A 144,179-nucleotide genomic window follows, 5' to 3' on the forward strand; every position below is an offset into this window, starting at 1 on the left:
TGCTTTGGAGAAAACTGAAAGTAATTCTCTGAGATGCTCAAAAGAAGTTTTCTCACCATCTAGTGACACGTGGTTGTATCTGCAGATTTGTGAATTTAAGGTCACATGTGCTGAACTCTGGTAAACTAGGAAATGCCAAGTCATGGGACCAGAGTAGTCCTTCTGCTGGTACTTTCATCATTTGCAAAATTAAGAATTATGGGCTGAATTCAGTTCAGTTTCTTGAGAAATGGTATGCTCTTACTAGGGATAAGGAATCAGACCAGTGGCCAGTCTGGGAAAATTTTGAGCTCAGTAAGATGAAGATTCCTTTGGAATGGATTAGAAAAAAGGAGACTCTTTAAAAAAAAGTTTTGAATGCCTAGTAAGTTCCCTCTGCTTCTTTGCTGGCCCTTTTTTCTCTCTACCTGTCTCTACTTGAAACTAAAAACACTCTTAATTCTGAACTTTCGGCCTTAATAAAAGGGCATCATCTTGACTGAAAAATCACCCCTTCTGCCCAGACGAACAGATTTGACTCATAAGCTAACTCCAACTGAAGAAACTCCTTGACAAATAAATAACTTACAGCCACATGACAACTACAAACCCAGCCAAGCAATAAATTCTCATTTCAAAAAAGAAGCCCTAGAAATAACAATGAGTTCCATTTAAGACTCTAAAACTGACTGCCCTATTAAGAAAGGGAGAAAACCTCATTTTGAAAATACCTTTAAAAATTAAATACCCTGAAAAAAAAGGCAACCTTCTTACAGCCACTCTTTCCACTCACAATCTCTCAATCACTATAAAAAGGAGGAAATAGTTACAGTTACAACATCTGTAGACATGGCACCTGTATAAAAACTTGTAAACCTAGCTTCTCAAGATTTGTTTTGATTGATTAATATGTTAGTAGGACCTAGAAAAGCCCAAAAATAGGCTGAAGAAGAATACTGAAAAAAACCTGAAAAGTCATTAATGATTAAACCCAACTCTTCAGGCATTGAACAAAAATCAAAACAAACAAAAGCAATAGCTAAGTTTTGTTTTTTTTTTTTAACAGCATCCCTAAGGTTTTTTTTTCCAATAAAAATTAATTGGGTAAAAGTTCAAGGCTGCAAACAAGAGAAAAAAAGGAAAACTGTTTATCGTTTAGCAGAACTGTTTACGGAACACTCTAGCTTAATTCAAGCATTACAGGGTGGATTAAGAAACAATTCCCATTACTAAGCTGACTAATTTGGCTTTTAAACACTGGATCCTTTTAATTATCAACAAGCAGTTCCTAAAGAAGAACGTATAAGTTAGAAAAAAAAAAAAAGTTAGAAGGAAGTTGAATTCTACCAGCACCCAACCACTAAACTTTGATGAGTATCTAATAGCAAAATTGTTTACCAAATAATTTACATCTTCCCATAATTCAGAATTTACATTTACCCTTGCATTTTAGAAGAGATAAAATAATTCTCTTATTAGAAAAATACTAGTAAAATAAGCAATCCTTTGAACCTACCAAGTATGTGATTTTTCATTTTTCTGATTACCAAAAAAAAAAAAAAAAGACAAGTAAAGCTTAAGGGGGATTTTGTTTCTGTTTGCATTCTAGCAAGTGTTTTGGCTTTTTTCTCTGTCTGCTCTCTTGCACACATCCTGGTTCAGAACACTGGCTTAAAAATTCCTGCCTGCTGTCTTGCTTTTGTCTGGGATGCCAGCTTTAAAATTTCCTGCATGCTATTGTTTAAAACTGAATTTTTTAAAACCTAATCTCACAGATTAGTAAATTTATGTCTCATTTTGTGTTTAAGATTTTTTTTTTTTAATGTGTTTGTCTTCTCTCAAAATGCCATAAGTAGAAGTTGCTAATTTTTTCTCCTCATAAAGCAGTCTTTTAAGTCTTAGAAAAATGATTTATTGTGCTAGGGCTTCTAATAGCTATTTTGAGGCCTATAAAGCGTGCATAAAATAAGGCTATAACTTTTAAAAGAAATTAATATATTTGAAAAAATGAACTAAAAATGACAAATTATTCTAAATTATGTTCTCTAAAGGATCCTATGAAGCATGCAAAAAACAGGATTATGAAAATATAATTTCTTACCTCCAGAGAGTAATATTAAATTACATTATAATATTTATTCAAATAATTTATTTCAACTAGTTTAACGATAAATAAGCATTTACATAAATTAAATAGTCCTAACATTCCCAAGAATTGATGAAAATTATTTTGTTGAGACAAATATTTTTCTGCCAACTTTGAAAACAAGATCTTAAAAACTAAAGCTTTTTAAATAACTTAAGCTCAGTATTACATGAAATATGTCTTATTTAGGGAACAGGAATAATTTTATTAATTCTAGAATAAGAAGAGGATTAAATTGCTTACAGTAATTATATTTTGTAGTGTATAAACTTAAATTAGTAGATAATTTACTAATATTATACCATTAATGGATATTCATTATTATTAAAGTTTATAGACTCTTACTTGTATGCCACAGAAAAAGGATACATATATTTTGATCTGATGGTAAATATGTTCATTTTGTGCCACTTAAAAGTGTTTTCTATAAGAAGTATGTAATAAAGACAAGAAATTTGAAAATCTTATTAAAGATTTTTTGTTTAATATAATCAAGTTTCTGATTTATTGCCACAGAAGGTTTAATGGGGTAATTCATAAGAATTTTTAAGAGCTTAGTGTCAAATAGCATATAAAACAATTAGATTTCTTACTGTTAAAGTAATAAAATTTTTCTTAATTACTAGGTTGAATGGCTAATTTAATTCTTTAAGCAATATGCCTTGAAGGCAAAGGTTCAACAAAATAAATTCCTGAATCAAAAACAAAGCCGCATAGTTTAAAAAAAAAAAAAAAACTAAGGTTTTTAATCTCTAAAATCTTTGCTTTAAATAACTTAAGTATTGTTTCTCAGTATTATAATAAACTCCTGACAACTTTGAAAATAGGAAGCCACAAAATATTATTTCTGTCATATGGACAAGAAGCACAAGTTATTATGTCATAATTTTATTATTTCAGTTGCTACCCTGGTTAAAATTTTGTTTTCTTTAAATCTAGCATCATCAAAGCCAATGGTTTCAACTAATGAATTCACACCATTCACCCATATAGTTTATATTACCATTCAAATGTTTACCATAATATATTCTTAATATATCCTATTTTTTTTTTTATATATATGGTACCATGTCTCAAGATAATTATGTGTTAAATCTAAAGCACTTTGGAAATGAATATAATCATTATATTTAAAGATATTTTTGTCTGAAGTTTTTATTTGACTTTATTTGGCTTTGCATTACTTTCATAATTAATGCCCATCAAGTCTATTCACTTTTAAGGACTATCACTATAAATTAACCACGGCCATTTTTTAAGTCTGTCATTCACAGATAAATTTTTGTCTACACATTCACTGAAAACACTTTATCAAAATATTTCAAAGATACACTTGAACTAAATCAAGATTTTTAGAACTCTTGTGTAGAACCTGACAAGGTTTTTCAAGCTACTGCTGATCCAAAATAGTGTGGAACCAAAATTAACCACATCTGACTGAATAGTGGAAATTTAAAGTGCTGAAGCAGGACAGGCCACCCTCTAAGATATAAACACCATGCTAAGAATATCTCAGATTAAGATCACTGAAAATATCTATTCAGTCATAGCATGGTGAATTTACTCTAGCTGCCTGGCAATGAAGATACCAGTGATCCCCAACTATAAAAAAAGGGACTCAACACTGGAAATATGACAGGAATAAACCATGAAGTTTGAGCTGCCATTAGGGAGCAGAATATCAACAATCCATGAAGAAGAAAGTATGCATCTAAGTGTGATCACAGAATGTTAAGTGGAAATCCTTGATCAAAAGGAGGAATGACAGAGAGACCCTAAAAATTATCCCAGGTATCTGGCCAGACTAAAAGAAGCTGAGATAGAGTTCAGGCTTAGAAATCCATTTTGTGTAGAAAAACTGTAGAAATAGAAAACTGAACTGATTAGGACAGTTCTGCATGCCAAGAACAATGTTGTTAGTTTGTTTCTATGAACCTTTATGTAACCTCTGTTTTCAGAAATGAATGCCTTGCAATTACCCTGTGACTGTCATGTAAACTCATTGCAGTCACTAAGCCAAAATGGCATGTTTTCAGGTTGTTCCTAAGGAAACCCCCTTTCTGTAAACCCTCTTCACCACTAAGTAGTAACTAAGTCAACATAAACTCTTTAAACCTATCATTCAGTGCTAACTAAGTCAACAAAATCTCTTTTAACCTACAAATGTCAAGTCCCCACTTCTGTTATCCCACCTTTGACAATGGTGTATCAATGAATAACCAATCAGGATTTTTCTTGACTTACTTCCTTCTGTAATAGTATATTAGCTGCTCCCTGACTGTGATTCGGTGGATTCTGCTAGTCTCTTGTGCCCAGGTCCCTCATTCAAACGATTGTCTTTTTCTTGACTTAATAAAAATTTCTTTTGATTACATTTGACTCTGGGGTTTTTTCCCTCTACAATATAGAGGAATTTATATTCCAGCCCAAATACGTCTCCAGATTTCCTTAAAAAGAGCCTCATTTAGGGTCTTTGCCTAGCCTGGAACTTTAATGGAATGATTTAGCCCAGGTGGACAATAATTGGACTGATGTATTTTAAGTAAATTCCTTCTTCTGTGATGGTCAGAAATACCCCAGGTAGAACTTCAGTCATGCATTTCAAAGGCCAGCTATCTCCCACTTATTGTCCCCTAATCATGGTGTTATGGGTTGAATTGTATCCCCCCAAAATACGTGTTGTAAATCCTGACTTCTGCCTGTGGTTATATTCTCAATTGTGAGTGGGTTATATATGTTACATTAATGAGGCAGGATTAGGGTGTAATTGAGGCAATTTCTTTTGAGATATAAAAGTGACTAAACAAGCAAGCTAAGCAGTAGAGATGGGGGAAGAGAGATGCCAAGCCACAAGAAGATCACCCAGGTGCAGAAGTACAGAAGAGTCAAGGACCTTCCTTCAGAGTAAACAGAGGGAGAGAGCCTTCCCCTAAAGTCAGCACCCTGAATTTGGACTTCTAGCCTCCTAAACTGTGAGGGAATAAATTTCTGTTTGTTAAAGTCACCCACTGTGATATTTCTGTTATAGCATCACTAGATAACTAAGACAAATGGTTTACACATGTGTCTTATAAATGCTTCCTGTGTAGCCATGTTTATATTTTGTGGTTGCAAAATTTAGGAATCAGGAAATGTACACGTATTTCTTACAGTTCTCTGACTCCTAATTTGATTTAGAAATTTGAATGATTGCAAAATATTGGAGAGATTACAAATATTTCTAAAGTCTCTAAATTACTAACGGTATGACCTCGAGTGAATCACTTACCTGCTTTGAAATCTGATTCCTCATTTGTAAGATGAGGATAAAAAATGTAGCCTTTTTCTTTCTTATGGGGTGAAATGATAAATTTAAAAGGACTTCTTAAAGTCCAAAGCATCTTCACATGATTGGGCTCATCAGTATTGCTATACAATATACATGCTGTTGTTGTTAACTGCCATTGAGTTCGCCCCCGACTCATGGTGATCATATACATAGGCATTTGTTAATGTGGGTTTATTATGAATTAAAAATCCCAAATTTTAGCAAGCATATTTTTGACAGCACATTTCTTCATTTAAATCAGAGGTGAAAAATAAGTAGCACATGTACTGTTCCTTTCCCCTCCCACCGTCATGACAGATACTTGAAATTAACCAGGGAGCACTTTCTATTGCCTAGTCTTACAGGAAGCCACTACCAAAGGACAAGAGTAGGCATACAAGTTGGTACTTTGTTCCCATCTCTAAATTAGTTATTAATTAATCAATTCTGTGGGCCAGCCTGTTCTGTCAAACTAACATCTAGATGGTTGCCAATTTATATAATGGAACAAGGATCTGTACATGGGGTGGAGAGAATTGTTTTTTGCCATCAAGTCAATTCCAACTCATAGAGACCCTATATGACAGAGTAGAACTGCCCCATAGGGTTTTCTAGGCTGTGGTCTTTATGGAAAGGAGCCCTGTTGGCGCCACAGTTAAGGGCTTGGAGGCTAAACCCACCAGCTACTCCATGGGAGAAAAGACCCGGTGATCTGCTGTGTAAAGATTACAGCCTAACGAATCCTATGGGGAAATATGGGGAAATTCTACTCTCTTATAAGGTCACTATGAATCAGAATTGACTCAACAGCACACCACAATCTTTACAGGAGCAGATCACCAAGTCTTTTCTCCTGCAGAGCCGCTGGGTGGGTTTAAACCACTGGCCTTTCAGTTAGCAGCCGAGTGCTTAACCATTGCACTACCAGGGCTTCTTACTAATCGTGATTATTGCTGTTAGCAATGGGAATCAGAACTTCTTTTTATCTACTTTGCTGAATATTTCCAGGGTGTCTCTTAGCTGATTAAATCTTTGGTGTCAGAAACATAGGCGCTTCTGCTCTCCTCCTTACAAATTCTGTTGTTCATGGGAGTTGCCTTTGCAGAAAAGAATTGTTTGAAAGGGAACAAGAACTTACTATGCGCCAAGAGAAGAAAATAGGCTAAATTATCTACCTTCCTCATCAGCTGTTTCTCTCCTTCCTTCTTTCACTATGGGCACAACTTGTCCTTCAGGCAGGTCTTCTAATTTGTTCAGTTCCGATTAGAACCCCTGCTGAGAATTTGCATTTCTAACAAATTCCCAGATGAAGCTAATGCTTCTGGCTAGAGATTAATTCTGAGAACCAGTAGCAGAGCAGTGATTCTCAAATTTTATTATACTTAAGAATACCCTGGGGGATCTTGTTAAAATGTTGATTCTGATTCAGTACATCTGGGGTAGAAATGCAAATTCTCAGCAGGGGTTCGAACTGGAATGAACCAGTTTGAAGCCCTGCCTTCAGGGAATATTTTCTCAATTATTCTTCAGGTTACATAGATGAAACCAGAGTTCTCTGATTAAAGTAAGCAGAAGGTCTTATGTTTCCTTTTGTCACTGAGTCATAAAAAAGAAACAAAACAAAACACACTCAGCTCAGTCGAAAGCTAACCAATTGCATAGCTTTATTAAACATAACATTGACAGAAAGAAAATATGTAGTCCTTGCCCAGAAAGGATGGATGCCAAGAAAAGAGTAATTTTCTGGCTTTGTCTTTCATATCTATAAATTTTATTCTGTGTGCAAGTTACTAAGTTTCTGAATAGCTATTGATATTAAACATTGGAGAAACTGACAAATGGACAGTGAAATGCATTAGGGGTTACCAGATGTTAGCTAGCCACACTCCATGAGGACTCTACTCACATCTGTTTTTGACCACTCTCCAGAGTGTACAACATACTTTCTTTTCTCTTCTATTATTCTATCTCCTTATTTTTGCGGCCAAGTACATATTGGACTCAAAAACTTGTTCAGACCAAAACTTGGCATGTGAATTCTTGGTTTGGCTGCAACTGGGTTACCACCAATTTACAAAGTAAAGTATGAATAATAATGCAAGTTGTAAGGGTGAAAAGTAAAATAAATCTTTACCATGTTATCAGGGAATATAAATCAATGTGACACATAAGTCAACTTTAATTTCTGTGTAAAAGTTCCAGATGTAATTATTAGTCTATTTTATAAATGTAACCAACATGTTAGGTATGATGAGAATTAAAGACCCCATGAATCTTATGAATGACCCTTTCCTCATAAACACAATCCAAGCCCAGGGCCATGGAATTCTATTGAGTTCACTTGACAACTTTGCCTCTATATAGGTTTCCCTCCTCTCCCAATTAAACTTCTTTGCCTTCTTTTTATTTTCTACGATGTATATGCCTCCTCCCTACCTGCAGGAAATAGATTAGCTTTGTGGGGAGCAATCAGGGCCAGAAAGAATACTGTTTTCAGAACATGTACCTGCAGTTGTGATTTGGGATGTTCACCTACACCATTTTTCATACCTCAAAGTAGGCTTAAATATTCGACTCTTACTATTGGTTTGCAAACCTCATGGAGACCCTTAGCCATACTAGATCCCCATTGCTGCTCCGCCCGCCTGGCACCAGGGAGCTCACACCATTCTGTCCACTGAGAGCAGGCCTTGCATAGACTGCCCAGATACAACCCAGACCCTCAGCAGCAGTCAACACTGAGAAAAAACCACTGACTCTTATTTATTGTGCAGGTACATTACTTCCTTTAATAGTTCCTTGGCAGCCTGTTAAGGCAATATTCTTACAAATGAAGAAATAGAGGATTAGAGAGGTTAATGTCCTTGCCTTTGGCTACATACTCAAGTCTGCCTGATACCGAAGCCCATGTTCTCACCTTGTGATGCTTCTCTCCCTGCCATATTGTAATACAATATTTTTAAAATGCTGTCTTGACCAAGTTTTGAGACTCTAACTAGAAGTCAGTCACTTCCCTCCTCTTAAGCAACTGCTTGAAACCGTTCTCCCACCATCCCCCTCATAAGTTTCGTACCCTTGCAGGGTACTATGTATTTCCCTAATTGCCCTGGGAACAGATATTTAACAACTAGCCCCAGAGCATGCAGAATTATTCAAAATACCCAGTCCTCAGGAAGCCTGGGGAACCTAGCTAACCCCATCCTGTTTGCCATACACAAGCCTTCTTTTACAATCCCAGCTTATTGTTGCCCTGTCCTCTTGTAACTCCCTAAAAGGCCCTGCCTCATGGCCTGCTGCGAACACCAGGGACTGTTAGTATAAAAAATCTTTAAAAGTTTCTGGCCTCCCTTTCTTGACTTGCATTCAACCTTACCATATCTCAAATACTACTATTATATCAAGTTGGGTTGACCCCCAACTTGTGGCAACCCCATGCACGAAGGGATCAGACTGATGTGATCCATAGGGTTTGTTGTTGTTATTAGGTGCTGTCGAGTCAGCTCTAATTCATAGTGACCCTACTCAGAACAGAATGAAACACTGCCCGGTCTGAAGCCATCCTTACAATCGTTGTTACCTTTGAACTCATTGTTGCAGCCACTGTGTCAATCCACCTCGTTGAGGGTCTTCCTCTTTTCTGCTGACCCTGTACTTTGCCAAGCATGACGTCCTTCTCCAGGAACTGATCCCTCCTGACAACATGTCTAAAGTATGTAAGATACAGTCTCACCATCCTTGCTTCTAAGGAGCATTCTGGTTGTACTTCTAAGACAGATTTGTTCATTCTTTTGGAAGTCCATTGTATATTTAATATTCTTTGCCAACACCACAATTCAAAGGCTTCAATTCTTCTTTGGTCTTCCTTAAGCATTGTCCAGCTTTCACATGCATATGATGCAATTGAAAATACCATGGCTTGGGCCAGGCGCACCTTAGTCTTCAAGGTGATATCTTTGCTCTTCAACACTTTGAAGAGGTCCTTTGCAGCAGATTTACCCAATGCAATGCGTCTTTTGATTTCTTGACTGTTGCTTCCATGGCTGTTTGTGGATCCAAGAAAAATGAAATCCTTGACAACTTCAATCTTTTCTCTGTTTATCATGATGTTGCTCATTGGTCCAGTTGTGAGGATTTTTGTTTTCTTTATATTCAGGTGCAATCCATACTGAAGGCTGTGCTCTTTGATCTTCACCAGTAAGTGCTTCAAGTCCTCTTCACTTTCAGTGAGCAAGGTTGTGTCATCTGCATAATGCAGGTTGTTAATGAATCTTCCTCCAATCCTGATACCCCATTCTTCTTCATACAGTCCAGCTTCTCAGATTATTTGCTCAGCATACAGATTGAATAGGTATGGTGAAAGAATACAACCCTGACGCACACCTTTCCTGACTTTAAACCAATCAGTATCCCCTTGTTCGGTCCAAACAACAGCCTCTTGATCTATGCAAAGGTTCCTCATAAGCACAATTAAGTGTTCTGGAATTCCCATTCTTCACAATGTTATCCATAATTTGTTATGATCCACACAGTCGAATGCCTTTGCATAGTCAATAAAACACAGGTAAACATCCTTCTGGTATTCTTTGCTTTCAGTCAGGATCCATCTGACGTCAACAATGATATCCCTGGTTCCATGTCCTCTTCTGAAACCAGCCTGAATTTCTGGCAGTTCCTTGTCAATACACTGCTGCAGCCATTTTGAATGATCTTCAGCAAAATTTTGCTCGCATGTGATATTAATGATATTGTTCTGTAATTTCCACATTCTGTTGGATCACCTTTCTTGGGAATAGGCATAAATATGGATCGCTTCCAATCAGTTGGCCAGGGAGCTGTCTTCCACATTTCTTGGCACAGACAAGTGAGCACCTCCAATGCTGCATCTGTTTGTTGAAACATCTCAATTGATATTCCATCAATTCCTGGAGCCTTGTTTTTCGCCTGTGCCTTCAGGGCAGCTTGGACTTCTTCCTTCAGTACCATCGGTTCCTGATCATATGCCACCTCTTGAAATGGTTGAACATCGACTAATTCTTTTTGGTATTATGACTCTGTGTATTCCTTCCATCTACTTTTGATGCTTCCTGCATCGTTTAATATTTTCCCCATAGAATCCTTCACTATTGCAACTCAAGGCTTGAATTTTTTCTCCAGTTCTTTCAGATTGAGAAACACCAAGCGTGTTCTTCCCTTTTGGTTTTCCATCTCCAGCTCTTTGCACATGTCGTTATAATACTTTACTTTGTCTTCTCGAGCCACCCTTTGAAATCTTCTGTTCAGTTCTTTTACTTCCTCAATTCTTCCTTTTGGTTTAGCTGCTGGACATTTGAGAGCAAGTTTCAGAGTCTCCTCTGGCATCCATCTTGGTCTTTTCTTTCTTTCCTATCTTTTCAATGACCTCTTGCTTTCTTTACATATGATGTCCTTGATGTCATTCCACAACTCATCTGGTCTTCAGTCACGAGTGTTCAATGTGTCAAATCTATTCTTCAGATGGTCTCTAAATTCAGGGGGGATGTACTCAAGGTCATATTTTGGCTCTCGTGGGCTTGCTCTGATTTTCTTCAGTCTCAGCTTGAACTTGCATATGAGCAATTGATGGTCTATTGCACAGTCAGCCCCTGGCCTTGTTCTGACTGATGATATAGGGTTTAGAAGCTATCTATTCCAACCCTTCCTCCCATTTCTGCAGTCCTTGTTCACTAAACAAAGGGCATACCCACCCCATCTCTTCACCTTTGTATGTCTTCATCCCTTACTACTTCATAATTCTGTACCCTGACTATTCCAACATCTCAAGCGTGGTGATGCTAGGGGAAGGTAAGGTTGACCTTCCCCTGGCATTCCATTGACTTCTACCCTCAGGTAAATGTCATCCTCTTTTGAAGTGAATGTCATCTGGTTTTAATGTCTTCTGACTCTCTTGAACCTCCAGTCATCTCTTTTTTTTCATCCAGAAGCTTGTCACGTGGATTAATCTTTTTTTTTTTCCTCTACTCAAACTTAGTATTAAGAAACGTCGCCTTTGCTTTTCAGTATAGAGATATCCAATTTCGTGTTATCTCTATTTTCCTCCAGTCTTTCAGCTTCCTCTGTTTCCCTTTTTGCCCTACCCATCTTGGACTTTACAGTTGATTATCAGAACCACTCTCTTGTCAGCATTCTTAGTTCTCTTAGATTCCCTACTCTGCTGACACTGCTTGGGAAAACAGAATCCTAGACTGAATCTACTTTCTCTGTTCCTACACTTGGGCAGCTGAACGCTTCTAGAGAAAATCGCATATTCATATATGTTGGCCTGTATGTTTACCAGTTCAGAGCTCTTTATTAGTTTTTGCTTAGCTTTGCTTAGGTTCTACTCTTGTTTCCCTCAGAGAGAAGTCCAAGTCTTTACCACTCTCCTCAAGTTCCCCGCACAGAGTCCACCCTTCATTGTCAGCACGTGGCCTCATATCCTACTTCACTGTGACGAGTAAGGTCATCAGGCCTGATTCGTGTCAACTTCCTGTCTTCCTTCAGCCCTTGACTTATCTAAACTTACAGCCTTCCTTCCTTCCCTCCAATATCAGAGGATAAGATATCTCTTCTCTTGCCTGGAATCCTCTTCCTCTTCATTTGACTAACTCCTCCAACACCCTTTAAGGCATGTCAGAGGTCACTCTTCCAAGAAGGTTTCCTTAAGGCCAGTCCCATAGTTGGGTTAGGTGACTGTCCTTAGAGTTTCCCAGTGCACACATCCATTTCATCAATTGTGCTTACAACATTCTATTGTAAAGTTGCTTAGGTGTTTGCTTCCTACTCCACAATTTTATTCATTTATTTTTATCAAACTTTCTTCCTTATCTGAACCTGGATATGTTTCCTTAACAGTTTAGACAAAAAAAAAAAAAAAAAAAACCCAAAAATATAAGACTAACAGACACAAAAGAGAATGTCTCATGATTTTCCTTCTTATTTTTACTAAAAAGTGTGTGTGTGTACACAAATTTCTTTTTCTTGCACTTTGTGTGCAACAAAAAGTCTTTTGTTTCACATTCTTTTTGCTACCAGTAACTAAATAGGTTGTGACTTTGGATAAGTCACCTAACCTTTCAGGGACTCAGTTTGTGAAGTGTTGAGGTTGGACTAGGTAAGCTCCATGAACCGTTTAACAGTGAAACAATGATTTTGTGATGACAAGAATAATAAAACAGAGAATATATTTATAGAAGACAGGAGAAAGATAACTGACTTTGCAGTTCTAAAAGTATTCTCAAATGTCTCATAATAATTCTTTAATCTGACATTTCTAAAGTGAATTTAAAATTTATAATCTGCTTTCAATTAAAATGAAGTAGACAAATAAAATCTTATATATCAATTTACTTCTATAAAAAGTAAACTTTTTTTTATTTTAGAATAGTTTTAGACCTACATAAAGAATTGCAAAGATAGTACATAGAGTTCCTGTTATACTCCTCACCAAGTTTACCCTATGGCTGATATATTATTACGGTACATTATTATGTCACAACTAAGGAACCAACATTAGTACATTGCTACTATCGAAATGCTAGGCCTAATTCAGATTTTACTAGTTTTCCACCAATGTCCTTCTTCTGTTCCAGGATCCTATCCAAGGAGACATGATAACTAAACATAATGTGGTATACATTACATTTAGTCATCATGTCTCCTTAATTTCTACTGGCCTGTCAGACTTTCTCAACCCTTCATTGTTTTTCATGACCTTGAAAGTTTTGAGGAGTCCTAGTGTTCTGCAAAATGTCTCTCCATTTGGATTTGTCTGATGTATTTTTCATGGTTAGACTGGGGTTACGGGAAGGAAGAAAACAGAGGTCATTTTCCATTCTTATCAGTTTGTATCTAGTGTACACATTATCACCATGACTTATCACTGGTGATGTTAACCTTAACTTCATTTTCACAAAGTATTTCATAATCATTACCCCATAAAATTTTTTCAATGACCCTTAAGTGGACAAGCCTGGCATCCTTAGCTCCATTTTACAAAGGAGAACAATGAGGCTGGGGCTGGAGCTGGGGTGCTATGAATGTTACCCCACTGGCCTCTTCATAGCACCCCAACCACCTCCTCTAACTTTTATGTGAAGGATGTCTTTTTAAGAAGCAACATCTTATAATGCTTTTCAGTATAAATTCATTTTTGCATTCCTGTAGCTAGTAATGTTCATGGTTAAATGAGACTTGGTGTCTTTGTGCTGTACCTATAACGCTAGACTTGTTTGAAGGAGCCCTCGTTGTAAAATGCTTAAGTGCTCAGCAGTTTGAACCCATCAGCCACCCCACAGGAGAAAAGACCTGTTAGTGTTGTTATGTGCCATCAAGTTGATCCCAATTCACAGAGACCCTATATGACAGAGTAGAACTGCCCCACAGGGTTTCATAGGCTGTGATCGCTCGCATAAAGATTACAGCCTAGGAAACCTTATGGTGCAGTTCTACTCTGTTATATAGGGTCGCTATGGATCAGAATCGACTTGAGGGCACACAACAACAACAGGGTTGTTTCAACAAATTGGGGTAAAAATGTCCAATGAACTAATTAAGTAACAACCAACAAACTATACAAAGTAAACATTATTATTCATTTCAAATGAACTTTTATATGCTTATCTTATTTCCTTAAAGATTTAAGCCCTTTTAAATAAGTTGCCATGGAGTCTTCTCCATCCCCATGTGTGTCAGAGTAGCACTGTGCTCTGTAGAGTTTTCAGTGGCTGGTTTTTTGAAGTAAATTACTGGACCTTTTTTCCGAGTTGTCTCTGGATGGGCTAAAATCTCCAACCTTTTAGTTAGCAGCCTACAGCAGTTAACTGTTTGCAGCACCCAGTGACTCTCAAACCCTTTTACCAGACTCCAAAAAAGTCATCTAAAAGAAGGTGGTTTCCCCATCTGTAATATAGACCTATGACTAAAAAAAGATACAATATTTGGGGACTGGTATATATCAATGTTGCTCATTTTTCAATCAGCTGAGAAGGGGGATCTGATAATTGTCCTTCTGGAAAATCTAATAACAAAAATATTTTTATTATAATTAGAGCAATAATAACAAAACTAACATAGTGAGTCATTTCTATGAGGCAAGCTCTGTGCTAATATTTAAATAATTATCTCATTTCATCATCAAATTATTTTTGTTCGGTCCTCCTAATATCCTCAGTCTGCAAATGAGGAAAGTGAGGCTCAGAGAGATAAAGAAACTCACCCAGGGTCACACTGATCATATATTTGGAGCTGTTACTCAAACCCAAGCCATATAACTCCAAAGCCCAAATCTTAGCTACTCTGAAATTCTGGGACACAAGTCTCACACTTTTCAGTGTATTAAAAACACCTGCATATTTAGACTTGCTTATCATCACAGTAGATCATACAGTATTTCCACTAATCAATGACCCCCCCCACACGTGATAGAAACAAGGCGTTGAGCTGAAACTAGCAGTATTTACTAGCTTTATTATTTGTCCCATCATTCAGAAGCAGCTGGCCTTAGAAGAAGACTCAGCTATGGTAACAGCTGGGGAATAGCACATTTCTAATCTGGAGTGTTGTTTATACAACCCTCACTCACTTCTTCGTTTATTTATCCAACAAATATTTATGGAGTGCCTGCTATATCCCAGGCATTTTTCTAAGCACTTTTGAAATATCATCCAAGTTAATCCTTACAATAGATTTGAAGGTACTATCATTGTTATTTTACATATGAGAAACTGAGACACAAAAAGATTGAGTAACTTGTCAATAGTCACATCGCTTAAGAGATAGAACCAAGATTTTAAAAAGGTAGCCTGATTCCAGATTCTCCACCTGCACTTCAGATTTCTTTTCCTTGCTAGCCACAGAAAAAGCTGAAGCATAAATAATCACTGTTGACAGTAACTATTTTTTTCAAGAATAGTAATTATTACAGTTATTTCTAACTTAATAAATCTGTCTTCTCTATCATTACAAATAATGTGAAATAGTGGCAGTTACCCTTGCTGTTTCATCTAGAAGCTTCAGAATAGTAAAGAGTAATATCTGGGAGTTACCTGGCTCAAAACGGTAAACTAGGAACTAAGGTTTCTCCTTTGAAATGATGTAAAAAATGTGCAAAAACAGAAGGAATACAACAAAAACATAGTTAGAAGGCATGAAGACGTGGGCCAACGATGTTGAGAATTCCAGAAAGATAGAGTACAAATAGGACTGAATTGCTGGAGAAACCAGAGAATTGTACCTTCCTGAGCCCTGGTGGCGCAATGGTTAATCGCTCAGCTGCTAAATGAAAGGTCAGCGGTTGTAACCCACCAGCCACTCTTCAGGAGAGAAGACTTGGCAATCAGCTCCCGTAAAGATTGAAAAAAAAAAAAAAATCCACTGCCGTTGAGTGAGTCCAACTTACAGGGACCCTATTGTTTTTGTTTTTGTTTTTACAGGACAAGGTAGAACTACTCCATAGGGTTTCCAAGGCTGTAAATCTATATGGAAGCAGACTGCCACATCTTTCTCCCAAAGACTGGCTGGTGAGTTCGAACTGCTGGCCTTTTGGTTAGCAGCTGAGCTCTTTATTGTGATGTCAGGGCTCACTCCTGTAAAGATTACAGCCTAGGAAACCCTATGAGGCGGTTCTACTCTGTCATATAAGGACATTATGAGTTGTAACCGACTTGATGGCACCTAACAATAGCATAGTGTATGATTTTTTTCTAGAAAAAACAGCCTAAGATAGCAGAAGCGAGCACAGTCATTTCTATGAGAGAGCCCGAGAAGCTTAAGACATAATCAGTAAATACGAAGAGCGGCAGTGCTCAGTGTTTGTTCAATAACTATATTCAGAGCAGTAGAAATGGTTGGAGGTCATCCTTACTTTTTTATTTACGGGCTATATATATATATTTTTTTATTATCAATGATATTTGCCCTCAAGCTAAAAGGTGGGAGCTGTTCCTTAAAGAAAAGGAACAGGACTTCTAGTAAGAGTGAGAAGAGAGGCAGAGTGAGTTGGGGGTAGATAAAGACCTTCTGAGGAGTCAGGGCTGGGGGTGGGGGGCAGGGAGAGTAAGAAGTTCTCTACCAAGGACTGAGTGAGATGCACTAAGCGTCTGATCTCAGAGAAGCCCCCTTACCTTGATGCTCCAGTTGTTTTTCCTCATTGCACCCACAGGGAAGCTGATCTCACAACTACGTCCTGCCACAATACCCAGAACCACAGCCAGCTACCCCATTCGATAGACAACCAGCAACTCTGAACACCAATCCCAAATAAGTCTCCTAACCAACCCAGTTCTTTATCTGCAAATATGAATGAATAACAAAGAAATACCAGATTATCTCAGGATCACCAGATAACAAAACCCAGTAAGTGAATGATGGAGTTGAAAAAACTGAGCAACTGACCAAATGAAAAAAAAAAAATTCAGGGAAGAGAAAAATAATAAATAGATAAAGCATTGACAGAGTTAACAATAAAATGAAACCATCTGAAGATTAAGTTAAACATCCAGAAGATAGTTAAGAAACTACCAGAACACAGATCAAAGAGACAAAGATGGAAAACATATGGCATTACAGAAGGAGAAAATAAAAACAATGGAGAAGAAATTTTGAAGGAAATAACAGATTTGACTTACCTAAAGGAAGACACAAGATACGTGCAAAAACACCAATATCTAGACACATTCAAATTATAAACATTCCAAGGATAAAGAAAAAAAAAAATCCTAAAAATGTCCAGAGATTACAAAAATACTTATCTAGAGAGAGAAAACAATGAGACTTAATAGAGACTTCTTAAAAGTAATACTGTATTCTAGAAAATAACCAGTCTTCAAAGTTTTGGAGGAAAATATATTACATCTGAAAAACACACTGAAAAATAATTACACGTTTTAAATATTATTTATTGATTTTAAATTTTATAATCAACCAATTAACAGAACACAATAGAAGTCAACAGAATGTCATTATTACAGACAATGACGTGATTAACAAAATTTGGGTAATGGAGGTAGAATAAGGAAGAAGGCAGGTATCGTAGGAGTGTTGGATTCCCCAACTTTCAAACTGAGAAATTAATCATTTTATGAGACAGTAAGTCAAGACATGGAGGAATATAAAGTGTATTATCCTTTATAAAATATAGCGTATATTATTTACAGTTAACTACTTGAAAGAAAAAAAAATTAAAGCTGTTAATTATGGCTAATTCCTCTGGGGAATGGATTTGTACTTCCATATAGTCTGTGTGGGGGCCCTGGTGGCACAGTGGTTAAGAGCTACAGCTGCTAACCAAAAGCTCAGCAGTTCAAATCCACCATCTGCTCCTTGGAAACGATATGGGGCAGTTCTACTCTGTCCTAGAAAGGTTGCTACGGGTCGGAATCAACTCAACGGCAGCAGGTAGGTAGGTATAGTCTATGTGCATGATTTTTTCTATGTGTCGGTGTGTTTGTGTATGTGTATAAATATATATGTATTTGTTTTTAAAAACTGATATCTGAATAGGATCACTATGGAACTAAGGAGGAATAAACATCACCAGGAGACTATGGTGTCTGAAACTAATCTGCAGCTTTGGTGGCCTCTGGAAACCGATGTGACTTTGGATTGAGTCCCTGTTGGGAGGTTCATAGTTGCATGCACAATGCTTAGATAGTATTAGGCAGGGACAGCTTTCATTTTGAAAGTGTAGTATGTATCCTTGTCACCCCAGGGCTGGATGCTACTAGGTGTGCAGGTCAGTGTGCCTTCCTCCCCTGCTCAAAGTGCCCTGTCCAGAAACTCTCTCTGAAGGGTGAAGGAAGCAGGATTAAACTGGTCTTTGCACAGCGATTGCCAATGATTAGACCATATCCGCTCTGTTGCTGCTATTAAAAGTTTATCAACTGCAGCCATGAGATCCTTGGGGCCTCTTGAATCCATGCTGTCCTATACCTCCAGTTGTTCAAGGCCCAGTCCCATTATACCACCTGTTCTTGATTTCGAAGGGATTCCTTCCCCCTTGTTGGAACATGGGTATCCTTTCAGTAGCTACTCCCTTTTCCTGAGCTAGCTTGAGCAAATCTCTGTTTCTTGCAATCAAAATCACCTAACTGAAAGAGCAGACTGGCAATTGTGTTCACTTTGCAATCAGAAAGGAGACCTGACTACTGTTGCACACTGGGAATGATGGGATGAGAGTCTCACTTTGTATTATAACCTTAGTTGGTATCAGAAAAACAGTGCATGAGGCTGAGACGGCTTCTTCAAGAAGAGTTGTTTTTTCTTTTCTTTCTTTTTTTAAATTACATTAAGGTGTTTTTGTTTTTATTTTTTAGGTCATTGAGGTATTAGATTAGAGGTCTCAAGGTATTTCTCAAAACTGCCAGTCTTTTAAAAAGGGATTAGCAGTGGATTAAAAAGAAGTAACTTAAAATTCTCTTTGATGACAGTTTTGTCTTTCAGATCCAGAGACAACAGAATGCAGACTAAATCTAAACTTTGAAAACAGGAAACATCAAAGATGTTTGGAAGATCACAGACTTCCCTCCTTCCTTTTTTTTTTTAACCCTTCTCCTAGAGAGCTCATCCTGCGAGGTCTGAGAAAGAGAAAAGCAGCCCAAACAGCCAGCAACTGGCCTGGCACTTGGTGTACTCTTGAGAACATAAGCAATCTTGCAGAATATCAGCATCAGAACAGACCACTCTGTGAGCATCATGGATCAAGACACAAATAAGACCACTCCGTAATCATGTCCGAATATAGGCGAAACTGCAACATTGTCCAAACTACAAAAATGACCAAGTATCACCCTATCTAATTAAGATTTGTTAAGGTACCCCATCATAGAATTAACCCCACTTCCTGGCAGCGTCCAGTTTACAGTCCTACTTCCTTAAACCTTCCCTAAAGTGGTTCGAGCATAACAACAGTTGTGAGGATGGCCCAGGACTGGGCACCATTTTGTCACTACAAGTCGGAACCTACTCGATAGTACCTAACAACAACAGAGTCACCTAACGCAAGTCCAAATTCTAAGTTTCTATGACCGTCTTACTGAGATGTCCCATGGGGGGGGGGGTGTGTTCTCCCTTGCTGAATGAGTAATAAACCCAACCTGTTCAACTACAGATGTGTTTCTGGTCTTTGGCTGGAGGATACTGGCAGGCCTTAGGAGTGCCATGATTCTCTTCTCCACTCTTATTATTACTTGTCTCACCTGGACTGTTCACCTGGACTGTTCACCTGGACTAACTTTCCTGGTCTCAGCAATAAATACTAAGCACTTGTGCCAGGTGCTTTATGTGATTTAACTCATTTGATCTGCACAATCACCCTATGAATGGACACAGTTAGTACCCCATTTACAAATGAAGAAACTGAACTGCAAAGTACATGGCACTATTAAGTGGCTGAGCGAGGATTTCAAGGCAGCTAGTGGACGCTTAAGGAGCCCTGGTGGAACAACCATTAAGCACATGGCTTCTAACCAAAAGGTTGGCAGCTCCAACCCACCCAGTGGCTGGGGTGGGGAGCAGGGAAGACATGGTGATCTGCTCCCATAACGACTACAGCCTAGAAAGCCATATAGGGCAGTCCTTCTGTGTCACAGAGCCTTGCTTTGAGTTGGAATCTACTCAAAGGCACACTGCAACAAGAGTGGGCCCTTGGTGGATCCCCGACTCCCACAGCATGCTGCCTCCCGGTACACTAATCTGCTGTGCTCCGAAGAGTTACTGAATAGCGTAGGTCACTGTACCATCAGCCTGCATCGAAGGGCACTCAGTGTTGGGTTTCCCGTAAAGATGTTGTGGGAGAATAGAGACCCACAGGGAAAAAAAATTCTCCCTCATCTCAGTACCAGAAATAATTGAGCTTCTAAGCAGAATTTTTTTTCCCCCATCTTGTGGAGACATTAGTCATATAATCCAGAGTCTTTACACCTGATTTTAGAAAAAGGTATGGGATGATTTAAAATGGAATAAGCCTAACCAAGAAAGATTGCCCTCGTGATCCGGGTCCTGCTCCTATTTTACTGATGTGGTAAAAAGAGCCTTTCTGTTTGGTAGTAATAGGACTGTTGCTGTTTTGTTGTTAGATGCCATGGAGGGGGTTCCGACTCGTACTGACCCAATATGACAAGAGTAGAACTGCCCTGTGGGCTTCCTAGGCTTTGATCTTTACATAAGTAGATCGAGAGTTCTTTTCACCCTTGGAGCTGGTTGGGGAGCTTGAACCACTGACATTTGGGTTAGCAGAGCAGAGAGGTTCACCACTGTGCCACCAGGGCTCCTTAGTAATAGGACTAACCAAAAGCAAAACACCAAACCCATTGCCAACTAGCCGGTTCTGACTCCTGGTGACCCTATAGAACAGAGTAGAACTGTCCCACAGGGTTTCCAAGGAAAGGCGCGGATTCGAATTGTTGACGTTTTTGGTTGGGAGCTAAGTTCCTAACCACTGCGCCAATGACAGAACTGGCATATCTTTATCTCCCTTTACAACAAAGAAAGAGGAGGTCCGAGGCACAGAGCCTCAGAAGACATTAATACCTAGTGAAATTGCAGTAACTTACTTTCACTTCATTTCATTTCTTTTTGTAATTGATACCAATATGATTTTGTAATTATTGCTGAGACCAAGAAAGTTAGCCCAGGTGAGCAGTCCAGATGGCCTTTTCCATCTGTAGCCAGTCATGCTGGTTTTCCATTCACAAGTGATATAAAGCATCCTTTTAAAATAAATTTATTTCAATAAAAATTTAAGTCCATTAAAAAATGTTAAGTAAATAGTAGTGCAGGTGGTAGGAGCATATATCAAAAATTATGAAGGTGTTTTGGGGAAACGCTGACTTCAGTTTCCTCTTTGCTTTGGATGGTAGAAAGACCAGAGTTTAATTCACCGGTCCTTGATGCTGTTTTTTTTGATGCTGAGAGTGCAGGTCCCTGCTCCACGAATCCCCCTACCAGTTTTACTTCTGGCTTTGTCTTCTATCTCCTCCCTCGCTTTCCCTTCTGCTCTCTTATCCTGCTACCCTATATCCTTTCAGGAAAAAAATAGCGGTGGTGATGGTGGTGGTAGGAGGGCCTGTGGAGGGGTATGGCATAATAAAGAAGATCTCTTTGCTTTAATAGCACCGTGCCCAAAGATTAAGTGATCCTGGCTACCCATTGCTACGAGTGAGGGGAAAGAGGCTTTCAGAAGCCCAGTGCGTCTTTCTTCCTGTAGTCCTGGGAAGTTTTAATTCCGCAATCTGGGCAAGAGCCGCGTTTCCAAAACTGCTTGGACAGCGAATTCTTTGGCCCTCCTCCGTTTTAGCTTTCACAGTCACAATGAGCATGTGCGTGTGAAAAGTGTGAGTGAATTAAAGTGTTCAATGGAGAAAGGAGGACGTGCCACAGGTACCCCTTTCTCACTATGCAGCACCTTGACCTTCAATCCACCTTCCTCCTACATCTTTCCAACCCTTTGGAGCGGGGGAGCTCTCGTGGATCCCCTGGAAGCCAGGGGGTGGCGGTGAGAATAGGGGCAGGGATGGAGACTGGCTCCCGGCAGGAGGAGGGGGCTGGGCTGCGCTGGAAAATAACGCCCTGGAGCCCCAGCGGCGCGGCCCCAGACTCCCTGGAAAGGCCAGCTGTCTAGCAAAGCTGGGCTTGGATTCCCCCCTTCTTTAAAGAGTTCTCAGGAAGTTTGGGGGGAGGGGCGAGCTGCGCTCTCCAGTTCTACGGGCAGCAGAGGGTGAGGAGGGAAGACAGCAGCAGCAGAGGTCTCGCCGCTGTCACGTTCCCGCCCACCGGTGGGCTCGGGGTGCTCCTGCCGGGTCTGCGGGGTGCAGGCGAGGGGCGGCGGGGCGGGCGCGCGGGGCGGCATGGAGCCCCTGGTCCTGCTCAACGCCCTGGCCACCCGGCTGCTGTTCGTGCTGCACTCGCTGGTCGGGGTCTGGCGAGTGACCGCAGTGAAGAAAGAGCCACTGTACTGGTTGCTCGCGTTGCTCAACCTCCTGCTCTTCCTGGAGACTGCGCTCACTCTCAAGTTCAAGCGTGGCAGAGGCTACAAATGGTGAGCGCGCCCTGGGGAAGGGAGAGCGCGCTGGGTCCCCGGGTACCCTGTCCTGCCGCACGCGCGGGCAGCCCAAGAGCCGGTCTTCCCGCAGCCCGCCAATTCTTTACTTTGGTTCGGACCCCGCTTTGTCCTCCCTGGGAGCCTCGAAGATTGGTGAGATGCTTGCGTGGCTCTTGGGCGCTACTGGGGTACCCCGAGGTTTCCGGGTAAGACTGGGAAGGCTGGAGCCGTGGGCGCAAACGCGCGCCACTCACTCCCAGTTTGGGCAACTTGAAAGGAGACAAAAAAGAGGGGAAGCGCTTGTCTGCTTTGCAGAAAGTGCCCCCAGATGGGGGACTCGTGAGGAAAGGAGGGTCTGTGTTCTCTGCTTTCTGAGTTTGGGGTGCGTGGGTGTGCGTAGGTTGCTCTGAGTGCGTGCAGCTTTAGGGAATGCGCTTCGCTGGGCATAAGCAAGCTTTGCAAGAGCTTTTGGGCACCAGATAGCCTCCCACGGCGAGAAGCCCCTTTCAGCTTGTCTGTGGTTTCAGTGGCTTCCCTTCCTCCCAGTCCCAAGCGCTCCACGCACACTGCACTGCATCAGCTTCAGGTTTCTAGGTTGGTGACTTCGGAGCTTGGTGGATGGCCAAACCATCTTGCCAGAGATGGGCTGCGATGCTGGAAGCAGGAGCAGCAGGTAGTAGTTCAGACTTAACCTCAACATGGAAGGGGTTCTGCATAGTGCTTTATTTCAACTCCAAAGACTTGAAAGGCAACAGAAGAATTGAGAAAAAGATCCCCTTGCCATTGACCACAAAGAGTCCTTCTGCCATCCCTCTACACCCAGTACATTTTCATTCCAAACCTACTCATATTAGGCCTTTTCTTAATTTTTTAAAATAGTGAGGCCATGTTTTTGTATTTGTCCTTACTTTTTAAAAGCACACCTCATGCTAGGAGAAAGAAAATATGAACCAATTCAAGAATTACATACACAATGGCATTAAAGTTAAACATATTCAGACAATAAAAAAAATCCATCCCTAGGTTTTTACATATTAAACTAAAAAAGACTGTGTATTCCATGACAGTCCAAGGAAAAGAATGTGTTGTCTCTTAAAATCACGTGAATCTTGCTTAAGCTTTCCCCTTTTGAAAAATTTCTAGAATTATCAATGAAAAAATTATTCAAGTACAATGGTAGTTTAATATAAAGAAGATTGAAATGTTATCTTCCCTCTCGCAAATAAGCAGTTCTTTAAGCACAAGAGATTTGAGTGTGCCTTTTGGAAATCTCAAAGAAAAAATGGTTTTAGCTTCCCAAATAAGTCTTAGGGTTAAAGAAACAAAAGAGGAGGAAAATGTTTGTTCACCCAGCGGGTCATATAAAATTAATTTAGTTTTTACTGAATGGGTTTAATATATTAGGGTAGAAATATCTTCGGTAACAGTAGGATGAAGTCTGACACTGAAAAATATTGCATGTAAAATCGTCCTGTCAGCTATCATCAGAACTTCTAGGAGAAATGTCAACCTCAGAAGAGAGGCCAGCTCAGCAGGAACTGAAATAACCCCCTCCTCCCCAAGAGTAGATCAGAGGCCTTATCTAGTGTTAAGTCAAAATCCCACTCCAGTTGTATGGAAATACTGTAGCCAAGGGAACTTTACCTTCATGTCTGTAAAATCACTGACAACTGATTCATACAGACGTATAACTTACAATCGAGAGAGGAGAAAAGGGTTGGGGCAAAAATACACAGATGGTCAGTCATAAGTCAGGTTAAGAAGAGGATGTAGTGGTGTTTAGAGTATAAGCCTCATAATTGGACAGATAATGGGAGAATAACTGGGCTTTCCTACTTACTTGCTGTGTGACCTGGAGTAAGTTACTTAACCTCTCTGATCCCCAGTTTTCTCATCTGTAAATATTTATCTCATAAGGTTGTTAGAGATTTAAATGACATGACCTATGTTGATGATCAATGAATTAAAAAAAAGACCTATTCTAGATCTAAAATTTTTCTTTATTTCCTTTATTTTCCAATATTCTTTGAATCAACTGGACATATTTTCTGTGTACTAGTCAAGCCACTTTACTTAAAGGACTTGTCAATAAGCCACTAGTTCAGAGCAAAAGAGTAGAAAAAAAATCCCACTTTTATTTCAGAAGAACAGGCCTATGATGTATCATGTAACACTAATTCATGAACATCTTGCTGGCTCAATGTCTAGACTAATATTTGAAAATAAAGAAATTGATAGAATTGGCTTATTATAAAACTTCAGGAAGAAATGAGTCTTTGTAAATTACTAAAAAGAAATGTGATTAGTAATGAGAACAAGAGGAATAAAAAGAAGACATCTCCCCAAAAAAAAAAAAAAATTTTTTTTTTCCCATACTGAAAATAAATACATAAATAGAATAACACTTGAATTGTAGACTAAACTATGTACACACAAAAGGGGAAAATTATAGTTTATTTTCTCTACCATCAGCTCCAGAAATCTCCTTTGGACTACACAGGATAGTTTGAATATTATGATTTTTACGAAAATTTACACCTTTCCCCAAACAGGTCAATTCTACAGAAATCATGGAACAGTAAACAGAAAATGCCAACTAAATTTTCGTGAAATGTAGCAAACATATTACGCTGGTCCAAGGAATGCTTCTTTAGCTATCCTTGGAAAAGAAAAATGGAACCAGAAATGCTGAGCTCAGCTGTCCAGGGACAGGCAACATTACATCAACACTCCTGACTTGCCAGTTGGAGAAGTTTAATTTGTTGGAATCCTATAGGATAGGGAGGTTGAGCCAATAGCACATACTTTGTTAAACTCAATAAATACGTACTAGTGGAATTGTACTCTTTTTTTTTTTAACTGCTATTTATTTATTTCACCTGCATATTCACTTACATTTCAAAAAATGGAAATTAGTATCACTCTGCTTAATTTTTTCTTGTCTTTTTTTTCTTCTCTATTGTCTGGGCAAAAACCCAATCAATCTTAGAATTATTATTTAGGTAAAGTCAAATAAAAGATAATATTTCTGTTGCTTTCCAGCCAATAGTGATAAAATATTCCTCAGGGGATAGAAAATTACCAAGATTGTGACAAGTTTGAAGACCGTTCACTTGAAAGCAAGAGGAATTGGAGAATAAGTAAAAATCTAAGTTGACTTCATGGGCAGAAGTATAGAATTTTAAGCACTTAGTTGTCTTCATCAGAATTTTAAGAATACGAGGGAAATTTAATCGAGTTGGTAGAAGTGCCTCACCTGTTTGGTCACCTTCCTTTGTTCTCTCCCCTTCCCTTTTCCTTTTTTTAAGTTCAGTTAGGAAACCATTTGTTGAATTACCTGCTAAGTAAGCATGACCTTATGCTAGACACTGCATAACCAGACAGAAAAAACAGAAAACAAATACACTTGAAATTTTAAAATAAATGATAGCAGGTTTATTAAGTATTCAAACATGTGATAATAAGAATAATCATGAATATTTAGCATTTACTATGATTCCAAGTGTTTCAAACAGATCATCCCATTTTGCCCTGACAACAGTTGTAATTACTTTCCGTTTTCTCCCAGTTTTAGATGAGGAAACCGAGTCACAGAGCTGTGAAATCATTTACCCGGGATCACTTAGTTGGCAGTTGGGAGTGCAGAGATGTGAAGATTCCAAGTTCATGTTCTTATACACTGTAGTCTTTAACGATTTAGAAGAGAAAGGATGTGATGGAGAGTACTGTGTGGGTGGTGAGGGGTTGGAGGAGGGAGACTTTAGAGTATCTGAGATGTAGCAGGAAATATGGTAAGATCTGCATCAGGAGAGAAGCACAGAGGCCGCCTCAGTAAAGGGCATCCTGAGTGAGTAGGTTAGCATAGGGAACCTTGAGTGGATTTCTCTGGAAGAAGCACGGAGTCTTATCGTTCTTCATTCCGCAAAAAAAACCTTAATGGAAGGTATGTCTAGTATGTGTCAGGCACTGTTCCAGTGCTGAGAAATCAGAGGTGAATGAAACAGGTAAAACCTTGCCCTTAAAGAGCTCATGTTTTAGTCAGTTGTTGCTATGTGTAGCCTGGAGTTAATTCTGACTCATAATAACTCCAAGCCTATAGAACAGAGGGCTCAAAAAATAAAGAAGTAAACACTTAATCAACAAGTGAGCAAATAAATAACCGTAAGCAGGTTAAAAAAAAAAAAAAAAAGGAACAATCAGAGGTATGAAGGCCCAAGTAAAATGTTGTATGGCGTGAGGGAGTACTCAGCAGAAGGTTCGACTGTGGCCTCACTGAGCAGAGGACATTGAGCTGAGACTATAGTGAAGAGAAGGAGCCAGGCTTGGGAAGAGAGTTCCGGAGGGCGGGGGGGTATGGGGGGGGAGAAAAACCAGAGAGGGGACAAGCTGAGTGTGCATTGGGACATTTCTGACATAACGCAGAAGACAGTTAGATATTGACTTTCTTTCATACTCTTCCCAGTCTCTTCTTTTCCCCTGTCCTTTGCCTCTAAGTGAAAAATTCTCCCTAAATTTTATAACTTCACCATATATCATTTTGTACACTGTATTTATGTCAGAAATTGCCTGGGTAGCTCACAACTGGAAACAGGAAAGATGAATTAGGAGTCAAAAGAGATTCTATCCTAAACTGATCTTACATTTAAACCAATTGTAAAGGGAAAAAATCAACAAAATCTGTTTTGATTACTCAACTGCACGTGGAATACTGAATAACAGAAATTAAAAACCTAGACTTTGCAGATACATACCATATGAAGTCTGATCTTGATTAACAAGTTGTGGGCAGTATAGAAGAATTTCTTAACATGATGTAATTCTGTAGTATTTGATAATATGCATCTTCCTCCACTAAAAAAATGTTATAAAAATGCCACAGAGAAAGTTGGGAAATAAGAGCACTCATTCTACTGATCCTTTTGGACCACAGAGAGGATGAGATAGAGGGATTAGAAAGAGACCCTGTACCTTCCAGATAGCCAACGAAATCTCTGGAAATTCTCCTATGAGATAGACTATTTCTCCCCCTGTTCACAATTGCTGTCCAGATTTCCTGAAATATTCCCTTGAATTTTTAGTCATCCCAAGAACATTTTCCACTGTGCATTGAATTTATCAGCCCTTCCTGTTTTATTTATTCATTATCTTCTTGTGTGTTTAAGCGTGTGTGTGTTTTGTATCATGAGCCTTGAGCTCAATGCAAAAAAGTAATTTAAATTTGTATCTTTTTGCAACATTGAGTGATAACATTGAATGTTATCAGCAAATGACTTTGGTTTTAGTGATCCAAGTCACAGCTGAGGAAAGACTGTTATCCTACCTAAATTACTACTGCACTTTACTCCCAAGAAGAAATCATATTTTCTTCTTTTCTTTCACAGTGAACTTGGGACTAAAGTAATAATATGTCTGCATTTAGAATGGGACCTTTAGGAAATTAAACCCTTGAATGGTAACCATGCTTACTCCATGGGTATGTCCAACTGAGATACTTAGAACTGAAAATTAAGGTTACTAATATATTGTAGCTACTTGTACTTGAGTAGGAGAAAAGCAGTGCAAATTAGTGTGGGCAGCTCCCATGAGTTAGTAAAAAAAAAAAAAAAGAGAGCCCTAATTGTGAATATCATGTGTTTCTCCTTCTTCATGGCAGTGATATTATTATGCATACAGCATCAGGACAAATCTGAATAGTTTAACCTTTTTTTTTCCCAGTAATGGAAAATTCACATTTACATCAAAGTTTATGCTTCCAGTGTGTATGTCCCTCAAGACTCTGGAAGTTTCTCTGAAATATTGGTATCAGGAGAGTTAGGCCTTGGGTATATACAGCATTCTGTTAAAGAAAATCGGTATTTATTTTTTCCTTGTATTTTAAATAAAAGTTTTTTATGCAAATACCAAAAAAAAAAAAAAACTCTTTGGACGTGGCATTGAAATAATATTGAGGACATACACATCATTAATATAATGCCACGATGGGCACTGTTTCTGTTCCTTTTCTCTGAGTATAAACCTACCCACAGTTCTTTAAGGAGGGGGTTTATATTTTCCCTTCTCTTTTTCTGACTGACCTCAAATAAGTAGTTAATGTACGACTGACTTAAGGTTTTTACACTTTTTAGAAAAAAATGATGAATCTTTAGAAAAAAAAAGAAGTTCAACCTAACAATGCTGCTGCCAGCCAGCCCTGGTCAAGCCCTGTAGTAGTCCTTTGCTTTCTTATTTCCCTGATTGAGCCTCTGGTCTTATACCCATGTTTTAATTCACCTGGAATAGCCTCCCAATGGCTATGCCATTGCCTCACAGTCTGTTACTAATGGTCATGAGGAGGATGAAGAAGATGATGGTAATGGGGATGGTGACAGTTGCCAATTACTGAGCACTGACAAATGCTCCACGCCTGATTTACATCCACTATCTCACCTCATCTTCAGAGTGAACCTATGAAGTAGTTCCCCTCTTTGTCACCGTTGTATGGTGAAGAAATTGCTGCACAGCACAGCTATATCACTTATTCAAGCTTACATCTCATGATAATATATCACAATAGCAACTCCTAACATCTGTGGAGAACTGACGTTTATTGACGCATGCAGCACCTCATTCAGTCCTCATAATAGCCCTGAACACAGGTACTATTTTTGCTCCTACTTGCGGATGAGGAAGCCAAGGCTTAGAGCATAGAAAAGAATTCCCAGTCCCAGGACTGCCAGTGGCAGGTGAGACCTTGGTAGTTTTATGTCGAGGCCCTGGCTAACTTCAACAGCCTATTTGTGGTACTCTACATTCAATAGCCCAACTGGTTTTGCCAGTGGACAGTACAACCACACGATCTTTAGGGTCAAGGTCTACTTCTAGTGGAGAAAGGGTCGATTTTTTTTTTCCCAAATTGGGTGAATCCTAGGAGACTTGCTAATGGTACACTGAGGTGAGTTTGCTTAGAACAGAACACAGAAAGTTCATACTCTACACACACATGGCTTAGAGATACAGTTGTGCAAGCAGATATCCTTGTCACAGCAAAACAGGAGGTAAAAGAAAGAAGAGAGGGGAAAATTAAATTTGTCTTCATTTTTGGTCCTAAACCAAAGGACCAACCTCCTCTCCAGAGCAGAAATAAATACCACCGTCTTTTTGTAGAATGAAATAAATTAAGGCATTACATAAATAACATCCATAATGCATTTTATCCTCTCAGGAAGCTTTAAAATTTTCACGGTCAACAGCAACTTTAGTTCATTTATTCATTAAACAAGCATTTGCTGTACTAGATGCTGTGGTGATATTCTTGAAGGAATATAAAATACATGCATTTTTATGAGAACAGTACAAGACAACATTCCAAGAATCAAATAATTTTACATAAATTAAGTCCAAGAGTGTAAAAAGGCTACAAAATAAAAGTACAATCAGTAAGTAAGTAAGACTTACTAGGCAAGGAGAATTTCTGAGGTCAGTAATTTCTGTACTGGCCTTTGGAGTACCGAGTAGTTTCACAAGAGTAGAGAAAACAGACATGGGCTTTTCAGGTTGAGGATTATCCTGATGGTATTTAGAGTTTTTGCTGGAACCAACTCCTTTAAGAAGAGGCCATGATATTGTCTCAGAAATATTTTATGAGGAAAAGAGAATATATATCCTAAGCTTAATTATTTTGTCCCTCTAACTGGTACTTTCAATCGCATCACACGCATGTGAAAGCTGGACAATGAGTAAGGAAGACCGAAGAAGAGTTGACGCCTTTGAATTGTGGTGTTGGTGAAGAATATTGAATATACCATGGACTGCCAAAAGAACGAACAAATCTGCCTTGGAAGAAGCACAACCAGAATGCTCCTTAGAGGCAAGGATGGCGAGACTGCCTCTTACATACTTTGGACATGTTGTCAGGAGGGATCAGTTCCTGGAGAAGGACATCATGCTTGGCAGAGTACAGGGTCAGTGGAAAAGAGGAAGACCCTCAACAAGGTGGACTGACACAGTGACTGCAACAATGAGCTCAAGCATAACAACGATTGTAAGGATGGCGCAGGACTGGGCAGTGTTTCATTCTGTTGTGCATAGGGATGCTATGAGTCGGAACCGACTCGACGGCACCTAACAACAACAACTAGTTTAATCACACTAAAGCATACAAGTTTGAATGTGAACAACTTGAATTTTACTAAAGCTTATGCTTGCTTTCGATATACTTCTGGAAAATTTTAGATTAAGTCACGTGTATAGTGTACTGCCATCAGTTTCTACTGTAATTTCAGAATGTGACCTTATTAAAAAAAAAAAAGCAACAATTAGCAATGAAAAGTATAGCTAAGAACCCTTATATTCACTGTAAGAAATACTTTTCTTACAAAACTAAATGTGAGCATTCGAGGGCTTTGTCAAATACAAAGAACATTCCATTGCATTAGGTGATCCCAACCCATTTAAAATCCTTCCTTGTCTCTTCCGTACTTGTTATTTGTCTGCTCTCCTATAAGATCACTGAGAGAACAGTTCTGCCATCTCATCTTGGTACATATTAAAACATGCACACTCTACATTCAATTTTCTTTTGGGAATTCTCATGGGTTTTGGCCATTTAATTGTGGACTCCCTCCCTCCCCAGTGGGTGGGCAGGCAAAGGGATCTGGGAGTGGGAGGTGATAATGAGGGAGATGCTGGTCAAGAAGACAAACTGGCTGTGGCTGGGGTCAGACTAGGGACTTCCCAGGCATTCAGATGCTGTGTGCTCTGTGGGAGTATTGGGTGCATTTTGAGGGGTTCCAGAAGGGTAGACCAGAAACCCTGGTGGCTGAGAGATTGAGAGCTATGGCTGGTAACCAAAAGGTTGGCAGTTGGAATCCACCAGGCACTCCTCGGAAACATTATGGGGCAGTTCTACTCTGTCCTATAGGGTCGCTATAAGTCGGGATCGACTCGATGGCAACGGGTAGGTAGAGTAGAAGGGTAGACCAAATATTGACTTGGTCATATTGGCCACTATCTCCTCCCTCCCTTCACCCCAGTACTAATAGAAAGCTCTTGCTAAGTAGCCTAGATGGAGATGTCTCATGTTAAGGTACACTTAGAGAAATTAGTCTTAAAAGAAGGACAGATAACCCTTCCATTGAAAAGGTATCTTGACCTAGTTTCTTGATTTCCATGAGAAATAAGCCCATTATTACAAAGTACTCCAGATATTTTATTGAGGACACTCAGACAATTTAACATGAGATTTTGAAACTTGGCCCTTAAACCCCACTCTATCTTTGTAGAATAAAACACACTGAGAACAAAATATAAGTAAAATCTGGATTCCCATTGAAGTGAACATTTGAACATTATTTTTGCTTCATTTAAATACTACCCATTTTAAGATTTATGGGAGTGATTAAAAGAATAGACTCCTCATTGTCAAATAAGTATATATATGCAGAGAGAAAAAGCTAGATGGCTAAACAGGGTAGTGGGTGATATCATGGTTAATGTTTCTTGTATTTGCTTATTTATATTGTTATATGTTTCTAAAATGAATTCATATTACTTTTTCAATAAGAAAACAATATAACTGTCATTTTAGAATGAGGAAAATGGAATTTTAATTCTAGGCTAATGGTGAGTTGAAGTAAATAAAATCTATTGCAGGGCTAAATTGCTAAGTGTCATAACATCCTCATTTTATGAAAAACATTATAATTTGCTGAAATGATAACTTTGTATCATAAACCATATTTTGTTTTTTTGGATGAAACAAACCAAAAAAAAAAAAAAAAAGGGAGGTATAGCTTCTGAAGAGCTCAGAGCAGTATCTAGCATGGAGTAAGGCTTATAGATTAATAAACAAATAAAATTATATAAACAAATTCGGTGCTAAATCCTTTGAGGATTGTACTCCTATTTGCATACTATGAAAAGAATTGGTAGGTTGGATAAGGGCAGTGTAATTAAAAAAATTAAAAAAGCTTCTGTGGAGAGAAAGAACACCTTCGAGCAGGTTTTAATTTATGAAAAAAATTGCTGAGCAAAGTAATTTGGCATTGATGTATTAACGTTGGGCAACTTTTGTGTTCTGACGGAATACCAGTAATTGGGATTGGAATAAACATGAGATTCTACATATGGGAGCCCTGGTGGTGCAGTGGTTAAGCGTTTGGCTGCTAGCCAAAAGATCAGCAGTTGGAATCTACCAGCTGCTCCTTGGAAACCCTATAGGTCAGTTCTGCTCTGTCTGACAGGGTCGCTATGAGTCGGAATCGACTTGACAGCAGCAGGTTTGGTTTTTTAAAGGCAGAGAGCTCATCAGTAATAAAACCCATTGCTATAGAGTTGATTCCGACTCATAGCTACCCTACAGGACTGAGTAGAACTGCCCCGTAGGGCTTCCAAGGAGTTCCTGGTGGATTTGAATGCCAACCTTTTGATTAGCAGCCGTAGCTCTTAACCACTACTCCACCAGGGTTTCCTCATCAGTAATAGGGCATTATCAATTTTATAAAAATTTCCCACTTGGACATGTCTTATTGATTTAATCATATGTTTATCAGTTTTTATAGTATGTTTCTTTTTTATAAAAAGTATCCAGAAACCTCAGATAAATCATACCTAAGTCTCCCAGACCCTTCTGTGGTATCAGTCTCCATACAAAGTGTTTGATATCTACTTACTCTTTATGCCATCAAGACTGCAAAACAATTATTATTTGGTAGCTCCTGAGAAAGAACATGCAATTTGATTAATTGCAAAGAAAAGGGAGGAACTAGGCCTGGTTTATTAATTTTTAGAATTCACACTCTTGTTGGTTCCAAAAGGGAATTTTACTGATCATGCATAATCAAGAATACTGCAAACCCTCAAAATTATAAGTAATGGCTAAGGTGTTACATTGAAATATTAAATCTTTCACAGTAGCAGAACAATATTAAATTCATACAAGAACAGAATAATTGTTTCTTTTGGTAAAGCTTCTAAGAAGAATCCATTTATGATGATACTTTAAGAAGATGTTTCTAGTCAAACCAGCAACAGATAGTAAATAAAGTAGAAAGTGTAAATCAGGGTCTTATTTAATCACTAAATATTTGTGGGGAGCCCACTGTATGTGCCAGGCACCATGGAAGGAACTGAGGGTACTCTGATGAGCAGACAGATACTGTTATGATTGCATTACTTAGAGTTGTTGGGAGACAACAATTTAAAAATGGCTGCATAAAAATACAAAAAAAAAAAAAATTGGTTGACATTGAGTCGATTCGGATTCATAGCGACCCTGTAGGACAGAGTGGAACTGCCCCATAGGGTTTCCAAGGTTGTAATCTTTAAGGGAGCAGACTGCCACATCTTTCCTCCAGAGGGGCTGATGGGTTTGAACAGCTGACCTTTCAGTTAGCAGCCAAGTGCTTAACCACTGTGCCACCACACACACACACACACACTGGAAACCCTGGTGTCATAGTGGTTAAGAGCTATGGCTGCTAACCAAAAGGTCGGCAGTTTGAATCCACCAGGCGCTCCTTGGAAACCCTATTGGGCAGTTCTACTCTGTCCTATAGGGTCGCTATGAGTTGGAATCGAGTCGACGGCACTGGGTTTGGTTTTTTTTTTTTTTTTTTAATGTGTGTATAAAAAAAAAAGAAAAAGAAAACATTGCCGTGGAGTCCATTCCGACTCATAGCGACCCTATAGGACAAAGTAGAGCTGTCGCATAGAGTTTCCCAAGAGCGCCTGGCGGATTCCAACTGCCGACCCTTTGGTTAGCAGCCGCAGCACTTAACCACTACACCACCAGGGTTTACAATACACACATACGTATTTATAAAATTTGAGGAGTAGACGGAAAAAGTGCTAGAGGACAGTGAGGAGCTAATTTCGACTGGAGGACTGAGACGGTTCTTCTGGAGGAATTCTACACGGCTGACAAGAACTATAACATGATAATCAGGGGAGAATTGAGACTCGTCGTTGAGTCAGTTCCGACCAAGCGGCCCCACAGAATAGAGTTGAACTGCCCCATAGGTTTTGGAAGGAGCGTCTGGTAGATTGGAACAGCTGACCTTTTTGGTTAGGAGCCGCAGGTATTTTTAGGGAGAAGGAATACCTGTCTAAAGAAGTTCCGAGTAAGAAATACACTTAGATTTTTTCCAGAACTGAAAGAATGATATTCTCATAGGAGCACAGTGAGGAAGGATATCAGGTGATGAGTCCACCAGTGGCCAGGGTCCTGGTTGTACAGTCCTGTAGGCCATAATGGGCAAATGGCCCATGCAAACTGCCATTGTATGACAGTAATTGTCTTAGCATCTAAGGCGGAGTTAGAAACGATGTCTTCAGCAGTATGAACAACTTCCCTTGATTTAAGATCCCTGAGTCTCGCAAACGGTTAACCGGAAGACAAAATGTTGACTGTTTGAACTACCCAGAGGCACCTTGGAAGACAGGCCTGGCAATCTGCTTCCAAAAGGTCAAGGCCTTGAAAACCAAATGGAACACCCTTCTGCTCTGCACACACGGGGTTGCCATCTGTTGGAATTTACTCACCGATAACCAACAAAAATAACAACAGATTTCATTTCGAGAATCATGGTTTAAAACATGATCGATTATAAGTAGCTTGAAGAAACAGTCCTTTAACCCTTTAATAGGCTATGGCACATATACGTCCCAGTTATATTTTCTGCCCCTAGACGTGTATTGGCATGCATTTGAGGCATGTTAGTATGCTCTGGCGTCATTGTGGATACTGGAGCAACTGCCTAAAAAACCAGGAAGTTAGCCTGTGGTACATTTGAGTGTTGAGAGCCATTCGTATGAGGGGATGCTTTCCCCAGGAGTGATTGAGTGAAGCTTTTGTGTCTTTTGGCTTCTGTACAGGGAGATAATGCTTGCAAGCATATTTACTATTTCCTTTGTGGTATTGGGAAGGTATGTATGTTTACTGGCATTCAGAAATATTCAAGTAAATGAGTTATTTGAGGGGTAAAAACAGTTTGAGATGCATTTCCTGGACCATGGGGCCGATACGTACCACCTGTGAGATGTGCTTCATGGAACATGGGCCCGCTTGCCTCAGTTGCCTCCCTGATGGCATCATTTATAAAGTGCTTGCCTCCCTGAAAACAGTTTGTGATGCATTTCCTAGGCCATGGGACTGATGTGTACCATGTTTGTGAGGTACTTCATGGAACATGGATCAATATGGCCTGCTTGCAATTGGCACCCCATTTTTTTCAAATAATGAAAGACTACCAACAAAAAAATGATTCAACATCCATTCCATTAGTGAAAACACATGGCATCACCCAAAAATTCAAAAAGAAAAAGATTCTTTTAAAGGGTTAAACTGGTATCCACTGGGTCCTCTTTAAATTTGGGTACTAAGTGTGATACGTGGCCACGAGGAAATTAGCAGAGCTGAGCCTAGGCAAGGCAGCAGCTAACATTTATTGAGCATCTACAATGTCAGGAGCATACACACATTGTCTTGCTAAATCCTCACAACCACTGTATTAAGAAATTATTAACCCCATTTTACAGATAAAGTCAATGAGTCTCAGGGAAGGTACTGAATTTCCGAAGGTGGATGAATGGAGGAGACAGAATTCAAATTTGGATTTGCCTGTCTCCTAAGTTTGTACAAGTTTTACTGGATCCTGCTGCAGTGTAAGAACTTCTCAAAGATGCAACTCAAGCATCACAACTTAAGCAGCCGAGCACTTAACCACTATACCAGCAGGGCTCCTTATACTTGCTATTAAACTTTCTGAAATAAGAATAAATAGTCCTTGTAAATGCCAGTAGTCACCGTTAGCTCATTTGTTCATTCCTCCCTTTATTCATATATTCAGGCATCCAAGCATTTGTTTAATAAACATTAATTGAAGACTTAGTAAGACTCTGTGATTGGAGAGAAGAAAAGATGAAGGAAGAGGGAAGAGGTATACTGATATATAAGACCAAGTTCTGCTTTCAGATATACCAAGCATTCGGTTGCTAACCAAAAGGTCAGCACTTCAAATCCACCAGCTGCTCCACGGGAGAAAGATTATAGCTTTGTAAACTCTATGGGACAGTTCTACTCTGTCCTTTAGGGTTGCTATGAGTTGGAATGGACTCAGTGGCAGTGGGTTTGGTTTATAAAACAGTGGAGAATGTGTTGGGTCACAAGAGAAATGCACGTTAATTCCTGTTATGCCCCTGAAATCCGGGTAGGATATTGATGGGTAGAGATGTAAGGAAAGACCGTTTCAAAACAGGCAGTCATATTTGGGAGACATCTGCTCTAAGGCCATTTCAAAATCCTTCTCGGAATTAACCAAGCCAGGAGTGCAAAGAGTATATTGTTCTTAACAGGTATCCATGGTTAAGAAAAGAAAACGTATGCTATGTATTTCTGAAATTTATTCCTCACATCCAATAATAAAATATATCTATACACATTTTGGAAACCCTGGTGGCGTAGTGGTTAAGTGCTACGGCTGCAAACCAAAGGGCCGGCAGTTAGAATCTGCCAGGCACTCCTTGGAAACTCTATGGGGCAGTTCTACTCTGTCCTATAAGGTCGCTATGAGTCGCAGTTGACTCGACGGCGCTGGGTTTGGTGTTTTTTTTTTTTTTATATATATACATTTTAATACTTCCCCAGATGATGGAAACTCGTATTATCTCCACCAGCTTTTTAAAATTTCAATTGCAGAGCTACCTCAGCCTATTACTGCAGACAGGAAGCGGTAAAGGAAACCCATGATTCTAATTTGTGGTTTATCACTTTGCGATACTACGGCTTCATCTGTGACACTATTTGACAGTTTCCTGAATTCCAGTAAATCTTCTTAGGCACAGGGTTAAGGGTGTAGTAAATAATGGGGAGAAAAGTTGTGGGCTGAGTTGAATATGATTAATTCTTGGGCCCTCAATGTGCTTCCTTCTGCCTACCTCCTTTCTTACTATGTCAAGTTAGTCTAAGAGAGATTGAAATGAGGAGTATTTTTCTAGAACATTTTGCTTGTCTTTGTTCTGTTTTAAATACTCAGCACATTTGGGGACTAATGTGTTGCTCAACGACTAAAATATAGGATGCATTAAGGGACGTAGAAGGGAAAGTAGAGATCAGACCAGATAACTGAGGCTTTGAATAGTAGGTTATGGAGTTTGAATGTCCTATAGCAAACAACAGAGGAAATCTTGAATCTTGAGCTTTTTGACATAAGCAGATTCCTAAACATATTCCAAAACATGACAGTATTTTCTTTTCCAATTATAGAAATAGATCCATGCATAGGCAATGTTTTAAGTATTTTCGTTTGTTTTCTTTTAAACATCTTTTTAATAGCTAATTATGTCTTCACTCCATGGTTTTTATTTTAAATATCTTTTTAATAGCTATTTACGTCTTCAGTCTATAGTTTCCCTGGATTATTTTTGTAACAGAATTTTCAGGGGGAAAGTTTAGCTGATTAACCCCAAGAGAATCAACAAAATGGCTGTCCAGGCAATATTTGACATATCCAAACAAACATTTAATGTATTTCGACTGTCCCTTGTACTAGAGTTCACTTCCTTTCCCAACTTCACAGAGGAAATATTCTCTCCTGATGTTTCCTTTGATATGTAAGGGTAAAGAATTAATTGTTTCTTTTCTTTTCAAGAGCATGTTCAACATGGACTTTTGTTATCTCTCTTCAGCCTGGCAATCTTCCAAGTCAGATTTTAATAATATCGTGACCCATAACCCTTTGTTTCAAAATTGGTTTTTGCACAAACTCAAAGGTGGGGAAGTGTCTATATTAAATATTGATTTTTTTTTTTAAAGATCTTCTTTGTCTTCCTTCTTCCCTTTCTCTACCCAGAAATTGAAAGAAGATATTAGTGAAAGGGTTAATATGCTTTAAAAATACCATTCTAAATTTTCTCTTTTCATTTTGGATTGTTCACTTTTCTTTCCTGGATTATAATAATATGGTTTGGGTAACATTTCATCTCAAATAGTTCCATTTATTGAGCAATTATCATTTTTCTTTTTTTTTTTAGGTCATTTTAAAACATCAGATATGTGTACTAAAAGCATATTAATAAAATTATATTGACTTACAATTTACTTTGAGATGTTCTGGAAAGCAAGAATACAATATAAAATGAAATGCCATTTGAAGAATATATTTAGAAAGCATGTTATTATCTTTATTTCAAAAATGTAAGGCCACATTTTCATTGCACAATGCCCCCATAATAAATAATAGCTACATATTATTAAATGCCCAGCTCTGTGAGGCATTGCTTTACAAAAAGTATCTTAAAACACCCCTATGAGATAAATGTGACTGTCCCCATTTGGGGGATTAGAAAACGAACTAAGAGGTCAATGGCAAAGCTAGCATTTGAACCTGAATATGTGTGACTTCAAAAGCCTTCTCTGCACTGCCCTCTGAATTTTAAGCCACAAATTATGAATATAGAAAGCTTTTTAACAAATACCAAACCCTTCAGCTGTTGTTTGTTTTTACTTTTATAGGTTTAGCAGAAATACACACTGTTAGTGTGCTATTTCTATTCATTATTATCTGATTTTTGTGCTCTAACAGGATGTTATTATTTGAGCACACAGCATTCCAGGTTATTCCTGAAAAATTAGCCAATTTTCCTGAAACTTCAACATTGAAAAAAATCCAAGAAGATTTACTATGGCTGTATTTGCTTTTTAGTAACACATATTAAATACAAAATATCCAGTTTTGTGCCTGAAACTAATTGGCAGTGTCCCATTAAACCATATTAAAATTAACATCTATTAATTGGATTAGAAATTCAGTGAGAATGACAGCTGCTAGTGCCTTTTACAGTTACTTTGTTTCTCTATGATCCATATGGCAGAAATCACATACTGCTTCCCCCCCCGCCCCTCCACTGAAATAAACACTTAAGATAAAAAGTTTTGACTCAGTGTGGTCAGGCTATGTGCATTTGTTTGTCTTTTTTTAAAGCTGAACTATCTTTTTCCCCTCCTTTCACAGGTTTTCACCAGCTATATTTTTATATCTGATTAGCATCGTTCCATCATTATGGCTTCTTGAAATGCATCATGAGACCCAGGTACTTCTTTTGGAAAGTAGGAAACTCCTTTCACACTATGAGCAGATTGGTGTCAGAAATGCACTTTTCTAAGGGACTGGGGTTATCAAGAATTGAATACATTATAAAAGAAGCCACCATCAAAAGGAAGTGAATCCATAAGTTGTCAAAAACAAAAAAAAGTATTGCCTTTGTTTAAGACTTAAGATTGTGTGTCTAATTCACACCTTGTGTTAGAGATCATGTTCCTAAGGCCTCCCTCATACGCTAGCGCTTATAAAGGGGTGTAAAAATTTGGTTTCAACCCCTGCAGCTTCGTTGAATTTCTATGTTGTGCTAAGAATGGGAAGAGCTTAGTAATCTGGCATTTTGTAAAATGGCATTTTTATCAACAACAACAACCAAAAAAAAACCAAACCCATCATCCATACTCTTATGTAATTAAAATCAAATGTGACAGGGCTTTTTTTAAAGAGTCTGTCTTAAAATACAGGCAATGCAGATTATAGGAGGCTCACTTTGTGGTGGGAGAGGTTCTAGGAGCCATTTTAGTGAACAGGAATTCTCTAGAGCCCTGAAACTAAGGTTCAAGGATACAAACCATTGGACTCACCATTGGGGAAGATGGGCTGTATGTATTAAGGCCACATTGACCTAAGAAACAAACTGTGGCTTCCAATAAGAGTCCTAAATTGAAGAGTATTGCACGTATTGATTTTCAAGTGTGCTACTTCTTTACAGGGGCAACTCTAGGTAGCAGACTGGGTGGGAGTCGACCAGTCATTTTTATTAATTCTCCTGTACAAGGGGGAGGCCAATTAGTAAAAAGTCCATCAGGCTTGGGCCTGGACTTCACATCCTCACAGTTCAGGTTACAGGACTATGTTACAGAAGAACTATAATTGTGATAATATTTTTGGTACTTCACTGATAAAAGGCTTTAGCCAAAATCTGTGAGAATCTGCCCATATCCTGATTTCTTTGCCACAATTGGTCATTTTCTAGCAAGGTTAAGTCTCCTATACATATTTCAGATATTCAAAACCTTACTTTGAAAATGCTTGCTCCAAATTCTAGGCACACAGAGAGGAATTTAGCTTTGTGGACTATTTTTGAAGAATTTCACAAGCACGTACCAAAAATGTTGGCATGAAGAAAACATTTATCTTCCTTGAATCTCCTGTTTATAAAATATTAAAGTCACAGGCTACCTCTAAGTCTGTAGCAAACGAATTTTTGGAACTGTAGATGGGTTAGTTCAAGTTATCATGGCTTTTTAACACTGCCCCACAAAGAGTAAAGGGACTGTTTCAATTTTCTTACTACTTACTACTTTCAGAGGTATAGAAATAAGGTCTGGTGATTAGAATCAATTTTTTTTCCTTCACATCCAATTCTGTGGCATGGCTATCATCCCGCAATAACAAGTCATTTTCCCAAATGCTTCTATAATATAAATGTGTTCCATAGTTAATTGATATATAGGTCAAATCCCATTACAACAAATAGCATGCAACCAAAAGCTCTCTTTTTAATAAAAAAAGAGCTTTGAGCCCCAGGCAGTACCTCTCTAATTTTCATACTACAAAAGAAATTGGCCCTTTAGTAGTAATGGATTTGACTCATATTGACACTGAGAATTAAAACGAATGCCCAGAGATGGATTTGGGCAGAGTGAGCAGAGATGATAATAGAAAAAAATGAGAGAAAGAAATACAAAATGATATTGGAATTGCATTTAAAAATCTTAAAAATGGTAGATAAAGGGACGATATGCAGAAAAGTGATTATTATTACCACTAAAATCCTCACAGTCCATTCATTCAGGAAATTTTAGTGGTAATAATAATCACTTTTCTGCGTATTGTCTCTTATATTTTTCATTTATGGTCACAACAACCTCATGAGTTAGGCACGGCATATACATTTCTGTTTCATAGAGGAGGACCCTGAGGCTCAGAAAGGTTAAGTAATTTTCCCAAGGCCACACAGCTAATCAACAGCAATGCTGGGGCTTAGAACCTAGGTCTTGACCCCTAGTCCATTAAACCACACTGCCTCTCTCAGTTATGCGTTCTGTGTTTTAAAGGAGTTTGTATAAAAGTGGCCTGAATTTTTCATGATAGGAACAAGTAATTTAATTTCCTTTCACATTTTCCATTTACTGCACATCCTAAATGTTCTAACCTATTACTTGGCATTAGGAAAACATCCTGATCTATTTCAAGAAGGTATTTCTCCTAGATGATCAAATCTGTACCTTCATTCTTGAATCTGGCCAGGTCTACATGCATGGAAACAAAATAGTTATGACAATGATTATGGCCATAACTGTTATTCAGATCTATTTATGAGGTAGCACAATTAAAGAAAGAGAAACGATCTGGTCTTGGTGTCACAGTTGGGTTTGACCCAAAGGAATATTTTTGAAGCAAATAAGAGTTTGATGACATAGCCCATGAAAAAGTAGCATGTTTCTGTCCAGATCATCTACATGTACCTACCTATAGAGTCCTGGAGGTGAATAATACTACCATAAAAACAATACCAGTCAGGTTAGGCTGTAGGAGGCAAACCCGTCATTCACTTTGTTACTTCTTCAAGTAGCAGTCTTTGTGTAGCTGCCACTTAAGAGTCTCATCACTTTATAACAAGTAGAATAAAAAGAATGGAGAGGGATTCAGATACATGTTGATCCCATAGACTGGCAGTAGACGGCAACCAACCAAACCTAGACTACAAAACTATTTGCTTCCAAGTTATTTCATGCTACAGCACAGAATGACATTTTAAAACATAACAATGCATTAGACATTTTTACTGATAAAGATGTCAAGAATGTATCCAAGTCACAACTTTAAATACGCAATCTGCTTTCATGCCTGCAAATGAAGTGGCCAAAGTCTGTTTACTACTGACCATTACAGTTCTTGGAGCCACAAAATTACTCTGCAATGAGGATTTGCTGCTTGGTGCAAAGATTTAATTTTTTTATCTTCATTATCTTTTTTTGGAGCCTTAGCTGCACCACCCACTCCAAAAAAAAAAAAAAAAAAAGCACAAAAGGCTGTATTTTTCCTCTTAGAGATATGGTCCTTGACCATTTTTCTTAATTATCGTTGTCATTTCACCCATAACACCAGTTGTTTTGATAGAGGGCAGGAAAAAATAGCTTCTTGACAGAATTTCTTTTCTACTTCTTCAAGTAGCTCATAAAATGATTGATGAAGTATCCAGAATAATTAAGAAAAATAAACTTCTCACAGCTGTAACATTTAAAAAAAAAATTTCTCTCTAAATTCAAATGTGTGATTGTGGATATGTGTGTGTATGTGTTTCAAAAGTATACTAGCACTGCAGATGTTTATAAAAATCTTCAACCTCACATATATGTGTATTTAAAACCAGTTTGTAAAATATGCATTGGCTACAGTTACATTTTCCAGTGCCAGCCCTTTCCTCTCGTATACTTCCTCCTTCTCTGTCTCTAGCTTAGATCCCCAGCATCTGGCTGCATAAAAACCAGACACAGTTCACAAGCAGAAATTCACACGCAAACTGAAGGAATAAGAAGGGAAAGAAAACATCTGTTTCTATTGTCAAATTTTCTATCAATCTAAATTGGCTTCCGAACTGTTACTAATATGTATATTTTGGTGGGTGAACATATTTTTCTGGCTTTTATGGTGCTATCAGGAAAGATTGGAAGTCATTGGCTTATTTACTTAAGCAAAATGCTGTTTTACAAAAAGAGGCTTCTGGCCAAGAAACAAAGTTTTAGAATGACTGCTTTGACTAGGATTATGCATGTTTTGCTGTGGTTGGTTTATTTTACAGTTGTTTCAGGGTTCAAGAAAGGAACCCCAAATTATCGATCCATAAATTTTACAGCTCTCCACAGTGACTCAAAGCACCTCTGTCCTCATAGACCTATGCACAAATATGACATGCCTAGTTCATTCTCTTCCTATATTAATTAAAGAGTGGTTTTCTATCTGAAGCTTACAATTGGATTTTGGAAGGGTTTATAATACTGTATGAAACTCCATATTCATTTATAATCTCATGGATAATTTGAAGCCATTTAAACTCTACCTTATTGTGGAATTATTTTGTTTTTGCATATTGCCCCCCCCCCTTTTTTTTTTTTTCAATTCTTAGTATTGCAGTAGCCAGTCTGAAGGAATGTCACAGAATACCAGTGGCAGAGACGACTTCAATCAATCTCTGATGTCAAGTGAACAAACCAATGGAGCAGATGATCTCATTGAGACGGTAAGAGCTTTTCTCACCCTGGATCTAGCAAGTAGGGAACCTATTCTTTCCTAAAAAATCTGCCAGTTGTTTAATTTAGTGCAGAAATTCATAAAATAATTGTATTTTTATATCATTAAACATATTTAACATGCATGTTAAATATATTACTTATTATGCATGTACCATGGAATCCCTCAGTGGTGCAAGTGGTTAACGTGCTCAACTGCTAATGAAAAGGTTAGCCGTTCAAGTCTACCCAAAGGTGCTCAGAAGACAGGCTTGGCAATCTAAAAAATCAGCTATTGAAAGCCCTGTGGAGCACATTTCTACTCTGACACACATGGGGCATGGGATCACCATGAGTTGGAGTCGATGCAAAAGCAATTTTTTTATTATCCTATATATAATATATAATCATGTAATTATATTAATAGACATATTTAACCTGCAGCATTAAGAAACCTACAACACATATGTCAGACAATATATGCACAAAGAGACACATATATCTGTGAAGGAATGATATAATTAAAAGGCTGGAATCTATCCTATATTTTTTTAAGTGTCTATTTAGGTATATTAATAAAACTCATAGTTTTATAGGGTCGCTATGAGTCGACGGCAGTGGGCTTTTGGGTTTATATTAACAAAATAGGGAAGAATTCCAGTCATAATAGAATCATTTCCTTGTTCTGCACATACCTGATACTTAGCAAACTAAACCCACTACCGTCGAGTCAATTCTGACTCATAGCGACCCTACAGGACAGAGTAGAACTGCCCTGTAGAGTTTCCAAGGAGTGCCTGGAGGATTTGAACTGCTGGCCTCTTGGTTAACAGTGGTAATACTTAACCACTATGCCACCAGGGTTTCCTTTAGCAAACTAATCGTGGTTTATTAGAAAACCGTGTAAAGAAGAGACTCAAGGTCAAAACCCCTACCACTAAGCCATGTTTTGAAAAATAAGATAGGCTACTGATTCTGTGGGGGTTTCATAGAGCAATTAAACATGCAGAATAAAAAAAATAAATTTATGGTTATTCTCTTTCTTTACATTTAGGTAATGAATAATTTTTTTTTTTTTCTAGTTAGGTACAGTTAAGCTTTAAAGCAATAAAAAACAAAAGAGATTTGTACCTTAGCAAAAAATATTCCCATGTTAGTAAATTCAGATTTGAAATCAATAAGGAATCATTTATGTATTATTTGTGACTTTAATATGGTATTTGTAAACTTTTGCTATGCATGGTAAAATTAGAAATGACCTTTAAAAACATTTGGATATATGATTATAAAATTGGCTCTTTAAATATGATATCATACAATCTTACTAGCAAATGTAAGGTTTAAATTACTTGCTAGTTACAAAGACAGCCTGTCTTTGTTATCTAGTGCTGCCATAACAGAAGTACCACAAGTAGATGGCTTTGACAAACAGAAATTTATTTTCTCACAGTTTAGGAGGCCAGAAGTCCGAATTTAGAGTGCCGGCTCTAGGGGAAGGCTTTATTTCTCTCTGTTGGCTCTGGAGGAAGGTCCTTGTCTCTTGGGAGCTTCTGCTCCTGGACAATCTTTATGTGGCAACTCTCTTCCCCATCTCAGCTTCTTAGCTTGCTTGTTTAATGTTTTATATCTCGAAAGAGATTGAGTCAGACACACCCTACACTAATCTGGCCTCATTAACATGACAAAGACAACCCATCCCCCAAATGGGGTTATAAAAGCTCCATGGCCATTGAGTTGATTCAGACTCATAGCCACCCTATAAGACAGAGTAGAACTGTCCCATAGGATTTCCAAGGAGCTGCTGGTGAATTCGAAATGCCAACCTTTCGGTTAGCAGCCATAGCTCTTAACCACTGTGCCATCAGGGCTCTTCAAACGGGGTTATAACCTAAGCATAAAACCAAAAAATAAGTAAGTAAATAAATAAAAACGCATTGCTGTCGAGTCAGTTCTGACTCACAGTAACACTATAGTACAGAGGAGAAATGCCCTGTAGGGTTTCCATGGAGCAGCTGATGTATTCCAATTGCCGACCTTTCAGTTTGCAGCCATTGCTCTTAACCACTGCGCCACCAGGGCTCCAACCCAGGCATGACCAAAACCAAAACCAAACCCCTTGCGGTCGATTCCAACTCACAGCGACCCTACAGGACAGAGTAGAACTGTCCCATAGAGTTTCCAAGGAGTGCCTGGTGGATTTGAACTGCCAACCTTTTGGTTAGCAGCTGTAGCACTAAATTCTAAGGCCATCAGGGTTTCCAACCCAGGCACACAGGTTAGGAATTACAACCCATATTTTGTGGGAACACAATCCAATCCAAAACACGTCCATCTTAAGGACTATATTAGCTTCTTTTTCAGAGGGTTCAGTTGAAAGGTGTTTTGCTTTTTTTTTAATAAGTAAAAAATAACTACTGAAAATGCCACCCCACAAAAGCAAACTGTTGACTGAAAGCCATGGTGAAGAAGGAATCTCTCTCCAAGGGGATAGCTCGTAATCTTTCTGAATGTATGACATTTCTGTTAAACAGGCCAAAGTTTTTGTAAATAACTTATCTACAATGTGTGAGAAAGTTTGGACTTTGGGACTCCATCAAACATTCCTGTTAATGCTAATAATTGGAAGATGGCTTCTACCCATTGGAAGCGGGATCACTCGGGACCAACTCTCTCAACTTCTCCTTATGTTTGTGGGAACAGCTGCTGACATACTGGAATTCACAAGCGAGACGTTGGAAGAACAAAATGTGAGGTAAGGATCCTCTGCAATGAAGTCCTTTTTGTCAAGGTCAGGCCCACAACACCTGTCTCTTTGCTTCTTCATTTATATTCTGCACAAATAAGTGTTTTCAGTATATTATATGTCCAATGGCAGAATAGTAGAGTTTGTGCAATTTGCAGCTGTTCAGATATATATTATGCACCAGCCCAGTTTATATAATTTTTTTTTAAACACATAAAGGAGGTGCAGTGGTTAAGTGCTCAGCTACTAACCATAAGATTGGCTGTTCAAACCCACCAGCCACTCTGTGGGAGAAAGATGTGGCAGTCTGCTTCCGTAAAGATTAAAGCCTTGGAAACCCTATGGGCAGTTCTACTCTGTCCTATAGGGTCACTATGACTTGGAATCACTCGAAGGCAATGGGTTTTTGTTGTTGTTGTTGTTCATTTGTTTTGCTAGAGAAAAGAGCATATAATTTTTCCAATTATTAAGAAAAAAAATCTCTGCATGTATGCATAACCACAGGTCACATCATGGATATCTGAAGACATTCTAGAGGTGGAGTGGTTATCCTTGGCTCTTCTTTCACATTCTGAAGTATCCAAGAATGGACTCAATTTTAAGATTCTATTGTAGAGCAAGGCATAACCCCAATTCCAATAAAGAGCCAGCGGGAGATGTGGAGAAATCTCTCCACTATCATGTTGAGAAATTTACATTCTCTGTTGTGAATGGAAGGAGCCTTAATAGTGCAGTGGTTGAAGTGCTTGGCTGTTAACACAAAAGGTCTGCAGTTCGAACCCATCAGCTGCTACAGGGGCTGTAAAGAAGAAACCAAAAACCAAACTCTGCCATCAGGTCAATTCCAACTTGTAGTGACACTATAGAAAAGAGTAGAACTACCCCATATGGTTTCCAAGGAGCAGCTGCTGGATTTGAACTGCTGACCTCTTGGCTAACAGCCAAGCTTATAACCACTGTACCACCAGGGCTGCTCTGTAAAAAATTGCAGCCTTAGAAACCCTATGAACAAGTCCTACTCTGTCCTAGAGGGTCACTATGAGTTGGTATTGATTCAAGGACAGTGGGCTTGGTTTAGTTTTGGTTTGGTGTGAATAGAGAATAGGGAAGATTAGGTTATACTTTGCTAAATTTTATTTTTAGTCAGTTTCGTTCAAAGTGCCCAAAGGTTTTCTGGTGTAGATGCCTATAAATTAAAACCTATTGAGTTGGTACTTTTATTTTGGCCACAAGCAAATATACTCAGAATCCATGATCACATCTGTTTATGGAACTACTTTCTTACCATTAGGGATTTAAGCCTCAGTGCCTGAATGTACTTTCAGCTTGGGTTGTTTTGCACTACGCTATAAAAACATATCGGAATGAGGCTAGCTTTGAATGCTACAGTTTATGCTGTGTTTTTCAAACAATGAAACAGAAAGCTGGGCAAAATACACTAACATACTAAAGTAAATTTAATATCCCAATTATAGCCTGAACTATATTTATAACCCTGAGTTACCTTTACAAGATCATTTCCTGTTTCATTTATACTAATTTTTCTTATAGCTTATTAAGTTCACATTTTCTTTTCAAAATTAATTCAACCTAAATTAACCCACTGTCCTCAGAATGTTGATTTTAATTTTGAAGTTTTAATCCCTTACATTTGGTCAGTGCCTTATACTGTGTAATTTATTTCGAAATACTTAAGGGCACTTAAAATACAATGGAGTTACAAAAAACACTTGAGGAAATCATGGTACAGCACATAAAAACAATAGCTAAGGCACCGTGACAAGGACACAGCAATAGAAAGATAACTAACTATGGCTAAGTCATAATAAAGACACATGTGCTAAATATCTAGGGAGATGGGCGTGAAAGGGGATATTCAGAGAAAGATGTTTTGAGGGGCTACTCTGAAAATCCTATATATCATAAAAATGTGGGAAATGCCAAACTTGGTTATCTTGTTTATTAGGTCTATGCAGAAGTGATACCAAGAGGCAGTTTATAGATCAGTGTTTGCCCATAAATGCTGAATATTAAATAGGTTAATGAACAAAATCATAATTGCTGGGGGGAAAACATTTGAAAACCATAGCACGTTTATTCATTCACCAACTATTAACTGATTACCTAACATGTGCCAAGAACTGTGATAGACAGAGATTGGGGGGCAAGGACACACAGTCCTATCCCAATCTAGAGCTGCCCTATGGAGTTTCCAAGGAGTGCCTGATGGATTCAAACTGCCAACCTTTTGGTTAGCAGCCATAGAACTCAACCACCATGCCACCAGGGTTTCCTATCCCAACCTAGGCTTTTTCAATTCAACAAGAATTTTTGGAGCACTTGCAATTTAAGCCACCTCAAACACCCTCAATTTCTTCTGTCATACACCTACAAATTAATCAGAATGCTACACGAATCTTTTTTTACATTTTAATTTTTGTATCATGTTCTGAGAAAGGTGATATTAATGGAACCAAATAAACTCTGCCATGGTTTATGTTTTAAATTTTCTTTTCAGTGTTCACTGTCTCAGGTTGAAGTCATTTTCTTTGGGGGAGGGTTTTTTTTTTTTTTTTAATTGTGCTTTAAGTAAAAGTTTACAGTTCAAGTTAGTTTCTCATACAAAAATTTATACACACATTGTTATTATGGCCCTAGTTGTTCTTCTTATAATGTGACAGCACACTCCTCCTTTCCACCCCAGATTTCCTGTGTCCATTCAACCAACTCCTGTCCATTTTTCCTTCTCATCTCGCCTCTGGGCAGGAGCCGCCCATTTAGTCTCATGTGTCTATGTGAGCTAAGAAGCACTCTCTCTCTTCACGAGTATCATTTTCTGTCTTATAGTCCAGTCCAATCTTTGTCAAAAGAGTTGGCTTCAGGAATGGCTTCACTTCTGGGCTAACAGAAAGTCTTGGGGCCATGTCTTACAGGGTCCCTCCAGTCTCGGTCAAGTTATTAAGTCTGGTCTTTTTACTAGAATTGGAGTTCTGCACTCTACTTTTCTCCTCCTCCACCAGAGACTCTCTGTTGTGTTCCCTGTCAGGGTGGTCATTGGTGGCAGTCAGGCATAATCTAGTTCTTCTGGTCTCTGGCAGATGGAGTTTCTGGTTTATGTGGCCCTTTCTGTCTCTTGGGCTCATATTTTTCTTCTGTCTTTGGTGTTCTTCATTCTCCTTTGCTCCAGGTGGGTTGGGACCAATTGATGTAACTTAGATGATCTCTTGCTAGCTTTTAAGACTCCAGATGCCACTCACCAAAATGTAATGCAGAACATTTTCTTAATAAGATTTGTTATGCCAATTGACCTATATGTCCCTTGAAACCATGGTCCCCAGACCTCTGCCCCTATTACTCTGCCCCTGGAAGTATTTAGTTGCATTCAGGAGACTCCTTACCTTTTGATTTAGTCCAGTTGTGTTGACTTCGCCTGATAGTGTGTTGTCCTTCCCTTCACCTAGGATAATTCTTATCCACTTTTTATCTAGTTAGTGAATACCCCTCTCCCACCCTCCCTACCATCGTAATCAGCGAAGAATGTTTTCTTCTGTGTTTAAACCTTTTCTTGAGTTCCTATAATAGTGGTCTCATGCAATATTTGTCCTTTTGAGACTGACTAATTTCACTCAGCATAATGCCTTCCAGATTCATCCATGTTTTGAGATGTTTTGCAGATTCATCATTGTTCTTTATCACTATGTGGTATTCCATTGTGTGACTATAACATAATTTGTTTATCCATTTGTCTGTTGATGGGCACCTAGGTTGTTTCCATCTTTTTGCAACTGTGAATAGTGCTGCAATGAACATGGGTGTGCACATATCTATTTCTGTGAAGGCTCTTGTTTCTCTAGGATATATTCCAAGGAGTGGGATTGCTGGATCATATGGTACTTCTATTTCTAGCTTTTTAAGGAAGCACCAAATTGAATTCCAAAGTGACTGTACCATTTTACATTCCTACCAGCAGTGTATAAGTGCTCCAGTCTCGCCACAACCTCTCCAATTTATTATTTTGTGGTTTTTATTTAATGCTAGCCTAAAAAAAAAAAAAAAAATTTTTTTTTTTTTTTGATGGGGTGAGATGGTATCTCATTGTAGTTTGGGTTTGCATTTCTCTAATGTCTAATGATTATGAGCATTTCCTCCTATATCTGTTAGCTGCCTGAATGTCTTCTTTGCTGAATTGCCTGTTCATATCCTTTGCCCATTTTTTAATTGGGTTGTCTTTTTGTTGTTAAGGTTTTGCAATATCTTGTAAATTTTATAGATGAGATGCTGATCGGATTTGTCATATCCAAAAAATTTTTTTCCAGGGTGTAAGTTGTCTTTTTACTCTTTTGGTGAAGTCTTTTGATGAGCTAAGTGTTTGATTTTTAGGAGCTCCCAGTTATCTTGTTCCTCTTCTGGTGTTTGTGCATTGTTATAATGTTTTGCATTCTGTTTATGCCATGTATTAGGGCTCCTAGCATTGTCTCTACTTTTTCTTCCATGATCTTTATCATTTTAGTTTTATATTAGGTCTTTTTGACTAACATGGCAGTATAACAGGTTCTAAAATCAGGTAGTGTGAGGCCTACCACTTTGTTCCTCTTCTTCGGTAATGCTTTACTTATCTGGGGCCTCCTCCCTTTCCATATGAACTTAAGTGATTTGCTTCTCCATCTCATTTAAAAATGCCATTGGAATTTGAATCAGGATTGCATTGCATCTGGAGATCACTTTGGGTAAAATAGACATTTTCACAATGTTGAGTCTTCCTATCCATGAGCAAGGTGTGTTTTTCCACTTATCTAGGTCTCTTTTGGTTTCTTGCAGTACTGTCTCGTAGTTTTCTTTGTATAGGTCTTTTATATCTCTGGTTAGGTTTATTCCTAAGTATTTTATCTTCTTGGGGGCTATTGCAAATGGTATTGATTTGTTGATTTCTTCTTCAAAGTTATCTTTGTTGGTGTAGAGGAATCCAACTGATTTTTGTATGTTTGTCTTGTATCCTTATACTTTGCTGAAATCTATTAGTTCCAGTTCTTTTCTTGTGGATTCTTTGGGGTTTTTTGTGTATAAGATCATATTATCTGCAAACAGAGATACTTCTACTTCTTCTTTACCACTTTGGATGCTCTTTATTTCTTTTTCTAGCCTAATTGCTCTGGCTAGGACCTCCAGCACAATGTTAAATAAGAGTGGTGATAAAGACTCTCTACATTTAGGATGATGTTGGCTGTTGGCTTTGTATAAATACCCTTTATTATGTTGAGGAATTTCCCTTCTATTCCTATTTTGCTGAGAGATTTTATCATCAATGGGTGTTAGACTTTGTCAAATGCCTTTTCTGCATCAATTGACAAGATCATGTCATTTTTATCTTTTGGTTTATTTATGTGATGGATTGCATTGATTGTTTTTCTAATGTTGAACCATCCCTGAGAACCTGATATGAATCCCACTTGGCCATCATGGTGGATTATTTTTTTGATATGTTGTTGAATTCTATTGGCTAGAATTTTGCTGAGGATTTTTGCATCTGTGTTCCTGAGGGACACTGGTCTGTAATTTTCCCTTTTTGTCGTGTCTTTACCTGGTTTTGGTTTGAGAGTTATGCTGGCTTCATAGAATGAGTTTGGGAGTATTCCATCCTTGTCTATGCTCTGAAATACCTTTAGTAGTGTGATGTTAACTCTTCTCTGAAAATCTGGTAGAATTCTCCAGTGAAACCATCAGGGCTATGGCTTTTTTTTTGTTGGGAGTTTTTTAATTTCCTTTCAATCTCTTATTTTGTTATAGGTTTATTTAGTTGTTCTACCTCTGTTTGTGTTAGTTTAGGTAGACAGTGTGTTTCTAGAAATTTGTTTATTTCCTCTAGGTTTTTGAATATGTTAGAGTACAATTTTTCATAGTATTCTGTTATGATTCTTTTAATTTCAGTTGGGTCTGTTGTGATATCTCCCATTTCATTTCTTATTCAGACTATTTGTTTCTGCTCCTGTTTTTCTTTTGACATTTTGGCCAATGGTTTATCAATTTTATTGATCTTTTAAAAGAGCCAAATTTGGTCTTGTTAACTCTTTCAATTTTTTTTGTCTGTCATTTATTTCTGCTCTAATTTTTATTATTTGCTCTCTTCTGGTGACCAAGGGCTTCTTTGCTGCTTTCTGTTTATTTGAGTTATAGGGTTAATGTTTTGATTTTGGCCCTTTCTTCTTTTTGGATGTGTGCATTTATTGCTATCAATTGACCTCTGAGCACTGCTTTTGCTGTGTCCCAAAGGTTCTGGTAGGATGTGTCTTCATTCTCATTTTATTCTGTGAATTTCTTTTTTCCATCCGTAATTTCATCCCAGTAGTTTTTGAGCAAGGTGTTGTTCAGTTTCCATGTGTTTGATTTTTGTTCCTTGCTTATTCTGTTATTGATTTCTACTTTTATGGCTTTATGGTCAGAAAAGATGCTTTGTATTATTTCAATGCTTTGGATTCTGTTAAGGCTTGCTTTATGACCTAATATGTGGCCTATTCTGGAGAATGTTCCATGTGCGCTGGAAAAGAAAATATACTTGGCTGCTGTTTGGTGGAGTGTTCTGTATACGTCTGTAAGATCAGGTTGGTTGACTGTGGCATTTATAACTTCCTTGTCTTTATTGAGCCTCTTTCTGGATGTTCTGTCCTTCACCAAAAGTAGTACGTTGAAGTCTCCTTTTATTATTGTGGGGCTGTCTATCCCTCCTTTCAGTGCTGTTAGAGTTTGTTTTATGTATTTTGGAGTCCTGTTGTTGGGTGCGTAAATACTTACTATGGTTATTTCCTCCTGGTATATCGGCCCTTTAATCATTATATAGTGTCCTTCCCTATCCTTTGTGGTAGATTTTACTTTAAAGTCTATTTTGTCAGAGATTAATATTGCCACTCCTGCTCTGTTTTGATTACTTTTGCTTGATATATTTTTTTCCCATTGCTTGAGTTTTAGTTTGTTTGTGTCTTTAAGTCTAAAGGTGTGTCCTTGTAGGGTGCATATAGATGGGTCGTGGTTTTTTTTTTTTTTTTTTATCCATTCTGCCACTCTCTGTCTCTTTATTGGTGCATTAAGTCCATTTACATTCAGCATAATTATTGGCAGGTATGAGGTATGAGTTTAGTGCTGTCATTTTGATATCTTTTTTGTGTGCTGTTGACAGTTTCTTTGTTCAACTTTTTTGTGCTGAGTCATTTTTCTTTATGTATTTTCTTTTCATCTTTTTCATTGTTGATTTTGTATTTGTTGAGTCTTTATGTTTTTCTTCGTTTTTATTTCTATGTGTAGGCTTATTAATTTTCTTTGTGGTTATGTTAATATTTACCGCTATTTTTCTATGTTTAAACCAATCTTTTATTTCTTTGTATCGCCTTGACTTTTTCTCCATATGAAAGATCCATGACTACATTTTTTAGTCCCTGTTTTTTGTTTTAATGTTGTCACCTTTTACATATTGACATCTGTTTCCCTATTTTCAGCGTTTTAGCTTTGATTTATTTTTGTGACTTCCCTATCTGGGTTGATATCTCAGTGCTATGTCCTGTGGTCTAGTCTTCGGTTGTTATCTGCTGTTATTGATTTTCTAACTGGAGGACTCCCTTTAGTTTTTCTTATAATTTTGGTTTGGTTTTTTGCAGATTCCCTGAACTTCTGTTTATCTGGAAATGCCTTAATTTCGCCATCATATTTGAGAGACAGTTTTGCTAGATATATAATTCTCGGCTGGCAATTTTTTTCCTTCAAGGCTTTATATATGTCATCCCATTGCCTTCTTGCCTTCATGATTTCTGCTGAGTAGTCCGAGCTTAGACTTACTGACTCTCATTTGTAGATGTCTTTTTCTTTATCCCTAGCCACTCTTAAAATTCTCTCTTTATCTTTGGTTTTGACAAGTTTGATTATAATATGTGTTGGTGACTTTCTTTTGGGGTCTACCTTGTGAGGGGTTCGATGAGCATCTTGGGTAGATATCTTCTCACCTTTCATGATATCAGGGAAATTTTCTGCCAACAAATCTTCAATTATTCTGTCTTTATGTTCTTTTAACCCCCCTCCCCCCCGTTCTGATACCCCAATCACTTGTAGGTTATTCCTCTTGATAGAGTCCCACGTAATTCTTAGGATTTCTTCATTTTTTAAAAATTGTTTTATCTGATATTTCCTCAAATAAGTTGGCGTCAAGTGCTTTATCTTCAGTCCCACTAATTCTGACTTCCATTGCCTCAATTCTTCTCCTGTGGCTTTCTACTGAGTTGTCTAATTCTGAAATTTTATTGTTAATCTTCTGTATTTCTGTTTGGTGTCTCTCTATGGATTCTTAAGATTGTCATTGTGCTCTTCTATAATCTTCTTAACTTCCTCTATTGCTTTGTCTGTGTGTTCCTTGGCTTGTGCTGCACTTTGCCTGATCTCCTTCCTGATCTCTTGAAGAGTTCCATATATTAATCTTTTGTATTCTACCTCCAGTAATTCCAAGAAGTTCTTTTTCTCCTGAAGCTTTCTTTGTTCTTTGTTTTGGGGGCTTGCTGAAACCATCATGGTCTGCCTCTTTATGTGATTTGATATTGACTTGTCTCCAAGCCACCAATAAGTTATTATATTTATTTATTTTATGATTGCTTACTGTGTTCTAGTTTCTTGTTTTGATATGCCCAAATAGGCTGCTTGTGTGAGCTAGTCTGATTAGTGGTGTCTTTGATCCTGTCACCAGGTGTTTTTTTTTTTTTTTTTTTTTGATCCTGTCACCAGGTGGTTAGATCTGTTACTTGGTATGTGGGCACAGGAGTCTGTTTACTTTTCTTGTTTGGATTCAGCTCAGGTATCCAGGTAGTTGGTCACCAAATGCGTGGTGCAGGCTCTCACCTGCAGACCTAGATAGTCAGGGGTGATTGGTGTAGGCACAGATACCTGGCTGTAGTAGGGGGTCATGCACTGAGCAAGGCAGGGGGCTGAGAGCTGCACCTGAGTATCTGGGAGGAAAGCATGTCTCTGTTCCCTAGAGTGCCTAGGTTGGTAGGTTTTGCAGCCAGACTATGGGCACCCAGTGCTGTTGGCTGTAAGGACCGGGAGGCACCACTTATTCTTGGACCCCTGTCGCAGGTGGCTAGGTGGCATGGGTGGAGCCACCAGTCCTCAGGCCCCTGATGTGGGCAGGTGAAGAACTCAGTTAATGGGCAGAGCAGTGTCAAATATCATGGACGTGCCACTCCACCATATAGGTGATACAGTGAAGTTAGGATTCAGCTATATACCCTGTTGTACTGTGCTAATGAGGGCCTACGCTGTTGAAATGGGCCCACATAGGTCTATGCAGCAGTAAAAAGCATTCAAAGTCTGTGGACTCCTTATGCCTGTGTCTAGGCAAAGGAGCTGTGCCTGTCCTCAGTTCCCAAAATAGAGTAGCTAGCAGATTATTTTTTCCTGTTTGTTAATTTGTTCCCTCTCCAAGGCTGGGAAAATGGCTCAGAGCACTTGATGGGTCCTACTTCTGGCCCAGGGGAAGCGGCAATTGGCAATGGCTGGAGCCAGCCCTGGACCCCGTGCAGAGGCGGGGATGGAGCAGGTAAATGGGAGAGAGATTCTTCCCAAACAGAGTGCTTTTTGATCGGTGTGGTAGGTTGGACGCATGTACTTATGTTTTTCCAATTGATTGCCACTTTTCACTGATTCTGGAGGCTTGAGTAGACTCTCTGCCACTTGGTGTCTCCTGATGTGGAAAACATGTCCCGAACACTACTGCTTGCCTCACTGTGCACACCAGCCGATCTGGCCTGCAGGGTGCTGGTTCCCACCAGGCCAGGTCTGATAACTCCTTGCTGCTTCTGAACTATCCCTCCCTCCCCCGTCAGTCAGTCCAATTCCTCAACTTTGCCTTTAATGTTCAGGACTCCTAGATTGTCATATATATAATTGATTCACTTGGTTTTTCAGGTCTTTATTGTAAGAGGGACCACTGGAAGCATCTGATTACTCTACCACCTTCTCATTTTTATTTTTAATGTAACTGCATTTATCAAGGACCTCCCATAATCTCTCCTGCACTCTTTCATGTCTCCACTACTCAAAGACTCTTCAAAATCAAGATTCAAAAAGAACCTAGAATTTTTCTCTCTCCTAAAACTCACCTTCCAAGTTTTAATTTCCTGCTCAGGTTCCACCTATACTGCAAGAATTGACACTGCAAATGTCCATACCATCAAAGGAGACACTAAAATCCTTCCCACAGGCACATAGCCTTCCCCTTTGGCCTCAAAAAGACAATCATGAAGAATAAACTTAATTTACAAGTAAAAGATATTTACATTTAATAGCAGAAGGAATCACTTCATTGTAGCTTACTTAACATTGCCTGTTATTGTAACACTTATTTCTATGTTGTTTTAATCCATATCTTGGGCTGATATATTTAGGAGAAAGCCTGAAATGATGTCTATATCACAATGATCATATCTGTTTCCTACATCATGGCTTATATCACAAAATCAGTTTTTTTTTTTAACCATAATCAATTTCCTTTCATTTCACATTGAAGTTTATCTGCCTAATTTTTATGAATTTACATAGGCTTGTGAGACACTGAATTTTTTAACAGCTTTACTGAGTTATAGTTTAAACACCATTCATCTATTTTAATTCTACAGTTCAATGATATTTAGTAAATTTATAGATTTCTACAACCATCACCAAAATTAAGGTTTAGAACACTCTCATCACCCCAAAAGTATTCCCTGTGGCTGTTTGCAGTCAGTTATCACTTCCACTGCCAGCCTTAAGCAACCACTGATATGCTTTCTGTCTATATAGATTTTCCTTTTCTAAAAATTTCATATATGAATCATATTTGTGTCTGGCTTGTTTTTCTTAGCATAATGTTTTGGGGATTCATCCATGTTGTTGTGTTTATCAGTAGTTGGCTCCTTTTAAATTATTAACTAGTATTCCACTGAGTGCACATACCACATTTTGTTTATCCATGCAGTAGTTGTTTTACATTTGTATTGATTTTGTGCATTTCTGTATTACATTTTTGCTATTAAGAATAATGTTTCTGTGAACATTCACATATAAGCTATTGACTGAACATGTATTCGTTTCTTTTGGGTAGATACCTAGGATTAAAATGGCTAGGTTTTATGCTAAGCATATGTTTAAATATTTAAAACTGCCAAACTGTGTTCCAACTTGGCTGTACCATTTTATGGTCTCACCAGCAATGTACGAGAGTTCCATTTTCTCTACATCCTCACCAACAGTCTTTCGTTCTCAGTTCTTTTGATTATAGCCATTCTAGCAAGTATACATTGTTGTTGTTAGATGCTGTCGAGTTGGTTCTGACTCACAGGGGCCCTACATACAGCAGAACGAAACACTGCCTGGTCAAGCATCATCCACACAATCGTTATTTTTGAGCCCATTGTTGCAGGTGTATAGTTGTATCCTATTGTGCTTTTAATTTGCATTTCCCTAATGACTAATTGGAAACTCTGGTGGCATAGTGCTTAAGTGCTACAGCTGCTAACCTAAAGGTTGGCAGTTCAAATTCACCAGGTGCTCCTTGGAAACTCTATGGGGCAGTTCTACTCTGTCCTATAGGGTCGCTATGAGTCGAAATCGACTCGACAGCAGTGGGTTTTTTTCTTTTTTAATGACTAATTGTTGCTCTTAGTTGCAAATGGTTAAGCACCCTACCACTAGCCAAAATGTTGGCAGTTGGAACTCACTCAGAGGTGCCTCAGAAGACAGGTCTGGTGATCTGCTTCTGAAAGTTCATAGCCTTGAAAACTTTATCGAACAGTTCCACTCTGCACACATGGGGTCGCCATAAGTCAGGAATGATTTGATGGCAACTAACAACAATAATACATGACTAATCATGTTTTTTATTTTTTAATCATGTTAGGCATTTTCCCATATGTGTACTAGCTATTCATATATTTCCTTAGGTAAAATCTCTGTTCAAGTTTTTACTTATTTTTTATTGAGTTGTTTTTCTTATTATTGAGTTGTAAGAGTTCTTCATATATTTCTGGATACAAGTCCTTTATCAGATATATAACTATAAACATTTTCTCTCAGTATATGGCTTATTTTTTATTTCTATAATATTGTCATTTGAAGAAAAGTTTATAATTTGGATGAAGTCCAATGTATCAATTTTTTAATACATCATTATGGATTGAATTGTGTCCCCAAAACGTGTATTGTAATTCCAAACCACCATGCCTGTGGTTATAATCCCATTTGGGAATAGGTTGTCTATCTTATGTTACTGAGGCAGGACTAACGTATGGTGTATCTTGAGTCAATCTCTTTTGAGATATAAAAGAGATTAAACAAGCAAGCAAGAGAAGCAAAGATGGGGTAAAACAGATGCCAGGACACTTGGAGATCTCCAAGGAACCCCGAAGCAGAAGCTGAAGAGAAAAGTACCTTCCTCCAGAGCAGACAGAAAGAAAAACTTCTCTTAGAGTCGGCACCCTGAATTTGGACTTCTAGCCTCCCAAACTGTGAGAAAATAAATTTGTTTGTTAAAGCCACTCACAGGTGGTACTTCTATTACAGCAGCACTAGATAACTAAGACAGAATTTGGTACTGGAAGAGTGGGGTTCTGTGCTAACAGATACCTAAAATGTGGAAGCAGTTTTGAAATTGGGTAATGGATTGAGGCCGGAAGAGGTTTAAGCTGTCTGATAGTAAAAAGCCTAGACTGCCTTGAAGTGACTGTTGGTAGATTTATGGACGTCAAAGTCAGTTCTGGCGCGGGCTCAGAAGGGAGCAAGGAGAGCTATAAAGTATCATCTTAGAGAACGGTGCCAGCACCAAAATGTTCCTAGAGATGTGGCTGTTAATGTGCTTCTGGTGAGGCTTTAAAAGAAAATGATGAACGTAATGCTTGGACAATGGAGGAAGGGTGATGTTTTTTATGCAGTGGCAAATAACTTGTCTGAGTTATGTCCAAGTGTTTGGTGGAAGGTACAACTTGTAAGTGATAAACTTGGATGTTTGACTGATGAGATTTCTAAGCAAGATCTTAAAGGGATTGTGTGGTTTCTCCTTGCTGCTTATAGTAAAATGTGAGAGGAAAGAGATGGACTTAAAAATGAGCTGTGCAAAATGAAAACAGAACTTAAAGATTTGGGAAATTCTGCTGTACAAACTAAGGACATGTGTCCTAGAATGTTCACCAAGGATGTGGGTACACAATCTTTTGTTAGAGATTAAGCCTGTGATTGATGGATCTAACCAATTACCACACCAGAAAACCTATCAGCTTAGGTTGAAGGAGACAGAGAACGAATGAAAGGAAAGAATACTGTCTGCCTCTTGGAATTCTACAGTCAGGAAACAGGCCAAAGGAACTCCATCCCTGGAGCAGCTTGGAGATCAACAGAACTATTGGAAGGAGCACAGGAAGCAGAGCCTTCTTGGTTTCAAAGCAGACAGATCTTCACCAATTTGGTTCCAGAGTGTGGGGCCTCCATTCACGAGTGCCAGGGGGATAGGGCCACTGCCCAAAGCTGAGTGGGTGGGACTGCCATGGCCAAGGGGCAGAAGAATAGGGTCTGCTGGGACCGAGGGGGTGGGGTCACCAGTCTGATGGACTAGGAGAATGGGACTGCCCAAAGCTGAGGAGCAGAGTTGCCATCCCAGTGGGCCTGGAAGGTGGAGCTGAAGCCCAGGGCCAAGGGGCCTCTACCCAGAATCCAGAGAGCATGGCCAATATCTGGAGTCTGGCAAGCAGAGCCATTGCCCAGGTAGTCTCAGAGAACAGAGGATTATTTTCAAGCCTTGAGAGCCAATGTAAATTGTTGTGCTGGGTTTTGGACTTGCTTGGTGCCTGTCATCCCTTTCTGTCCGATTTCTCCCATTAGTAATGGAGTTGTCTACCTTGTGCCTGTTCCACCATATTTGATTTTCACCCATATTTGATTTGGATGATTCAGAAAATGAGATTTTGGACTTGGAGTTGATTTAAGTCTTTTGGGATGATGCGATAGGGTTAATGTGGTTTGCTTGTGGGAAGGACATGAATTTGGGGGACCAAATGGTGGAATGCTGTGGATTGAATTGTGTCTCCCCAAAATATGTATTGTAATTCCTAACCTCTATGCCTGTGGTTATAATCCCATAGATTGTCTTTGTTATGGGAATGAGGCAGGATTAGTGTAGGGTGTGTGATGGTTGAGGCTGTGTCAATTTGGCTGGGCCATAACTCTCAGTGGTTTGGCAGTTATAATGTAGTTTGGCATATATGTAATGATGTAATCACCTCCAAAATGAGAACTGATATAATGTATTCATCTCATTGATGAGATCTGCTATGAGCAGCCTATGAGTTGAAAGAAAACTTCCTGGGGGTGTGGCCTACATTCAATATATGTGGACTTTCTGGTAAAGCTCACTGCCTTTGCTCATTCTGTATCCTCATCTGACCTCTGATTCTTGGGACTGCCGATCTTGGGTTCACCAGCCCCTGCAGCTACATAAGTCAGGTGAAGCCTCCAGCCTGACCCACAAACTTTCCTCTATAACCACGTGAGCCATTTCCTTGATATAAATCTCTCTCTCTCTCTACATATATATATACATATAAGCTTCATTGGTTTTGCTTATCTAGAGAATTCATCTTATAGTGATTTCCCCAGGTCCAGAATGCACATTTGGAATAGATATACTCGGTGAATTATCAAAAACTTAACCAGGTGGTGACTCCAATTGCAGCTGCTGTTCCAGATGTGGTTTTATTGCTTGACCAAATTAATGCATATCCTGGTACCTGGTATGCAGCTATTGATCTGGCTAATGCCTTTTTCTTCATACCTGTTTCAAGGGAACACCAGAAGCAATTTGCCTTGAGCTGGCAAGGTCAGCAATACACCTTTACTGTCCTACCTCTCCACCCTATGTCATAATTTAATCCGAAGGGACCTATACCACCAAGAAAGAAGAGCTGGGAGTGGAGCATGCCCTTTGAACCTGGGGTCCCTGCTCTGAGAAGCCCCTAGACCAGGAGAAGATTGATGACAAGGACCTTCCCCCAGATCCAAGAAAGAAAACCTTCCCCTGCAGCTGGTATCCTGAATTTGAACTTCTAGCCTCCTAGACTGTGAGAGAATAAGTTTCTGTTTGTTAAAGCCATCCACATGTGGTATTTCTGCTATAGCAGCACTACAAAACTAAGGCAGGTGTGTCTTGAGTCAATGTCTCTTGAGATAAAAAAGAAATTAGACAAGTGAGTAAGAGAAGTAGAGATGGGGTAAAATACATGCCAAACACACGGAGATCTCCAAGGAATCAGGAAGTAGAAGCTGAAGAGACAAGGACCTTTCTCCAGAGCACACAGAGACAGAAAGAATTCCCCTAGAGCCGGCACCCTGAATTTGGACTTTTAGCCTCATAAACTGTGAGAAAATTAATTTCTGTTTGTTAAATTTACCCACTTGTGGTATTTCTATTATAGCAGCACTAGATAACTAAGATATACATTGTGTTTTTAGTGTCATATCTAATATTTTCTTAACCCAAAATTAGAAAAAAATTTATTCTGTTTTCTTCTAGAACTTTTACAGTTTTAGTTCTTGTATTTAGCTTTGTTATCCATTTTGACTTAATCTTTGTGTACAGTACGACAAGTCCAAGTGCATTTTCTTTTTTTTCACTTTGTATTGTTCAGTCACCATTTGTCGAAAAGATTACCCTTTCTTTATTAAATTGCCTTGGCATCTTTGTAAAAACTCCATTGACCACAGATGTAAATTTTTTTTTCCTACTATTTCTTTTTTAATTACTTTTTTTTCTGGACTTTATATTGTATTCATTGCTTTACATCTATCATTATGCAAATACCACACTATTGTGATTAGCGTTGCGTATAGTAAGTTTTAAAATTGGGTAATGTAAGTTCTCCAACATTGTTCTTTAAATTTTATTTATTTATTTATTTTGCTATTCTAGGTCCTCTTTATTTCTATATAAATTTTATGATAAGCTCATCAAGTTCTACCAAAAAAAAAAAAAAAAAGCCTTCTGGGATTTTGCTAAGGATTATATTAAATCTAAGGATCAATTTGAGAAGAATGGTCATTTTAATATTAAATCTTCCACTTTGTTAATGTGGAAAGTCTCATCATTAATTTAGATATTCCCTAATTTCTCTCAGCAATATTTTGTCATTTTCAGTGTACAAGTCTTGTACTGATTTTCCTAAATTTATTCCTAAGTATTTTATTATTTTTGATGCTATTGTTAATGAGATTGTTTTCTTAATTTCATCTTCAGACTTATTATTGCTAATATATAGAAAAACAATTAATTTTTGAATAATGACCTTGTGTCTTGTGACCTTGCTAAACTTGCTTTCAAGTTCTGTAGATACCTTAGGGATTTCTACTCACAAGATCACATCTTTGCAAATAAAGACAGTTTTGATGGTGCAATGGTTAAGAGCTCAGGCTGCTAGCCAAAAGGTCAGGAGTTTGAATTCACCATCCATCTCTTAAAAACCCCTATGGGGCAGTTCTACTCTGTCCTATAAGGTCTCTATGAGTCTGAATCGACTTGATGGCAACATAATAAAGAAGGAAGATTCAAGTCAATAATCTAATCTTCTACCTTAAGAAATGAAAGGAAGGAAAACGCAAATTAAATCTAAGCAAGAAGAAGGAAAGAAAAAAAATAATGATCAGAGTGGAAACCAATGAAATAGAAGACAGGATAATATAATTTTGTTATTTCAAAGAAAAAAGTGATAAATATGAGCAAGAAAAAAACAGAATACACAAATTATCAAATTCAGAAATGAAAAAGAGGACATCACAACTGACCCTACAGAAAATAACACAATCATGAGGGAATATTATGGATAATTTTACATCAAAATTAGACAACCTAGGTGAAATGGTATGACCTATGGGAGCCTGCAGTCACTCAGGCTCAGTTTTTATTTTTCTTTATTTTTCTTTTCAGCTTGTTTTCTTGTAACTACATAGCTGAATGGTCAATCAGCGACGTGGGCAAAAGTTATGCTCAAACACTTTGATACACTTTGAGCCTGTACACTTCTACCCTCTGACAATGGATCTGTGTATGGATTGAGTAGCACATTCAAAGTTCAGGAAGCTTTCCTTTAAATGTTAGCTTTTGATTTCCACCAGGCCCTTTTGGGTTTTTCCTGCACATGCCTGCAGTTTCTCAGTCAGCCAGACATATGTAGAGAGCTTATTTAGCTCTTACATGGCCCCCTTATTTTCATATTTTTTCCCATTAAATTTCACATGAGCCCACCACTTACTTCAAAAGGGATTGCAACCTCAAGGTAGCAAAGCTTTGGGTTTTCCTGTTTGTTTCCAACCAAGTTTTCCACTTTTACTAACAACTTCACTATGTGTGGGATTTCACACTCCACTTCAAATCATGTGAGCTCCCTCTGGCCCTGAGGGAGCTCTGGTTTTTATTTTAAAGCATTCTTTAGTAAAACTACCACTTTGTTGAGCTGGAGGAATATGGGAACACCCACGAGCAAGAATACAGCCGACTCCCACTGTTTTTCCTAAAGTTCTATCCACTTTCCATGAATAAATGTTATTTAATTTGTTCTTTTCCTTTGGTTGATTTCCAGAGCTTTGAAATGGTTGCTTTTGAACATTTTGTCCATGTTTTACGTGTTTGTTGGAGAGAGGATTTGCTGAACTTTCCATTCTGCTACAGCCACCCTCCAACATTCTAACAATTTGAAGTTCAATAACATTGATAGGAAGAGTAATGGTAATTTGAAATTGTCATTTACAAATTTTGAGATTACTCAGTGCAGTCTTTTTTGAAAATAAATCATTTATTTAAAAAAAAATCCATTCCCATATTACTTCTGTTGTTATTGCTGTTAGGTGCCATCAAGTCAATTCTGACTCGTGGAGACCCTATGTACAACAGAACAAAACACTGCTCATTCCTGTGTCATCCTGACAAATCATTGCTTTGTTTGAATCCATTGTTGCAGCCACTGTGTCAATCCATCTTGCTCTTTTTCACTGACCCTCTACTTTATACTGGGCATGATGTCCTTTTCCATGGACTGGTCCAAATTATGTGAGACATACTTTCCCCATTCTTCCTTCTAAGGAGCTGTACTTCTTTCAAGACAGATTTGTTTGTTCTTCAGGCAGTCCATGGTATATTCAATATTCTTTACCAGCACCATAATTCAAATGCATCAATTCATCCGTCTTCCTTATTCATTGTCCAGCTTTCACATGCATATGAAGTGATAGAAAATATCATGCCTTCGGTCAGGTGTATATTAGTCCTTAAAGTGACATCTTTGCTTTTTAACACTTTAAAAAAAGGTCTGTTGCAGCAGATTTGCCCAATATAATTGACTGCTGCTTCCATAGGCATTGATTGTGGATCCAAGTAAAATGAAATCCTTGACAACTTCAATCTTTTCTCCATTTATCATCATGTTTCTTATTGGTCCATTTGTGAGGATTTTTTTTTTCTTTATGTTGAGGTGTAATCCATACGGAAGGCTGTAGTCTTTGATCTTCATCAGTGTTTCAAGTTGTCTTTGCTTTCAGCAAGCAAGGTTGTGTCATCTGCATATCACAGGTTATGAATGAATTTTCCTCCAATTCTGATGCTTCATTCTTCATATTTTCCAATTTTTCAGGTTATTTGCTTAGAATACAGATTCAGTAAGTATGGTGAAGGCATATAACTCTGACACACACCTTTCCTGATTTTAAACCATGCAGTATCCCTTTGTTCTGTTTGAATGACTGCCTCTTGGTCTATGTACAGGTTTCAGATGAGTACAATCAAGTGTCTGAAATTTCCATTCTTTGCAAAGTTATCCATAATTTGTTATGATCCACACAGTCAAATGCCTTTGAATAGTCATAAAACACAGGTAAACATCCTTCTGGTTTTCTCTGCTTTCAGCCAAGATTCACGTCCTCTTCAGAATCCTTGCTCCAAGTCCTCTTCTGAATCAGGCTTGAATTTCTGGAAGTTCCCTGTGGATATACTGACTCAACCATTTTTTAATTATCTTCAGCAAAATTTTATCTGTGTGTGATGTTAATGATATTGTTCAATAATTTCCACATTCTGTTGGATCATCTTTCTTTGGAATGGGCACAAATATGGATCTCTTCCAGTTGGTTGGCTAGGTAGCTGTCTTCCAAATTTCTTGGCATAGATGAGTGAGTGCATCCAGTGTTGCATCAGTTTGTTGAAACATCCCAATTGGTATTCCATCAATTCCTGGAGCCTTGTTTATTGCCAGTGCCTTCAGTGCAGCATGGGCTTCTTCCTATATTATGATAGGTTCTTGATCATATGCTGCCTCCTGAAATGGTTGAACATTGACTAATTCTCTTTGGTACAGTGACTCTGTGTATTCCTTCCATCTTCATTTGCTGCTTCTTGCATCATTCAATATTTTGCCCATAGAATTCTTCAATATTGCAACTCGAGGCTTTTCTTCTTCAGTTCTTTCAGCTTGAGAAATGCTGAGCGCATTCTTCCCTTTTGGTTTTCCAACTCCATATCTTTGCACGTTTCATTATAAATCTTTATATTCTCAAGCAGCCCTTTGCAATCTTCTGTTTAGTTCTTCTAGTTCATCATTTCTTCCATTTGCTTTAACTATTCTACATTAAAGAGCAAGTTTTAGAGTCTCTTCTGACATCCATTTTGTTCTTATCTTTCTTTTCTGTCTTTTTAGTGACCTTTTGCTTTCTTCATGTTTGATGTCCTTGATATCATTCCACAACTCCTCTGGTCTTCAGTTCTTGAGATAGTCTCTAAATTCCGGTGGGATATACTCAACGTTGTACCTTTTTTTCTTGCCCAAACACTTTTTCCAGGCTAGGTTATCACTTCCTTTTCTTTCTCTTCCCCCCTCCCCTTTTTTTTCTTCTTTCTTCCTCTGAAGTAATTCGTCAGATATTTCTTAGAAAGTGAATGGCTTTTATCCAATGATTCTTGTTTTTCCAGAGGAATATTTCCCTTCCAAAGAAGAGTCAAGCAAATTAGTAAAATGTGACTTTTTTTTTTTTTTTTTTTACTTTTCACCAATGAGATTGGGTGTGCTGATCCACCAAATGTCAGTCTTTTATCTTCCCAGTTTTCCAAGTATATTCACATTGAAAATCATACTTCTCAAGACCTTTGATCTCTTTATGAATAGAGTCCATCGTCTGCTGATGTGGCCCTGATATGAGTTTTGTAAGGGCTGATTACACCTATGGGACAATGTTGCATAAATTCATCCCTAAGTTCCTTCACAAATCTAGACTATTTTTCATTTAAGCTCAAGGATTTATTTACATTCCATTGTTTATCTTCCTGAGTAAATTTTACCATTATTAGCTGAAAGGTTGGCAGTTCAAAAACATTCAGAGGTGCCTCAGAAGACAGGCCTTCTGATCTGCTCCCAAAAGGTTACAGTCTGAAAGCCCTATGGCGCAGTTCTACTCTGCACACATGGAGATACTGTGAGTCAAAGTCGACACAACAGTAACCAACAACAGCAAAAACAACAATCTATTGATATAGATTTGTCTGCTTACAAAATGTCTGACCATTTTTCCAAAGTTATTTTTGATTATTTTACGAATATGTTTCTCAACACCCACATTCTCCCACATTTTTGTGTACTCAGATAATGTCCACATATGTAAAAGATATACATTCATTATTGTAGAGTTAGATTTTTTATATGCAGATGACACAACCTTGCCTCCTGAAAGCAAAGAAGACTTGAAGCACTTACTGATGAAGTGCAAACAGTACGGCCTTCGGTATGGATTACACCTCAACTTAAAGAAAACAAAAATCCTCACAACTGGACCAATAAGCAAAATCTTGATAAATGGAGAAAATACTGAAGTTGTCAAAGGATTTTATTTTACTTGGATCCATAATCAACACCCATGGAAGCAGCAGTCAAGAAATAAAACACCGTATCGCACTTGGCAAATCTGCTGCAAAAGACTTGTTTAAAGTGTTAAAAAGCAAAGGTGTAACTTTGAGGACTAAGGTGTGCCTCACCCAAGCCGTGATTTTTTTATTATTATTATTAATTTTGAACATGATTTATTTATTTTATTGTATTTTAGATGAAGTTTTACGAACAAATTCGCTACTAAAAAATTAGTACACATATTATTTTGTGACATTGGTTACCAATCCCATGACATGTCAACACTCTCCCTCTTGACTTTGGGTTCCCTGTTACCAGCTTTCCTGTTCCCTCTTGCCTTCTAGTCATTCCCTTGGGCTGGTGTGCCCTTTTAGTCTCTCTTTTTTTTTTTTTTTTTTTTGTGGACCTGTCTAATGTTTGGCTGAAGGGTAAACTTCAGGAGTGACTTCATTACTGAGCTAAAAATGTGTCCAAGGGCCATACTGTCAGGTTTTTCCAGTCTCTGTCAGGTCAGTAAGTCTGGTCTTTTTTGTGAGTTAGAATTTTGTTCTACATTTTTCTTCTACTCTGTCTGGGGCCCTCTATTTTAATCCCTGTCAGAGCAGTCAGTGGTGGTAGCCAGGCACCATCTAGTTATGCTCAGTCTTGTAGAGGCTGTGGTAGTTGTGGTTCATTAGTCCTTTGGACTAATCCTTCTCTTCTGTCTTTGGTTTTCTTCATTCTTCCTTGCTCCCGATAGGGCGAGACCAGTGCAGTATCTTAGATGGCCCCTCACAAGCTTTTAAGACCCCAGACACTACTTACCGAAACAGAACGTAGAACGTTTTCTTTATAAATTATGTTATGCCACTTGAGCCAAATGTTCCTTGAGACCACGATCCCGACAGCCCTCAGCCCAGTAATTTGTTCCCTCAGGGAGTTTGGATGTGTCTATGGAGCTACCATGACCTTGCCTTGGACAAGTTGTGCTGGCTTCCCCAGTACTGTTTACTGTCTTACCCTTCACCAAAGTCATCTCTTATGTATTGCCTATTCAGTGTTTTTCCATCCTCACCCCTCTACTCCCTCATAACCATCAAAGATTGTTTCTTTGTGTATGTAAACCTTTTCATGAGTTTTTATACAGTATCTGTCCTTTTGTGATTGATTTATTTCACTCAGCATAATGCCCTCCAGATTTATCCATGTTATGAGATGCTTCACAGCTTCATCATTCTTCTTTACCGTTGCATTGTACTCCATTGTATGTAGTATAGTCTGTTTATCCATTCATCTGTTGATGTGCATCTAGGTTGTTTCCATCTTTTTGTTACTGTGAACAATGCTGCAATGAACATGGGTGTGCGTCTTGTCTATTAGTGTGATGGCTCTTATCTATCTAGGATATATTCCTCGAAGTGGGATTGCTGGGTCATATGGTATTTCTATTTCTAGCTCTCTAAGGAAGCGCCATATCATTTCCCAAAATGCTTGTACCATTTTGCATTCTCAGCAGCAGTGCATAAGGGTTCCAGTCTCCCTGCAGCCTCTCCAACATTTGTTATTTTCTGTTTTATTGATTCATGCCAGTAATGCTGGGGTGAGACAGTATCTCATTGTGACTTTGATTTGCATTTCTCTAATGGCTAGTAATCGAGAGCATTTCCTCATGAGTCTGTCACTTGAATGTCTTCTTTGGTGAAGTGTCTGTTCATTTCCTTTGCCCATTTTTTAAATGGATTATTATTTTTTTTTTAAGAGGTGTTGGATTTTCCTGTAGATTTTAGAGATTAAGCATTTGTCCAATTTGTCAGAGCCAAAATTTTTTCCCAGTCTGTAGGTTGTCTTCTGACTTTTTTGGTGAAGTCTTTTGATGAGCATAAGTGTTTAATTTTTAGAAGATCCCAGTCATCTACCTTATCTTTTAGAGTTTGTGTGTTGTTAATTATGGTTTATAGTTTTTCTTTTATATTTAGGTCTTTGATCCATTTTGAATTAGTTTTTGTGTATGGTGTGAGGTATGGGTCCTGTTCCAATTTTGCAGATGAACATCCAATTTTTGCCAGCACCATTTGTTAAAAAGACTGTCTTTTCCCCAATTGATGGACTTTGGCCCCTTGTCAAAGAGCAGATGACCACAGGTGGATGGATTTACATCCAGGATCTCAATTCTGTTCCATTGATCAATGTATCTGTCATTGTACCTGTACCAGGCTATTTTGACTACCACAGTTGTTTTGACTACCATAGTATAGTGGGTTCTGAGGTCAGGTAGTGTGAGTCCTCCTACTTTATTCTTCTTCTTGAACAGTGCCTTACTCATTCGGGGCCTCTTCCCTTTCCATTTAAAGTTAATGATTGGTTTTTCCATCTCTTTAAGGAATGCTGTTTTTTTTTTTTTTGATCAGAATTGTATTTGTAGATAGCTTTGGGTTTTTTTGGGGGGGGTAGAATTGATTTTTTCACAGTGTTGAGTCTACCTATCCATGAGCAAGATATATTTTCCCATTTATGTAGATCTCTTTTCATTTCTTGCAGTAGTGTTTTGTAGTTTTATTTGTACAAATCTTTTGCATCCCTGGTTAAATTTATTCCTACGTATGTTTTTTTTTTTTGTATAGTATATCATTTGCAAATAGGGACAGTTTTATTTCTTCCTTACCAATTTGGATGTCCTTTATTTCTTTTTCACGCCTTATTGCTCTAGCTAGGACTTCGAGCACAATGTTAAATAGGAGTAGTGATAAAGGGTATTCTTCTTTTGGTCCTGTTCTCACGGAGAATGTTTTCAGCCTCTCTCCATTAAGAATGATGTTGGCTGTTGATTTTGTATAAACCAAAAAAACCAAACCGATTGCCATCAAGTCAATTCTGACTCATAGCAACCCTATGGGACAGAGTAGAACTGCCCCATAGAGTTTCCAAAGAGCGTCTGGTGGATTTGAACTGCCAACCTCTTGGTTAGCAGCCATAGCTCTTAACCACTACACCACCAGAGTTTCCCACTGGTTTTGTATAAAAAAAAAAAAAAAAATTTGTATAGATGCCCTTTATTATGTTGAGGAATTTCCCTTCAATACCTATTTTATTGAGAGTTTTTTTTATAAGGAATAAGTGTTGGATTTTGTCAAATGCCTTTTCTGCACCAATTGAGATGATCATGTGATTCTTTTGTTTATGTGCTGGGTTACGTTGATTCATTTTCTAATGTTGAACCATCCTTGTGCACCTGGTATGAAGCCCACTTAGTTGTGGTGTGCTATTTTTTTTAATATGATGCTGAATTCTATTGGCTAGAATTTTTGCATCTATATTCATGAGCAATATTGGTCTGTAATTTTCTTTTTTTGTGGTGTCTTTGCCTGGTTTTGGTAACAGGGTTATGCTGGCTTTGTAGAATGAATTCAGAAGTATCTCTTCCTTTTCAATGCTCTGAAATAGTTAAGAGTAGTACTGGTAGTATAAGCTCTTCTCTAAATGTTTGGTAGAATTCTCCAGTGAAGCCATCTGGGCCAGGGCTTTTTTTTTGTTTGGAGTTTTTTTTTTTTTTTTAACTTTTTAATTTCTTGTTATGGGTTTGTTCAGATTTTCAATTTCAGTTTATGTTAGTTTGGGTAGGTAGTGTGTCTCTAGAAATTTGTTCATTTCCATTAGGTTTTCAAATTTGTTGGAGTATAGTTTTTAATAGTAATCTGTTATGAGTCTTTTTATTTCAGTTGGGTCTGTTGTAATGTCCCCCATCTCATTTCTTAGTTGGGTTATTTGCATCCTCTCCTTTTTTCTTTTGTCGATTTGGCCAGTGGTTTCTTGATTTGTCGATCCTTTCAAAGAACCAACTTTAGGTTTTGTTGATTCTTTCTACTGTTTTTCTATTCTCTATTTCATTTATTTCTGCTCAGATCTTTATTATTTCCTTACTTTTTAAATGGCTATAGGCTTTTTTGCTGTTCTCTATTTGTTCGAGTTGTGCAGGTAATGTTTTGATTTTGCCCTTTTCTTCTTCTTTGATGTGTGCATCTATTGCTATAAATTGACCTCTGAGCATTGCCCTTGTTGTGTCCCAAAGGATTTGATATTGTTTTCATTCTTCTTTGATCCTAGGAATTTTTGGATTCCATTTTTTATTTCTTTTATTATTCAGTGGTTTTAAAGCAGGGTGTTATTCAGTTACCACGTAACTGATTTTTTTTCCTTGCTCTTCCTGTTGCTGGTTTCTACTTTGATTGTGTTGTGATCAAGGAAGGTACTTCATATTATCTCAATGTTTTGGATTTTCTTGAGGGTTGCTTTTTGGCCTAAGATGTTGTCTGTTCTGGAGGACATTCCATGTGCATTGGAAAAGAATGCGTAATTTGCAGCTGTTGGGGGGAGTGTTCTATATATGTCTATGAGGCCAATTTGGCTGTTCTGGCCTTTAGATCTTCTGTATCTTTGTTGAGTTTCTTTCTAGAATTTCCTGTCCTTTACTGAGAGTGGTGTGTTGAAGTCTCCTACTATTATTGTGAAGCTGTCAATTTCTCTTTTCAGTACTGTTAGAGTTTGTTTTATGTATTTTGGAGCCCTGTCATTGGGTGCGTAGATATTTATGATGGTTATGTCTTCATGATGGATCATCCCTTTAATCATTATATAATACCATTCTTTGTCTTTTTTTTTTTTAAATAACTTTTATTAAGCTTCAAGTGAACGTTTACAAATCCAATCAGTCTGTCACATATAAGTTTACATACATCTCACTCCCTACTCCCACTTGCTCTCCCCCTCTTGAGTCAGCCCTTTCAGTCTCTCCTTTCTTGACAATTTTGCCGGCTTCCCTCTCTCTCTACCCTCCCATCCCCCCTCCAGACAACAGTTGCCAACACAATCTCAAGTGTCCACCTGATATAATTAGCTCACTCTTCATCAGCGTCTCTCTCCCACCCGCTGGCCAGTCCCTTTCATTTCCGATGAGTTGTCTTCGGGGATGGTTCCTGTCCTGTGTCAACTGAAGGTCTGGGGAGCATGGCCGCCGGGATTCCTCCAGTCTCAGTCAGACCATTAAGTTTGGTCTTTTTATGAGAATTTGGGGTCTGCATCCCACTGATCTCCTGCTCCCTCAGGGGTCCTCTGCTGTGCTCCCTGTCAGGGCAGTCATCGATTGTGGCCGGGCACCAACTAGTTCTTCTGGTCTCAGGATGATGTAGGTCTCTGGTTCATGTGGCCCTTTCTGTCTCTTGGGCTCTTAGTTGTCGTGTGGCCTTGGTGTTCTTCATTCTCCTTTGATCCAGGTGGGTTGAGACCAATTGATGCATCTTAGATGGCCGCTTGTTAGCATTTAAGACCCCAGACGCCACATTTCAAAGTGGGATGCAGAATGATTTCATAATAGAATTATTTTGCCAATTGACTTAGAAGTCCCTGCAAACCATGTTCCCCAGACCCCCGCACTTGCTCCGCTGATCTTTGAAGCATTCATTTTATCCCGGAAACTTCTTTGCTTTTGGTCCAGTCCAATTGAGCTGACCTTCCATGTATTGAGTGTTGTCTTTCCCTTCACCTAAAGCAGTTCTTATCTACTGATTAATCAATAAAAAACCCTCTCCCTCCCTCCCTCTCTCCCCGCCTCGTAACCACAAAAGTATGTGTTCTTCTCAGGTTTACTATTTCTCAAGATCTTATAATAGTGGTCTTATATAATATTTGTCCTTTTGCCTCTGACTCATTTCGCTCAGCATAATGCCTTCCAGGTTCCTCCATGTTATGAAATGTTTCAGAGATTCGTCACTGTTCTTTATCGATGCGTAGTATTCCATTGTGTGAATATACCACAATTTATTTACCCATTCATCCGTTGATGGACACCTTGGTTGCTTCCAACTTTTTGCTATTGTAAACAGAGCTGCAATAAACATGGGTGTGCATGTATCTGTTTGTATGAAGGCTCTTGTATCTCTAGGGTATATTCCCAGGAGTGGGATTTCTGGGTTGTATGGTAGTTCTATTTCTAACTGTTTAAGATAACGCCAGATAGATTTCCAAAGTGGTTGTACCATTTTACATTCCCACCAGCAGTGTATGAGAGTTCCAATCTCTCCGCAGCCTCTCCAACATTTATTATTTTGTGTTTTTTGGATTAATGCCAGCCTTGCTGGTGTGAGATGGAATCTCATGGTAGTTTTAATTTGCATTTCTCTAATGGCTAATGATCGGGAGCATTTTCTCATGTATCTGTTGGCTGCCTGAATATCTTCTTTAGTGAAGTGTGTGTTCAGATCCTTTGCCCACTTCTTGATTGGGTTGTTTGTCTTTTTGTGGTTGAGTTTTGACAGAATCACGTAGATTTTAGAGATCAGGCGCTGGTCGGAGATGTCATAGCTGAAAATTCTTTCCCAGTCTGTAGGTGGTCTTTTTACTTCATTCTTTGTCTTTTATGGTGGATTTTGTTTTAAAGTTTTTTATCTGAGACTAGTATTGATACTTCTATTCTTTTTTGGTAGCTGTTTGCTTTATGTATTTTTTTCTACCTCCTGATTTTTAACAAATTTATGTCTTTATTTCTAAGATGTGTCTTTTGTAGACAGCATATTGATGGGTTCTGTTTTTTCTTAAATCCATTCTGTCAGTCTCTGTCTCTTTATGGCTGTATTTAGGCCATTTACATTCAGTGTAGTTATTGATAGGTGCAAGTTTATTGGTGTCATTCTGTAGTGCTTTTTTTCCATGGTGCTGACATTTTTCTTTGTTCCTCTTACTCTCCTGTGCTGAATTCCTTTTGTTTGTGAATTTTTTTTTTCATTTCTTTTTTGTTTGTAGATTTTGTGTTTACTGAGACCTTATGTTTTTCTTCTTTATTTTGATGAGTAGGTTTGTTAACTTTCTTTGTTGTTACCTTGAAATTTAACCTTATCTTCCTAAGTTTAAACCAGTCTTCTATCACTTGGTATTGCCTTGCCTTCCTCGCCATTCAAAAGTTCTATACCTACACTGTTTATTCCCTCATTTATTATTCTGATGTTGTTGTCATTTATAGGTTAACCTCTCTGGTACCCTGTTGTAAATCATCTTGATTGAGTTCTTTATCTCTTCATTTGATGCTCAGGGTTCCAGGATTGACATTTGTCTTTGCTGTAGTGGGACAGCATGGTGCTTCTGTCTATAGCACCATGTTGGCTCTGCCTCCCCAAGCCATAATTTTTTTTTAATAATTTTTATTGTGCTTTAAGTGAAAGTTTACAAATCAAGTCAGTCTCTCACATATACACTTATATACACCTTACTACATACTCCCATTCACTCTCCCCCTAATGAGTCAGCCCACTCCCTCCTTCCAGTCTCTCCTTTCGTGACTGTTTTGCCAGTTTCTAACCCTCTCTATCCTCTTATCTCCCCTCCAGACAGGAGATGCCAACACAGTCTCAAGTGTCCACCTGATACAAGTAGCTCACTCTTCATCAGCATCTCTCTCCAACCCATTGTCCAGTCCCTTCCATGTCTGATGAGTTGTCTTCGGGAATGGTTCCTGTCCCGGGCCAACAGAAGGTTTGGGGACCATGACCGCCGGGATTCTTCTAGTCTCAGTCAGACCATTAAGTCTGGTCTTTTTATGAGAATTTGGGGTCTGCATCCCACTGTTCTCCTGCTCCCTCAGGAGTTCTCTGTTGTGCTCCCTGTCAGGGCAGTCATCAGTCGTGGCCGGGCACCATCTAGTTCTTCTGGTCTCAGGATGATGTAAGTCTCTAGTTCAAGTGGCCCTTTCTGTCTCTTCGGCTTATAGTTGTCATGTGACCTTGGTGTTCTTCATTCTCCTTTGATCCAGGTGGGTTGAGACCAATTGATGCATCTTAGATGGCCACTTGTTAGCATTTAAAACCCCAGACGCCACACTTCAAAGTGGGATGCAGAATGTTTTCTTAATAGAATTTATTTTGCCAATTGACATAGAAGTCCCCTTAAGCCATAGTCCCCAAACCGCCGCCCTTGCTCCACTGACCTTCGAAGCATTCAGTTTAGCCCAGATACTTCTTTGCTTTTGGTCCAGTCCAGTTGAGCTGACCTTCCCCGTGTTGAGTATTGTCCTTCCCTTCACCTAAAGTAGTTCTTATCTACTAACTAATCAGTAAATAACCTTCTCCCACCCTCCCTCCCTCCCCTCTCTCGTAACCACAAAAGAATGTGTTCTCAGTTTATACTATTTCTCAAGATCTTATAATAGTGGTCTTATACAATATTTGTCCTTTTGCACTTGACTAATTTCCCTCAGCATAATGCCTTCCGGGTTCCTCCATGTTATGAAACGTTTCACAGATTCCTCACTGTTCTTTATTGATGCGTAGTATTCCATCGTGTGAATATACAATATTTTTTTTAACCATTCATCCATTGATGCACACCTTGGTTGCTTCCAGCTTTTTGCTATTGCAAACAGTGCTGCAATAAACATGGGTGTGCATATATCTGTTCGTGCAAAGGCTCTTATTTCTCTAGGGTATATTCTGAGGAGTGGAATTTCTGGGTTGTATGGTAGTTCTATTTCTAACTTTTTAAGAAAACGCCAGATAGATTTCCAAAGTGGTTGTACCATTTGACATTCCCACCAGCAGTGTATAAGAGTTCCAATCTCTCCGCAGCCTCTCCAACATTTATTATTTTGTGTTTTTTGGATTAATGCCAGCCTTGTTGGAGTGAGATGGAATCTCATGGTAGTTTTAATTTGCATTTCTCTAATGGCTAATGATCGAGAGCATTTTCTTGTGTATCTATTAGCTGCCTGAATATCTTCTTTAGTGAAGTGCGTGTTCATATCCTTTGACCATTTTTTGATTGAGTTCTTTGTCTTTTTGTGGTTGAGTTTAAACAGAATCATATAGATTTTAGAGATCAGGCACTGGTCGGAGATGTCATAGCTGGAAATTTTTTCCCAATCTGTAGGTGGTCTTTTTACTCTTTTGGTGAAGTCTTTAGATGAGCATAGGTATTTGATTTTTAGGAGCTCCCAGTTATTTGGTTTCTCTTCGTCATTTTTAGTAATGTTTTATATTCTGTTTATGCCTTGTATTAGGGCTCCTAACATTGTCCCTATTTTTTCTTCCATGATCTTTAGTGTTTATGTTTAGGTCTTTGATCCATTTGGAATTAGTTTTTATGCATGTGTGAGGTATGGGTCCTGTTTCATTTTTTTGCAAGTGGATATCCAGTTATGCCAGCACCATTTGTTAAAAAGACTATCTTTTCCCCAGTTAACTGACACTGGGCCTTTGTCAAATATCAGCTGCTCATATGTGGATGCATTTATATGTGGGTTCTCAATTCTGTTCCATTGGTCTATGTGCCTGTTGTTGTACCAGTACCAGCCTGTTTTGACTACTGTGGCTGTATAATATGTTCTAAAATCAGGTAGAGTGAGGCCTCCCACTTTCTTCTTCTTTTTCAGTAACGCTTTACTTATCTGGGGCTTCTTTCCCTTCCGTATGAAGTTGGTGATTTGTTTCTCCATCACATTAAAAATGACATTGGAATTTGGATAGGAAGTGCATTGTATGTATAGATGGCTTTTGGTAGAATAGACATTTTTACTATGTTAAGTCTTCCTATCCATGAGCAAGGTATGTTTTTCCACTTATGTAGGTCCCTTTTAGTTTCTTGCACTAGTACTTTGTAGTTTTCTTTGTATAGGTCTTTTACATCTTTGGTAAGATTTATTCCTAAGTATTTTATCTTCTTGGGGGCTACTGTGAATGGTATTGATTTGGTGGTTTCCTCTTCGATGTTCTTTTTGTTGATGTAGAGGAATCCAAGTGATTTTTGTATGTTTATTTTGTAACCTGAGACTCTGCCGAACTCTTCTTTTAGTGTCAGTAGTTTTCTGGAGGATTCCTTAGGGTTTTCTGTGTATAAGATCATGTCATCTGCAAATAGAGATAATTTTACTTCTTCCTTGCCAATCCAGATGCCCTTTATTTCTTTGTCTAGCCTAATTGCTCTGGCTAGGACCTCTAGCACAATGTTGAATAAGAGTGGTGATAAAGGACATCCTTGTCTGGTTCCCGTTCTCAAGGGAAATGCTTTCAGGCTCTCTCCATTTAGAATTATGTTGGCCATTGGCTTTGTATAGATGCCCTGTATTATGCTGAGGAATTTTCCTTCAATTCCTATTTTGGTGAGAGTTTTTATCATGAATGGGTGTTGGACTTTGTCAAATGCCTTTTCTGCATCAATTGATAAGATCATGTGGTTTTTGTCTTTTGTTTTATTTATGTGGTGGATTACATTAATGGTTTTTCTAATATTAAACCAACCTTGCATACCTGGTATAAATCCCACTTGGTCATGGTGGATTATTTTTTTGATATGTTGTGGAATTCTATTAGCTAGAATTTTATTGAGGATTTTTGCATCTATGTTCATGAGGGATATAGGTCTGTAATTTTCTTTTTTTTTGGTGTCTTTACCTGGTTTTGGTATCAGGGATATGGTGGCTTCATAGAATGAGTTAGGTAGAATTCCATCATTTTCCATGCTTTGAAATACCTTTAGTAGTAGTGGTGTTAACTCTTCTCTTAAAGTTTGGTAGAACTCTGCAGTGAAGTCGTCCGGACCAGGGCTTTTTTGGGGGGGAGTTTTTTGATTACCTTTTCAATCTCTTTTTTTGTTATAGGTCTATTTAGTTGTTCTACTTCTGATTGTGTTAGTTTAGGTAGGTAGTGTTTTTCTAGGAATTCATCCGTTTCTTCTAGGTTTGCAAATTTGTGAGAGTACAATTTTTCGTAATAATCTGATATGATTCTTTTAATTTCAGTTGGGTCTGGTGTGATATGGCCCATCTCATTTCTTATTCGGGTTATTTGTTTCCTTTCCCATATTTCTTTAGTCAGTCTGGCCAATGGTTTATCAATTTTGTTAATTTTTTCAAGGAACCAGCTTTTGACTTTGTTAATTCTTTCAATTGTTTTTCTGTTCTCTAATTCATTTAGTTCAGCTCTAATTTTTATTATTTGTTTTCTTCTGGTGCCTGATGGATTCTTTTGCTGCTCGCTTTCTATTTGTTCAAGTTGTAGGGACAGTTCTCTGATTTTGGCTCTTTCTTCTTTTTGTATGTGTGCATTTATCTATATAAATTGACCTCTGAGCACTGTTTTTGCTGCGTCCCAAAGGTTTTGATAGGAAGTATTTTCATTCTTGTTGCATTCTATGAATTTCTTTATTCCCTCCTTAATGTCTTCTATAACCCAGTCTTTTTTCAGCAGGGTATTGTTCAGTTTCCAAGTATTTGATTTCTTTTCTCTGATTTTTCTGTTATTGATTTCCACTTTTATGGCATTATGGTCTGAGAAAATGCTTTGTAATATTTCAATGTTTTGGATTCTGCAAAGGTTTGTTTTATGACCTAATATGTGGTCTATTCTAGAGAATGTTCCGTGTGCACTAGAAAAAAAGTATACTTTGCAGCTGTTGGATGGAGTGTTCTGTATAAGTCTACGAGGTCAAGTTGGTTGACTGTAGCAATTAGGTCTTCCGTGTCTCTATTGAGCTTCTTACTGGCAGTCCTATCCTTCTCTGAAAGTGGTGTGTTGAAGTCTCCTACTATAATTGTGGGGGTGTCTATCTCACTTTTCAGTTCTGTTAAAGTTTGTTTTATGTATCTTGCAGCTCTGTCATTGGGTGCATAAATATTTAATATGGTTATATCTTCCTGGTCAATCGTCCCTTTAATCATTATGTAGTGTCCTTCTTTATCCTTTGTGGTGGATTTAACTTTAAAGGCCATTTTGTCAGAAATTAATATTGCTACTCCTGCTCTTTTTTGATTGGTGTTTGCTTGATGTATTTTTTTCTATCCTTGAGTTTTAGTTTGTTTGTGTCTTTAAGTATAAGGTGTGTCTCTTGTAGGCAGCATATAGACGGATCGCGTTTCTTTATCCAGTCTGAGACTCTCTGTCTCTTTATTGGTGCATTTAGTCCATTTACATTCAGCGTAATTATAGATAAGTAAGTGTTTAGTATTGTCATTTTGATGCCTTTTTATGTGTGTTGTTGACAATTTCATTTTTCCACTTACTTTTTTGTGTGCTGAGACGTTTTTCTTTGTAAATTGCTTGTTCCTCGTTTTCATAGTAGTTGAATTTATGTTTGCTGAGTCATTATGTTTTTCTTGGTTTTTATTTTGAGTTATGGGATTGTTAGACCTCTTTGTGGTTACCTTAATATTTACCCCTAGTTTTCTAAGTAAAAACCTAACTTGTATCGTCCTATATCGCCTTGTTTTCCTCTCCATAAGCCATATTTTTAACCACCTCATATGCGTGCAAAAGTTGGACAATAAATAAGGAAGATGGAAGAAGAATTGATGGCCTGTGAATTATGGTGCTGGCCAATAATATCGACTATACCATGGACTGCTAGAAGAACCAATAAGTCTGTCTTGGAAGAAGTACAGCCAGAGTGCTCCTTGGAAGTGAGAATAGCGATACCTTGTTTCATGTATATAGGACATGTTATCAGTAGGGACCAGTCCCTGGAGAAGGACATCATGCTTGGTAAAGTAGAGGGTCAGTGAAAAAGAAGACTGTCAAGGAGATAGACACAGTGGCTGCAACAATGGGCTCAAATATAATGATTTTGAGGATGGCACAGGACTGAGCAGTGTTTCATTCTGTTGTACATAGGGCTGCTATAAGCCATAGCCCACTTAACGACACCTAACAACAGAAACAGCACTGGGATTATTTATGGCTAGTGTTCGGCTATCATTTATCCCTATTTTGTATCATGATGAAATTGAGGCATAAAGAGTTTAAGAAGCATGTGCACATAATGATAATAATAATAATGTTTATTTTTCACTTGCTGTGTCTCAAGCACCGTTCTAAGAGCCTTAGTTGTAATAAGTTCTTTACTTTCTACAGTAACACTATACAGTCATACTATCATTAGCCCCATTTTATAAGCTGAAGGGTGTCAGACAAGTGTCTGAAAATTAAAATAAATAACTTGTTGTGATCTATCATATTTAGTCTGTTAGATGCTTTGCTAAGAACTTTATATGTTTAATATACTTAAATAATACTCTTAATAAAATTGTTATATAAAATCCAATAACTACTATTATTGTCATCCTCATTTTGTAGATGGGGAAACCAAAGCATACAGATGTTAAATTACTTGGTCATAGTCATGCAACTAGTTAAGTGGTCAATTTAGGATTGAGGTCCCACATCCTATCTCTCTAGTGAGGGTGGAGCTAGGATGTGAATTATGGCCACCCCCACCACAGCTCGCTCATGCTTTACTTTTACTTTCTACTGTCTTGCAGACAGACTGCGTGTGAGTTTTTCATAGAATTGCTGAATTTTGGGATTAGAAGAAACTTCGAAGTGACCAAAGCAAAAAACCAAACCCATCACTGTGGAATCAATTCTGACTCATGGCTAACCTTTTGGTTAGCAGCTGAACTCTTAACCACTATGCGGACAGGTCTCCTCAGAAGTGACCATCTATTGTAAAATGTATTTTATAAAAAAATAAAATAATTTTTATATTTATTGCAAAATCTCCTCCAAAATATCCTCAGCAAATTTTTGTCCAGCCTCTACTTGAAAATTTTCACTAATAAAGAATATACCAGCCCCAGGAGCAACTCATTTTATTTTGAGGTAACATTATTAGAAAGTACCTCCTTCTATTGTGATGAAATTTGTATCATTACAGGTGTAAACTTAATCATTTGAATCTGAATTGATCCTCTGAAGTCATGTTTAATTTCTCTTCCATGACAACCCTTTAAATAGATGAAATAAGAATTTTTAAGTAATCTCCACCAGTTTTTAGTTTCTTGAACTATACCACATATAACCTGGCTTTTAGTTCCCTCACCATACTAGTCTCTCTCCTTTGATACAATAACTTCATAAATGTTCGTCTTGAAACATGAAGCACAAGACCTAATACTTCAGGTATGTTCTGAATTGTAGAGTAGAGTGGGGCTAAAACTTTTTATTTCATCCATGAAATTAATATAATGTAACGTTTAAAACGGTAAATTTTGAAATCAGCTATCCAGTTTTACTTCTGTTCTCAACATTACTTTCAGCAAGTTACTTCAACTCTCTATGCCTCAGTTTCCTCATTGATAAAATAGAGTAGTTAAGAGGGTTAAGGAAACCCTGGTGGGGTAGTGGTTAAGTGCTACGGCTGCTAACCAAAGGGTTGGCAGTTCGAATCCACCAGGCTCGCCTTGGAAACTCTATGGGTCAGTTCTACTCCATCCTGTAGGGTCGCTATGAGTCAGAATCAACTCAATGGCACTGGGTTTAAGAGGATTAAGTAGGATAATAGAGTTAACATTTAGAAACTACCTGGCACATAGTATGAGCTCAGAAACTGTGGGTAACATTATTTAAAAATTTAGGCACTTATTGAAGGTCTACTATATATAGACATCGATATTGCAGAGGGAATTGTTATAGTCTGGATTGCCAAGACACTTCTACTTAAAATTCTAGACTTTATACTACTTTTGTGAAGCAACCTATGATTGCATTTGGTTTTGGAAAATCATAAATCATGTCACGCTGTGGACTCCTAATTAGATAATAGTAAGAGAAAGTCCTTGAGACTTTTTCATGGCTGCTGCTGTGAAATGCTACCTCTTCCATCCTATTCTAGGTCATCCAGTTACATCCTGTCAAGATCTTTCGGGATCCTGATTGTGTCTTGCAGTGTATTGGTTTTCCATTCAAGCTGAATGTCATATGTACATATGAGAAGCATTCCATCAATGTCATCAACAAAGTCATTGATGAAATGTGAAGTAGAACAGAACCAAGGGCAGAGTCTGTGGCAAACCATTAGAGAATTCCCTTTGGGGACAGTTGTTTAAACAGCTAAGAATCCATCTAACAATATTCACAGCCAGAAAAAAATTTCTTAATCTTGTTAATGAGAAAACTATGGGAAATTTTTCAGAAACCTTGTTTAAATCCAAATGCATTATGTCTATTATCAACTTATATAGTATTACCTGCTTGATAATTCTAACTGTATTTAAAAAACAAAAAAGAAAGACAGAAACTTAGTTGAGTATAATTTGTCGTTAAGGAAACTGTACTGATTTCTAGTGATTACTCTCTTCTTAAAGGACTCACAGGAAATTTTAAAATAATCACTTACATAATCTAACTAGGAATTAATAGTAAATTGTGCCTTTTTAGTCTAAGGAGTATTTCTGCTTCATTTTGAAAGCTGAAGCTTCATTTTTCTGTTGCCAGCCTTGTCTCCACTATTATTTCTGCCAAGGCAGGAAACGATGGCTTAGAAATCTCATTTACGAATTCTTTCAGGGTTTTGGGATCTAATCTTTCAGGGCCTCAGCACTTGAAGCATTGAAAGTTATCCCTTACAATCTCCTCATTTACTTCGGTTTCAATTACTCTTCTCTGATGCTTTTCTAGCCCTCTCCAATCTGAAAATCACTCTTGACAGAGAAGATAGAAACATAATCTGGAATTATATCAGTGACCACAAGTTGATAGCTTCCTTTGTATTTTTGCTTATAAAATGTGCCTTTAATGATTCTTTTATTATCTATCCCTTGCATTTCTGTAATCTCTATTCTTTCTGACTTTAGCCTTTGACATCATTCTCTTAGGTCTACGACATTTGTATATTTGCCCAAAGGTGGACCCTTTCTTTTTTACATTCACCCATTCCTTCCACATATATATGTTGAGCGCCTATTATTTGCCAGGCACTGTTCTAGGCACTGGAGATACAACAGTAAACAAAACAGACACAGTTCTTACCTTCCTAGACCTTAATGAATTTAGCTTTCCACATTTTTTTCCACTTGATGTTAGTTTCCTTGCACATGCTGAGCTTTTAATTTTTGAGCATCATCTAACCCTCTTGAGATGTCTTTTCAATTAGAGTCTCAAGATCTTAGGACAATTATCACTTTTTCTTGAAATCAGCCCTCTGAATACCCACAGCAATGTGTAACTTTTCCCCTAGTCTTTCTCTCATAATGTTTCCACAATTTTTAAAACTAAAGACAGCAAAAGGGGACCAAGAGACCTTGCCATAATGCAATCAGAGTTTGCCATAATTGCACATGTGGAAATTGGATCGCATCGCAAGTCTCAGCTTTGTTTTTTTTTTTTTTCACTTCATTATCCCATCATGATCTTGAATGGATTATTCATGAATTTCTTATATGATCAAGATATTTTGACAACTCACAATAGGTTTATTGAGGATATACCTAAATATGATTTGAGACGATTTTTCTGCACAGAATCATAATTTTTATTATTAATTTAAAATTTTGTCTGCATTCTAGGAACAGCCCTGCACTGGTCTATGCCATCCTGGCTATATGGACTTGGAGCATGCTGCAGTTTCCACTTGACCTTGCAGGTAAGTGTCTTGATGTTTGCGCTAGGAAAGAGAAAATTACAACCCTTGATTACCAACTGTACTAAAGCTAAGGAGATGATTAAGAGGATTATTGTGTCCATATCCCAGTGTCAGCTCCAGTTCAGTTTGGAAGAAAAGCAGACTGAAGCTTAGGAAAACCATTAGTGGATTCACCCTGGTACATGGTGAGCCTAAAGATGTAGAGTGGATCAGAGCTTTACGCCCACTTCAAACAGTGATTCCATCACTTATGATTTGTAAAACCTCCTGCAAATTAGTTAGTGCATCTGTACCTCAGTTTTTTCATCCATGAAATGGGGCTGATAATAGCAGCTAGCCTTAGGGTTCTTGTAATGATTAAATAAGATGCAGTTGATAAAGTGCCCAGCATAGTTCCTGGCACATAAGTGTTAGCTCTTCATATTTTTAAGAAGTCATTTTTAATTTCTTTGTCAGACTCATGTATTAGAACCTCAGAGCAAGTAAGAGCAGTTTCAAGACCACATGGAAAATTAAAAATCTTTTCAGGTGTTCCTTGGAATCCTGTTGGTCTTACTTTAATGAAGTCATAAACCATCAAGGTTTTGTAAGAAATGAAATGTTTTCTAGGCATTTCATGCTAGTGATGGCCTGGAGCTACACTGTCTAGTACAGTAGACACCAGCTACGTATGGCTCTTTAAGTTAAAATTGAATAAAATTAAAAGTTCATTTTCTCAGACACATTCAACCAAAAAACCCAAACCTATTGCTGTCAAGTCAATTCCGACTCATAATGGTCCTATAGGACAGAGTAGAACTGCCCCATAGAGTTTCCAAGGAGCACCTGGTAGATTCAAACAGCCGACCCTTTGGTTAGCAGCCATAGCACTTAACCACTACACCACCAGGGTTTCCCTCAGACACATTAGCCACATTCAAGTCCTCAATTGCCACATATGGCACCATATTGGACAGCACAGATATAAAACATTTTTATCATCACAGAAAGTTCTATTGGACAGCACTGATAAGCAGTCATCCCACAACTTGTAGGAACATTTTAATTTGATTTGGAATTCTCCTGGATACCACCTTACTCTGAAGAAATTCTAGGATTTAATCATTACATTTTCCTCAGCTCAGATTTCTTTTTTATTGCACCCTATTCTGATGGCCTCAGGATTAGAATTAATCTTTAGGACAGTGTCTTAGTCATCTAGTGCTGCTATAACAGAAATACCATAAGTGAATGGCTTTAACAAAGAGAAATTTATTTCCTCACAGTAAAGTAGGCTAAAAGTCCAAATCCAGGGCGTCAGCTCCAGTTGAAGGCTTTCTCTCTCTATCGGCCTTCTCAACAATCTTCCCCCAGACTAAGATTTTCCCTGTGCAGGGACCCCAGGTCCAAAGGATGTGCTTAGCTCCCGGCACTGCTTTCTGCATGGTATGAGGTCCCCACTCTCTGCTAGCTTCCCTTTCCCTTTATCTCTTGAGAGATAAACGGTGGCACAGGCCACACCCCAGGGAAACTCACTTTAGTTTAGATCAGGGATGTGACCTGGTAAGGGTGTTACAATCCCACCCTAATCCTCTTTAACATAAAACTACAATCACAAAATGGAGGACAACCACTGAATACTGGGAATCATGGCCTAACCAAGTTAATACACACATTTTTGGGGTGACAAAATTCAATCCATGATGGAGTTACTTAATTTTTCTTTCTGTATCTTTCATATACCTAGAGGTCTCGGAGGCCATTTCAGATCCTAGCATTCACTATTGGCAAACAAAATTGTTACCAAAGTGGATGGGAAGAGTGGTATTTTTTTGTTTGCTTGTTTTGTTTTTGAGATACCAAAAACCAGTTCCCAATTAATAATGACAAATGTATGCCCAGAACACACACAAGCACACACACATATTCACACACACACGCACACACACACACACAAAGATTTTTGTCCTACAGCCCATAGGTCAATTGAAAAAATATTCGGCACCATCACTTTAGATGCCTAGTAATACCCTCAGGGGGTCCTCTGGGAACCATTTCCTGACCCTAACTTCTTAGGAAAGGCTATTATTGATCTTATATTGGTTTTTCTTTTGGCATTCACTCTGCTAATCCTCACCCTTCTCCCATATTTTGTGGTTTATAGCCTGGCTAAGAAAATTTTTATTTAAGAAAGAAATTTTGTAAACTTTCAGGGGTGATAATGTTATGCAGCTGTTTGAAAAACAAAGACCAAATGTTACTTCTGACTAAATCACTATTGTATTTTCCAACAAACAGTACATTATATTCCCCCATATCAACAAAGCAGCTTAAGAATATTTGCAGGCTCCAGTAGGCAAAGGCTTTCTTTGTTTGAAAACTCCAAATGGAAGGTTTCATGATTATAAAAAGGATTATTTCTCACCCTTGACCCTGAATCAAATTTACATTTTAGAAATGAAAACCAAAAAGTTCATCTGTTGATTGGACCTCCTTTTATTTAACTAGAAAATTGGTAATTATATCCAGTCTTTTCTTGTAAACTGTGAAACAAAACCATGAGGAATTAGAACAAAATAACAATGGAATTTCTTTGGACATCTTTTTCACATCATTAGAAAGATGTTTAACATTAATTAAGTTTAAATTTGAATATACGCACTTGAATTTTCCAACACAATTTATACACATAGCCAAATGCACAAATAAATAAGTAGATTCTAAAGAGAGGATCCAGAGGGATAGAGCCACGTATACTCTGTTCCATCTCCCAACATGTCAGGCAAATCACTCATTATCAAAAGGGTAAGGTGGGTGAGAAAGCAGAGAGGAGCCAGGAGTGTTACTCTAACGCAAATTCAGCCATGTATTTGGCTACTAGAACTGCCTTAACAAATTACCACAAACTGGGTGATTTAAATAAACAGAAGCTTATTCTCTCTCTGGTCTGGAGTCTAGAAGTCTGAAATCAAGCTACCAGCAGGGCCACACTCCTTCCATGCCTCTTCCGAGCATCTGGGTGTTGCGGGCAGTCCTTGACATTTCTTGGCTTGCAGCTGCTTCGCTCCAAGTTCTGCCTCAGTCTTCACGTGGCCTTTTTCCTTCTGTGTGACTTTCTGCTTCTGTGTGCCCTCTACTTATGAGTATACCAGTGACATTAGACTTGGGCTCACCCTATGGCTTCATGTTAACTAATTACATAAGCAAAGACTCTATTTCCAAATAAAGTCACATTCTGAGTTTCCGGGTAGGCCTGAAATTTTTTTTTTTTGGTGGTGGGGGGTTTGTCATGGGGGCACGAGTCAATCCAGTACAATCCCCACGGAAACAAAATGAGTCAATGAATCAGTATTCTTCTCCTCACAGATAATATCATTATCCCAGTTTTCAAATGAGGAAACTGAGGCCCAACAAAGTTGAGTAACTAGGCCACTGTCTCACTCGTAGAAAATGGAGAAGCAGCCAGCTCCCTGAAGTCAGGCCTTGACTTCTTCCCTACACTGCAGACCCAAGGACAGACATGGCGGCTTCCTTTATTCTTTATTCTCTTTAGTATTTAATTGTGTTTTGTGTGAGGACTAGGGAGTGCTCTGAAATTTTTTAAGTGAAGGGAAAGTAGAGGACTGACTTTTTTTTTTATGTGGTTTATTGGAATGTTGACAGCTTACCCGTTTTGAACATAAAATGACCTAGCATGTAAAATAGCAGGATGGTTTCACTTGTTCCACCCAGAATTAAATTACAAAATCATATACAAGCATAGCACCCACTGTTAATGACATGCCCCCATCTTATTATCCTATATGTCTACCTTTCCTTGTTGTTAGGTGCCGTCAAGTCTGTTCCGACTCATAGCGACCCCATGCACAACAGAGCGAAACACTGCCCAGCCCTGTGCCATCCTCACAATTGTTGCTATGCTTGAACCCATTATTGCTGCCACTGTATCAATCCATTTCTTTGAAGGTCTTCCTCTTTTTCACTGACCCTCTACCAAGCATGATGTCCTTCTCCAGGGACTGATCCCTTCTGACAACATGTCCAAAGTATGTGAGACTTAGCCTTGCCATCCTTGCTTCTAAGAAGCACTCTGGTTGTACTTCTTCCAAGACAGATTTGTTCATTCTTTTGGCAGTCCACGGTATATTCAATATTCCTCTCCAACACCACAATTCAGAGGTGTCAATTCTTCTTCTGTCTTCCTTATTCATTGTCCAGCTTTCACATGCATATGAGGCAATTGAAAACACCATGGCTTGAGACAGGCACACCTTAGTCCTTAAGGTGACATCCTTGCTTTTCAACACTTTAAAGAGATCTTTTGCAGCAGATTTGCCCAATGCAATATGTCTTTTGATTTCTTGACTGCTGCTTCCATGGGTGTTGATTGTAGATCCAAGTAAAATGAAATTCTTGACAACCTCAGTCTTTTCTCCTTTATCATGGTGTTGCTTATTGGCCCAGTTGTGAGGATTTTTGTTTTCTTTATGTTGGGGTGTAATCCATACCGAAGGCTGTGGTCTTTGATCTTCATCAGTAAGTGCTTCAAGTCCTCTTCACTTTTGGCAAGCAAGGTTGTGTCATCTTCATATAGTCCCCCCACACACCTGTCAGTTTGTCATGCTGTGGGGGCTTTTGTGTTGCTGTGATGCTGGGAGCTATGCCACCGGTATTCAAATACCAGCAGGGTCACTCACGGTGGACAGGTTTCAGCTGAGCTCCCAGACTAAAACACACTAGGAAGAAGGACTCAGCAGTCTACTTCTGAAAAGAATTAGCCAGTGGAAACCTTACGAATCACAGCAGAACAATGTCTACCTTTTCTAGGACACTTTAACTGGTCTGTCTTTCATTTTCAGTACAGCACGTCGTGTGCCCTGCGGCTGTGACAGCCAGAGGATTCCCCAGCCTGTTCTTTTGCCAGTACAGTGCCGATCTGTGGAATATCGGAATCAGCGTCTTCATACAAGATGGGCCTTTTCTTGTCGTGCGTCTCATACTAATGACCTATTTTAAAGTGATAAACCAGATGCTTGTGTTCTTTGCTGTGAAGAATTTCCTTGTGGTGGTGTTACAACTCTATCGCCTGGTAGTGCTGGCCTTGGGAGTCCGGGCTTCCATGCGAAACCAGTCAGAAGGCCAGAAAGAAGAGGACAACTGCTCGGGTCAACCAGCTGAGAGTGGCCTCTTACCAACGGGCTGGGAGAGCAATTCTAAGGAGGGCTCAGCTATCCCTTTGCAGGTTTCACAAGTCACCTCTGACAACTGTCCCCCAACTCCATAGATATTTACTTACTGGAAGCATGATGGAATGGTTAACTTTCTGGTTCTTCTCACAGACAGGATCTCCCTCTTTTTTTTTTTTTTTTTTTTACCTTGGCATACAATAATTTTCAAAAGAACCACATTAAAAAAAAAATGTTCTTAAACCAAAGTCGAAGGATTTTCTTTTTTCAACTCAATAGAAGGAACTTTGATTAGTGGCTATCAGTGCAACTTCTATGTGATGGTATCAGATGTTTTAGTCGTTCAGAACGACTAAGTGATTTGTTTGGCTTGAACTGTCTGAAAAGCTTTGGACTGGGTTGCAGTGACATGCCCTGGAAAGATCTATTGCAGACAAACAGTGCCGCGACTGGTACCTGAAAATGCAGAAGCTTTGAACTTTGGCTCCATTGTCAAACTATCTCGTCTGATCTTTTCTGCAGTGTCCCTCTGACATCCAAAAATGTACATTCAGTGAACGCAGAACAAAGAAAGGGAAGAGTGCCTTTAACATTACCTCACTGTGGGCTGGAAGCAGTGAAAACCTCTGCCCAGCTTCCATGCCATAGAGAGCCCTGTTCTTTGCCGCACAGGCCCTCCCTGGAAAATCATTGTTTTGGGCTTATGTGGTATTCTGTCATGGTGCATATATTCTTACAGATATTTTATTGCTTTTGGCTAGGGTACTACCATATACACACAGCAAGCCATTTCAGTTACACATCCACTGGTTGCAAGACAGAAAATACTGGTAAAATGCTAGCAAAGTCACAATTGCCATTCTGAACGTGATACGAGGTATTTGTCAGAATTTTCCTTAACCCTACTTTAGCATTTTCGGTATTGCGAGTTTGGATTACATGGGTTGATGCAGAGAACCACTGAAGCAAGGAATAGAGGTGTTTAGGCCCTTTAAATGTTACCAGTTTGTGGTGTCTGCCAGCAAGTAGCAAGCATAGCTGTAGCTCCTCTGAACGACCTCTGTGGGAGGCCACCTTTGGTCTCAGGGAACACCTTGGTGACAGAGGATTGCATCAGCCCTAGGCACAGCCAACTGCCCTTGATTAGTGATGACAATATGCCACAGTAGTGTGGCAATGAAGAATTTGCTTTAGTTCCCTGTTCTAAGGATCCTTGGTGCCACAGTGGTTAAGCCCGCGGCTATGCTGCTAACTGAAAGCTACGCGGTTGGAAGCCACCAGCCGCTCCATGGAAGAAAGACATAGCAGTCCACTTCTGTAAAGATTACAGCCTTGGAAACCGTGTGGGGGGCAGCTCTATTCTGTCCTACAGGGTCGCTATGAGTCCGAATCAACTGGACCGCAACGGGTTTGGTTTTGGGTTTTTCCCTGTGCTAAGACGTCATTTTCCCGTATTGAACTAGCCAAGCTATCCCTTTATAGACCTCTGTACTTTGCAGATGGAGGTGATTCAGAACTTTTAAAAGTGATTTTTGCTTAAAGATATAGCATGAATATTCACCCTGCTCTATAGTAGAAATTATATGAGACAAACAGTTCCAATACTGTTCTTTAGGGGTTCAAGAATAGTTCCTTCTATATTATTATGCTCAGAAATTCAAAGGGGATATTAAAGACAAGGCAGGGTATGGCCTTATAGAGGGTGTAGCCTACTGAGAGCCAGTAGGGACAATTTTATGTATAAATCTCTGTATGACCTGATATTCGTTCAAAATATCTGCCGAAAAGTTTCATCGACAAATTCTCTTTTCATACAGAGAAATGCATATATTCCAGTGAATGGTTTCTTCAGTGCCTGTAATCATATATGTTTCTTTTTCTTTCTTTTCTTCCTTGTTTTTCTAATTTAAGCAATATGATGATTGTAAAATTATATGTGAAACTAATGCAATACATTTTTAATTTTCCACAATTAGTTTTTGAAAGTTAAAGTCAGCATATTATATTTATATGAAGTAAAGAACTTGATAGCACTTAAGGGCATGTTATTTAAAATGCTTAGCACTGAAAGCAAAATAATAACTGCTATTTATAAGAATGCCTCAGCAAAATCTGTTTTCATGTCGACTGTTTGATGTTGAATGTTTTTTTCCACAACATGTATGTGCTGCTTATTATTGTGGATTTGCTTACGGCATACTTTCATGTTTTAGTTTTTTTTTTTTCCAGTAAAACAAACATTGAGCCTCTAAAAATAGATAAAGTATAAAGTAGTACGGCTGTTGCAAGAATATTTTTAAATGCTTCCAAATCTGAGACTTGGCTTGGCTTCATGAATGAGTTTCTAGTGTTTAAGTCAAGTATTTTGCAATTAGCACTCTACTGAAGGCCTGGGAAATAGGAAGCCTGTCCAGAGACTAGCTTTATTGAGAGTGCCAGGAAGTCAAAGAGTGTCCAGGACCATCTTGGCAATTCGTAATGGCAAAAATAGACACATGTTCTGTGAGATTTTCCAGGAAAATCTGCTAAGGGCAGCATTAGTTAACCTAACTGCCAGGACTCCCACTCCTTTGGACCAGCTGTTTTTATAGTAGAAAAAAGAAAAATCTGTATTCATTTAGTTGATTTTAAAAACTCCTAAGTCCAGGTTGTATCCACAAGAGCCCCGATGAAATGTTAAAATTGTGTTCAGTTAATTGTATGCTTTTATTTTAGACTGCTAAACATTGCAGTGTTTGAAAACATCCAAGGGTTTGCTATATAGTAGCTAAAACACTGGTCACCCTTAATGTGTTGGCATCCTGTGGACTTGCTTATATTTGATTTATAACAAGGGAAATGACACAGATCATCTGTGTAATGTGATGCAGGCCTTTACCTCTCTACCACCCCCATAGACACGTAACACACCAGCCCCCAACCACGGGAAAAAGTAGCTCATTTGTAGTTGTTGATGTTGTTGTTATGGTTATTGTTGTTATTTAATTGCTTGTTCAAGCAAATGTGCTTCCTAGAAACATATCATTCCACTTGTGAGAAAACACAAGGTACATGTTTTAACAATGGTATGTAGAAACACACCTAATAACCATCTTGTTGGTTTTCTTTGCCCTTACTGGATAAGTCTCAGAGATGAGTTGACACTAAGTATCTCAATCTCTATAAAAAATGGTAGATCATTACAGGGCTCACATCTACCTTCCTTCTTTCCCTCCTTCCTTCCTTTCTACCTTCCTTCCTTCCCTTTTTCCTACTTAAGACCGAATGACTAAAAGTTAGGTATCTTTGAATGACGCTTTTATGAATACATAGTAGGGGATTAAAAAGCACTGTGAAATTTCTCCCTGAATTTACCCAGACCATCTCGGCCCTTCTCGTGTTGGTAAATAGAACGTTCTATTCCATATAACACTTGTTGGGATTCTGCTGTAGAAATCCCAAGGGCTCCTACCAGAAGAGAAAAAACAGAACAAACCTTACCTTTTTGATAAATACTAATGTTTAGCTGCCACAATAGTGCTATTGTAAAAATAAAAGTTGGAATTTGTAACTGAATTTCACTGTACTTTTTGGCCACTCTTTCTGAATTATCAAATGGTAAGATTAGTGAACTATCTTTGTTTCTGATTATTCTGTTAATTTTTATTGGAATTGGTAACATAAGGAAATAAAAATTTGTATTGGCCAGTAACATTCTTTCTAATCTTCCAAAATGAAGATTATGACACAATTTTACCCACTGGCTTTGTTGTAGTTCCGCTACCTATAGCAGCACTCTAGGCCTTGTAAGACCACACAGATACAGCCAAGAAATATCAGGATTTACTACTGTAATGTAAGTTATTAAGTTGTCATTTCATAGAAATGTTCCAGAGCTTTGGCAGGCAGGCATTATAAGGTGCACATGCTTTAGAATTTTCTACCAGCCTTCAGAGTTGAACATTGATTCATCCTTTTTGGCATTTCATCTGAACAACTCTTAATCAACTCTCCTGTTAAAAAAGAGAAAGAATTCAAAAGGCCAAGCCTCTGTCTACCTTTGCTGTACTCCAACGCCAAGAAAGTGAGATATTGAAATATAGCACAGAGCTTCAGAGACGTAAATGAAAAACCAAACTTGAGTTACAAGAAGAGAAGAGGCTGTTCCTTTTTTACAACTTCAGACTCTGCTTTTTACTTTGTGGGCACTCTGTCCGCTCTTGGAACCCTCTGGTTTGGGGTTAAAGCAAGCAGCTGGAGATGTTTACAGCTTGGAGGCTTCAAATAACTTTCCATATGATGCTAGTCACTCTAAACAATGTTTGAATAATCAACTGCTACAGACTTCTTTTTTATGGCTGTCCATCTTCTGAATCTTTCTTACTAGAATACTGTATAAGAATATTTTCTCTGATTTATTTATATTTATACTATTTTCTAATAAATGGCCTTTGTACGTTATTAGTTATGGATATATTAAATAGTTGGTGTACAACTTTATCTTAATGTCTATTTTTGCCTGCTTTTCATGTCTTTGTTTTCTACTGTAATTCATTTCATTTTTATTTTTTAAGCCCTCATTTAAAAAGAAAAAACTGATTTAGACTATGATTAAAGTGGCATTTCAAACTAGTGAGGAAAGGCTGAGCAATTTAACAAATGATTTGGGGAAATTTTGCCATCCATCTGGAAAAAATAAAGTTAGATTTCTATCTTATGCAATACACAGAAATAAAACCCAGATGCATTGAAGATCTATATGTAAAAGTGAAAACCATAAGATATTAGAAGATAATATAGAATGTGCTTTTTAGCATTGGAGAATGTAAAAGATCTTCCATAGCAAGACATGAAACTCAGAAGCTATGAGAGAAAACATTTACAGGTTTTCCTACATAAAATAAGGTTTAAAATTTCTGAATGGCAAAAGTTATCATGAATACATCACTACTATTTTCTGGAGTTGATGCAACCAACAAGAGAAATGGGAGGTATGAATGAGACTTGGAAATGAGGAACCAAATTTATCATTTATTCATATGTAATAAGATTAAAAACCTACCTTGAACATCCAAAAAAAAAAAAAAGAAGCTATACAAAAACCTAAAAAGCTATTAAAAATAATTCAAAATCATACAAAAGCCATTGGATACCTGATAGAAATACATAGTTGAAAAAGAGATACCCTTCTATATCAACTAGAACCATAAAATCATAGAAATAAACTTAACAAAAAATGCAAAAGAACTATACAAAGAAAACTTTTAAAAGATTCTGATGACTATAAATGAATAATTTAATAAATGAAAAATATATTCTGTTAATTTTTTGGTGAGAAGCTTCAATGTTATGCATATCAATTATCCCTAATTTATAAATTTAAAACAATCCTCATAATGATATCAATAGGACTTAAATTTTCAATAACTGCATGAGCCAATTCTGAACATTTTATGATAAGATAAGGAAAGAATTACTGGAAATTTTCAAAAAATAAGAAAAATGAGGACGGACTTTCAGTGTACTTGAAGACATTATAGAGCTACAATAACCAAGAGAATTAGGTTCTGGAACATGAACAGGCAGGCAGAAAAACTGAACAGAATAGAGTCCAGAAGTAGGCAGGAGTACCTAAAAGATTTTGATATATGATGAATTATTATAAATAATTTATAGATAGAATATTATAAATCATTTAGGGTTTAGAAAATATTAAATTGAATCCCTACCTTTAACCTTATGTTTAAGTAGCCCTGGTGGCACAGTGAGTGGTTAAGTGCTCGGCCGCCAACTGAAACGTCAGCAGTTCTAACCCATCAGCTGTTCTGCAGAAGAAAGATGCGGCAGTCTGCTTCCATAAAGCTTACAGCCTTGAAAACCCTATGAGATAGTTCTACTCTGTCCTATAAGGTTGTTATGAGTTGAAATCAACTCAACAGCAGTGAGTATCCCTATGTTCAAAGCATTGCAGGTGCATCAAAAAATTAAGATAAAAATGAAAAATAAATGTAGGGAGCTTTACTTTTATAATTGCAATGGTGAGAATGTTTTATAAGCAAGACACAAGACACCACGGAATATGTATAAAATTTCAACTCATAAAATTAAAACTTTTAACACAGTAGAAATACCATAAGCAAATTCAAATGTTTAACAAAAAACTGGGTAAAGGTTTTTGTAATAAATATAAGAAAACATTAGTTTTTTAATGAGAAGAGTTCCTACAGATAAAAAAGTAACCAAATGAAAAATGAGCAAAACCACATATGCTATTCACTGAAAAAGGGATGGCTAAAGAGATGCAGACTAAACCACAATGAAATACAGTTTTTCACTTATTGGACTGGCAAAGATACAAACATTCTTTGGAATTCTGTATTAGAGAAGAGGATTTGGAAAATAGACATTCTGATTAATTGCTAGTGAGGGTATAAATTGGTACAACTCTTTTGGAAGGCAATTTGGCAATATGAGAAATAAATTTATTATCTGATGCAGCAATTCAACTTCGAAGAATGTATACTAGAGATACATGTGTGCAAAAATGTGTATATAAGGGTGTTCGGTGCAGTAATTTCTGGAGTATCCATCAATAAGATCATAGCTAATTAATTATGAAGCATCTATACTATATAATATCAGATAGTTTTTTAAAAGAATAAAGTAGATCCATAAGTGCTTACAGAAAAATCGCTTAGGTATTTCGTTAGGTAAAAGTAAGAGCGCGAACCAAAAGAGTTAATATATCACTTCCCCCACACCCTTTTTTGTGAATAATACAGTGGCTGGTACCTGTACCCATTTAGTTGATTATGACTCATGGTGACCCTATATGAAAAAGTAGAACTGTCCAATAGGGTTTCCAAGGCTCTAATCTTTACAGGAGCAGAGGGCCACATCTTTCTCCTGCGGAGCAGCTGGTGGGTTTGAACCACTGGCCTTCTGGTTAGTAGTCAAGTGCTTAACCATTGTGACACCAGGGCTCCTAGATGGTTAGTAGACAAATGCAATGACATTCAGGTTTCTAAAGATCGTGGACCTTTTCCCCTTTTTTTTTTTTAACTTTTATGCTTTTTTTTTTTACTTTGAATTTTTATAAGTATGCATTACTTTTGTAATTTCAACAGCAACAGTATGTGGAAAAAAAACCCACCAATTTATAAGCTTCACATGAGCTTGCTGCCATGTAGGGACACTCTGATATCATTTTGCACATCAAGCAAAAGTATATTGATCCTTTTCATCCAAGAAAATGAAGGCTTTGTGAATATCACTAAGGATGATTTTTTTTTTAAGCTTTAGATAAATCAAGGGTTTGAGCCATGTCAAATTCTGCTTGCTTTACGAAGGGTCAAATTATTGGGGAATGAAACAATGAATGGATCTATAGGACTACAGAAAAATCAGACTGACCAAAAAGATTCATTGGGTTTTTCTTGATGAGTGCCATGGAGACCACTTTGCAACTGCCAGGCTAACATTTCACGCTCCCTGGCATTCCTGATACCACCAAAAGGAACCACAGAGAAATCTCACACTGAGTTGCATAGTCAGGTTGATTTTTCCAGGAGACATGGAGAACTAAAAGAACTCGGAAAGAAGGAACTTCAGAATGAATCTATCCATCTGCTTCTAAGTGCATTTTTTAGCTTATTTTATTCATGTTTGTAAGTTTTTTTTTTTAATTTTGTCAAATATTTATTAAATTTACAGCTGATTGTGGTGAGTGATCTAATGGATTTTATGTAAATTTGATAAAGTTATTAAGGAAAACAAAAATTCCTAATCCAACTATATGTCAGATATCATATAGTCTTTGTATCCAAACTAAGAATTTTAAGCAAGGAAAATTGGATCTATAAGACAAAATATGTTTTCTCTGTGGAGGCTGCCGTTCAACCTCTGCCAAATACATAGCTGGAGAATTCAGATGGCTGTGGTTCCGGGGTTTGGGGGGTTGTTTCTACCTCCTGGCAAAGAATGTTCTTTTCCATTATTCAAGGGTTCCCATATGACCTGAGTGACAGCTAACAGCTGGGTCAAAAGCTGTAATTATTTCTTCAGTTCTTTTAGTTTCAATTACCTCTTGTAACTAGTGGTTTTTATTGGTGTCTCTAACCTCACCTCCTTCCTGGGATCCATGTCTGGACTTGCATCTCCGCTGGGTATTCTGCAAGTATCACAAACTCAATATGTATAAAATGCATATCTTGCCACACCCAACTCCCAATCTACTCCTATCACTATGTTCTGTACAATGGCCACCAGCCTCACTGGCCACTCAGGCATACATGCTAAAACCCACAGATATCCTTGACCTTTGGCTCCTCTTTCTTATCCCTCCTTCCTAAGTAATTCCTAAATTCTGTCCAAAATGCTGCTTATATTTCCTTTCAATCTTTTCCCTACTGTCTCTATTTCAACTGCTACTATCTTAGTATCTCATCGTTTCTTGCCTGAGTAATTGTGACAATTTCCCTACTGGTCTTCCAATCTCCTGCTTTAATCTTCTTCCATAATAATCTTTCATATAGCATTCAGAGTTGTTCTAAAATGCAAACTTGATCATGTATTTTCTCTATGAAAAACATTTTGGTGATGTCTCACTGCCAACAAGATAAAGCCTGAAGTCCCAAGAAAGTCATTTAAGATCTTTCCCAAGCTGACCCCAACCTGCTTCATCAACTTTGTTTCCTATCACTGTTTCTCATCTCATAAACACACACACACAGAGATGCCTCCATAAGCAACTATTCATGCTTTCCCTAAATTTGCCATTGTCCTTTACATTGCTGTGCATGTTCACACATTATTTCTTTTCTTTTTTTAGCAATGTCTCCCATTGCCGCCACTCCATTACTAATTCCTTGTCTACTTCCCCTCTCCTCTTATGAGGGTTCCAATATCCCCATCCAGGGTTGATGGCCAGGGGAGGAAAGACAATCCCAGAAGTAAAATTGCTCTTCACCCTATGAGAATCCCAAGAGAATGAACGTAGACATCTGCCCAGTCTGGGTGTCTGGTTTCCAGGGTTTCCTTCAAAACAAGAAATGATTGTGAGAATGCCAGGTTAGACATTGTGTACGTAGAACTCTGGAATTTATCACTTATCATGAACCCTGACCAGAATCTCCAGGAGAAGCAACAGGTCATTGGTCCCAGGAAGTTTGCCCCTCTTCTTCTCAGATTTCACTGAACTGTACATTTTTCCTGTATTTACTAATCTAACAGCTTCCATTTATATTGCCTTATTGGTGCCTTCTTCTACTTCTTATAAAGATTCCGCTTCTAGCAACATTTACCACTCAGCACGGGCCATCTTCTTGGCCAAAAACTCACACAAACATCCTCAGAAGAATTTGCTCAATGATCACATTCTCTTGGTTCCAGAACCAAGAAAGGATCCTCCTTTAATGTGGAGTCATAGCACTTTGTATTTATGTCTATCCAAGAGCTTATCACAATGTATTATAATGATTGGTTTATATGTCTTTACCCCCCATCAGACTGTGAGCTATCTGAGGGAAGGGGCCATGCCCTATATTCTTTTACAGTAACCACAGAGCTCCAGACACACTGAAATGTTGTCTGTTCTCAGAATTTATCAAGTTTCTTTTTTGTCTGAGGGAATTTATACAAGTTCCTTTACCTGGGACATCACCACCAACATCTCGTTTTCCCAGAACCCTCTTCTTCTCTCCATTTTGGATTTCAGCTTAAATGTAAGATCCTCAGAAGGCTGTCACTTTTTCCCTCCTGCCATCAGTCCCATCACATTGATTATTTTCTTCCTAGAAATTATCACTATTTGAAATAATCCGTATATGTATATTCATTTACTGTCTACCCTACCCATAATGAAAATGTGAATGCCAAGTGTATCTGTCTTGTTCTTCTGTACATAGTACCAAAAAAACCAAACCCAGTGCTGTTGGGTCAATTCCTAGCCGTTCAAAAATGATGGTTGAATGCATTATGTTCTGTTTTGTTTTTTTCCTATGCTTATTTGTACCTAAAATTCTTTGATAAACTAAATTTATATTATATATTTATGTGCATAGCCTTTGTTCATTTATTACGTTTTGAGCATTCCGTAATGTTAACTATTTTTTTTTTTTAAGAACATATGCCCACCTCCTTTCTTATCACAGGAATGTACAAAAAGACCAAATCACCAGTACCATGGGCTTTCCCAGTCATCATCTTTCCTGACACTTTGCATTTGGCATGGAAGTCCTTTTTCTAGAGGGTCCCTCCACTGCTGTGAGATATGAAAACCTCCTTGTTCTTGTAGTTCCTCTTCATTGGCCCTTTCTATATCCTTGGCTCTGTTTACTCCTTCACTCCTTAAATGTACAAAACCCTATCTTGTCCCTTTGGGTTAATTTCTCCCTTGTGAATTTGCTCCTATCAGTGACCCCTTAACTCTGTACTGCCAGCTTTCTCCTATGCTTGTCTTCCCCATTTCCATGTAGATGTCCTTCTGTAACCTCCAACTCAACATATCCACATTTGACCTCAAAACATCCCCTTTTCTGGCACTGAGTTTCTGTTAAGGGTGATGGAAAAAATTGGAAATGGATACTAGTGATGGTTGCACAATACGACGAATGTAATTAATATCACCAAATTGTACATTTAAAAATATGTTAAAATGCCAAATGTTTTGTCATATATATATTTACCACACACATACACACATAAAAATCCCTCTTCTAAACAAGCCTCTTTTCTTGACTTCTGTTTCTCAATTTATGTTAATAGAACCATCACCATTTTGAATCACCTCGTTCACCCATTTGGTGAATCCTATTTATTTATTTGCCTAATGAATATAATTTTGTTGCTTTTCTCTAATTACGTAAATTACATATGTCCATGTAATTATTTCAAAAACACAGAAAAGTATGACAGTAATATTCACATGAAATCCCATCTTACTACTCTGTCAACTATCAACAATTTGGTGGCCATTCTTTTGTGAAACTCCTATTTCAGACAGAAAGATAGATGATAGACAGACACATACATACATAGAAAGAAAAGAGTTGCAAAAATTGTGGTTTAATTTAACTTTGTGTGATGAACAACTTTGACCCTCAGGCTTGTTAGTATTACTTCTATGAAAGCATATGTAACCTCATTCAGAAATATGAAAAATGTCTATGTCTTAGACCTTTTGTGAATGTGAGGTCTGGGCCAAATGGTGCCCTTGTGGTAAACTCTGGAATTGGGACCTGATTTTATTCATCTTTCTATGCCCCATGGAGACTCTCATGGTACATGTGGAATAATACTTTGCTCTGTGAATGATCAATGGCATCAACAAATATTTTTTAATACCTACTATCTGTAAGCCACTGCTAACTATGTGAGGGATACACAAATGAATAAGACATTGTCCTTGCTTTTGAGAAAATCTATATAAAAAGAAATGCATGATCTTAAATAAATGCTACGACAGCCTCCATAAACTTCCTCCCTGCGACCTTTCCTCCTGCCTGAAAGGCCTCATTTTATCTGTGGGTTTTGTGTAGATCTTGAAGTCCCTAGCCTTCCTCCCACCATCTGCTTTGCAATATAAGAAGAGATGCAAAAAAAAAAAAAAAAAAAGAAATATCTGACAGCAGATTTAAAAGAACGATAGTTGTTTGTTGCTTGAAAACATATTTTTGAGGATTGGTGGCTTCTGATCACTGCGGGATGGACACCACAGGATCTTCCAAAGATTGAAAGTGCTCGTCGTGGACCTATAACAATTTTGGCTATAATCTGCTGTCTTCTTTTCAAAGGCTGCATTTCTACCAGAGGGGCTTCTGTCTAAACTCATACTGCTCTCCTCACGGTGGTGAGGCACTATTTGTGTGAAAGTACCACGGAATACTTTAAAGCATTACGTGAGCCTTCACAACAATCCAGAGTGTATTCCTGGTAGACACCTAAGGCAGGAGATGCGCGTTTGCAATGAGATTTATTTTTGCAGAATCACTGGGCTGAAAGGAAGGACACTTTAGGTCATTGCATTCTAGCAACCCCAATAACAACCAAACTATCATAGAAGGAAGACATATTGGGCCGATGATTTGAAGATTGCAATCTCTTTCATTAATTCTTTCCACATATTTTCAAAAAGTTTAAAATAATGATGAAGTGATACATAACATGACAGCCTTGGAGAAAATGCTAATTTGGGGAACACGTTAATCATTTTTTTAGAGCAGATGCCCACCACATCTCTCTTTTAGGAAACAGCCCATGAAGCTACATAGTGCTGAATCAGATATGATGAAAAAGTTCATGTAGCCTGGTTCATTTTGACTTGTGAGACAGCAGCATGGGTGGCAATGGCTGGTATTTCTGGATCTGCCATTGCTTCTACTTTTGAGATTGTTGACTCAGACCAGAATGAACTCGCAGGTATCACTGACTCTGATGCACACACTGCGGTGCTTCTCAGCCCAAGCACTGGTGATCTACTGCATCATGATAATTTGTGTTTTAAAATTGCACTCCTACCTGCACAGATGTACAATCAGCATCAACCGAAATAAACTCACCCTTGAATCTTTGTTTTCTGTGTTCTCCCATAGAAGACTAAACATCCGGATGCTGCTGCATTTATTACATTGTGCATGACATCTCTGGGGTGACAGCCACATTCATCAAAGCTCTCGTCCCTCGAAAGGGATGATGTTCAGGAAATATTTGAGCAACTATCAGAGAATTCATCCTTGCCTTATGGCTCTTCTAAAACTTAATAAAAATCCTCTTTTCAATCAGAATCTTCCAAAGAATACAGACCTCACCTCTCCAACTTCTTGGAGAAGCCAAAGCAAACATTTAAGGCTATTATAACTTCCAATTTTGTAATCTCAAGACCTTCAAAAATGCTGTTTTACTTAGTGTCAGGCTGTTGACTCCTTTACAGTTGTTGCCCCTGGACAAGCATTTTACTCATGATGGACTCTGCTCTTGAACTATACTATGAGTCAAAAACTCCTGGAGCGTTTGAGCTTGAAGAGGTATTGGATCTCCTTGCCTCTTTGAAAGTGAAGAAAATAAGGCTAAGAAAAGAGAAGGGATTGTCCTGATTGTACACTAGGTTAATGGCAAATTCAAGACTAAAATAACTCAGCAACAACAAAATACCTTTAGATTTCTGCTGTTGTTAGCTGCTGTTGAGGCAATTTCGACTAATGGCAACCCCATGTATTAGTAGAACTGCTCCATAGGATTTTGAAAGCTGTGACCTTTCAGAAGCAGATTGCCAGGCCTGTCTTCTGAGGTACCTCTGAGTGGGTTGAACAGTCAGCCTTTTGGTTAGTATAGTCCAGAGCTTAACCATTGTGCCACCCAGGAATTCCCAGTAACATATAAAAAAAAAAAAAATTTTTTTTTTTTTTTTTATAATATCCCTAAAATCCTTGAAATACTTGCACTGGCCCAATGCTTTAGAGTTTACGTAGCACTTTCACATCCATTATCTCAATCCTTACAATGGCTGTAACGGCAAGTTTCTTCTTTAACTAAGGAGGAAATGAGCACTCAGCGAGGTCAAGACACATGTGCAAAGTCGTGATTTTGGGTCTGAACAGGGACTCAAGTTCAAAGGCCCGGATTCTAGGGCAGGAATGCGTTATGAAAAGATTGTGTCCCATCGGTGGGAAGCCAATTTAAAAATGTAAATAAATTTGCCTTTGCCATTAGTCTAAAGTTTTCCAAACAGCCCTAACCTACAAAATTATATTGCTGTCCCCAGAAGTTGGCCAGGGCTACCTCCATCGGATGATAACTACATCTGCCAACATAATCACAATAAGATTAAATTATCACTCTACTTCTTTGAGCCTTGAGCTGATCTGCTCCCAATAGCTTCCATGCTCAGGAACATTCTGACACTCCCAAAGAGAAGTTTGCAGTAGGCACATTTGTTCAAAAGGAACTGCTGCCATTGTTTCTCTGGTATTGGGATTAATTATGTCAGAGCATTTTCTTTTGATTGTCTCCTTTTTTATATTCAATGGTACTGGAAAAAAACTCATTTTCCCTCTCTCCCACATTGAAACCCCTGCCTCATTTTCCAAGATAATAAAAGAAAAGCATGGTGGCAGGGAGTGCGTGGAGTTTCTTCACAGAAGACCTTTTAGGTTCTCACGACACAGACTTCTCCCTTCTCTTCCTTCTCTAGCTCTCTCTTTGCATATAAGCACTTTAGGTCGTGGGAACACTAGTCTGCAGCAGGAAAAAGGGAAACTAGAACAGCAAGTCTTTCTCTTCTTTCTCTGACTTCTTTATTTCCACAAATTAAAACCTACTCTAAACTGGCTTCAGCTAGCTTTCCTTTGGCATGAAAGTAATGTCTTCAGTGCAGATTAAATGCCCAGTTCTGATGGTGTTGCTTCATTCTGACTTCTGCTTGCCTAACATTTTGTCCCTCACATTCTCATGAATATCTCTTGTCAGACTGGCGTGTTTTCTGTAAAGCCTGAATTGGTAACCTTGGAAAATCTGAATCGAACCCAAAAGGAATTCATTACTGCACAGGGGTGACTTTGACTTTCCTGAAAATGAACGCTTGGAAACCATCAGCTTTGAAATAATTCATTACACATTTTTTTTTTTTTGTGGGGAGGGGGATAAACCGTTTTACATAAAAGTACCTCTTGTATGGGTCTCCTGCGTGACCTATCTCTTATGAAAGAAAATGTTAGGACAGTCAGCTATTTGGAAACATTGTACATGCAAGCTTTTATGCTGACTTTCAGCGAGAACAAGATGAATCATGAATACTTAAAATTTTTTCCCCATGGTTCTACTTAAATCCTGGTTTAATTGTTTCAGAGAATGTACCTCAGGGACTCCATATGCAGTTTGGATTTGGGAGCTTTTAAGAATCATCCACATTAACGGCCAGTAGAAATGTAGCTTTCTGGAATTTTCATCTCAGTCCTCTCTTGCCTCATTATTTTGGCAAATATTTTCAACTCTCTTTCAAGGTAAAAGGATACATACTACTAACCCCAATATTTTGAAGGTTAATCTAAGTTTTAAGATTTTCCCCTAATTTAGAAAAATTATAGGGAAGTACAGGGAATAAGAGCCATGCAACCACCCCAGATTTAAAAATTTTAAGATTTTGTCATATTTGCCTCAGACCTTTTTAGTAACACTGCACTAAATAAAATAGAGATTAAATAAAAATCTTGTTTGTATCCCTACTCAACTTCATTCCCTTTTCTGCCTCTTTAGAGGCACACACTTTCTTAAATTTGGTATGTATGCTCAATGTTTTTTATATCTTTATCACCTACCCATAATATTTGAGGCGGGCAATTCTAGTTGCCCACCTAATCCTCATTATACTCTTCTTCCATTCTCCCAGAACCATGATCCTGTTCAGGAAGCAATGGCCCAGCAAATCATATTCATGCCCCTCCCAGGCTCTACTGCAGCTAGTAAAGGGTCTGGTGTGTGTGTATAAGGGTGTAGGGGACTAGGGAAGAAGACGACCCACATTTGGTCATGGAGCTATAAGCAGAAGTTTAAAAGGTGGGGCTTTTAAGAAAACCATTGTTTTCTTGGTAAGAGGGGACTGATTCAGTTGGAACACATTTTTTTGTCCCCTCTTCTTTGGACCTGAAGCATGGATGCAATGTTTGAGGAGGGAGTTGTGATCTTGTAATCATGAAGATGAAAGCATAGCAGAGAGGAAGATGGAATGATCCTTGAGGAATCTGATTGCAGGTTTAAGCTCCTATGAAAATAAATTTTTGATTCCTCCAGCAAGGGTGACTAATTCACTATATTTATAGACACAGCTCTATGTGCCCTTCTGGAGTAGATACCAGACTTGGTCAATTGTATCAGCTTCCCTGCCCTCACTTGGCAGACACTGACTGATGGTTACCTTCATCTGGACCACCTTCAACTGGACTCTTTAACAGAACAAAATTATAAGCCGCTGTAGGGTGGCTATGAGTTTCAATTGATTCAACAGCAACAGGTTTGGTTTTGGTTTCATTTGGTTAAGCCACTGTTGTTAGATTTCTTTTTTTTTTTTTTTTTAATTTTACTTTAGATGAAGGTTTACAGAACAAACTAGTTTCTCATCAGTTAGTACACACATTGTTCTATTACACCGGTTAACAACCCCACAACATGTCAACACTCTCCCTTCTCAACCCTGGGTTCCCCATTACCAGCTTTCCTGTCCCCTCCTGCCTTCCAGTCCCTGCCTCAGGGCTTTAGACTTGTTTTGTTCCATGGGCCTTTCAATCTTTGGCTGAAGGGTGAACCTCGTGAGTACCCTCATTACTGAGCAGAAAAGGTGTCTGGAGACCATACTTTCAGGGTTTCTCCAGTCTCTGTCAGGCCAGCTAGTCTGCCTCTTTCTTTCTGAGTTAGAATTTTGTTCTACATTTTTCTCCAGCTATGTCTGGGACCCTCTATTGTGATCCTTGTCAGAGCGGTCAGTGGTGGTAGCTGGGCATCATCTCATTGTTCTGGACTCAGTCTGCTGGAGGCTGTGGTAGATGCGATCCACTAGTCCTTTGGATTAATCTTTTCCTTGTATCTTTAGTTTTCTTCATTCTTCTTGCCCCCAAAGGGGTGAGACCAGTGGAGTATCCTAGATGGCTTTTAAGACCCCAGACGCTACCTACCAAAGTAGAATGTACAGCATATTCTTTATAAACTGCGTTATGCCAGTTGAGCTAGATATTTCCTGAGATCATGGTCCCCACAGCCCTCAGCCCAGTAATTCAGTCCCTCAGGGAGGCTGGATGTGTCTATGGAGCTACCATGACCTTGCCTTATACAGGTTTTGCTGGCTTCCCCAGAATTATGTAGTCTTACCCTTCACCAAAATTTCCACTTATCTATTGTCTATTAAGTATTTTTCCATCCCTACCCCTCCCCCCCCCGTAACCACCAAAGATTGTTTCTTTTTGTATGTAAACTTTTTCATGAATATTTATAGTAGTGGTCTCATACAATATTTGTCCTTTTGTGATTGACTTATTTCACTCAGCATAATGTCTTCCAGATTCATCCATGTTATGAGATGCTTCACAGATTCATTGTTTTTCTTTATCGTTGCATAATACTGTATTGTGTGTAAGTACCACAGTTTGTTTATCCATTCATCTGTTGATGGGCATCTAGGTTGTTTCCATCTTTTTGCTATTGTGAACAATGCTGCAATGAACATGGGTGTACATGTATCTATTCATGTGATGACTCTTATTTCTCTAGGATATATTCCTAGGAGTGGGATTGCTGGATCATATGGTATTTCTATTTCTAGCTTTCTAAGGCACCTCCATATCATTTTCCAAAATGGTTGTATCATTTTACATTCCCACCAGCACTGCATAAGAATTTTGATCTCCCCGCAACCTCTCCAACATCTGTTAATTCCTGTTTTATTGATTCAGGGCAGTAATGCTGGGGTGGGATGGCATCTCCTTGTGGTTTTGATTTGCATTTCTCTAATGGCTAGAGATCATATGCATTTCCTCGTGTGTCTGTTGGCCGCTTGAATGTCTTCTTTGGTGAAGTGCCTGTTCATTTGCTTTATCCATTTTTTAATTGGATTATTTGTCTTTTTGTTGCAGAGGTGTTGGATTTTCTTGTAGATTTTAGAGATTAGATCTTTGTCTGATTTATAATAGTCAAAAATTTTTTTTCCAGTCTGTAGGTTCTCTTTTTACTCCTTTGGTGAAGTCTTCTGATGAGCATAAGTGTTTAAATTTTAGAAGATCCCAGTTATCTAGCTTATCTTCTGGCGCTTGTGTGTTGTTGATTGTGGTTTGTATCCTGTTAATGCTGTGTATTAGGGTCTCTAGTGTAGATTTCTTTAAATGTAGACAAATATGATCCTAACTAACAAGGTGCTGTCCTGTGTTTAAGATCCTTATAAAAATGGTGTTACCCTTACAAGTTGTTCTGCAACTGTTTTTTTTCACTCAATAAATATTATGCTTTCACCTCTATCCACACTGATACATATCTACTTCATTTATTTTTCAAATTTAATTTTTCTGTCCATTTTCTTGGTAATAGATATTTAGATTGTATCTAACTTTTCATGATTACCAATGATATTGCTCTGAATGTCCATTTGTTCTCATACACACACACAAAACTTTATTCAGAGTGCGTGGTAGATCTGGGTTCTGATTGATCCTTTTGAGATTCTTACTTTGGGTCCAAGTGGCTTTAAAAAGTAGAATCGTTTGTGATTTTAAAGTCAGGCAGACAATAGTGGTCTCCAGGGCTTTTTAAAAACTATATCATGTCCCATTTCCTTGTTTTCTTACCATATTTGCAAAGTCTCTCACAAAAAAAATGAAAAAAAAAATCTGACAAATAGAAGTCTCAGTATCTAAATAAGAAAGATTTCAGTTTTCACTAGCTCTGTGATGGCCCTTCTGTTTCTCCCCTTTTGACCACGAAACTCTTCATCAGGATTTCTCAGCCTCAGCACTAGGGACATGGGCTGGATAATTCTTTGTTGTTGGGGGCTGCCCTGGGCACTACAGGATGTTTAGCAACATTCCTGGCCTCTACTCACTAGGTGCCAGCAGTACACCACTCCCCAGTTGTGACAACCAAAAATATCTCTAGACATTACCGAATGTCCCCTGGGGGGCAAAATCACCCACCGCTGTATAGTAGTTAATCCTGTGGAATTTAGGACCCATATCTGCACAGAATTCGATAGAGGCAATGGCAAACCATGCATTTTGTTTGTTAGCTTGTTTAAAGTGGTTATTTTAAGCCCATTTAGGAATGCTTGCACTTGGTTTTCTAACCCTTAAATTTGGGGATTAATTTAGGATATTTATAAAATCTTTGTGAAATAAAAATGTAAGAAATAATGACAGTAATTGCATTTATCTTGTGCTAGAAATTTTCCTAAGTATTTTATATATGCCTACCTACATAATCTTTACAACCTACTTGTGATATAGGTACTGTTTTTTATATTCATTTCACAGATGAGAAAAGTGAGGTACAAAAAGGTTCAGTCTTGACTTTCCTATAGATTCTCTTTAATTTTCACAACAAGCCTTCACAGAACATGCTATCACCACTGTTTCACATATGAATAAATTGAAACAGAGATTAAGAAACCTAACATGGGCTCCAAAGCTAGTAAACTGTGGGTGGAATTCAATGTGGATTAATATGGATATATCCATGAACTGGAAACCCTGCTGGCATAGTGGTTAAGTGCTACGGCTGCTAACCTAAAGGTCAGCAGTTCAAATCCTCCAGACTCGCCTTGGAAACTCTATGGGGCAGTTCTATTCTGCCCTATAGGGTCGCTATGAGTCAGAATCGACTTGATGGCAATGGGTTTGGTTTGGTTTTGGTTATCCATGAACACATGATACAAATTAAAACTGGTGTCCATTTAGGTTAAGGACATGGATCTCTTAAGAGGAATTTAATGATCTTTTTACAAAAATAAAAAAATTTGATTTTATAATTTGTCATAGAAGACTACATTTCTGTCTATGTTCAAATTCCTTCCTTTTTCTTTTTATTCCCCAACCCCCACATTCTTTTTGGCAAGGGTTTAAGTAAGGCATTTAAGCAGATGTATAAAGCCAACAACAACAGCAAAGTGGTGTAGGAACATAAAGTGGATTAAAAAATGATTAGAAAAACTCTTCCTATAAAGGTCTATATATACGCTGCTATGGAAAGACTATAAATTCGTATTTTGCTCTTTCGTAGTCAGTGTGAAAAGGGAAACCTGGTCAATTACAGTTCCCAGCGTCCACTAAACAAAAAACAAACCTATTACTCATAAAGAAGTACCACTGTTCTTGGTGCTAAGACAGGAACTTCACCCAGGAGCTCTAACAAAGTCACACTGCACATAGTGTATTGAACAGCGTCCTAAACAACATTCATAAAACAAAGTCAGTGATCATTCCGAAAGACTGACTGCACGTCTTTTTGTCACATTAGGGAATTGTAATTGTAAGTCACATTAGGGAAAACATTATCAATGGTGAGTTGTCCTTTTTATATCTTTTGAAATTTCCTTCTCTTATTAATACTTCTAAAGTCATCAAACTGTCAAATTGTACATGAATATTTTTACATTACCCTGACCTTACTTTTTTCTGATTCTCTAGTCTCCATTTGACACTTCTTTTATACGTTTTGACAAATCTACTTATATTCGAATATACTTTGGTTTTACTTTTTTTAAGCTTTAAAAAAATGATTGATTGTACTCGGCTTTTGAAACTACTTTATTGACCCATTGTAAGGTCACTGCAGTTTGTGCTACTAACTTAATAGTGATTTATGTAATTTTATTTCCTCAGCCTGCTCAGTTGCTTATATGGTATAAGGCTCAGGGCACTTTATAAATTAATAATTTTTAAAAAGCCTACAATAATAGTTTCAAAAGCAGCAAAATCCACAGTGGGCAGATTTCACTTTCTGTTCCAAAGTGCTAGCACAGGTCTATTAGCAACCAGAAAAATGGTGAGGCTTAAATTTTTTTTTTTTTTTATGTTACATACCTAAGAGAAAATTCATATAGGGTAGGTCCAGGTGAAAACAGCTGAAACTTTCAGTTCCCCTTGTAATTCAGAAAGTACTGATATTTTCACTATTCTTCTTCTTATTATTATCATTATAAAAAGTAAAAGTAAGGATGCATAAATAAAGTCTGCCCCATGGGCAGCCTGAAGCTATATTCCAGCAAGTTACTGTGCTACAGTATTATGAGAATTTTTATCCATCATCAATAAAAAATGAGCATAGCAGTTATTATGGCAGTTTCCACAGTCAAGACTGTTTCTCTTATTATACTTCTTAGTAAAAGGGTGATACACTCTCCATTATACGATGTCAACTCATCCACCTTTCTGACATTAAAGTACAATGTACAGTCTTTACATGGATCCTTCCTAGTGAAGTTACTTTTCCATGAACTTGGAGCAAGGACACAATGGGGCTAAATTAACTCTAGACAGAAAGTAAAGTAAATTACATTTTTTATAAACCAATAGCAGTGCTGAGCTGCCCCCGTTCCTTTTTGGGAAAGTAATGGAGTTGAAATAAATTTGATAAAATAAATATTTTACAGAGCAGGCCTATGCTCACCAGTGGTGGAATTACACCAGACCAACGCCCCTGATGATCTGCTGGGCACACTTTCTGGAACCACAAAAGACGCACATACTTTTCTACCCCTCAGGCTCTCCAGGACCAGGGTTATGAATAAGCACTCCCAGCAAACTGCCTGGTCTCTGCAGCCATCTTTCCAGAAGCACTTGGGGTTGGGTTCTCAGAATATTAGAGTACCCACTCTTATATCCTGCTTTTTTTTTTTTTTTTCCTTCCCCTCAAGCCTGTTTATTAGTAGTAATATTTTAACCTAACTACTCCTGCTTATGGCATCAAAGGGACAGAGAAGCCTCTGGATAATTCACCAAAGAGTACGTGGGTAGAAGCTCAAAAAGCCCAAGATTTGGAACAGAAGGCCCCAGTTCAAGTCCCACCTTTGCCCCTTCTTAGATGTGTTTCTTTGGTTAAATCTCTTTCGCCTTGTTATGGATAGTTTAGAGGGTACATGGCCAGCTCAAAATGATTCCCACTTCTCAAGCCACATATGTCTTGTCTGTGTACTTTGTACCCATGGCTAATTGGATCTTCCAAACAGATTTTCTTCCCCAGCAGGGTTACTAGAAGGTAAGCTGTGTAAACGTTCTCCATCATGTGGACAAAGGAGCAGAAAATGTCAATCTTTAGGGAGAGAAAAATGTGATAGAAAGTAGAGAAAAGCAAACATAAGAAAGGAAGACTGAATCTTAATGCTTTCTTTAGCCCTTCTGAGTGAAGGAGGGAGACTTATCTTTGTAGCGTGTTAGCTTGGTAGCTCTCCACAGCCCTCATTGAGATCCTGCTTGAAACATGGCTGCAAACCTATCCTCAGGTCCTGTGAGACGCCCTATTTCTTAATACTAGAGTTTTTTCTATTGCTTTTCTCGCTTTTGTGAGTTTTTGTTACCAGCAACCACAAGAATTCTAAGACTTTCTTGAAGTCTTCATTTTTTTTTCTCTACCATGGGACTAGCAATTCTTGACCCACCCTCATCACAGGCTTACAGTGAGGGAAAGGGAGTTGATGGGCACTGGTGTGCTTTGTTGTTAATCAATAAGAAGTTCATTCATTTGGTTGACAAATATTTATTGGGCATCTTCTATGCGCCTCACACTGCCCTAGATTTGGAGACAGAGCACTGAACAAAACAAAGTCATTGCTAAATGGACCTCATGTTCTGAGCGAGGAAAACAGAAAGTAAAGTTTTTAAAAATCAAAAAATAAATATATTGTATGTCAGATTGTGAAAAGAAGAAAAAATAGGGTAGAGGCGACAGGTAGCGATGGAAGTAAGGGAGTTGTTATTTTAGGTAGATTGGTTAGAGACAGTATCAATAACACAATGGCATCTGAGACATGTAGGAAATCAGAGAGCTAGATAGGAGGACTCTGAAGAACAGTATTCTGCAGAACGAAGGTCAGTGCAAAAGTCTTGAGCAAGGAATGGGTATGTCATGTTTGCGGAACAGAAAGAAGACCAGAGCGACATGGCAAAATATGAGATCATGTGGTGGCTTTTGTGCAATGGTAAAGTGTTTTGCTTTCACTTTGAATGACATGGGAAGTTACTGGAGGGTTTTGACAAGATTTGATTTATATTTTGAAAGGATTATGAGGATTCTGTGTAAGAAGAATAGATGGTAGGGGAGAAGGGTGAAACAAGAAAACCATTATGAAACCACTAGAGTTGCCAGGTGAGAGATGGTGACGGCTTGGATAGGAATGCTGGCTATAGAGAGGTAAATAATTATCAGATTCTGGTTTAATTTCTTGTCGTTGTTGTCAGGTGCCTTCGAGTCTGTTCTGATTCGTAGCGACCCTATGTACCACAGAACCACACACTGCCCTGTCCTGCACCATCCTTACAATCATTGTTATGCATGAGCCCGTTTTGGCAGCCACTGTTAGTCCATCTCATCAAGGGTATTCTTCTTTTCTGCTGACCCTGTGCTTTACCAAGCATGATGTCCTTCTCCAGGGACTGATCCCTCCTGACAACATGTCCAAAGTATGTAAGGCACAGTCTCACCGTCCTTGCTTCTAAGGAGCATTCTGGTTGAATTTCTCCCAAGACAGATTTGTTACCTCTTTTAGCAGTCCATGGTATATTCAGTGTTCTTCACCACCACCACAACTCAAAGGTCTCAATTCTTCTTCAGTCTTCCTTATTCATTGTCCAGCTTTCACATGCATATGAGGCGATTGATAATACCATGGCTTGAGTCAGGCGCACCTTAGTCTTCAAGGTGACGTCTTTGTTTTTCAATACTTTGAAGAGGTCCTTTGCAGCAGATTTGCCCCTTGCAATGCATCTTTTGATTTCTTGACTGCTGCTTCCATGGCTGTTGATTTTGGATCCAAGTAAAATGAAATCATTGATAACTTAAATCTTTCCTCCGTTTATCATGATATTGCTTATTGGTCCTGTTGTGAGTATTTTTGTTTTCTTTATGTTGAGGTATATAATCCATACTGAAGGCTGTGATCTTTGATCTTCATTGGCAAGTGCTTCAAGTCCTCTTCACTTTCAGCAAGCAAGATTGTGTCATCTGCATAATGCAGGTTGTTAATGAGTCTTCCTCCAATCCTGATGCCCAGTTCTTCTTCATGTAGTCCAGCTTCTCGGATTATTTGCTCAGCATACAGGCTGAATACGTATGGTGAAAGGATACAACCATGATAAACACATTTTCTGACTTTAAACCACTCAGTATCCCCTTGTTCTGTCCAAACAACTGCCTCTTGATCTATGTACAGGTTCCTCATGAGCACAATGAAGTATTCTGGAATTCCCATTCTTCACGATTTTATCCATAATTTGTTATGATCCACACAGTTGAATGTCTTTGCATAGTCAATAAAACACAGGTAAACATCCTTCTGGTAGTCTCTGCTTTCAGCTAGGATCCGTCTGACATCAGCAATGATATCCCTGGTTCCACATCCTATTCTGAATTCAGCCCTAATTTCTGGCAGTTCCCTGTCGATATACTACCGCAGCCACTTTTGAATGATCTTCAGCAAAATCTTACTTGCGTGTGATATTAACGATATTGTTTGATAATTTCTGCATTTGTTTGGATCACGTTTCTTGGGAATGGGCATAAATATGAATCTCTTCTAGTCAGTTGGCCAGGTAGCTCTCTTCCAAATTTCTTGGCATAGACAAGTGAGCACTTTAAGTGCCATATCCATTTATTGGAACATCTCAGTTGATATTCTGTCAATTCCTGGAGCCTTGTTTCTTGCCAATGCTTTCAGTGCAGCTTGAACTTCTTCCTTCAGTACCGTCGGTTCCTGACCATATGCTACCTCTTGACATGGTTGAATGTCGACTAAATTTTTTTTGGTATAATGACTCTGTATATTCCTTCCATCTTCTTTTGATGTTTCCTGCATTGTTTAATATTTTCCTCATAGAATCCTTCACTATTGCAACTTGAGGCTTGACTTTTTTCTTCAGTTCTTCAGCTTGAGAAACGTCAAATGTATTCTTTCCTTTTGGTTTTCTAACTCCAGCTCTTTGCACATGTCATTATAATACTTTACTTTGTCTTCTCGAGCTGCCCTTTGAAACCTTCTGGTCAGTTCTTTTACTTCATCATTTCTTCCTTTTGCCTTAACTGCTCAACATTCAACAGCATGTTTCAGAGTCTCCTCTGACATTTCGTCTTGGTCTTTTCTTTCTTCCCTGTCTTTTCAATGACCTCTTGCTTTCTTCACATATGATAACCTTGACTTCATTCCACAGCTCCCCTGGTCTTCAGTCATTAGTGTTCAATGCTTCAAATCTATTCTTGAGATGGTCTCTAAATTCAGGTGGGATATACTCAAGGTTGTATTTTGGTTCTCATAGACTTGCTCTGATTTTCTTCAGTTTCAGTTTGAACTTGCATATAAGCAATTGATGGTCTGTTCCACAGTCAGCCCCTGGCCTTGTTCTGACTGATGATATTGAGCTTTTCCATCTCTCTTTCCACAGATGTAGTCGATTTGATTTCTGTGTGTTCCATCTGGTGAGGTCCATGTGTATAGCCACTGTATATGTTGGTGAAAAAATGTATTTGCAACAAAGAAGTCATTGGTCTTCCAAAATTCTATCATTCGATCTCCGGCATTGTTTCTATCACGAAGACCATCTTTTCCAACCACCAATCCTTCTTCTTTGTTTCCAACTTTCACATTCCAATCACCAGAAATTATCAATGCATCTTGATTGCATGTTCGATCAATTTTAGACTGCAGAAGCTTATAAAAAATCTTCAATTTCTTCACCGTTGGCCTTAGTGGTTGATGTGTAAATTTGAATAATAGTCATATTAACTGGTCTTTCTTATAGGTGTATGGATATTATCCTATCACTGATAGCGTTTTACTTCGGGATAGATCTTGAAATAGTCTTTTTGACAATGAATGCGACACCATTCCTTTTCAAGTTGTAATTCTTAGCGTAGTACACTATATGATTGTCTGAATCAAAGCGGCCAATACCAGTTCATTTGAGCTCACTAATGCCTAGGACATCGGTCTTTATGCATTCCATTTCATTTTTGACAGTTTCCAATTTTCCTAGATTCATACTTCATACATACTTTCTAGGTTCGGATTGTTAATGGATGGTTACAGCTATTTCTTCTCATTTTGAGTTGTGCCACATCAGCAAATGAAGGTCCCGAAAGCTTGACTCCATCCACGTCATTGAGTCGACTCATTTTGAGGAGGCAGCTCTTCCGCAGTCATCTTTTGATTGCCTTCCAACCTGGGGGGGCTCATCTTCTGGCGCTATATCAGACAATGTTCTGCTGCTATTCTTAAGGTTTTCACTGGCTAATTCTTTTCAGAAGTAGACTGCCAGTTCCTTCTTCCTAGTCTGTCTTAGTCTGGAAGCTCAGCTGAAACCTGTCCTTCATGGGTGACCTTGCTGGTATATAAATACCAGTGGCATAGCTTCCAGCTTCACAGCAACATGCAAGCCCCCACAGCATGACAAACTGACAGACACGTGGGGGTTTGTTTAATTAGGAGGGAGAATCTACAGGATTCGCTGATGGTTTAGATATGGATTTGAGAGAAGACAAGAGTTAAAAAAGAGTAAAGATTTTGACCAAATGGAAGGATAAAGCTCTCACTGATGAGGTAGACAAGATTATATGAGTGGCAAAAATTAGGAGGTTTAGCCAACAGCCAACATCATCCTAAATGGAGAGAGTCTGAAAGCATTCCCCTTGAGAACAAGAGCCATACAAGGATCCCCTTTATCACCATTCTTGTTCAACATTGTGCTGGAGGTCCAAGCCAGAGCAATAAGGCAAAAAAAGAAATAAAGGGCATCCAAATTGGTAAAGAAGAAGTAAAATTACCCCAATTTGCAGATGTTATGATCTTTTACACAGAAAACCCCAAAGAATCCACAAGAAAACTACTGAAACTAATAGAAGATTTCAGCAAAGTACCAGTATATAAGATGAACATACATAAATCAATTGGATTCCTCTACACCAACAAAGAGAACTTCCAAGAGGAAATTACCAAATCAATACCATTTACAGTAGCCCCCAAGAAGATAAAATACTTAGGAATAAATCTAACCAAAGACGTAAAAAACCCATACAAAGAAAACTACAAGGCACTACTGCAGGAAACCAAAAGAAACCTACGTAAGTGGAAAAAGATACCTTGCTCATGGATAGGAAGACTCAATATTGTGAACATGCCAATTCTACCCAAAGCGATCTATAGATACAATGCAATCCTGATCCAAATTCCAATGACATTTTTTAATGAAATGGAAAAGAAAAATCACCAACTTCATATGAAAAGAGAAAAGACCCCAAATAAGTAAAGAATTACTGAAGAAGAGCAAAGTGGGAGGCCTCACATTACCTGATTTTAGAAACTATTATGCTGCCACAGTAGTCAAAACAGTCTGGTACTTGTACAGCAACAGATATACAGACCAATGGAACAGAACTGAGAATCCAGACATAAATTCACCCATCTATGAGCAACTGACATTTGACAACGGCCCAAAGTCCATTAAATGGGGAAAAGACAGTCTCTAACAAATGGTACTGGCATAACTGGATAAAAAAATGAAACAAGACTCATAATTCACACCAGTCACAAAAACTAACTCCAATTGGATCAAAGGCCTAAAAATAAAATCTAAAATGATAAAGATGATAGAAGGAAAAATAGGGACAATGCTAGGAGCCGTAATTCACGGCATAAACAGAATGCGAACCATAATTAACTATGCACAAACACCAGAAGAGAAACCAGATAACTGGGAGCTCCTAAAAAAATCAAACACTATGCTCATCAAAAGACTTCACAAATAGATATATGCACACCATGTTCATTGCAGCATTGTTTAGAATAGCAAAAAGGCAGAAACAACCTAGGTGCCCATCAACAGATAAACTAACTGGATAAACAAATTATGGTATATACACACAATGGAATACTATGCAGTGATAAAGAACAACGATCAATCTGTGAAACATCTCAGAACATGGATGAATCTGAAAGGCGTTATGCTGAGTGAAATTAGTCAATTGCAAAAGGACAAATATTGTATGAGACTACTATCATAAGAACTCAATAAAAGGTTTAAACACAGAAGAAAACATTGATGGTTACAAGGGTGGGAAGGGAGGAAGAGCGGAATTCACTAACTAGATAGTAGACAAGAATTATCTTAGGCAAAAGGAAGGACAACACACAATACAGGGGAAGTCAGCAAAACTGGACTAAACCAAAAGCTAAGAAGTATCCTGAATACAACCAAACACTTTGAGGGACAGAGTAGCAGGGGTGGGGTTCTAGGGACCATGGTTTCAGGGGACATCTAGGTCAATTGACATAGTAAAGTTTATTAAGAAAATGTTCTGAATCCCACTTTGGTGAGTGGCATCTGAGGCCTTAAAAGCTTGTGGTAAGCGGCCATCTAAGATGCATCAATTTGTCCCAACCCCCCTGGAGCAAAGGAAAATGAAGAACACCAAAGACACATGGAAAATATTAGCCCAGGAGACAAAAGAGTGACATAAACCAGAGGCTCCATTAGCCTGAGACCAAAAGAACTAAATGGTGCCCAGCTACCACCAATGACCACCCTGACAAGGAACACAACAGAGAGTCCCTGACGAAACAGGAGAAAAGTGTGGTGCAGAGCTCAAATTCACGTAAAAAGACCAGACTTAATGGTCTGACTGAGACTAGAGGAACCCTCTAAGACATGGCTCTTGGACGCTCTGTTAATCCAGAACTAAAACCATTCCTGATGCCAACACTTCAAAGATTAGACTGGACTATAAAACATAAAATACTTGCGAAGAGTGTGCTTCTTAGTTCAAGCAGATACATGAGACTAAATGGGTGGCTTCTGTCAGGAGGCAGCATGAGAAAGCAGAAAGGGGCAGGAGCTGGTTGGGTGGACATGGGAAACCCGGGGCAGAAAGGGAGAGTGTGCTGTCACATTACAGGGATTGCAACTAGTGTCACACAACAATATGAGTATGAATTTTTGTATGAGAAATTAACTTGAGCTGTAAATTTTCACCTAAAGCACACACAAAAAAGGAAAAAGAGCATGCAGAATGTGGAGTGTCAAAGCTGGAAGAGACATGTAGATTGTAAATTTGGACATAATTTTACATATGAAGAGACCAAGGTCCAGGTAGGTCATGTGGTTTGTCCAATGCCCTATAGGCTTTAAATATGGAGTCAAATCTAGAGACCGGGGTACTGACTTACACGTTCCCTAGGGAACAGGAAAAAATGCCCCAACATAGGTGACAGCTGGAGTCATGCTCTTCTGCTGGGAATTCTTCTCTTGATTGAAGGATCTGTGGCATTGCTTTCTCTATTCCATGGGTGCTGGTCCTAATCACGCCCTAATGGAGTCCACCCCTGGGGTCATGGTCTCTGTCCTCTAAGCTGGGAGCTGCTCCAGCCACTAAGTATCTTCCTGCTTAAGATGACCAGCCCCTTTCTCTATAGCTCCAAAAAGTTATGAAGGAAATGGAAAAATGGCAAGAGCCTCACATCATAAGAGGCTTCTGCTGAGGTTTTGAGGCCTTTCTTGGCTGTGTGGACATTACCTTGGAGTCAGGAAGGCCAAAAGAGGCATCTCAGGTACTTAACTGTGCTATACTTAAACCCTCAGAGGGTGAAATCCACTCATGTACACACGTGCAGACATGCAAAATAAAAATTCTGAAGTTTGTTTTGATATGGTAAATTTCAAACAACTATTAGACAACCAAGTAGAGAAGTTAAGTCAGAATTTGGATATGCAGGGTGGGGAATCTAAATTCCCAAAAAAAAAACAAAATGCACTGCTGTCGAGTCAATTCTGACTCATAGTGACTCTATAGGACAGAGTAGAACCACCCATGGGGTTTCCAAGGAGCAGCTGGTGGATTTGAACTGCCAATCTTTTGGTTAGCAGCCAAGTTCTTAACCATTGTACCACCAGGGATCTAGATTAGATAGTTTATATTCCTGCTCCTGATCCAACTCTGTTTCATCCCCAGGGGAGCATCCCATTTGGGGCTGCTTTGATTGTTTTCTGCCAGTGGGATTAAAATTTTAAGGATATTACAGATGGTGTGAGATTTTAAGATCAAAGCGTTTAGAAGGGAAACAAGAATTTTTTTAAGCCCCAATTGACCTTCTTGAATTTCTGTAATTAGTTTAGGTCAACATATCTTCTATCTTTGAGTAAAATACCATCAGTAGCTAAACATCCCATATCTAAAAATAAACTTATTGTAAATACTTGAAACTTCAGTGTCAGAAAACTAACATAGAGATCAGTTATTATAATAATTAGCAAATTATTTTGATGAATGACTTGTTGAGTGAGCATATCAGTGACTGATTTATTAAGCACTGATTTTGGACTTAATTTTATTAGCCTTCAAAGGCTAATAAAACTAAGTCCCTGCCTTCAAGGTACTTTCAGGAGAGAGACTGAAATCTGGCATATTCCCAAAGTCAGCTCACAGCAAATGCTAAATTTGCAAAATATGACTTTAGTCTTTTTCTATCACAACATTCAGAGTTTAACTTACTTATCCTATAGCCCATTTATTTTCCCAACCAATTCTAAGCCAGAGAGATTTTGTAGCATTTCACAATCTGGGACTACCCTGAAAATACATGCCAACAAAAAAGAGCCTACTTCCAGCACATCTCAAATATTGGAATAGAGCTGAGAACCACAAAGGCAACACAGTTTGGAAGAAAAAGCACCAAAACAGAGTTATCTTCTTAATCCTACTCAGTATGTCACTAATCAACCTTGCTATGTATGGTAAATTCATCTATATGGAACATTTCAACGCCTCATTGATGCAAGAGAGTCATAGCAATTGTCCTGCACCAGTCATCAGACATTTCTACCTCCAGTTCTTCAAACCTTGTTCCTTACATTACATAGGTTTGTTATTTAACCCTTATTTTAGCAGAATTTACACGCCCAACTCTAAAACAATTTAATGCATAATTGTTACATGTGTCACTCATGAACTCAGTAAACATTTATTGCGTACCTACTGTGTACCAGGTACCATGCTATGCATTGGTAAAACAAAGAATGAGATGCAGCCCCTCCCTTCAAGCATGGAGAAGAAATCACATAATTTATAATACTTTATGAAATTGCAAAGGTGCATCTTTGCATGGGGTATTATGAGATCCCAGAAAAATACCCCCATCAAACAGGGAAGGTTGACAAAGACATAAATGGTCTTAGAGAACAAGTGGGAGTTCCCCAGGCCAAAAGATATGTAGCTGTGGGTAGGTAGAAAGACCACTTTTGGTAGATGCAGTAATAAGAGAAAACAATGAGCCAGCTGCATGATACTAAGTGTTGTTGGAATATAAATTTCAGGGCAGGGAGTCATGAGAGTTCAAAATGGAGGGATAAATTAGAGTCAGATCATGAAGGGGCTGACAGGCCAACATAAGGGTCTGGACTTAATCTGGTGCTTTCTAGTGAGCCATTTTTCCCTAAGCCAACTCAAATCCATTTTTGTGGAGCACAGCATGTTAAATAACTCAGAACTAAGTAAACAAATTAATATGACCACAGAGGTTTCTTCTTTTATGTTTTCCTCATGCTTGGGGAGAAACGATGCAAAAGGCAGGAAAATAAATATTAGGGAAATTAATTAATTAGGATATTGCTTGTTGCATTTAAAAGTCATCAAAAATAATTTACGAGCATCCTGTAAATGATTATTAGAGAGGACAATCAGAAGATATACATATTAAATCGATGACCTCTGGGGTCCCTTTAACAGTTCTAAAATTCTTTAATTATGACCTTACATTGGTTCTTGTATCTGAGAAATTGCCAGAGGGGAAGTATCTCGAAAGAAGGAATTAAGAGCTCAGTCTCAGCTTGTGTTGCAACATCTCTCTGTTCTTGGGGTTCGTTTCATAGCAAACATAAGAATATTAATCAAAGGTTTCTCAAAAGTTATTTCAAATTTCAAGACAGTGTAGGAACTGAGGATATCAGCCAGATAGGAAGTTTCTAAGAAAGTAGTAAATGGTATAAAAATATTAATTTAAATAACACAATGCACTAAGCTTAATATAGATACAAGTGGATAAATATATATGTAATATATAAACTGTACCTCCTTAGTGGTTTTTTATGAGGTATGACTGATTCTGTGACTAAAAACACATCTGCTAATACATATATTTTTGGTACTGATACATTTTCATTTTAAAAACTATTCTCCAAATTCTGTAATTACTGAGATTGCTGACCAATGCTATTTGAGAACTCTTTGTAGTCCAGGTTACTTATCATCATGTTAGATAAAAATAGGCAAATGACATCTGCTCCCTTTTAAGAAATAGAGTTCCTAGCTTCATCTAACCCAATTAACTGGTTAGAGTAGCCATTCATAAAAACAGAAGCTAGCACTTCAGTGCCCATTAGCATCGCCCCATAAAGCTGTTCTTCTTAGCTGGCTTTCTTTCCCAGTCTAAGGATCCTGACCCCTGATATGTTGGTAGATCCCATCCAAGTTTCCTTTTACCTTTAATCCTGAGAGTGGTCAGAGTAGGTTGCTAATGAGGTTAAGTGATGGGCTGAAGTCGTAAGCAGTTTTTCTGTTGTTGTTCCTTGGATTCATACCTTGCCTCAGTTAATTCCATCAAACCATAACTAAGTTGTAGGTTACACCTACACATTCTCTTTTAGAAAGCACACTGTCAACGTTTCCTTTAAACCTAACACTGAATCTTAAACATTTATTTCATAGAACACTAATTCTCAACAGATATTCCTTATGGAGCAAAGGAGGGAAGGCTCCAAAGTCAACACTAGGAACTATTTCATAGACGGCTCTTTCATGAAGACTTCCAATGCCTTTAGCATTAAAGCTTCTGAGGCTTCCAGCAGTTTATAAACCCTTCATTTATCCAGAATATACAAACTTCTCTGATCAAGAACATTTTTTTTAACATGTATTAATATTGAATGGAATTCCACAATTTTGGAAATGCTTATTGAGAGATATTGAATCAGAATTTTAGAGTCCACAGTGTTCAAAATTTATTCAGTTTATACATCCAACACATGCCCTGTTTGACAGATAAACTGAGGGTAAGGGGTATCACTCCAAGGTTGGCTTGCTCCAGTTACAGAACCAGAAGTAACAGCTGAGTTTCCTTATTTGCCAAGAATTCTTGGTGAGTTGTACAAAGAGATTCCCTTCTACTTTACTAAAAAAAAAAAAAAAAAAAAGGCATAAAATATTTTCTACCAGATTTGGAGTAGGAGCATGTTCATGATTTTTGGTCTAATAAAAAGTAAAAACAAGTAAAGTGGAGTAAAGTTTATATTTTTACCAAATCCCTCAGTTCCAAAATCATAGGAATAATAGGTAAAATATAATATTAGGCATTCAAAATGTCATAAGACTCAGCAAGATTAACCTACCTATAGATGAGAAGTAGAATAGAAGAGCAAAGTGGGGCACAAGACTGAGTGCACAAATCTAAACGCAGGTTGCGGCATTTCTAAGGGGGGAATAAAAGGACCAAAACTAGGCTCTTACCTAAATACAGGGAAATGGAGCCCAGAGTGGAGTTCCCCTGCTTATTGGAAAAAACCAAAACTGTCGCTAATCCTCTGCCTGGAAATATAAGGATGTGGGAAGAAAATGACACAGCCTTATGACCGGAGAAACTACAATATTCCCCAGTATTACCACGCGTGTAAGGTCCCTTACGAAACTCTTTCTGGACAAGGAACTCGGGGGTTAGAGACAGTTTTAGCAGTGGCAGACAGGGAGTGATCAGCATACACAGAGAACCAAAAATAATTAAAGAAAGCAGGTTTTTCAAAATGAACCTGTACATTTATATCCTATAGACATTAAAAACACACACACACACACACACACACAAACAAACAAACTGAGAAAGTAAGAACAGAAATACAAAATCAGGGCATGAACTGAATCAAGATAAAATTAATCATAAAAAAAAAATTCTGGCAGACTTTGAAATGAATGTGTATAGGATGTACACAAAGATAAAGGAAAGGATAATTTCTATTCACATAGAACAACAATCTATAAAACAAAACCAGAAATAAAATAAGCCCAAGGGGAGATGAGAAAGAGTGAACTACAAACTTTGGAAATAAAAGTAGTCACTGTAATAAAAAAAAAAAAAAAAAGATGCAACAATTCTATAGAGGTAGTATCACTATAAAAAAAAATGATGTATTAGAAAATTATACTGAGGAATTCACATCAAATACAATGCAAAGAGCAAAATAAATATTTAAAGGACAAGCAAAAACAGCTAAGAAATATGCATGATTAGTTTTAGAGACTCTGGGATAAGAATCAAAGGAATGGTGTAGAAACAGTATCTGAACAGATATAACTGCAAATTTCTCAGAAGTAAAGACAAAAATATTTATAACAAATTATTGAATCCTGAGTACTATGCAAGATAAAATAAATAAAGCCACGCTAAACCATCAAGGATAATAAAAATAATCTTTAAAGATGGAGAAAAGACATTACCCTCAGAAAAATGATACTTAAACTGTAAAGAGATTTCTCTTCAGGAGTAAGAAAACCCAGAAGACAATGGCAATATATATATAAGGTGCTTAACAAAGATACCTGTGACTTAGAATTGTATATCCAGTTAAATTATAAGTTTATAGTGAATGCAAAACGAAGACATGTTTTTTAACACACAAACACTAAGAACGCTAACCACTGCAGATATTCAGTGTAATGGTTAAGATTGTATGTCAGCTTGGCTGGGCCATGATTCTCAGTGGTTTGGCAGTCGTATGGTGATGTGATTACTTCCACAATGAGATTTGATATAATGTGATCATCTCCATGATGGGATCTGCTGTGAGTAGCCCATCAGTTGAAAGGGAGTTTCCTTGGGTGTACGGCCTGCATCAAATATAAGTGGACATTCTGGCAAGGTTTGTGGGCTTTTGCTTGCTCTGGATCCTGCAGCTGGCTCCTGTTCATCTAACCTCTGGTTCTGGGAACTTTAGCTAGCAACTTACCTGTGGTCTTGCCTGCTTCTCTTGAAGTTCATTGAACTTCACAGCCTGTGAGCAAGAGCCCTGTTCTCTGACCTTCAGATCTTCAGGGGTTCGCTAGCCCCTGCAGCTATGTGAATCAGGAGAAGCCTCTATCCTGACCCATGGACTTGGGACATTTCAGCCTCTACAAACACATGAGCCACTTCCTTGATATAAATCTTTATATATACTTATATGCTTTACAAGTTTTCCTTCTCTAGAGAACCCAGCATAAGATACTGTTTAAAAATTAAAGATCATCTTCAAACAAAGAAGTGAATGCAGAAATTGATAACATATGCTGGTAAATTTAATTTTAAAATTTACTATTTTATGTATTTTTAGAAATATAAAATTATAACTCTAGTTGAAAATAACAAGATGGTAGGTTGAAATCTTTAATGTGTAGTTAAAGTATGACAAGTTCTGTCTTATGTATGAGAGAAGTGGACAAATATTGTATAGCTTTTAGAATTTGTTAGAAAATATAACTAATCATATATGAAAAAAATCATTTCAGAGTAGCCACTAAACTAATGTAATTAGGCCTTTTAATCCCATAGAGGAAAATAAAAGGGGCTATTAAAAATTTTACTAATTCAAAAGAAAACAGGAGAAAAGGGAGCCAAAGAAAAGGATGTGAATAGAAAACACAAAATAAAAAAAAATAGATGGTAGAAATAAGACTATACAGATCTATAAAAACAATAACTGTAATGAATTATGCTTAACAAAATATCAGGCTTTATCAAATTAGGTTTGGAAAATACAATCCACATAAAATAAAACTACCATAAAAATAGAATAAAAGAATCAAAAAAGATCTGTCATACAGACATCAACCAAAAGAAAATTGGCAGGGGAATATTAATATCAGACAAAAGAAAACTTAAATCAAGAAGAACTGAATGGTGACAAAGAATAATAAAAGAGGAAATCTCACAAATAATATGTAAAAATCATGCCTTTGTGTGGAAATGAAAATGCAGTGTTTACCTCTATAAAGCAAAACTGACAGAATTAATAGGTAAATTTCACAAACTAATAATCATGACAGAGGCGGGGCCAAGATGGCAGAGTAGTCAGACATTTGCACTGATTCCTCTTACAACAAAGACCCAAAAACACAAGTGAAGTGAATATATATAAGAAAAGCTAGGAGCCCTGAACATCAAAGGCAAAGTTAGGAAAAGGACTGAGAAGCAGGGGGAGGGAGGGATGGTTCAGAAGCAGCAAGGAGTTGCTGGACCTGACCCAGCAAGAACCAGCACCCCTCAGGCCTGACCCCCTGGCATAACTGTGATGGGGCTGCTGGTAGTGTTTGGGACATGGTTCCCTCGGGAAGAAAGAGTGAGCTGCACAGTCTACTCACGCTTCCGAATCGGAGAAGAACGGCACTCTCAGCAAAAGACAAGTACTTGTGTCTACTTTACCGCAGCCCCAGGCCCCAAGCTGGCTTCAGTGGCAGTCGATTACCCTGGGCCTGAGATAGGTCCTGCTGCACCCTGAGCCATTTTCCTGGCCTTGGAGAAGGAATAAATTAACAATTGGGGGAAAAGATAATCTGCAGGCTCCCTAAGCTGGGAACTCAAGGCAGAAGCAGCTCCTGTCCAGCACAAATGGTCCATGGACTTTGAATGTGTTTCATCCTTGCATGGACCTGTGTGGGTCTATTTCAGGAGCTTAGGCCCTTTTTGGCAAACTGCAACAGTGTATGTGCCTCAGATCTGACATCAACTGTTTCAGCTGTGTGGTGGAGGGGAGGGTTTTTGACATTTGACACTGTTCTGCCTAGTAAACAGGATCCTCACCTACTCACATCAGAGGCCTGAGGACTGGTTGCTCCACCCATGCCACATAGCCTCTTATGACAGGGGTCCAAGTATAAGTGCTGCCTCCCATTCCTTACAACCAAAAGCATTGGGTGCCCATGGTCCAGATTCAGAGTCCACCTACCTGTGTGCTATAGGGAAGAGGGACGTGCTTTCCTCACAGGCACTCACAGGATGGTGGTCAGCCCCCTGCCTTGATCAGAGAGTGACCCTCTGCTGCAACCAGATACCTGTGCCTGCACTAATTGCCCCTGCCCCTCTAAGACTGGAGGATTAAGCCTGTACCACCCACTTGGTGACCAACTACCTGGACACCTGAGCTGAATCCATACAAGAAAAGTGAAAGGACTCCTAGGCTCATATACCTGATAACAGCATTAGCCATCTGGTGACAGAACATTAGAGCTTCAAAGGTGCAAATAATCCAGCTAGCTCACTCAAGCAGCCTATTTGGGCAAATCAAAACAAAACAAGAAGCTAGGATACAGTAAGCAAACATAAAATAAATTAATACAATAACTTATGGATGGCTCAGAGACAACAGTCAATATCAAATTACATAAAGAAGCAGACCATGGTCACTCCAACAAGTTCTCAAAATGAAGAATCAAGGAATCTTCTGGACAAAGGGGTATTCCTGGAATTACCAGAGGTAGAATACAAAAGATAAATATACAGAACTCTTCAAGAGTTCAGGAAAGGGATGCAGAACAAGCCAAGGAACACACAGATAAACCAGTTCAGGAAATAAAGAAGGTTATTCAAGAGATTAATGAAAAATTTAATAGGCTGCAAGAATCCACAGAGAGATGGCAATCAGAAATTCAGATTAACAATAAAATTTCAAAATTAGACAACTCAACAGAAAATCAGAGGAGAAAAATTGAGGAAATGGAAGGCAGAATTAGTGAGATGAAAGGTAAAATACTTCGCATCAATATATTTTTAAAAAATCAGATAAAAGAATTTAAAAAATGAAGAACCCCTAAGAATCATGTGGGATTCTATCAAGAGAAATAACCTGCGAATGGAGTACCAGAACAGGGATGGAGAACAGAAAATACAGACAGAATTTTTGAAGATTTGTTGGCAGAAAACTTTCCTGATATCACGAAAGATGAGAAGATATCTATCCAAGATGCTCAAAGAACCCCATATAAGGTAGATCCCAAAAGAAAGTCACCAAGATATATTATAACCTAACTTGGTAAAAACCAAAAGTAAAGAGAGAATTATGAGAGTGCCTAGGAATAAACAAAAAGTCACCTACAAGGGAGAGTCAATAAGAATAAGCTTGGGCTACTCGGCGGAAACCATGCAGGCAAAGAATGAGAAATCTATACATAGATCAAGAAGCAGTCATTCAAACAGAACAGGGGGCCACTGTGTGGTTTATAGTCAGGAAAAGTGTGTGTCATGTATGTGTATGTATAGATTCCTCATGAGCACAATTAAGTGTTCTGGAATTCTCATTCTTTGCAATGTTATCTATAAATTTATCATGATCCACACAGTCGAATGCCTTTGCATAGTCAATAAAACACAGGCAAACAGCTTTCTGGGGTTCTGTGCTTTCAGTCAGGATCCATCTGACATCAGCAGTGATATCACCCATTCCATGCCCTCTTCTGAATCAGGCTTGAATATCTGGCAGTTCCCTGTCAATGTACCAGTGCAACTGTTCTTGAATTAGCTTTAGCAAAATTTCACTTGTGTGTGGTATTAATGATATTGTTTAACAACTTCTGCATTCCGTTGATCACCTTCCTTTGGAATGGGCTCATCTTCAGCACTGTATCAGCCAGTGTTCTGCTGCTATCTATAAGGTTTTACTGGCTTACTTTTCTTGGAAGTAGATTGCCAGGTCCTTCCTCCTAGTCTGTCTTAGTCTGGAAGCTCTGATGAAACATGTCTACCATGCGTGACCCTGCTGGTATTTGAAATACCGGTGGTATAGCTTCCAGCATCACAGCAACACACAAGCCACCATAGTACGATAAACTGACAGACAAGTGCTGGCCATGGAGACTAAGGGGGTGTTAAGTCTCCAAATGAAAATGGAAGGATTGTTATTAGAAAGAAAAATGAACATTAGGCAAAAACAAGAAATTTCCACTACAGCAGCTATTGTTGCTATTATTATTGTTGTTGCTGTTTTACAATTTACAATTTTTATTATTTACTACTAATAGTGCCACCATCCCCACTACTACTACACTGTATAACTAGTACAAAAAATTTGGAAGATTATAGAGTGAACAACTAGGCGAATAGGGAGTTAAAAGGAAAACTCATAGAAAGCCATAACAAGAAAAAAAGAATCCTGGATAGAAGGAAATAAAATGAAAGCGCTCCTAGTAATAGAAGAGAGATCAGTAAAGCTAAGCCTAAAGTGAGGAGTTCTAGGAAATGGTTTCAACATCTGTCAAAAGCAAAGCCATCTAAATGGCAGCGTGTAATGCATTTTACAGTTGCTGAACTAAAAATACCTCACTGTGATTGAGTAAATGAAGATCAAATGGCCGTACAAACCATGCGTGTTGTACATTCTTGTCCCTCAGCCCTGTTACAGGGATCCATGAAATGAGCCAACAAAATTCCTTGCACAGGAAGGCCAGATCCACAAACTTCTTACTGCAAACACAGTCAGCAGCATCTTCTCCACATAGGACCCCCGTGATGTTGGAACATTCGAATTTTTCCTTCCCACCATGCTAAGTGAAGTGGTTAAGAGAAGCGTGTATTGAATTTCTGGCAGAACGTTCAGGTGCTGTATAACCTACAGTGAAACATCGTTTGGCTACTTGGCAATGCTGTATAGTATCCTTGAACAACTGGTTTACTCTAGGGCTAGTGTGGTAATTTTTTTTTTTTTTTTTTACCTCAGTTGCTATCAAGTTGATTCCAACTCATGGCAAACCCATGTGTTTCAGAGTAGAATTGTGCTTCACAGGACTTTCAATGGCTGTGATCCTTCAGAAGTAGGTAGCCAGAAATTTTTTCTAAGGCTCCTGTGGGTGAACTTGAACTGCCAACCTTTCTGCTAGTAGCCAAATGCTTAATGTTCGTGCCCACCCAGGGCAACCACAGTGCATTAATATATATGAAGTGATTCCATGAGATAAATGGCTATTAACTGAACTCTGAACCTATCTACATCTTATATTCAATATGCTCTGCCAACAGAATGATCTCTGTTAAGCTGTACAGCACATAGCACTGGAAGGACTTTGCACATTGCTCCTCTACAAAAACTAAAACTATGTTTCCAGAAATTTATTTTTCTATTAAAAATCACATAAAATGTGAAAACTACTGTTAGTAAAATTTAAGTCTGGCAATATCAAACATTGACAAAGACAGGAAAAAACTTGCAGGCTTTAGAATTTCCATGTTTGGTGGGAGTATAAGTTGCTACAATTACAAACATTTTGTTTAGCAATTAGGAATTAATTAATATAACTGAAGAAGTGTATACCTAAGGATGCCACATTCTTCCTTTTGCATATTACCTAGAAAAAAAATTGCAAAAATGCATCAAAATTTGTACAAAGTGTGAATTTTGGCATTGTTTATAATAGCAATAAAAGTGGAAAAAAAACTTAAATAGCTCTCAAAAACAGAATGACTAAATAAATTGTAGTTATTACTAATATGAAATGGAAGAACACACAGCAGTTTAAATGAATGAATAGAACCATATATATCAATATTAATAAATGTCAAAAACAATGTTATGTGAAAACTGGTAGAATGATACAATGTGGAATATATACATATTTGAAAGCACATAGAACAATATTATATATTGTTTATGGATCCATATTTATGTAGAAATAGTCATAGAGGATGCTGTTGTTGATAATAGCAGACTAGTGATTTGGATCAATACACCTACAGAGAAAATTGAGAAAAGCTGGGGATGATATTTAGTGAGTCTGGTATTTGGGGCTACTTTTCCCAACGAAGGTCTGCCAATTCTAGAAGAGGCAGATTAGAAGCTGTGGGTCAAAAAGAAAAAAAGAAAAAGTAAAAAATATTTCGAACTTAATCATAATAATAATGAAAAGACCACATATCAAAAATTACTGGTTAGGTAAGTTCATATTAATGGAGGAGGAACAACTTAGAAAAGGGGGGAAAGAATGGTTGCATAGCTTGAAGAATGTAATCAATGTAACTGAATTGTACATGTAGAAATGGTTGAATTGGTGTATAATTTGCTGTATAAATTCTCAACAACAAAATTAAAATATTAAAACAACAACAACAAAAAAATAGAATCCTACCTCATAAAAACCCAGAAAGTGTTTCTTTTTGATTTTATAATACTGAAAAAAGTCTAAACCATTTTTTTTTATGATTTGCATGCTTATTCAAATTACATACAGATATGTGCATATACTATTCAAACAAAGATGGGGCAAAAATCACTTTTTAATAAAAATAATATTTAAAAAAAGTGATGGCTAAGTTTGTGTGTCAATTTGGCTAGGCCATGATTCTTAGTGGTTTGGCAGTTATGTAAAGATGTAACTATCCTCAATTTTGTGATACAATGTAATCACTTCCACGATGTGATCTGATGTGATTAGCCAATCAGTTGTAAAGGGAGTTTCCTTGGAGGTATGGCCTGCATCCAATATATATGTATGTTCTGGCAAAGCTCGCTGGTTATACAGACATCCTGGCAAAGCTTACTGACTTCTGCTCACTCTAGATTCTGCACCTGACCCATCATCATCTGACCTCCAGTTTTTGGGACTTGAGCCAGTGGCCTGCCATACTGTGTGCCAATCTCGGGCTCATCAGTTTCTGCAGTTATCTGAGTCAGGAGAAGCCTCCAGTCTGAGGCCTGACCCATGAACACAGGACTTGCCAGACTCTACCATCGCACAAGCCGTTTCTTTGAGATAAATCTCACTCTCTCTAAACCTGTTGCCGTCGAGTCGATTCTGACTCATAGCAACCCTATAGAATGGAGTAAAACTGTCCCACAGAGTTTCCAAGGAGTGCCTGGTGGATTCAAACTGTTGAACTCTTAACCACTATGCCACCAGGGTACGTGTGTGTGTGTATATATATATATATATATGCATTACTCTGGTGGCAAAGTGGTTAAGAGGTTAGTTGCTAACTAAAAGGTTGGCAGTTCACACCCACTAGCTGCTCCTTGGAAACCGTATGGAGTAGTTCTACTCTGTCGTATAGGGTCGCTATAAGTTGGAATCAACTCAACCACAATAAATCGACCCTCGGATTTTCATATATAAGTGTATGTGTCATGGATTGAATTATGTCCCCCCCAAATGTGTGTGCCAACTTGGTTAGGCCATGCTTCCCAGTATTGAGTGGTTGTCCTCCATTTTGTGATTGTAATTTTATGTTAAAAGGGTTAGGGTGGGATCGTAACACCATCTACACTCAGATCACCAGTTTCCCCAGGGTGTGGCTGCACCACCTTTTATCTCTCAAGAGATAAAAGGAATGGGAAGCAAACAGAGTCATGACCTCATACCACCAAGAAAGCAGCAGCAGGAGCAGAGCATGTCCTTTGTACACAGGGTCCCTGGGCCTGAGAAGCTCCTTGACGAGGGGAAGATTGAGGACAAGGACCTTCCTCCAGAGCTGACAGAGAGAGAAAGCCATCCCCTGGAGCCAGTGCTCTGAATTTGGACTTGCAACCTACTAGACTGTGAGAAAATAAATTTCTCTTTGTTAAAGCCATCCACTTGTGGTATTTCTGTTACGGCAGCACTAGATGACTAAGACAGTATACATATATATGCTTCGCTGGTTTTTTTTCTCTAGAGAACCCAGCCTAAGACGTTTGGTACCAAGAGCAGTTCCAGAGAAACAAAATTGTAAGGATGTGTTTTCTAAATTGGTTCTCAAGTCTGGTTAATCTTAAAGATGCTGTCTCCAAAATCCAAAAAGGCCCACTAGGCATTGTGCCTCCTAATTTTTAGTTGTGGGAAGGGCCAGATGCATTTGGGTGTGCTACACTAGCCTATTTATCAATTGACTCCAAAAGCTGCTACTTTTGGGTGAGGCCCAGAACAAGAGAAGGCTTTGCGACAGGTTCAGGCTGCTGTGCAAGCCTCTGTGCCACTTGAGCTATATGACCCAGTTGATCCAATGGTGCTTGAAGTGTCAGTGGCAGGTAGAGATGTTTGGAGTCTTTGGCAGGCCCCTGTTGGTGAATTACAGCAAAGATCCTTAGAATTTTGGAACAAACCCCTGCCATCCTCTGCAGATAACTACTCTCCCTTTGAGAAACAGCTTTTGGCTTGTTACTAGGCCTTAGTAAAGACTGAACATTTATGGGCCACACGTAAGGTCTGAGCTACCCATCATGAACAGGGTATTCTCTGACTCACAGAGTCACAAAGTTGGACGTGCACAGCAGCACTCCATCATTAAATGGAAGTGGTATATATGAGATCAGGCCAGAGCAGGACCTGCAGGCACAATTATGATGGTTAAGATTGTGTGTCAGCTTGGCTGGGCCATGATTCTCAGTGTTTTGGCAGTTGTCTAATGTTGTGATCACTTCCATGTTGAGATTTAATACGTGAACACCCCCATGATGGGATCTACTGTGAGTAGCCAATCAGTTGAAAGGGAGTTTACTTGGGCATGTGGCCTGAATTGAATATAAATGGACATTACAGCAAGTGCCATGGATTAAATTGTGTCCCCCCAAAATATCTGTCAACTTGGCTAGGTCTTGATTCCCAGTATTGTATGATTGTCCACCATTTTGTCATCTGATATGATTTCCCTATGTGTTGTAAATCCTATCTCTATGATGTCGATGAGATGACTGGCAGTAATGTAAACTCAACCTATAAGATTAGATTATGTTTTAAGTCAATCTCTTTTTAGATATAAAAGAGAGAAGCAAACAGAGAGACAGTGGGACCTCATACCACCAAGAAAGCAGAGCCAGGAGCACAGCGTGTCCTTTGGACCTGGGGCTCCTGCATGGAGAAGCTCCTAGACCAAGAGAACATTAATGACAAGGATCTTCCTCCAGAACCAACAGAGAGAGAAGGCCTTCCCTTAGATCTGGTCCTCTGAATTTGGAGTTCTAGCCTGCTAGACTGTGAGAGAATAAATTTCTGTTAAAGTCATCCACCTGTATTTCTGTTATAGCAGCACTAGATAACCAAGACAGCAAGGCGTAAGTGCTTTTTGCTCATGCTGGATCCTGCAGCTCTTGTTCATCTGACCTCCAGCTCTTGGGACTTGAGCTAGAAGCTTACCTGTGGTCTTGCCTGCCAATCTAGGGATTCATCAATCTTTGTAGCCTGTGAGCAAGAGCCCTGCTCCATGAACTGCAGAACTTGGGTTTACCAGCCCCTGCGGCTGCATGAATCAGGAGAAGCCTCGATCATGACCCATGGACTTGGGACATTCCAGCCTCTACAACCATGTGGGCCATTTTCTTGATATAAATCTCTCTATATACATATATTTATATGCTTTTCTGGCTTTGCTTCTCTAGAGAACCCAGCCTAAGTCAGGTAAGTGGATACACCTCTCTGAATGGGCCAAAGAAGTGAAGATATTTGTGTCTCAGTGGTGACCTTGGCAGAGGAGGATTTTAACAAGTGGATAGAATGAAACGTTCTGTGGAAATCAGTCATTCTTTTCCCCACCCACTCCCACCATTGCCCAATGAGCTCATTAACAAAGTGGCTGTGGTGGCAGGGACGGAGGTTATGCATGGGCTCAGCAACATGGACTTCTACTCACTAAGGCCCACTTGGCTACAGCTACTGCTGAGTGCTCAATCTTCCAGCAGCAGAGACCAACACTGGGACCCCAGTATGACACCATTCCTTGAGGTGATCAGCCGGCCACCTAGTGGCAGGTTGATTACATTGGACCACTTATATCATGGAAACAACAATGTTTTGTTCTTACTGGAATAGACACTTACTCTGGATACAAATTTGCCTTTCCTGCACCCAATGCTTCTGCCAAAACTACCATTTAGTAGTTTGGTGGGCTTACAGAATGTCTTATCCACCAACATGGTATCGCACACATCATCCTCTCAGATCAAGGGACTCACTTCACAGCAAATGAAGTACAGCAATGGGCCCATGCTCGTGGAATTCATTGGTCTTACCATATTTCCCACCATCCTGAAGCAGCTGGCTTAACTGAATGATGGAATGGCCTTCTAAATACACAGTTATGGCACCAGCTAGGTGGCAATACCTTGCAGTGTTGGCCAATGTTTTCTAGGAGGCTATACACGCTCTGGAAACCCTGGTGGCGTAGTGGTTAAGTGCTATGGCTGCTAACCAAGAGGTCAGCAATTCAAATCCACCAGGCACTCCTTGGAAACTCTATCAGGCAGCTCTACTCTGTCCTATAGGGTCGCTATGAGTCGGAATTGACTCGACAGTAGTGGGCTTATTTATTTATTTAATACATGCTCTAAACCAGTATGTAATATATGGTGCTGTTTCTCCCATAGCCGGGACCCATGGGCCAGGAATCAAGGAGTGGAAATTGGGAGTAGCACCCACTATTACCCCTAGTGACTCACTGCCAAAATTTTTGCTTCCTATCCCTGTGACCCTATGCTCTGCAGGTCTAGAGGTCTTAGTTACAAAGAAAGGAATGCTCCCACCAGAAAACACAATGTGATTCCATTGAACATAAAGTTAAGAAAGCCACCTGGCCACTTTGGGCTCCTCATGCCTCTGGATCAACAGGCAAACAAGGGAGATACCATATAGGTGTGACTGATCCTGATGAATGAGGGAAAATCAGATTGATATTAATAATCGAGGTAAAGAGTATGTCTGGAATACAGGAGATCCCTTAGGACGTCTCTGAGTGCTACTATAACTTGTGATTAAAGTCAATGGAAAAGTACAGTGATCCAATTCCAACATGGCTACTAATGGCCCAGACTCTTCTGGAATGAAGGCTTGGATCACCCCACCAGGAGAAGAACCATGGCCAGCTGAGGTGCTTGCTGAGAGCAAAGGGAACACAAAATGAATGGTGGAGGAAGGTAGTTCTAAATACCAGTTAAGGGCATATGACCAGTTGGAGAAAAGAGGGCTACAATTGTTATGAGTATTCCTTCCTCGTATGTGTGCATCAAATATTTTTGTTCTGTCACTTATAACATAAAAAAATATATATATATAAGATGTAAAAAGGATTAGTGAGCTTTCACTTGTATGCATGTTAATTGTATCATGTCAGGTGTGAGTATGACTTTGTAATTGTCTTTATTTAGAGATTGTTTGTGGTATAAGGAGATATGTATAGCAGAGAACCAGAGATGCCATGGAAGGAAGGACTGGTGTCAGAATTGGTAAAAAGGGTTGGAAGGTCGAGGTATATCTGACATTCACCACATGAGAATCAGCCTTGGGCTAATGCTGATCTTAATATTTTTCCTCCCTCCCCGCACAAGAAACTAGAGGAGGTCTGACATCCACACAGCATTTTTACAGAAGTGCCCCAAAAATAAAGGGGTCATGTTGAAATTATACTGTGCCAACTTGAAGAGGCTCCTCACTGGCCACATTAGTGACAAACTTAGTCTCTAAATGAATAAGGACAGTTATTACCATTGAATAAAATAAGTATTCATGAGTCCATTCTGTTAGTAAGTAAATTAACAAATTAAAAAAGGAGAAGGGAAAGCTCTTCTTTGTAATAACTTCAGTGATTTAATTCACAAGGGAATCATAAATTAATATCTCAACTATTGGGTGAACATCTGAAGAAGAACAAGATATTTACTCAGTCTCAAAGTATCTCTCCACAGTTTAGTCATTCATTAAAAAGAGAAATAAATGTTAACTACAGAGTAGAAAAATCTGATACAAGTCATTTTAATCAAGTGATCAAAGTTAACACCACTAAAATGGGAAAAACTGACATCATGTGCCTTTTGATGTAATGCACTGAGAAGGAGAGATAATAGATAGGTAGGTACATAGATACACAGATAGAAACAAAAACTACATAAACACATATGTCTATGTGTATATATATGTGTATGTGAAACACTAAGAATTGACAAATCTGGCTGAAGGGTAAATGAGAATTATTTTTACCAACTTAACAAAATATGTGAGAGATCTATATATGAAAAATTTAAGAAAATGTAAATAAATGAAGAGATATATCATGTTGATAAGTTAGAATACTTAGTATTGTAAAAATGTTTAATTATCCTCAGCAGACCTAAAGGTTCTAAACAATTCCAAACAAAATTCCAGCAGATTATTTTCTGGAAATTGATAGCCTTATCCTAAAAAGTAAACAGCAATGCAAAGGCCACTAATAACCAGAACAGTCATGAAGAGTAAGTTCTTTAACATTTTTCTCTTGAACAAAAGGAGAAACTGTGAGGAAAATAACCCCCATCAGGTATCAAGGTCTATCATAAAGCCACACTAGTTAATTAAACAGTATGGTATCAACACAAGGTAGAAAATAGGCCAATGATTCAGAATAAAGAAAGTAAACACTCTCATCTATGATTTATGATAACAATGGCACTGAAAAACACTGAGGAAATAATGGTATTTTCAATAAATGGTGGTGAGTCAATTGGATAGCCTTAGGGGGAAAAAAATTCACCCCTACCTCACACCATACACAAAAATCAATTCCAAGTGGATTGAAAATCTTAATCAAAAATCACATTAAGATCTAACCTTAAAGTGAAAGATAAAGTGACAAAGGTTCTAGAAATATCAGGAGAATATTTTCATGACCTTGGGATGGGGAAATGTTTCTTAAATAAGACAGAGAAAACAATTTCCATAAAGATCAATTTACATGTCTGGGCAAGACACTTGAATAGGCGCTTTATGTGAATGGACCAATGAACACATAATAAAAGTGGTCAACCTCATTAGTCATCAAGGAAATGCAAACTGAAATTATAATAATACTTTATGCTTATCAAACCGCTAAAATAAAAAGACTGGTAATCCCAAGTACTGACAAGGGTACAGAGCAATGGGAACTCTTCTACGCTGCTGGTAGGAGTGTAAATTGTTAAAATCACTTTGGAAACTGACATTATTTAACTCCATAAACATATGATCTGATTTAGACAAAAAAAAAATCTATGAACAAAAATGTTTATGGCAGCATTATAGTTGGAAATTGGTCACAAAGCAAATGGTCATCAGCAATAGGGTAATGAAATGAATCGTGGTATATTGATAAAATTGAATACTATACAGCAATGAAAATGAACAACTAGGGCCACATGTAGCAACCTGGAAAAATTTCAGAAACATGATTTTGAGCAAAAGCCAGACACAAAAAAGAGACATACCATTTGATACTAATTATATAAAGAAATAAGCAAAAGTAATCTATGGCGGTAGAAGATACAGTATTATTTATTTTTGAGGAGTTGAATGAGAGGTCATGATTATTAATGGGTACAAGTTTTGGGGGCTACTGGGGTGCTTGTTTTTGAGGTTATTTGCCATCAAGTTGATTCTGACTCATAGTACACTCCATGTACGCAGAGTAGAAATGTTCCATAGGGTTTTCAAGGCTGGGACTTTTCAGAAACAGGTCGCCAGGCCTGTCTTTTGAGGTGCCTCTGGGTGAGACTGAACTACCAAACTTACAGCTAGTAGTCAAGTGCTTAGCCATTTGCACCACACAGGGACTTCTCTACGGTGTTAGTAACGTTTTATTTTTTACCTAGATAATGTTTGCATGAGCCTTATCATTTTGTGAAAATTCATTCAGCTATACAATTAACATTTATGTACCTCAAAAAAAAAATTTTTTTTTTCTATACAGGCATAACTCGTTTTATTGCACTTCACTTCACCGCACTTTGCAGATAATGCGTTTTTTACAAATTGAATGTTTGTGGCAACCCTATGTCAAGCATGTGCGTCATTTTTCTAATAGCATGTGTTCGCTTTGTTTCTCTGTCACATTTTGGTAATTCTTGCAATATTTCAAACATTTGCATTATTGTTATATCTGTTATGGTGATCTGTGATCAGTGATCTTTGATGTTGCTATTATAATTTTGGGGGAACACCACGAACCACACCCATATAAGAAGTCGAACTTAAATGATAAATGTTGTGTGTGCTCTGACTACTCCATCGACTGACCGTTCACGCTCCTCTCTCCCTCTCTTTGAGCCTCCTTATTCCCTAAGACATGACAATATTGAAATTAGGCCAATTAATAATCCTACAACTGCCTCTAAGTGTTCAAGTGAAAGGAAGAATCGCACATCTATCACTTAAATCAAAAGCTAGAAGTGATTAAGCTGAGTGAAGAAGGCATGTTGAAAGCCGAGATGGACCAAAAGCTAGGCCTCTTGTGCCAAAAAGGACAGTTAGCCAAGTTGTGAATGTGAAGTAAAAGCTCTTGAAGGAAATTAAAAGTGCCACTCCAGTGAACACAGAATTAGAAGAACATGAAACACCCTTATTGCTGATATGGAGAAAGTTTTAGTGATCTGGGATAGAACATCAAACCAGCCACAACATTTCCTTAAGCCAAAGCCTAACCCAGAGCAAGGCCTTAACTCTCTTGAATTCTGTGAAGGCTGAGAGAGGTGAGGAAGCTGCAAAAGAAAAGTTCAAAGCTAGCAGAGGCTGGTTCATGAGGTTTAAAGAAAAAAGCCATCTCCATAACATAAAAGTACAAGATGAAACAGCTAATGCTGATGTAGAAGTTGCAGCAGGGTATCCAGAAGATCTAGGTAAGATAATCAATGAAAGTAGCTACCCAAATTACAGATTTTCAAAGTAGAAGAAACGGCCTTGTATTGGAAGAAGATGCCATCTGGGACTTTCATAGCTAGAGAGGAGAAGTCGATGCCTGGCTTCAAAGTTTCAAAGGATAGGCTGACTTTCTTGCTAGGGGCTAATGCAGCTGGTACCTTTCAATTGAAGCCAAATGCTCATTTGCCCTGGAAATCCTAGAGCCCTTAAAAATTATGCTAAATCTACTCTGCTTGTGCTCTATAAATGGAACAACAAAACCTGGATGACATCACATCTGTTTAGAACACGGTTTATTAAATATTTTAAGCCCACTGTTGAGACTTACTGCTCAGAAAAGAAGATCCCTTTCTAAATATTACTGCTCATTGACAATGCACCTGGTCACCAAGAGCTCTGATGGAGATGTACGAGGAGATTAATGTTGTTTTATGCCTGCTAACACAACATCCATTCCATTGCCCATGTATCAAGGAGTAATTTTGATTTTCAAGTCTTATTATTTAAGAAATACATTTTGTCAGCTCTAGCTGCCATAAATAGTGATTCCTCTGATGGATATGGGCAAAATAAACTGAAAACCTTCTGGAAAGGACTCACCATTCTAGATGCCATTAAAAACATTTGTGATTCATGGGAAGAGGTCAAAATATCAACATTATCAGGAGTTTGGACGAAGTTGATTCCAACTCTCCTGGATGTCTTTGAGGGGTTCAAGATATCAGCGGAGGAAGTAACTGCAGATGTGGTGGAAGTAGCAAGAGAACTAGAATTAGAAGTGGAACCTGAAGATATGACTGAATTGTTGCAATCTCGTAATAAAATGAACGGATGAGGAGTTGCTTCTTACGCATGAGCAAAGAAAGTGATTTCTTGAGATAGAATTTATCCTTGGTGAAAATGCTGTAGACATTGTTGAAATGACAACAAAGGATTTAGAATATTACATAAACTTAGCCGATAAAGCAGTGTCAGCGTTTGAGTGGTTTGAGTGGATTGACTCCAATTTTGAAAGAAGTTCTACTGTGGGTAAAATCCTATCAAACAGCATCACATGCTACAGAAAAATCTTTTGTGAAAGGAAGAGTCAGTAGATGTGGCAAACTTTACTGTTGTCTTATTTTAAGAAACTGCCACAACCACTCCAACCTTCAGCCACCACCACTCCTATCAGTCAGCAGAGATCGACGTCGAGGCAAGACCCTCCACAGCAAAAAAGTTACGACTTGCTGAATGCTCAGATGATGGTTAGCATTTTTTAGTAATAAAGTATTTTTAAATGAAAATACGTACATTTTCTAGACATAATGCTATTTTACACTTAATAGACTATAGAATAGTGTAAACATAACTTTTACATGCAATGAGAAACAAAAAGGTCACATGACTTGCTTTATTGGGGTATTTACTTCATTGCAACAACGGCATGGAACTGAACCCACAATATCTCTGAGGTATGCCTGTACATGTGTTAAAAAAATCAACTAACAAGTAACATTTTAAAAATGCATGGGATTGATAACTATCAAATTCATATCTGTGGTCACCTCTGTAGAAACAGGTAGTGACATATTTATGAGGGGTGTATGGGGGGGTCAATTCTATCTGTAACGTCTTATTTCATTTTAAAGAATATAACACAAATAAAATAAAACATTAAAATGAGATTAAGCTGAGGGTTTGTTACACAGGTGCTTGTTCTATTACTACTATTCTCTACGACCCAAAAAACCCGTTGCTGTCGAGTTGATTCTGACTCATAGCAACCCTATAGGACAAAGTAGAACTGTCTCATAGGATTTCCAAGGCTGTAATCTTTATGGGAGCAGACTGCCACATCTTTCTCCTATAGAGCCATCGTTGGGTTCAAACTGCTAACCTTTTGGTTAACAGCTGAGCACTTATATATTTCCCCAGATTCAAAATCCTTCACACACAAACAAATACCTGTCAGTGAGGTTATCCTAAGTAGTATCCTAAGTAGCAGTAAATCAATGCAACAGATACTTCCAGGATCATGCCAACACGATATTTAAATTGAACTTGAGCCCAGAGTTATGGCATCTGAAGATGCCGATGAAGATGGTATTCATTACATTTCACAGTGTGTTCTTTATTAATCCATGGGAGAGACTTCTCTCTGGTCTGAGTACTGAAATAATTGGGCTTCCCTTATTGACATGTTTATTTTTAACTTAAAGATATTCTGAATCATCATGTAATTGACTCTATTTTTAGCTTTGCATTATTTATTGTTACTAATCTAATTTAGTACAAATTTATTAGTACTAATTTAAATCTTACCCTAATTTTACTTGTCTTAACATAGATTATTGTTTGCCTCTATCCACTTTAATTTCATTTAATCTTGAATCTACTTCGTAGCCTTCCTGGAACATGAGAGATTATAAATTATTGAATATGTGATGAATTTGACCTAATAATTTTTGTTTTAAATACCCTTTTTAATCATTACCTTCTGTGTTTGTGTACGTGAAAAGAGATCTGTATGACAGAAGAACTGGACGAAGATTAAGTGACAATGAGTTCCTCTTCCGGTCACAATTGTATATGATTCTGTTATTTGTGGGAAGATGTGAAATCTTGTTGACTCCTACTAGGGTGAGCAGCTTTATGAATTCCTCATGAGACCCACAAGCAGTTCTTCATGCAGGTAATGTACACATCTATGTATAGTTGATGTGGAAGACAATGCTAGTTTCTGACTCTCTTTTCTGAATATCTTGTTTAGTGCATTCATGACATGTTTGAAGTTTTTCAAATTACATTTCAGTTATTATATTTTATGATTTTTTTAATTTATTATTTTATTAAATTGATTTATTGCAATTAAGCTATAACTATTAGCTCCTCTGATTCCTCCTGTTTCTCCCTATATTCCTCACATATGTACCAATACACACACTCACAAATATGTACATATATACCAAAAGGTCAGCAGTTCAAATTCACCAGCTGCTTCTTGTAAACCCTATGGGGCAGTTCTACTCTGTCCTATGGGGTGACTATGAGTCAGAATTTACTCAGTGGCAAAGGGTTTGGGTTTTATACACACACACACACACACACACACACACACACACACACAGAGTCCCTGGGTGATGCAAATAGTTAATGCACTTGGCTCCTAACCAAAGGCTGGAAGTTTAGGTCCACCCTGAGGTGCCTTGGAAGAAAGATCTGGTGTCTACTTCTGAAAAATCAGCCACTGAAAATTCTGTGGAGCATAGTTCTCCTCTGACACACATGGGGTTGCCATGAATCGGAACCAACCAGATGGCAACTTGTTGGTTGGTTTTATATACATAGATTATACAAGATATATTTTAAAAGTATGTATGTAATATATAGAGATAGACAGATAGATAAATAGGTAGGTAGATCAACAGATAGTAAACCTGTGAAAGCCAGAACCTGTGTAAGGCAGAATCCTGTCAGAGAAGGAAAACTCAAAATATTTTCCATTAAAATGAGTGATAGAAAAGTGGTAAGTCTGTACCCTGTCAAAGGCAGAAAACTCACGAGATTCAGAAAAACAAGGCAGTCCTGGCTCTCATAGGTTTCATTCTGTGTGTGTATTGTGTGGGTGTGTGCATAAAATAACCACAGATGATTTGTACACTGCTTCTATCCTCCTTTTCCACTTCAGTTTCATTAAAATTTCCAAAGTCTACTCTACAGTTCAAGCTATGGGTCGTGTTGATCTATCACTGAAGAAGTTAATTTAAATTTCTCTCCACTAGGTAATATGGTAACTTACAGCTCTATGTCAATATTTGCTTTAAGTTCTTTTCCACTTGATGGAGTTCATAAGATGTGTAAAGCATTTTCTTGGCTCTTCAAAAATGTGTTATATATGTATTAAAAGTAAAAAGGAAATGAGTGTAAACTTTTCCAAAAGTCCCTCTGAAATGAATGATCATTTTATTATTTTCTCAGATAAAATTAACTCAGTCACTTGAAAGAAATACAACACTCATATTTAATGCAAAGTATTAAGATGAGAGAATGAAATATATCTGTATTTATAATTCATCATAACATTTTATATTCAATTTTCACTTTGCCAAAATGTATCCATCACTGTATTTTAGAAAAATAGAGGAATTGTTAATACTTCATGAATGAAAAGTCCCGGGGGGGGGGCGGGGGGTGGAAATTCCATCTGGTTATAGTTTTATTTTAATACAAGTTGTATCTTCAGTTCTTTGATGGAGACAAAAATCCCAAAGAAAATATTTGAATGTAGCAACATGTCATCTTAATTTTTAAAATATAAGAGAAATAAGTTCCTAAACTTAAAGACTTAGCTGCAATAACAACCTCCCACTTCTGAGCCCATCAACTTTAGGTTCTGACTATAGGATGACAGGAGTTGGCCAGTGAAAGAATAACATTTCTGAAAGTTCATTTTACTCTCGAGTCATTTTACATGAAATGATAGCATCCCTCTTAAGGACTGGTCTCAATGCATCTTCTAATAAATTACTTACCATGGATCAGTCTTGATTCAATAGACTATAAAATATAGGTGCTTTTTATTGGCAAGAACTTAGGACATTTTTACAATGGAAAATAATGTTCTCCAGCATTAAAACTTAAAAGAATTAAGAGTTATGGGACTACAAGGAGAAACCTACCACTTCTCTTGAAAAGCCTCTTCCCTTATCATCTCTTCCAGGTCTCCCATGTATGACCTTCCACATTTTTCTGCTGGGTAAAAATAAAAAAAAAAAGACTAAAGCTATAAAAATAACTTCAACTAAAACTCCTTTTATTCAACTCACCTAATTAATTCAATAATATCTTAAAGTTTCTTTCCCCTTAACCATTATTCCCCTACTTGCCTGATTCTCTGATAGGAATTGTAATCTTCCATTTGAGTCCTCTCAGAGCCTAATTTCCTTCATATCATAATATCGGAGACTAGTAAACTGGGTTGCATATCAAACTTATTCTGCTTTAAAGCGTTTTGAATTTCATTCCTATTGGATATCAGATTCCACTGGTAGCTAAGAAACCAAGGACATTATAATACACAATGCTTTGATATAATCAAGAGAATTTGATTCTCCGTCATTGACCATTATAAATCATTTCTCTCTGAAATAAAATACTTCTGTAGCATAATCTGTGAACTGTGTTGTTTTGTTTAGCTTAAATGTTTTTTAAAGTGTTTACAATTAAAAGTGGGCTCCCATTTTAAGGAAATTGGGATGTAAATGCAGATTCACACACACAGGCAAAATCCAAATAAAGGTTCAAGAAAGAGCCATTTAGTAAAAATAAGTTCTTATTAAGGTATAAATATTAATTTTGCTTGGAAATAAAGAATAGTAGTGTGGTTCTCAGAGGAAAATATTCACTGTTGGAAAAAGGTCGTCATGAGCCACATTGCTGATCAAAGTATGCTGTCTGCCTATGTTTTGCTTCTTTTTCTTCTCTTGCCATGAAGGGGGAAATAAAGCAAGGAGAAACCAAATATGAAATAACTAAGTCTGAGGATCTAAAATTGAGAGAGGAATAAAGAATGTTAGAATCTCCAGGACCAGAGAGTGAGACAAATGTTAAGGCAAATGTAATAGTTACTAAATACCGTCATTCTAATAAGTTAAACTTCTGTCAGTAAATGGCCTGGAGCTGTGAATAAAATGTGTGGCTATAAAGAAGGGAACGTTAAAATTTTTCATTCATAAATGAAAACAAGGCTGAATTTAGTGAAAAGGCATCAGTGATGGAAGATCTGGGGCAAATCCAGTCACCTTATTAGAAATGACACATCCAAGCTTACACAGCTTGTTAGTGTCTAGGGGTACAACAGGGATGTCCTGAAATTTCCATTCTTA

At 38.2% G+C, this 144,179-nt stretch overlaps 1 protein-coding gene across 1 annotated transcript; it reads left to right on the forward strand.

Moving 5' to 3' along the window:
- The first annotated feature begins 21,851 nt into the window (after window positions 1-21,851).
- Window positions 21,852-90,853, forward strand: TMEM26 (transmembrane protein 26). Its single transcript, XM_049855607.1, has 6 exons — window positions 21,852-22,482; window positions 39,474-39,552; window positions 43,693-43,806; window positions 46,327-46,547; window positions 83,760-83,836; window positions 88,675-90,853. Exons 1-6 carry the CDS (start codon window positions 22,292-22,294, stop codon window positions 89,097-89,099), a joined length of 1,107 nt encoding a protein of 368 aa, XP_049711564.1. The 5' UTR covers window positions 21,852-22,291; the 3' UTR covers window positions 89,100-90,853.
- The last annotated feature ends 53,326 nt before the right edge of the window (window positions 90,854-144,179 follow it).

The sequence above is a fragment of the Elephas maximus genome, chromosome 16 (genome assembly GCF_024166365.1).
Source record: "Elephas maximus indicus isolate mEleMax1 chromosome 16, mEleMax1 primary haplotype, whole genome shotgun sequence".
In the NCBI taxonomy this organism is placed as follows: domain Eukaryota; kingdom Metazoa; phylum Chordata; class Mammalia; order Proboscidea; family Elephantidae; genus Elephas; species Elephas maximus.

Bases quoted from the DNA above. Each gene is read 5' to 3' on its own strand.
- TMEM26 (XM_049855607.1), top strand. From the start codon at position 22,292: ATGGAGCCCCTGGTCCTGCTCAACGCCCTGGCCACCCGGCTGCTGTTC. The intron at 43,807-46,326 runs GTAAGAGCTTTT...TCTGTTAAACAG, and splicing joins CAGATGATCTCATTGAGACG to GCCAAAGTTTTTGTAAATAA. The intron at 46,548-83,759 runs GTAAGGATCCTC...TCTGCATTCTAG, and splicing joins TTGGAAGAACAAAATGTGAG to GAACAGCCCTGCACTGGTCT.